At 47.7% G+C, this 126,352-nt stretch overlaps 4 protein-coding genes and 1 long non-coding RNA gene across 7 annotated transcripts; 1 reads left to right on the plus strand and 4 right to left on the minus strand.

Annotated features, from left to right (window-relative positions):
* Nucleotides 1-4,241: 4,241 nt before the first annotated feature.
* Nucleotides 4,242-38,744, minus strand: WLS (Wnt ligand secretion mediator). The gene is made up of 12 exons (XM_051625516.1): nucleotides 38,477-38,744; nucleotides 24,969-25,241; nucleotides 16,713-16,837; nucleotides 15,410-15,571; nucleotides 14,357-14,493; nucleotides 13,802-13,970; nucleotides 13,548-13,645; nucleotides 13,177-13,240; nucleotides 11,857-12,000; nucleotides 10,148-10,231; nucleotides 8,152-8,305; nucleotides 4,242-7,079 (listed from the first exon to the last, which is right to left on the minus strand). Exons 1-12 carry the CDS (start codon nucleotides 38,580-38,582, stop codon nucleotides 6,970-6,972), a joined length of 1,626 nt encoding a protein of 541 aa, XP_051481476.1. The 5' UTR covers nucleotides 38,583-38,744; the 3' UTR covers nucleotides 4,242-6,969.
* A 1,780-nt stretch (nucleotides 38,745-40,524) lies between these two features.
* On the minus strand, nucleotides 40,525-64,189 carry LOC127387332 (uncharacterized). 2 transcript variants are annotated; one of them, XR_007890095.1, is made up of 6 exons: nucleotides 63,727-64,189; nucleotides 49,399-49,535; nucleotides 47,826-47,948; nucleotides 46,309-46,392; nucleotides 43,069-44,470; nucleotides 40,525-42,124 (listed from the first exon to the last, which is right to left on the minus strand). It is a non-coding gene; the product is annotated as an uncharacterized LOC127387332 (long non-coding RNA). The 2 variants fall into 2 exon arrangements; XR_007890094.1 differs by having other exon boundaries at nucleotides 46,309-46,448.
* A 214-nt stretch (nucleotides 64,190-64,403) lies between these two features.
* Nucleotides 64,404-76,648, plus strand: LOC127387319 (methylcrotonoyl-CoA carboxylase beta chain, mitochondrial-like). Its single transcript, XM_051625515.1, has 12 exons — nucleotides 64,404-64,877; nucleotides 66,746-66,942; nucleotides 67,851-68,029; nucleotides 68,933-69,013; nucleotides 69,428-69,606; nucleotides 70,573-70,765; nucleotides 72,057-72,148; nucleotides 72,628-72,784; nucleotides 73,449-73,571; nucleotides 74,140-74,288; nucleotides 74,752-74,833; nucleotides 76,498-76,648. Exons 1-12 carry the CDS (start codon nucleotides 64,588-64,590, stop codon nucleotides 76,579-76,581), a joined length of 1,806 nt encoding a protein of 601 aa, XP_051481475.1. The 5' UTR covers nucleotides 64,404-64,587; the 3' UTR covers nucleotides 76,582-76,648.
* Nucleotides 76,649-77,327: 679 nt separating this feature from the next.
* Nucleotides 77,328-83,690, minus strand: RPE65 (retinoid isomerohydrolase RPE65). Its single transcript, XM_051625538.1, has 13 exons — nucleotides 83,612-83,690; nucleotides 83,099-83,249; nucleotides 82,455-82,562; nucleotides 82,223-82,364; nucleotides 81,575-81,722; nucleotides 81,035-81,116; nucleotides 80,512-80,644; nucleotides 80,258-80,397; nucleotides 79,605-79,734; nucleotides 78,642-78,756; nucleotides 78,441-78,535; nucleotides 78,225-78,336; nucleotides 77,328-77,519 (listed from the first exon to the last, which is right to left on the minus strand). Exons 3-13 carry the CDS (start codon nucleotides 82,529-82,531, stop codon nucleotides 77,368-77,370), a joined length of 1,326 nt encoding a protein of 441 aa, XP_051481498.1. The 5' UTR covers nucleotides 82,532-82,562; nucleotides 83,099-83,249; nucleotides 83,612-83,690; the 3' UTR covers nucleotides 77,328-77,367.
* A 5,421-nt stretch (nucleotides 83,691-89,111) lies between these two features.
* On the minus strand, nucleotides 89,112-98,727 carry DEPDC1 (DEP domain containing 1). Of its 2 annotated transcripts, XM_051625502.1 has the most exons (12): nucleotides 98,683-98,727; nucleotides 97,812-98,077; nucleotides 97,134-97,284; nucleotides 95,846-95,964; nucleotides 95,284-95,414; nucleotides 95,026-95,073; nucleotides 94,488-94,628; nucleotides 93,130-94,005; nucleotides 92,353-92,525; nucleotides 91,255-91,431; nucleotides 90,805-90,990; nucleotides 89,112-89,393 (listed from the first exon to the last, which is right to left on the minus strand). In XM_051625502.1, the coding sequence occupies exons 1-12, from the start codon at nucleotides 98,725-98,727 to the stop codon at nucleotides 89,253-89,255; spliced, it is 2,454 nt and encodes an 817-aa protein (XP_051481462.1). In that variant the 3' UTR covers nucleotides 89,112-89,252. The 2 variants fall into 2 exon arrangements, with proteins under 2 accessions (XP_051481462.1, XP_051481463.1); XM_051625503.1 differs by lacking the exon at nucleotides 93,130-94,005.
* Between the last annotated feature and the right edge of the window lie 27,625 nt (nucleotides 98,728-126,352).

Genomic DNA, 126,352 nt, shown 5'->3' on the forward strand with positions numbered 1-126,352 from the left:
TGCTGTGCCAGCTTTCCCCGGCAGTGCGGCAGCAGCTGCCACCTCCCCGCTGCTCAGGTGCTGCTGAGAAACTAAGGAGTAACAGCCCTACATCTACAGATGAGGCAGAGACAGGATGGTGCTGCTGCTCATTAGCCACCCACAGCAGGGCTGGGCTGTCCCAAGGCACCCTCAGGCACTAGATGATGAGTCCAGAATCCCTGGGCACAGCCTCGTGTCAGGCTCAGAGACTGCGGCTCATGTCTGAGCAGGAATAATCCTGAGGGCTGAAGAGGCAGTGCTTCCCTTTCCAGGTAGTCTCTCCTTGCTTTGAGGAAAAAAAAATAATCAATGGAAGTCTCCTGAAGGCATTGAGAAGCTTTCCTGGATGTTTCTCCCATTGTGCTTCCACATCTCTTCCTGCTGTATATTTACTGAAAATGAATGCATTTCACAAACTGTTTATGCTTGGGATTGTATCTGGGTTCTACACAACCTGGTCACAGCCTGACTTCTGGTGGCCTCAGTTCTTCCCAAATCTACATGGACGCTTCCATGGAGAAATCCAATGGCTCCATGTCCCCCCTTCATGCTGGGGACCCCAGAGCTGGGCCCAGCCCTGCGGGGGTCTCACGAGATGTCCTGTGCAGTACCTCTGTTTGGGTGGGACAGACCAAACAAGGAGGGAGATGGCCACGAGATGCTGGCTCAATGCCTCCCTGTCTGTCAGGATTTGCTTGGGCTGGAGCCGACAGCAACCAGAGACATTTTAAATGGAAATTTTAAATGGAAATCAGGTGTTTGTGAGAGCCCCTCCAGAAGGCAGAGCACAGAGGGAGCAGGGGGAGAGGCTCTGGCTGCTGCTTTGCCCTGGAAAACTGCCTGGGGGGTGTCTGGAGCCACAAGCTGCTGCAGGACAGCGGTGGGGACCCTCAGAGGGACAAGGGAAGATGTTCAGATCCCTTTTCTGCAGTGACGTTGCCAGGGATTGTTTCTGCTGTGTCAGGACTCCCTTGGGACTTGCAGGGATTGCACAAGAACATCCTTTCCCGGGTTTCCAAGCCCAAGCACGGCTCCTCACTGCTTGTTTATTCGTGTTCATGGCGGTAAATCCCCCTTTCCCATGGCTTTGTTATCCAAACCAGAGGGTATGCGTCCGTATTGCTTATCAGAAAGGATGTCTCTTCCAAGCAATGCTGATACTTGGAAACAGGGGTCAGCCTGTAAAATATTTATTAGAAAATGTTCCGGAGTGGCTTATCTATTTTTGAGGCATAAGATCCATCTCATGAGTGAACCTGGAAGAGTGCCCTTCCTCTGGAAACTCTGCAGGGCATTAAGCACAATGAAACAAGGATGGAAACCCAGAAGAAAACACAAATGCCTGCTATTATAATGGATATAAACTTCCCTTGACTCAGAGAATGAAACAGCCAACGGCTAGAACAATATTTACACCATCTCAGCCAGGGAGTCCCTGCATGGAGCTGTGACATATCAGTCGGAAACACAGACCTGTCCTGCAGCCTGGCCACCAGCAAGGGGGGACCACAGGCTGCCAGGTCCCCCAGCCTGTGCCCCTGCTTGGGGGAGGTCCACTCTGCAGCACCAGCCCCAGGCTGACCTCTTCCACACATCAGAGATGGAGCAGCTGGAGGTGCCAACAACTGTGGCCGTGATAAGATCTTGCATTTTGTTTAAAACTCGAGCTCTGAAGCCTGGTGCAAGTATTGATTTCCTATAATAGTCTCTGAGAAGGGAGAAGCTCCAAGAGCCACAGGCTCTTGCACTGTGTGATGTCAAACTCTAAGGAGGAAAGCAGACCCATGACACATGCCAAACACGGAGCAAAATCCTTCAAAAAATAACTCTGCTGCTGCTTAGTGCTTATTTTACCCCAATAAAAACGCACTGACTGTGCCTCATCTTTGAGATAAGGAGAGACAGTCGTTGTCACAAGAACCAGAGTGGGTGTGAGCAGCAGGTCCCAGCCCTGTACATCACATCTCCTGCAGTTCAGTCTCCTGCAATTCCTCCCCTGGCAATGCAGCCCGTGATTTATTTTCATCATAATGAAATCCCAGAGAACAGCTTTGGGCTACAGGATTTGTGGTGGGAGAGAGGATGTGCTTCAGTGTCTCCCACAATGTACTAATTAATGTTCCAGGAATTGCTGGGAGCAGGTTTCAAAGGGACAATGAGTACTGCCAGCACCCCCCTCTCCCCAGCCAGTGCTGACAGCACCTTGGACCTGGGAAGAGTCTTGGATCACTGCTGGAACACAAAATACCACCCAGTCAAAAGTCGCTTCTTCCATTTTCAAGCCGGGAAACACTGGCCAGATCCACCCCACAAGCCTTGCTGTGAACTTGTGGCCAGCAGGCTTGTGGTGACACACAGCCACACAACCTTCCATCATTCCCATTACACTTCCCTAAGCCTTTCCTAGCTCTAGTGTAGCCTTTCAGAGGGGGGGACACTGGGGTCACAAGCCCAGCTCCCCCAGACCAAGTGTCACAGCACAGACTTGACACAGTTCCTTGCCTGTGGATGGGTCCCCCAGGAGGGAAGAGCACAGGGAGCTTGGTGGCCCCACGCTGAGGTTCCCGTGGGAAGGAATCAGCCCAGCACTGCACACTTCACACCTCACCTTGCACCAGCTCCCCCGGGAGCGAAGGAACAAGGAACAACCCCCCCTGGAGCCCGCTGCAGCTCCTCGCTTTGCTCTTGGGGCACAAAGCGGTTTCGGAGCAGCAGGAGGCTCCGGTCCCAGACTTCTAAGAAAACATAGAAAGAGGTCTCATAAGGAAAACACACTGTTCCAACCAAAGGCCATTTGCTGGCCTCAAGCACCAAGGTGCCCAGCTCACCCATAAAGGTCTATCACAACCATTTCTCCTCTCCTGCTATTTTTGGTTAAAATAAACTCTCGGCTGCTTTTTCCCGTTCCTCTCCAGCTTTCACCACCTCCCTGCCCGCCAGCAGAGAAGCAGGGAGCTCAGAGCCTGAGCATCCCCTTGCAGGTCGGAGGAGCTCCTACCCAGAAGGGAATTGCGCCGGTTTCCAGGGGCGAGGGAGGGGTGGGTTGTGCTGCCGGTGCTGCAGAGGGCAGCACGGACCTGCCGCGGCGCGCAGCCTGGCTCCGCTGCCGGCGGGGGAGAGGCGCGGCGGGACACCGCTCTGGCTGGGCAGCTATTTACAATTCATGAATTTGCTCTTTTTGAAATTCATCAGCTCCTGGAAGGGCTGCACGGCCTCCGGGTCGCCTCCGAGCAGCCCCGGCGGGGGAGCTGGAGCCAACGCGGGCAGCAGCGGAGCCACCGGCTCCGCCTGCCGCTCGGCAGCCCCGTTTCCCTTTCATGTGCCACTTTATCAAGCGGTGAATGGGGACGTCAAGCTGCTGATACCGAAATTAATCTGTCATCGTCAGATTTTTCCACCACTCCCTAAGCACAAGTTCCGGGAAACCTTTCTTTCCCCCCCCCCCCCCCCCCTCCTCGGAGGCAGCGCCTTCAAACGCAGCAGCGGATGGAGGAGGATGCCCAAAGCTCGCCGTGGTGGGGCAGCAGGCTCACAGCAGAGCTGGAACAGCTGCAGAGCTGGCAAGAGGCGACAGGCAGGTCCAAGGGACAGAGCCCGAAGGAAAACCCAAGCGTTGTGCCCCACGGTGGGAGCAGACTTCAATCACCCGGTGGGATGAGGGGCTCAGCCCCCTGGTCCTGCTCCTCCTCGGTCCCGCAGGCATGGGGTGCTGCCAGCCATGCTCCAGAGACAAAGCAGAAATGGCTCTGCTAACAATGAGGCTGAAAGCAAAGGTTTTGAAGGTCTAAAACCTCATTAGCATGGAAGCACCGTGCTTCTGCACCAGGAAGCACGTGGAGAGAGATGCAGGAGAAGCAAAGGAAAGCTGGGGAGGGACTTTTGACAAGGGCTTGTAGTGAGAGGACAAGGGGTAATGGATCAAAACTGGAAGAGGCAGATTTAGGTGAGACATGAGGTGGAAATTCTTTGCTGTGAGGGTGGGGAGAGCCTGGCCCAGGTTGCCCAGGGAAGCTGTGGCTGCCCCATCCCTGGCAGTGTTGAAGGGCAGGTTGGATGGGGCTTGGAGCAGCCTGGGCTGCTGGGAGGTGTCCCTGCCCACGCAGGGGGTTGGGACTGGATGATCTCCTAGGTCCCTTCCAAGCCAAACCTGAAGAACTGCCTGAAGACCAAATGCAAGAAGAGCCAATAGCTTGGGCAGGGAAGCAGCCCGACCACAAATCCACAATATTATGCATTTTATTTCAATTAACAAAACTACACATTTTCCAGGTTGCTTAAAGCACTCTGTAAAAACTGAACTTGACCTAAACAAACAAACAAAAAAAGGTATATATTTTAATAAGACCCAGGGACTATTTCTGGGACGTATGAGTAGGGCTTAGGAATTAAGGAGTACAAACCCACACACGCACACACACGCCCCCCGTAAACAGTGTTAGTGTTTGACACAGAGTTTGGTTTGAAAGCTGCAACCCCCCTTCTGGAAGGAGCCTTTACAAAATGCAACACTATAACTAAGCTGGAAAAGAAACCACGGACACATCTATCAGAAGAACAACATAAATATCACGTAAGAACCCCAGGTAAAAAGGACCTTAAAGTTGCAAAGTCAAGCACCCAGCCAGGACCAGGCCGGAGTTCCGACCATGTGTGTTAATTAATTAGTTTAAATGGAACAGCTCTGCAAGCAGGAACATTGCTTGGACCCACCAGCCCTTCTTTTCTTTATGTGAGCTGCTTACCAGTCACATTTTGCCATCCCAGTGCTTATTCCAAGAAGTGTGCCCCCTCCTTTTCATTTTTTTTTAATTTAAACTACATTTCCTTCCAGCATTCCAGCCTTGACAACCCCCAAACTTATTAAAAATGTTGTTTCAGTTCAAGTATGCAAAAAAAAATTATAAAAATCACCCAGAGCTGTTTCCTTGAGTCGTTTTCAGCACTTTTCATGTGCTACAGTGACTTCAGGTGCCCAGACACAGCAGCACACCAGGGATTTCCAGCCCCATTCCCAGCTGGACTGGGAAAATAAGGAAGAATTAATGGCACACCTCACCCCAGCTGAGGTACTGACTTGTCCTGGGAAACACAAGGAAGGGGAAGCAAAAGGCAAGGGCAGCTGGTGCTGTATTTGGTTCCCAACATGCCTGAAATGGTGCCAGGGATGGTTGGAGTTGCCCCTGGAGCTGCAGACAGCGGGGTGGGTGCACAGGGGCAGGCAGGCACGGGCATCAGTGAGTACCAGCTGCTCCCTGGGGTGGGAACTGTGAAGAACCAGCATCTCCCAGAGCAAACCAGAGCCCCAGATGCCTCGAAGCCTGCGCAGAGCCCCAGCCTCAGGAGCAGAGCAGCAGGGCCGGGCTTCAGTCGCACGGTTAACACAGGCACTGGATGCCTGTTCCATCAGCCATCCCACCCCTGCCACTTCCTAATTACCCTGTCACTTTGCAGCCCTAGCACTCTAACCACTGATGGGCAACTGTAGATGTTTAAGAGTCTGAGCTCAACGTGCTGCCTTGTCCAGGACAGGCTTTGTGCCAGGACCCATGAGGACTGCCAGCGGCTTTGGAAGCCTCCCTACTCTCTCCCTAACCTCTGCCCCTTCAGCAAAGGCAGCACCAGCAGATTTTTATCTTTTAGGGACAAAACTGGGAGTTTGAGCTCCATATCTACAAGCAGTTAATAACACAGGCATTTACTAGTCACTAGAGGTGAAAACCTCTGCATCTTCAGGTTCTTTTCCAAGCCCTGAGCACCACAGAACTTCTGGCCACACTTCTTCCAGCACAAGCCATTAATACTTCTCTGAACTGGTCCCTAGCATGCTCCAGTTTATTCCTCCATCCCATACTGGTTCCCATTCTCCTTGCACTGGTAAGAGTCTGACAGCTGGCTCCCCCCAGGCACAGCATGGGGCAAGCACCTCACTGCCTGCTTTTGCTCTGCAAAGCCAAATATTTGCATTAGTGTGTGACAAGCAGATCTTTCCAAGTGGGATAATCCCTGGAAGAATCCATCTCATCCAAGAGATGTGCCCCACCCCAACAGTGCAGGGAAGAGCAGGCCTGCCCAGCTCACAGGAACTGGAAGCAGAAATGCACTGTCCCTCCAAGGGCCTTTCCCATCTCCCCATGGCACCTGAGCAGTCAAAAAACCGAATTAACTGTAACAAAAGGGTTGGACGGAGGAAATGGGCAGAAGTGAAGGAAGCCAGAGGGGCTGTAAGAGGCAGGAGCTGGCTGTGAGTCTGGCACCTTTGGGGACTCAGGACAGGAGCACTCCCTTCTCCTGCAACTCGCCTGAGAAATCCCATTTTTACATTCCCCTGTACTTAACAAACAGCTGGAGAACCTACTGAGGACGTGTTACTGCTTCTGCTAAAGCCTTATTTGTTGCCAGCAGCCTCCTCCCCATCCTGGCCACGCTTCCTGCCCAGGGCAGAGGTTTGCTGGGGAGTTGCAGGGCTGTGCTAACAACCTCAGGCAAAGTTCAATGCAATTACAGATGGTGGAATGAAATCTTTTTTAAAATCAGCTTTGGTTCCTTCCCACCGACACCTCATTTCAAGTTGGATGCAAGAAGAAGACTCCAGGGGCTGGGCACGTGCTGCCTGATGGAGCTCCCTGCACACAGCAGGTAAACAGGAACTGCCCCACGTCAGCTCTGCCCCTTCCTGACCTCTGAACGGGTGACTTTGCAACCTTAATGCTCTGCTGGCAGGTTTCTACGTGCTGGAGTGTCGCACAAGATACACAACCCTCCCCCCGGGAATAACTACACCCTATGAAAGAGTTCACAAACGCTCTGCTCCGTGTCACCGCTTGGTGGAAACATGCTAGGGACGGGGTGCTGGAGAAGCAGGGTAGGTCCAAGAGGTCTCCTGATGGAGGGTGACGTGTGGTCCTCTGCTCTCCACCCGGCTCAGGGTCCCAGCTGAGGCCACCAGTGTCACTCCTGAGCCTCCTTGCGAGCCAGCTTATAAACCTCCGTCGGCCCGTCCACGTGGGTGATGGTGGTGGTCAGCTGAAGCTCTTCCCCACTGTTTACCCCCAGGTCACCTGGGAAACCAAGTTACTCCGTTAGCCTGGTCTCAGAATAAAATATTTCACAATGAGAAAGCTAAAGGTCTGCTTTATCCCTTTGTGCTGGCTTGGGCTGGGACAGAGTTGATTTTCTCTGTAGCAGCTTCTCACGCCACTGGTGAGTAGGCTGGGGGTGTACAAGAAGTTGGAGGGGACACAGCTGGGACAGCTGATCCCAACTGGCCATAGGGATGTTCCACACCTTATGAGGGTCATGCTTATCAGGTAAAGCTTGGGAAGAAGGAGGAAGAGGGGGACATTCAGCATTTGTCTTCCCAAGTCACTGTTCAGCGTGATGGAGCCCTGGAGATGGCTGAACACCTGCCTGCCAAAGGGAAGGAGTGAACCAATTCCTTCTTTTGCTTTGCTTGTGCATGGCTTCTGCTTCACAGACTGAATTGTTTTTATCTCAAACTACAAACTGTCTCACTTCTACCCTTCCTGATCTCTCCCCATCCCACAGGGAGGAAGTGAGCAAGTGGCTGTGTGGGGCTTAGTTGCTGGCTGAGGTTAAACCACAACATCCCTCCAGGCTTACAGGAGGTACCCGAGCTATGGACTAGGCAGCACTTCTATAAATGCTTTTCTTTACAGCTATTTAGCTACACGGATATCAGCAAAAGACAATTTCTGTGCCACTGAAGACTACGGATAAAGGAATCCAAAAGCACCTCCAATCTCCACGTGCCCAGGTTTTTGTTTTCTCTCTCCTCATCCCTCCATTTGAGCTACACAATCAACACTGGGCAATGCTAAAAAGCAGAAGAACCACCTAGAAGGTTTTAAGACAGCCTCGGCTAAATGCTCCAACCTGTCTAATCTAGACATCAATTAAAATGTCTGCCAGGAAAACCAAACCATCATCTGCACAACGTTTCAATGTGCTGAACCTGCGCTTTGGCAAAAAAAAAACAAACAGACCCAACACTTGCACAAAAAGGTATCACCCCCCTCTTGCTATCACTGTCTTCCCAGGGGAGCCTTCAGATCATGTAGAGGCATTTACTGTCTTCCCAGGGGAGCCTTCAGATCACGTAGAGGCATTTACCATTGGACTGGTCTTCACCGTAGTTCTTGTGCGACGGCGCGTAGAGGAACATCAGGGCGAAGACGTAGAGGTTCCACATCCCGTAGATGCCGGTGAAGAAGGCGCTGTTCACCTGGATCGTGATGGCCCCCCACTTCCAGTGGCCTTCGGTCACCTGCCCAGGGGAAAGCAGAGACACACGGGCCTGTCAGCACCAGCAGGTTCTGTAAAAACACAGGAGCGATCCCCTAAGGCTCCCAACTTGGAGGGAATCGGCAGGAATTCAACAGGATGGAGTAAGTGGAGTATAAGAGAGTCAGTGACACAGGAGTCAGGGCAGGGTTGGCCTCTTTAGCCTTTATTTGCAGGGAAAAAATGGTCCTTACAACACAAGTGCATCAGGTTTTCTTTGACTCTGATTAACCACTCTTCAACACGACAAAATCTCTCCCACTCTGCAATATACCCCTGCCATAACAGATGTGCTCCTCAAAGATTGCCACGCAAAGGGCACCACCCAGGAGACAACTAGTTAGACCTGCAAGCATCAGTCTGCCATAAATAGACCTTGGATAGAAGGAAAACCAGCATGAATAACATGGAAAGCTGATGGGCTGCTGCCTTGGCAGAGGGTCCTGGCTGACAGCACCAGCCCTAGACACCCAGAGGTTTGTCAAGATTCACAAAAACACCATCAATATTAATATGACTTCGATCATCAATATTAATAGTCCTTGAAGATACACAGACTGTTCAGGCTGAAATGCTGGCTTGCCATGAAAGAAAGACAGAAGAGGGAGAGATGAAAGCTAAACCAGGCTGGAAAGAGCGGCTGGACAAGACTGTTTGTGTTATGCCCTTGTGATTATGACTATGATACATGATTATGGTCATCAGCACACAACGATGAATCTAAGTGCCAAGTGGCATTCCTCAAACCATTGCTTCAGGCTTAACAGATTTTTCAGCCTGGAGTTGTTCAGCCTGGAGAAGAGAAGGCTCCAGGGAGACCTTAGAGCACCTTCCAGTGCCTGAAGGGGCTCCAGGAAAGCTGGGGAGGGGCTTGGGACAAGGGCAGGGAGTGAGAGGACAAGGAGTAATGGATCAAAACTGGAAGAGGGAGATTGAGGTGAGACATTAGGAGGAAATTCTTTATTCTGAGGGTGGTGAGACCCTGGCCCAGGTTGCCCAGAGAAGCTGTGGCTGCCCCATCCCTGGCAGTGCTGAAGGGCAGGTTGGATGGGGCTTGGAGCAACCTGGACTGGTGGGAGGTGTCCGTGCCCATGCAGGGGGTTGGGACTAGATGATCTTTAATGTCCCTTCCAACCCAAACCATTCTATGGTTCTATGATTAAGAGCAAAATAATCTGCTGCTGTGTTTTGCACAGGGACCCACCCTGTACCCCAAAGCTGAAGTGGTGCAGGGAGGGAGAAGCTGCTGCTGCACCTGTAATCCTGGACCTTCAGCTCTCCTGAAGCTACAAGCTGCTTATGCTTAGGAACAACCAGAAATGACACCTCTGAAACAGAGGCAAACTTAAAAGTCAGTTGGAACAAACCGAAGCACGTTTAAGCAGTGACCTAAGCTCATTTCAGCAGAGACTGCAGCAGAGCTCAGAACAAACAGGTCCCAATTCTTCTGGGAACAGCAGGGTTGCAAAGTCAGCCCAGGGAAGGCTGAATTGTGTTATTTCTCCATGGGCACACAAAGGCATTGGATTCTTTCAATGTGCACAGAACATTTTCCTCCTCCTGGGTTCTCAGGAAGGACTGAACCGTGTTGGCTGGTGCTGCCAAGAGCAGAGCCCCAGCCCTGCCCTGAGCCACCGGGGGGGCTTCAGCCTCAGCCACTTCATGGCAGTGCTTCAAAGAAGTGAAAATGGCTTATTGGAAAGAAACTTGTTAGCAAATCTGCTTATAACAGGCACGTCTTGACTGAAGAGCAAGCTGGCTGATGTTGTCAGCAGCCAGGGAGCTGCAGACTGCTGCTCTCAGAGGGGGCAGCTTCAGCACTCACCTGGCTGACGATGAAGAAGATGATGGTCATGGCTGCACAAGCCAGGGTGATGAGCATCAGGAACTTGAACCTAAAAATCAGCCCCTGTGTAAGAGAAAAGTCACTGGTCACATTCACAGAATCCACAAAACCTGGTTTTGGTTTTAGCATACACAAGTATTAAAAAAAATAAAAGTCAAGAAAAAGGAGGGGGGGGAAAAAAAAAAAGGCCCAACCCACAAAACCCCAAAGCAAAACAACCTCCACCCACTGCCCTGGCCAGCCCATACTCTCCGCTCCCCACACGTCTGCGTTCCTCCCGGGTGCTCCGAGCGGGGCGTGCGTGTCTGGGCAGCTCTTGCTTTCCATGACATTGGTTTCTGTGCCTGATTTACCACGAGTGAACGTGGAAGAGGAGGCAGGTCAGCGCGCGCCGCGGGTTTCGCCCGCCCGCCAGCCCGGCAGCTCCCAGCCCCGCTACAGCAAACATCTGTGGGGAGCTTGCACGGCTCAGCAAGAGCAGCTGCTGATCCACAGCGGCTTCTGAGTCCCTCCCAGGCTAATCCTCACCTCCTCTGGCCAGGAGGACACCGTAGCAATTCCCAACGCCTGGCACAACTCCGCTAGCCAGGACAGAAGGACACGGATTGTAGGGCAGAGGGTGGCAGGGGACCCAGGCTGGCAGTCTGGCTGCAGACACTCCTGCCTTGCACTGCTCTTAGAGTTTTACTTACAGCTTTCTTTTCATTTTGTGTGTTGGGTTTTTTTTAAACCTGTTTCTGGAATTTTGGTGGAAATGTCAGCCTGTGCTTAATTGCTGTGCCACCCTGCGACAACAAATGACTATTAATTTAACTCTTCCAGACCAGATTTGTGCCTGCCAGATGTTTGTACATGGAGCTCGGCCACCGCAGCTCCACAAGAGGAGCTGAAGTCCTGTGCCTCTTGCTAAAGGGGAAGGGGGAAAGAAAAACCAGCTCAATATCACCTTCTGATCCAGGCAAGTCCGAAGTGCTGTTTTTTTTATATGCTCTCCTGACAGGTGAAACCTGGGCTGATTAAATCAGAAGTGACCATTGTTTGACAGGACAACACAGGTGATGAATATTTACACACCCATGGGAACAACAGGTCCTCTCATGTCCATCACTTAAAAGTGAGCTCCTCGTGTTTGGCAGCAGCCAGGGACAGCTAGGACAGAAGTAACGTACCAAACCATGGGCTGAGCTTCTCCCATTTGGGTCCTGGTGGGACAGTTTCCCCTCCTGCAACCTGGTTAGGAAAACCCCCCCAAAATCTGGATTCACACCATGGAACAGGGTGGTCTTGGCAATACTTTCCATTCAACACAATAACTGGTATTACAGGAGGAGAAATGAGGGTATGGGGAACTGATAGGCTTACCCCCCAGAGTAATTTAGACTGTGATTTGGGCTGTTTTCTTCTGTCCTCCAGCACTGTCCAGTGAGCTGGTAGATGGCAGCCACTCACAGGGCAGGGGAGCTACCCAACATACCTCCTGAGTTTAAAACACTGCACTGGGACTAGAGACCCAACTCCATAAGAAACTTCATGGCAGTCAAACAAAAAAGGTTGTGGGGGATTTGAGCAACACAGGAAAGCCCAGACAGATCAGCTCTTCCAGCTCAGGACTAGATGGGTAGAGAAGGTCTCAGTATGGACTTCAGGGTCAAAAATAAAAGAGCCTGTGCAACCAGGAGGGACATCACCTCATAATGAAGGCGGCGAGCCTTGCTCATGGCTGGGAGGCTCGACTGCTTTCCACTGATGTTTCTGAACACTTGAAAGACCATGAAACACAGGAAGAGGAAATAGAGACACAGGCAGATCCCTGCCACTATAATAAAGGCCATCTGGGCAGTGCATGTTAAGAGAAAACGCCACGAGCGGAAGAGAAATCAGAGCACACGGTGCTTGGTGCTTATTTTACCATCATCCCAAAGAGCATAATTAACCTCCTGGTGAATTAACCTCCTGGTGGGAAGCAGCCCCCCAGGATGGCAGCCTGCCTGGGAGTGGGGCTGTGCTGGGGCAGGGACCACGGGCCCTCACATCCCCCTCAGAGTACTTGGCGTGGCAGTCAGCAGGGATAACCCACGGGAATGGCTGCCTGGTTGGAATCTGCAAAGTTCTGGGAAGCTGTTCCCAGCCAGCAGCATCTCTGGAGAGGCTCCTGTCAGGGGGAGCTGGTGGTCAAAATGAAGGCAGGGACACAGCCCTCCCATGGGAGCTGGCAGCTGGATGGAGCAAATAATGGGAATGCCTCAGCAAGGTGTGCTCCAGGAATGGCAGCACGCAGAGCAGATGCCACCACAGCTGGGGACAGTGGAGCAGAGCAGGTGCTGCTGGAGCCACCAGGCTCTGGGGTTGTTGTGGTGACACCCGGGACACATATCTCCTGTGCTTCCCTCCAAAGCTCTGACATCTTGAGGGGAGGTTCAGTTCCATGGTGACTGCTCTGAGAATAGCACCAGTCCCTAGAGATACCCAGCCCCTGAACCTGCCAGGACTAGAGAAGAGAAGGCTCCAGGGAGACCTTAGAGCACCTTCCAGTGCCTGAAGGGGCTCCAGGAAAGCTGGGGAGGGACTTGGGACAAGGGCAGGGAGGGATGGGAGCAGGGGGAAGGGTTTCCAGCTGGAATAGGGAGATGGAAATGAGATGTGAGGGAGAAATTCTGTGCTGTGAGGGTGGTGAGACCCTGTCCCAGGCTGCCCAGGGAAGCTGTGGCTGCCCCATCCCTGGCAGTGTTGAAGGGCAGGTTGGATGGGGCTTGGAGCAGCCTGGGCTGGTGGGAGGTGTCCCTGCCCATGCAGGGGGTTGGATCTAGATGATCTTTAAGGTCCCTTCCCAACCCAAACCATTTCATAGTTCTATGACTGCTTCTCCCCACAGCACCCGAGCCCCCTCCCACCCCTGGCCTGCTAAAAGGAGGTTGTTTCCCCACCCCCTGCAGGTGCCTGACAGGAGAAGAACACCCCCCTCTCCTGCAGACACAGCCAGAGCCTGCCCCAAGCCACGTGAAGGATACAGCCAGCTCCGTGCCAACCTCGGTGGTCCAGATGCTGTAGAAGGGGTTCTTCAGCTGCACGCCCCTGGGAAGAGCAGAGAGAACAGGGAGCTGCCACAGCAGCCAAGCAGCTCCCAGAGCCCCACACAGGCTCTGCAGCCTGGACACAGCCACCCACGCTGCTTCCCACACAGAGGAGGAGGAGGAGACAGGGTGGGAAGCGTTTCTTTATGGTCCTGTGGGACAGAACACACTGCTGGGCAACACCAGCACAGCTCATGAGATGGGGCTGCGTGTCCAGCCACGGGGCTAAACTGCTGGTCCCTGCTGCAGGAGGTGGCTGGGGAGGGGCACCCCGGGAAGAGGCACCCCAGGACCATTGCTGCACCCACCTCTCACACATATCGAAGATGAAGAGGCAGAAGGAGCCAACAGCGATGGGTCCAACCTGCTTCCAGTACCCTGAGAGACGATTCCGCTCATTCTGGTCCTAATCCCAGGGTCAAGGGGTGGGAGGAGAAGGAAAAGCTGGTTAGCCTGAAGCCCCCTCGGGTCATGGTTTCCAACACTCAGGACACAGAAGGGAGCTGCCAGGTTTGGCAGCAAGCAGGGCTGGAAGCCACTATCCCTCCTGTGTCGTACTCACCATCATGTGCTCCCCGCAGAAGATGATCCAGAAGGACAGCAGCATGGCATAGAAGATGCCTTGTCGAATGTCTCCAAAGAGCAACATCCAAGTCCAGTCAAATCCGATGGAAAACCACTCCACAGGGATGTTAATGAATGTCATGGAAATTCCCAGAGCAAAGATGACCCTGGAGAGGCAGAAACACCATCTCTTTTATTGGTTGGCGAGGCAAGGACACGGGGCCTCGAAACCAAAGCTGTGTGTGCGGAGCAACAGGAGGAAACCTGGCACTGGATGGGCAAGGGTGGTGGGATGTCTCCTCCTGCCAGCAACCCCCCTGGGGCTAGGCCCCCTGAGAAGCCACGGGGAAACACAGCTACTCGTTCTCCATGGGTTTAATGGGATAGAAAAGAGAAGCTATGGAGGTCTCCTGCTCTCAGGGTGGAGGGAAGGGATGGAGAAGAGACCAACCCTCTCTTCCCAACCGTGGGCTCTGCCTGGGAGCAGTGGCCACCTCGGTCAGAGTCCTGTTGCTTGAGGGTCACCCTAGGCAGGACACGAGCCCCTACTCACTTCTCCAGCAGGACAGGAGGGCGTGTCATCAGCGTGATCCGTCTCCAGTACCAGACCATGATGATTAAAATGCTGGGGGTGAGGAAGGTCTTCATGGCAAACCACACTTTGGTAAAGCCCCCATTTTGGTGGATACCCTAAAGAAAACCAAGGCGTGGGGTTTAACACCATTACTCCTCCCAGGAGCTGGCAGGAGGCACCCGGGCGGCCGCACACGGAAGCTCACGGAGATGCAACTACTCTTGGCAAGACAAGGTTTGTCCAACAGAGGGAAAGGCAGCAAGTGCCTGCTCAGCACCCAGGCCATCCGAGGTGGCTTCACAAGCCCTGAAAACAACCACCACCACCCACAGCAGGAGAGAGGGGAGCGCTCTGACGCAGCCTGGAAAAAGCTGGCAGGATTGCTCTCAGACGAGCGGCGGGATGCTCGTGAAGCCAAGTCACCACTGGTGGGAAGAGCATCGGCCAAATTAATGCGTGTCTCCAGACACAGGCCCTCCCACCGCCGTCTGCAGCCACCACAGCTGGCTGGCTCGCTCCTCCCGCTGAGAGGGACAGTGCTGGGAGGTTTTCCAGCTGGGAGCATCCCTGGCCACCAAGCCTCAAGTGAGGGCAGGAATGAGGATAGCTGAGAGCCACCCCAAACACCTGGTGATGGCCACCTCCAAGACAAGCCATGTCCCCCCTGAACCTTACTGTTCTGCTCCTCCTTAGCTCCTATGTGAGAGAGCTTAATCTGGTGGAGGACCCTGCACCCAAGCTGGACTGTGCTGGGGAGGACACAGGGAAGTTCTTGGAGCTGTGGGAAGAGCCTGGCTCTGGAGGTGCTCACAGGGCAGTGAGGGAGGGTGGCACTGCCCAAGGCTTGTGCAGGGCTCCTCAGAAGACAGCAGGCAAAGAGGGCACCCCCCAGGAAGGGGGAAAGTCAGATTTGCAGGGAGGGGCTACCCAAGATGAAGAGCAGGACCTTGCTGTGGATGGTGGAGGAGATCAAGAAGAGAGCTGCAGCAATGCCGGGCAGGCACCACAGGCAGCAGCAGGATGGACACTCACCACCAGGCGGATATCCTTGATCTCCCCGATGCCCACGTTGATGCCCTTCCTCTCGTTGACAGGGAGGCGGATGTTGATGAGGTAGTACTTGTGGGCCACGCTCCCAATCTCCATGAAGGGCAGGAACTCGCAGTCATAGTGACGCCCTTCCGAGTCCAGGGTCTGGTGAAAGGGCACAGAGCAGCAAGGTCAGCCCCGGGAGGACCGGCAAGGTCAGCCCCGGGAGGACCAGCAGAGCCTCCACCCTGAGGATCTGCAAAGGTCTTGCTGGCACCAAGAGCTTGCTGGTTAATTCCAGCCATCACCTGGGCAGAGTCTGTGCAAGTCTGCAGAACATCAGGGGGTTTGGGGACAGTTTTGCTCAGGTTTATGATTGCTTTGGGTCATTCAGCCAACAGCATTGGCACTCAAGCAGGCTCATGTCTTGGGCTCTTAAATGTGTTTAAAGACAAGGGATCTGAGCTTCCTCCCTCAACAAGCACAACATGAGTCAAAACTGAACACACAATGTTCTCACATGTGTCTTGCTCTGGAGTTTCTCAAGTCCTGTTCTACTGGCAGTGCTCCCCTCCACACCCCCTACCTACCTACAGCCTTTGGGTGGCTGTAGGGAAGTGTCCAGGGCCTGCTGGAAGAGTAAGGGGGTGCTGAAGGGGGTTGGGAGATGGGATGCAAGACACAGAGCTGTAAAACATGGCATGGTAAGGAGACACCAGATGGATTTAAGCAGAGGAATTACTCTGCAGTACAAACACCTTCACTGGAACAAGATGCTCTGATCTCACTGCTAGCTGTTCTCTCTGCTCCTAAGCTTGGTGGCTGGGGGCATTGAGAAGTCATTTTAAGAAACTCTTGCCCCACCTCTCCAGGTTTTTGAGTGCTTCAGTGTCCCTGACGGGCTGTCTCCTCACCAGTCCTGAAGAAGAAGGTTCTGTCCATCGTGGAAGAACAATATGGAAAGGTCCAAATTCTCTTGGATGATTTGGGGTATACAAATCTCAAAGGATCAAAGGAAAGCTCCAGCCTGACCACAGCTGCAGAAGACAACACCTCTGCAACACCTCACACCTTTTCTTCCTTAGTTTTAACCCTACCTCTGAATTCATTCCCTCCTCCTGTATCACCAAACAGAACCAGCTGCTTGTGGAGCTCCTTAGGCTTCCAGAGCTTCTGAGCCAAGAGAAAGCTGACACGTTTCAAAGCAATGACTGGGCAGCTCAGAAGCACCAGGAAGGAAAGGAGAAGCACGAGTCCCACCCCAACCCCTCATCTCTCTGCCTCCAGCACCAGCAGAACCCCTTACTTTTGGTGAGCCAAAGGTGCACTTCAGCTTCCTGATCTCGATGGCACGTGCTATTTCCTTCCAGTCATCAAAGTCTGTGTCACGATAGGCCAGGGACACGTCCAGGGTGATCTCTGCATTCTCTTCTGCAAGGGGAAGGGGACAGGCTTGTTAGAGGGGAATGGTTTGAAACTGAGAGAGGGGAGATGTAGGTGAGATATGAGGAAGAAATTCTTCACTGTGAGGGTGGTGAGGAACTGGGATGGGTTGCCCAGGGAGGTTTTTAAGGCCAGGTTGGATGAGGTTTTGTGCAGCCTGGTCTGGTGTCTCCCTGCTCATGGCAGGGGGGTTGGAACTGGATGATCTTTAAAGTCCCTTCCAACCTTGATGATTCTATGATTCTGTGACTGGTGCAGAACAGCAGAGGGGTGGAAGAGCCTCCCAGCACTGGAGGGCCTCCGAGAGGCACACAGCTCCAGAAGGGAGTGGAAACTATACAGAGCACATTATCCTTTCCAAAACATTTCTCTCCTCTGAAGTGGAGGAGAAATAATTTTCCTGGCCATAAAGGTCTGACATCTTTCTAACACATGACTTGGAGCCCCTGGGAGGGCTGTGGGGGAAGAGCCTGGCTTATTCACAGAGCACCAGAAGCAACAATTCATATAGAACTGGAACCCAGAGAGCTGCAGGGCCAGAGAGAGAGCCAAAAAACAACCCATCCTGGGCTGGGCAGGGACACAAGATGACAGGCTTCAGTGCAGGCTTCCTGCAGGTAACCCAAGGTAGGCACTAGGTCCTTCTGCTTCAAGGAACAACTCTATTGCATCATAGGATTTGCTTTAAACCCACCCTAAAAATAGTGCTTAGGTACAGAAAACCACAAAAGAGATGAAATATACAACTGTCATAGGGAAATGAACTGTATAAAGGAGAAACTATGCAAGTAATGATACATTTGTTCCTTCAGATGTGATGGCAGAAGTCATCTGTAAACACAACCTTATGTTTCTTATGGCTGTGGGCTCACCAAAAGCCCAACATCTTGAATAGAAAGGTTCAGAACATGCCCCTCAAAGATGTGCTCTACCAGAAAGAGTTGATCCAAAAGGACATCACAGAGGTCTTTGGGTGGGATGAAAAGGGAGGAGGCAGGGAAAAACACTGCTGGGAAAAGTCAAAATACATCACCAAAAGTACCAACGGCTGCAAAATTGCCCACAAGTAGGATCCTCTGCTCTGCAAAGATAAGCCAGGGTTTCCAGAGGAACAAGGAAACACTACATAAAGTTCCTTTAAAAAGAACATTCAAACACTGAAGTTTAGCTGTGCTGGATTTGCTGGAAAATCCTGGGGAATGACTGCAGATGGTGGAGCTGATGTTTTCTACATGTATTATTTAGCTCAAGCCATCCTACAGGAGGCTTCTGAAGACCTCCCCAGCCCCCTGCAGCACTGACCTGTTCCTGCCTTTACAGATGGACCAACTGGCACGTCAGGAAATCCACACATGGAGTTTGTGTGCCCAGGGAAGGTCACCACATTAAACCCAGGTGGAAACAGCTCATCCTCTCCTGAGCACACTCATGGTAACAGTATGGGGTGCAACTGCTTCTAAATATGCTCCTGCAAGGGTGCTGCCAAGAGGTCATCACTGCAAGGAGGAAAAGGGGCTGGAACAGACTCATTTAGGTGCCAGAACTGAGCAAGGTCATGAAGACAGGAGTTACAGTTGGAGCCTGCCAGGCAGCAACACACAAACATGCTTTATAAGCCCAAGGCAAGTCTGTACCAGCCCCACCAGATGCTGAATCCTCCTGCTTACCAGGCACAGATCCCAGGGAAGGCCCCAGAAGAGGAACGTTCTGAAATGAGCAGGCTACAACCCAGCCTCTTCTCCTCGACCACCAAACTCCAAGAGCTGCAGCCATTGGAAAAGTGTTGGAAGATGCCCACAGAGCCACCCACCGTTGGAGAATGACTTCCCAGTGACATTTCTGTTGGGATATGTGGCAGCATGCCCATCCAAGCTGGTGGGAAGGGGCATGGATGCTATCTCTGGTTCAGAGCCACTATTCATAGTGCTCGGAGGTGGCTCTGTTATGCCTTCATGTGGATGCATTCAGATTTCTCTGAGCATTTTTTCTCTGCACACATGATCTACACCATCCAGCTTGACACCAAGCTCCTCTCCACAGCAGCCATTAGTTTCGTTTCCATGAAGCTTTAATTTGCCATCTCAGATCTGCTATTTAGAAGACCAGCAAAACAGATAAATGGGAATGTAAGGTTGAACTTGGCCCGGCTAAAAAGAACTACAAACTTCATTTCAGAAGCCATAAAACCAACTGGAATGCTCGGGATTAAATCCAACAAAACCAGCTTTCAGTATTTCATCTTTGCAATCCAAATGTTGCTGCTGCCAAGGAGTATGAAAAGCAGAAGGCAGGAGATACATCAGTGCCTGCTTTTCCAGAGCAACGGGTTCCAACTGCACTTTGAGCTTCCATCAGTCTCTTTGTTGGGACAATATCTCCCATTCACATGGAGTTTTGCACAAAACCCCTTCAGGATTGTCAGCATAAAATATGAGGTGTCTTCTGAGGAGCAGCTGAGGGAGCTGGGGGTGTCCAGCCTGGAGACCAGGAGGTGAGGGGAGACCTGCTGGCTCTGCAGCTGCCTGAGAGGAGGTTGGAGCCAGGGGGGTCGGGCTCTGCTCCCCAGGAACAAGGGATGGGACAAGAGGAAACGGCCTCAAGTTGTGCCAGGGGAGGTTGAGATTGGATATTAGAAGAAAATTCTTCATTAAAAGAGTTATTAAGCAGTGACACAGGCTGCCCAGGGAAGTGGTTCAATCACCATCCCTGGAGGTGTTTAGAAGACATGTAGATGTTGTGCTGATGGACACGGTTTAAGGACTGGAGTTAGCAGAGCTGGGTGAATGGTTGGTAGAATTAGGTTATGGTTGGATTCAACCTTAAAAGGTATTTTCCAACCAGAACAATTCTGTGAGATAGAGATATATCTATATATCCATGTCAGCTCACTCTCACCTGTCATTAGCAAACCCCCTCGTCCATGAGGAGCAGGAGGACAGTGACACACCATTGGCAGAGAACTGCTTTTTAAGAAGATTCATGACTTATTCACATCAATAGCAAAACGTCAGGAGGTGAACAGACAACCCGGGGCTGGGTGCCCTTCTGTGCACAGCATCCACACCCCCAGAGTCCTCTGGACACCGAGGGCAGTGCCTGTGCACCTCTGTGCGGGAGGAGAGAAGCAGCAGCTGATGTTCCACCACACCTGGCTTCAAGATAAAAGGTCTTATTTACCATCAAAACAGCAGATGGGAGGAGTGAACAGGAGGCAAGAGACTGGCAGCCAAGCCAGTTTTTACTTCTGGAAGTGCTGAGAAAGCAGAGTATTTTAATTATTCTGAGCCACGGCAGAAGAGGAAGAATACGTGCAAGGGAGGAGAAAAAGCTACTGCAGAGCTGTGCTCAGCTTCCCAGATGCTAACATGTTCAAGGAAAGCAATCGTTCAGCTCCTCCATGCATGTTCATCAAGATTGTCCAGAACTTCCCAACAACAGAGGGTAGAAATAAGTAGGTAGAAATCTCAGTACCAGGAGATGCAACTGCCCGTGCAGTTTTGGTAGATACCATCTATTCATGTGGAGCCTGGTAAATCCCCTCTGACATGAGCAGTGACAGCTTCACCAGAATCATATTGAAAACCCTACAAGGTGACTATGCATTCAGTGATGACCAACTTGGAGAAGACATGCTCCTGCTGGGGTTCCCAGCTTGGAGCTTCCTCAAAGACTCTCCATTCACAGGGACATGAGATGCCCCAGAGCAGGTCAGATCTATGACCCCTCTCTACAGAACTCCCTGGTACCTGACACACACTGAGCACCACCAACACATTTTTCTACCTTCAGTGCTGAAGATCTTCCCCATGATCCACTTCCTAGTGTGATATTAGCAGAAGACACCCTCACTCCCATTAGGATGGTCTAAAAATAGAGAAGCTGTTCAGAAGACAGCTCCGTGCCAGCTGCATGCTAACACAGCTGCCTGGAAAGGAGTCTGTGTAAGCAAAGAGAAGAAGAGCTGGAATCATTTGCAGCACACTTCCATGCTTCACCAGCTCTCTAAAATTACAAAACCAACCAAGAGACCCAAACTGGATGAATCTGAGCAGGCATTGGCAGCACTTGACTGTTCACAGTCGCCTCCCAACTGCAGGGAAACCACAAGTTGTTCTCACTTACTAATGTTTTAAGTTCACTAAAAATAAAAAGAGAAGAAAACAAGTAGGTTTGGGTGGGGTTTTTTAAGTCTGAAAATTGGTAAAGGTCCCTCCATGCTCTCATACCACCTGATAAAGGTGTCACCACCCAGAGCCCAGCAGAGTGGAACCCCCTCCCTCCAGACACAGCATCCCAGGATGTCCATCCAGTGCTCAGCAATTCCAGGTCTACTTTTCCAGCAGGTGACACTGAGGCAGGGCCAGCTCTGGGGCTCCTGCAGCCTGTGGCTGTGAGGGGACAAGCAGCTCCTGGCTCCCCGTGCCAGCCAAGGAGAGACCCCACAGGATTATTTCTGGGCAGGCAGCAGGTCACGCTGCGAAGCAACTCCAAGGGAAGGGCTCATGGTCCCTGTTCAGAACACTGCAGCTTGCCAAATGCAGGTGGCCCAGAACCACAGCAGCAGGCCAGCCCAAAGAAACAGATAAAATATATTTAAAAAAGAAAAATCCCCTCCAAGCTCACAGCACATCCTCCCACCCTTCTCTGGGGCATCCTCCCCATGAGAGCCCAGCAGCAAGATCTACCAACAGAAACAAGTAAAGCAAAGCAGCCATGAATTTTTAAAGTGGATCTGATGTGCAGGAGCACAGGCAGCTGCTCCACCTGCCCAGGAAAAGGGATGTCACCCTGCTACCAGCCACCCCATCCCTGGATGGCCACAGTGCTGCTCTGCCAGGGGGAAGGGGACGGATCCAGGAGCCAGCTTGGCTGCCCATCCTGTCTGGGAGCTGGGACTGTCCTTCTGAGGGCAGGTGCTGTTTTAGAGAACAGTCCTTGAAGAGCTGAATGGCCCCAAGAGTGTTCCTCAGAGCCAACCATGGGAACCAGACCTGGGTGTGCAGCAAGGGAGTGAACCCTTCAGCTTCAAAAGAAGCCTTTGGTGCACAGGAGAGCTCCTGGGGCTGGAAACCAGAGCATGGCTGCTGCTTCAGTTTAATAATTGAATGCACAATGCATTAAAGAAGGACAGACAGCTTGGGCACAGAAACAGCCTCTTCCTCAGAGAAACTGCAGGTCTGAGTCTCTCCCAGCTTCCCATGAAGGATGAACAGGAGGGGAGCAGCCCAGCCTCTGAACATCTGCAGCTTGAAGACATCTGCATTTCAAAACCAATTCTAAACATCTGCTTTTTGAAGATCCAAGGGAAGTTCCCAAGGCAGCCTGGTCTGGTGGGAGGTGGGAGATGCCCCTGCCCATGGCAGGGGGGTTGACCTGGATCTCTAAGGTCCCTCTAACCCAAACCATTCTATGATTGCTTTTCACATCTTTAGTGTTGCCTCTTCAGAGGAGCTGATTCCAATTACTTGATCAATGAAGCTCTTAACACAAACACAAAGTCAGCAGCAGATACAGACACATATGCAATGATTTTTGGCTTAACCAGGTCGATTTTTATTTAATCTGTTACAACACAAACTAGCAAGAGCTGAGTTACTCACTAGCTTCAGATTTTACACTTCATTTGCATCTGCCTTCAGCTTGGCACAAAGTGCAGGAAAACAGCCTTTAAAATGCTCTCTGCAGTCAATGAAGTGAAACCTTCAAGATGTGCCAAGTAAGCTCACACCAGGAGAAGTATTCATGTCCCTCTGTCTCCAAATGCTTCTTATAAACAAAATCCACCAGCAGCCACTTAACTGATAATGACCAGAAACCAAGTCTCTCCCAGCTGCAGAAGGGGTGGGGCTCACCCCAAACCTTGCTTTTATTACTCACTGGGAGGCCCCAGACAAGCTTTCCTGCTTTTCCATCTCAAAGTAGTTCCTACTTTTGAAGGACACGGTCACTGAACAGCCCAAAAAATGACCCCAAGAAAGGAGACTCTGTCAAAAGCTTATTTAGCATTTCAGGAACCTGCTCCTGGGTGCTCAGCCAGTTACTGACTCCAGCTCAGCCCTTGGACTTTAAAAGCCTGAGAACAAAGTGTTATTTCTCTAAACACCATCACGACATCTCCAAGAAGCTGAGGCCTTAATAAAGTCACCCAGCTACTCTGGCTGTGTTTTAGAGATAATTACAGGGATAAGAATACCCACGTAGGCTTGACACAGCCTCATTTTTAACTTATCTTGCTGATGAGACACGAAACAGCTGGGAAGGAACAGGTCCACGCTGAGCAGGCAAAGCAAGGAGGGGAAGGTGAAGCTGTCACGAGAGCTTCAGCACCTGGAAGGTGCCCTGGCAGCAGTCCCTGGGAGCAGACTGCACCCACATCTGGTAGCCCACATCCCCAGCCCAGCAGCCACCTTCTCAAACAGATTTGCTCCCTGCTCTGATCCACCCCAGGATGTGAACACTCAGACCAGCCAAGCTGCAGCCAGAGGGAGAGCTGCAGCAGCCCCAGTACAGACCAGTCTGAACAGTGAATTGTGTAGCCACTGACTGGTGATACTTGCTGGAGAGGGGATTTTCCCCACACACTTCAAAACACAAACACAGGTACAACTCTTCAGCAAGAGGCTGCTCAGCCTTGCCCTTGCTGCTCCCAAGATAAATGTGCAGGTTTTTTTGCAGGGCTATTTTTGAGTTGGGGTTTGGTTTGGTTTTTTTTGTAGTTTTGTTTTTCATATTTTATCTTCTTCCAGGTACTAAGGGTGAATCTCAGTAAAACAGCTGTTTCCACAGTTCCTGTACAGTTCTTCAGTTAATTGGGACCACTGTAGTTTCAAGGCCAGAAGGTACTTTCCATCTGCAAGTATCCAACCTTAGCAAAAAATGTACCTCACAACAACTGATGGAAAGCAGGGCAACTACTTCAGCTCCCCAGCAACCAACCATAGCCCAGAGAGGCTGAAGTTGTTATTATGACCAAGGGTCAGTAAACAAACACCAGCTCTTCTGCAACTGGTCCCTGATGGGGAGTGTGTGTTTGAAAACTCAGATAGGAGCAACCCTTGCATGAGGAGCTCATAAGAAACTTATGGATCAATAATTTAATTTACTAAGTACTTTTGCTTGCAGGTTGGAAACTCATCACACAAAACGTTCTGGCAAACATGGAGCAACACACCATGGATGAAAGTCGTGAGCACTGGGAAACTGGTACCCAGGTCAAGTCTTTGTATAAAAGATTTTTTTGGGCAGAGAGGTGATGTGCTGCCTCCAGAAGGGATGTCCCCACTCCCCATCTGCTTCAGCAGATCTTCAGTGGTGGCCCTGGCACTCACACAGCAGTGACCAACTCAACCTGCTAAGGGGTCAGAGAGCTTGTCCAGCCAAACCTGAGGAGGCTGCACCATGCAGCTCCTGGCCAGCCAACAGAAGGGATGGGAACAGGCAGGAGCAGGAGGCAGCTGCAAACTGGTGCTGTGCACTCTGCACCCTGGAATATCTTGAGAAGCAGCCTGAAACCCAGGAACTAGGCTGGATTTAAAGCCAGGTAGCTGCTGGTGGTCTACATACAGAGTCACAGAATCACCTTGGTTGGAAAAGACCATCTAGTCCAACCACCAACCTAATACTGACAAGTCCTTAACTAAACCACAGCCCTAAGTGCTATGTCTATGCAACTCTTAAATCCCTCCAGGGATGGAGACTCCACTACTGCCTTGGACAGCCTGTTCCAATGCCTGACAACCCTTTCAGTGAAGAAATTCTTCCTCACATCCAATCTAAACCTCCCCTGGTGCAACTTGAGGCCATTACCTCTTGTCCTGTTGCTTGTAACTTCATTGAACAGACCGATCCCACGTCTTCACAGCCTCCTTCAAGGGTTCAACAAGGGAACCTGCTCATCATCTGCTTACCTGCTCACTAGTGCAGCACGAGCAGCTCTCCATGCAGAGATACACCCTGACAGGTCTCACTACCGATTCCCCCCTTAGAAGGTGCTCCTGCATCACCTCCCTGCATGCAGGCACCGCCGCGCTCAACACGCAGCGCAGGAGAAAAAGCAACTTCAAGACAAACCCCTTGGGAAAGAAGACCCCAGCCAGCACCTAAGGAATGATGGACTTACTCAGGTCGTTGTCCATCTTGAAGGCGATGTCCAGCTGCATGATGAAGAGCATGAACTGGAACCAGGGGCTCATCTCCTTCTTGGGGAGGGGGATGTGGACGGCAAACACGATGTCGTTGGCCTCGATCTGCCTGCTCACCGCCTCCTCAAAGTCCTTCAGCTTATCGCAGGGGTTGTTTCCCCAGGGCACCAGCCACTTGGTTTTGTGGTGGTTTTTCCTCACATCAATGCACTTCACCGACGTGTAAGGAACAGCTGTAGTGGGGCTGGGAGCTGCAAATGGAAGAGAACCACATTTTCAGCATCTTTGGGTATCTCACGTAGTGTCTTCCCCACCAAAATAAGCAGCTCCCTGTTCAGCTCTTTGAAGGCCAAACAAATGCATGGAATGATTCTCCTTCACAGCTCCTTGATCCTGCAGTTAAGTAATTAAGTTCATTAGGTCTACAGACTTACATTGCTGACTTTGTAGTGGGGTGAAATTAGGATCAGCTGAGACTGCCAGTTCAGTCTCAGCCACCTCAGTTACACCAAGATCACACAGAAAGTTACTGGCACCTTTTCCTGTGCCTACACTCTTCTAGCTTGCTCACTCGAGCAAATCCACTTGCAAAGCACGTGGCCATCACAAACCCAGAGAAATGAACTAATCCTACACCCCATGGTCCTGCAGAGCAGGGCCAGGAGCACTGCAGGGATGTGAGCCACACGTTCCCTTGGGCAGGGAGCTCTGAAGCGCTGCTGAACCACGCTATGACTGCTTAAAAATCCTTGGTAATGGCAGAGAGCAGCACCACTTCTCATCTCACCCAGCCCAGGGTCACCACCCACACCTGCCATCTGCAAGCTTGCTGTGGGAACCATCTCAGCCTCACCAAAAGCCCCAACATGGAAAACACAGGGCAAGGAGGACACCTCCATGATCCTTCTCCCAGTGCTGCTAACCAGAGAGAAGCATCCTGCCTGGAGGTACTGCTTTCTCTTGCTGGAAGTCAGGTGTGAACTCAGGACTATTACAACTAGAGATTTGTGTCTTCTTCTCCCCACAGGTTTTCTCTGAGATACTGAGGGAAAAGAACTTGGCTCTGAAACACCCCCCAGACTCTGCCCCATCCCCATCACCACAGCAAGTGACAGGCTTTGTGCCCGTGCACAAGGTGACCCTTTTCATTGTGTCACATCCCAGATCAGGGAACTAAAACTATGGAGGGTTATACTGCTTGGGTTCCACGTTGGTGAGGGGTCAGAAACTGAAGTACAAGTAGGGATGGAAGCAGAAAAGAAATGCACCCCACCTTCAGCCAGAATCACAGCATAAACCACCTTCAATTCTGAGGGAAAGAAAAGGCTCTTACAAACTCCAGTCTATTGCCAGCAGAGTTCTCCCCATGCAAGGACTTCTTACCACAGCTCTCCTGCCCTGTTTCCTGTATCATCTGAGAAATCAATATTTTATTGCATCACAGAACTGGCAGACCAGGGAAGGGAGCAGAGCTGGAGATGCTCCAGTTTCTCATCTCCTCAGTATGATCTGAGGGGCTTCCACGGGTCAGAAAGTCCAATGACCAGAAGGTCAATAATTGCCCTGTCCCTTTATGGGTCTGTTCCCATTTTGCCATAGGAAGAAGTGGTTTTTTGCACAACAGCCAGCTCAGCACATTTTGACACCCAGAGCATGTCTCTGCAGCTCAACCAGAGCTTTCCTGCTTTCTGAAGGATCACCAGGAAGGTACCACTGGACACACTGCAGCCAATTCCTTCCAGCTTCACAGGTTTGGGGAAGCAGGTGGAGCAGGGAAACTTCTTTTTAAGCTGTTAAAGAGTTCAACTCTCCTGTTTTCACTAGAATGTGAAGAAATGAAAAGTTCTTGTGAAATGGCATTCATGAAAAACCCCAAGCTATCCAGGCCTTTGAAAATTGAAAATAAGGCCTGCAATTAAAACAAACAAACAAACAAACCATACCCACCAACTGAACTGAACCACGCAATGATGCTCTGATGCCAGGGAGAAGCACTGAAGTGTTCCTACAGCAGGAGTTAAAGCAGCAGCAGCTCACAGAGCAACAGGTCTGCAGGCAGAGGGAACATCAGAGGACCTAATGCCCAAGTCTCCAGGGAAAGGGCACCAGGATGGCCGTGCAGCAGTGGGGTAAAGCAGCAGGCTCCTGCTGAGGGCTGTTTGCACCTTGTCCCCATCCTCATGCTGCCATGAGGCATGCCAGGGCAGACCACAGCCCACCAAAACACAGGCAGGAACATCCTCCCTGCACACTGCAAGTGTTCAGAGGATAAAAACAAGCCCAAAGTGAGCGATGGCCACTCAGCTTCCCCCAGGGCAGAGGCAGCTCCGGGCAGCCCCGTTACACCCAGATGATTCAGAGCTGGCCAGAGCATCACAGCAGCAGCTCTGCTGCTCCTCAGGCTCCCAGCCAGGAGCCCTGCACTGCACCCTCACCAGAAGGTGACATCTGTGCTCCCTCCTGCAGGCAGGGGAGAGGTGACTCAACCTGCCAGCTGGGAGGAAGTTATTAAAAAGCAGTTGTTTATAAAAAAATTGCAAAAATGCAGTTTTGTTTTTTTTTTTTGACAGCAGAAAGTTTCTTCCAGCTGAGAAGGCACAAAGGCTGGGCTAAAAGGGAAGGGGTTAGCTAACCCCAGGTCCATGCCCTGCTCCTGCCACAGCTCAGATACAGATGCTGGCCAGATGACACAGCACTGCTCCATCTCCAGCAGCCCTCCAGGACCACAGAAAGCTCAGACCCTACAGCAGCACCCCCCCCCAAAAAAAAAAAAAGAACAAATCATTGGCACAGCAAAAAGAAACAGCAAAACAGAACTAAGTAAAGCATTCAACAAACAAGCAAACTAAAAAAAAACCAAAAACAACCACCACCAACTCCAACAGCAAGACCAGGATTACAGGAGGCTTTAATGATGTGCCACAAGAGCACACAACTGCAACATTCCTCTCTCATGCCTGGCTGCAGAGCCTGGTAACCGTGGCTAAAGCTGCAGCTGCAAGTGAGTATTAGGAATATTGTTGTGAAATAAGCCAGACACTCAGGCCAAGCTCTCAGAGCTTTTTAACTTTGACAGATCTTTGTGTGATTTCAAAGCAGGCATTTCTGAATTAAGAGACATTGTTACTTGTACAGAGCAGACAAACGTTTCTTGCTTTGGTGCAACTCATTATAGCCACAAATACATGTTTTCATCACTGACTGATTATGATTTAAAATACTTGGCAGGCTATCTCAAAGTGTCCCCTCTGCCAAAGTTACAGCTTTGAGGAGCTAGAGACAATTACTGTATCTATTCCTTGTTGGGAACTGCACCCCAAACAAACATCAGCACTTGGCTTCCATGACTTGTTTGGCTCCAGTCCCATTAAAATTCGAGTGGGTGTTGGACCAAGTGGAGCAAAAAAAAAAGAAAAACTAATCAAAATGCTTTGTGAAGCTGCAGCCCAGCCAAGGAACAGCATTACAAAGTGCTAAGCAAAACAAAGGCAGCACGGAGGGATGTCAGTGCCAAGGTGGTGCCAAGCAGGCTGCCCTCAGCCCGCGGGCTGGGAGGTGGCTCAGCTTGGGATGTGAAGTGGGACATGTCAGCCTGGGGACAATTAAGGAGCAGTTTGTGCACCAGCCAGTGGCTCAGCCCGTGCTCCAACCTGCCGGTGGTGATGATGGGAAGCACTGCAGCAAGGCAGGTACCTCTGGGAGGGGCTGGCAGGTAAGGAGGGGTTTGCTCCAGAAGGGTTTGCAGAAGCTGCTGGGGAGTGTGGTCTGGGGGCTGTGAGCAGGGCAGAGACCCCTCACTTCAAACCTCAGCAGTGCTGCCCACCAGCAGCCAGGGCATGGAGCCTGCAGGGCTGCAAGCTCTGCCCATGGACACGTCCAACCCCCCCTGATGAGGAGGACAAACTCCCCTGGGGAAGTGCAGGGAGAGGGTGGCCCCCAGCACCAGCCAGGCTCTGCAGGGAGCCTGTGCCCATGGGAAGCAGGGGGTGACAGCCACCAGCAGAGCCCTCCTTCCTCCCGTGGGACAGACCCCCACTGAACCTTCCTGAAAAATCCAGGCAGGCACAGGCAGGAAAATAAACCCTGGAGAGTCTGAGCAGCCTCTCCTTTGCAGTTTGTTGGTTTTCATACCAGTTTGGGGAGCAGTTTGCCCTCCTGAGGGCCTGTTTGCATTTATGCTATAAACACCTTTGTCTTAAAGGCTTCAAAGCTACTTTAGCTGCACCTTCCTGATGGAAGCAATCACTGCATGTCATTTCCAGTGAGACTTTTCTCACTTTTCCTATTGAAATGACCATACAGCCCATGGCTCAAGCAGGTGGACTTTCTCAAGCTATGTCCCCAAGAAACAGCAGCAGATAAGAGAGAGGGGAAGGACAGAGGATGAGTTGCTTCCAGTTTTGAATTATCCCAAACCACTCAGTCTTGTGTTGAGCTGGTAGTGGTGTCATCTCAAAGATGACAGTGTTATTCTGTAACACCAAACAAGAGGATTTGTAGGAGACATCTCAGCACACCTTGTATCTACTGGCCAGAGAGGTCCAAGATCTTATGACAGGATTCTCCTTCTCTGGGGACTTTTAAAACCCATCTGGACACGTTCCTGTGACATCTACTGTAGGTGATCCTGCTCTAGCAAAGGAGTTGGACTGGATGATCTTCAGAGGTCCCTTCCAACCCTGACCATTCTGTGATCCATCAAAAGGTGTCATGATATGTTTTCTCAGCACTGGTGACCACCCTCATTGCCAAGACAGATGATTTCTCTCCTACATCTCAACAGGAATCAAAATTCTTTCACTTCCCAAAGACTAAACAGTATGAACAGAAGCAAACAGCTCAAGTGCTTCACCAGATGGCCAGGACACCTCAAACCAGCCAACGCTGCCTCTGCCCCCTCCATCCTCCATGGAAAACCCTCCAGCACCTGCTGATGGAACTGAGCATCCTGCCCCAACAGCCCAGCAGGGCACTGGGACCTGGCTGACCCAGCCTTGCCCATCACTGCTCTTCTGCTTTCTCAAGCCACTGGGCTAGACCCTGGTTACCACCACACTCCTCAGGTCCTCAGAACAGAGTTTTCATTCCATCCCACCTGAGTGCAACACTGTGGCCAACTCAATGAAAAAACATGGAGTATTTGGGACTTGCTATTGACTTTTTTTTTTGCAAAAGTTCTATTCAAACAAAAAGAAGTCCCCACCCCCCCAGCCAGTGCAAGCATAATTCATGAATCCCAGCATACCCACCTTGATTTTGTTAGCATGATTTTTCCAACAAAAGCTAGAGCTTCACAGGACAGTTACACTTCCCTGGCCGACGTGTGGGAGGGGAATGTGCTCATCAAGAAGAGCACAGTGTGACACTGAGGAACCAGAGCTCCTCTGGGTGGGGTGGAACCTCTGGAGGTCTCTTGTCTAACCTGCTGCTTGGGGCAGGGTCAGAGCAGGGCACTCAGGGCCTCGTCCCACCTGGCCTTGGTGTTTCACTGTATTCATTAGGTTAAATAAATAAATAGATCACTGTGAGGTAAGCGAGCTTCATCTTCCAGTGTTTTAATTTTAAAATACCACACATGCCTAGGTTTGCATGAAAGCCACTGTTACTCGGTTTATTAATTTCAATAAATCAAGTAGATCTTCCCAAAGCACCCGTGATAAACCCTCAGGCAACTCCCTCCTTCCTCCTCCACCCCCCTGCAAACAGGGGGTTCTGCAGAGCACCCCTCTCTGCTCCCCCAGACCTACCTTGCACCTTCTCCCCCGAGCACCTACAGCCCTTCAAAGTAACCCCCGAGCCTTGCTCTGGCACCATAAACAAGCCCTTTAGAAAATCTCAGTTGCATTGTGTCTACCCTGATTAAAGCCCGAGGCGGGCTGACCCCGAGGGCTGTTAACTTCCCCCAGCACCAGGAGCTCTCTGCTTTTCTACTCAATTACCCCTCCCGCGCGGGGCCATCGCTGCCCGATGGGCACACACAAAGGACTTCTGCTTCATTACACCAACCCACTGCAGGACAGGAATAAACAAGCTAATTTACCCCCGGACAGGCACAGCTTTTCCAACCAGAAGAGTGAGAACCCGAGTCACTTCACAGATGCTTATCACTCAGCAACGTGTCTTTCCTGCAGCACCAGCGTTTTCTGTCTCCCTCTTCCCCAGCCTTGGTGCTGCCAGTTTAATGCACCGAGGAGTGACCACTAATGCATTCTCCAAAGTACTATTTTTATTACTAGCTACAGCCTCACAAGCTGAGTGAAGCCTCTCTTTGAACACTGCAGCAGCTTTTAGCTGTACATTTAAATAATCTAACTCATCTTTTAAAAAAACAAGCCAAAACCAAACACAAAACCCCCACCACTACTTACCAGGAGCCCACTCTCCTTGGGGTAGCTCTTTCTTTCTTAACTTCTAGCTTGCTCAAGACCAGGGACCTTTAAAGCCCCAGGGACCATTTCCAGCCTCATTCTCCTTGGGAGTTTCCAGCTGTACCACTGCAGCTGAACACAAGTATTTCTGCTCTCTCCACTGGACACCTGTAGGACTGAAAAGCTGACCTTTCTGGTTTCAGCCCACGGAAGTGAACCTGGCCAAAAGGGTCACTCCATCAGGATGATGTCCATCTCAGGCACACACACAAAGCCTGGTCTCTTGCTGTGGCAATGGGGGCTGTTCAGGGTCTGGGCAGAGTTCCAGAGACAAGATCTCTGTTCAACTCTCAAGAGGGTGAGAAGATCACCAAGCAGCCCAGTCAGCAGAAGAGCCCTGCTGAGGATCTGAGGAATGTCCATGCTTGGCTCCCCAAGTGCTCCTTGGCTCCTCCAGTAGCTGGAGATACCTGTGTGTGTGCTGGGGGGGTGGCTGGTTGTTCTGCTCAAGGCTTGCTCTTCAATGCTGCTTTTGCAGCTTTGGGCCATGCTGGCAGAAGAGCTGTCTGTGCAGAACAGGCTCTTCAGAGCAGGGCAAGGTGGAGATTTTCTGCAGCCAGTTCTGAGAGGAGCAGCTGTGCCAAGAGCCTTCAGAACAAAGTGCAGTCAGGATCCTGGCTGCAGGAACAGGAGTCTAAGCACCCCAAACATCAACCTGCTGAGGCTCTTGCTCTCATGGATAAGAGATTATTCCCTCAGCCCCAGGCAAGTCACCAAGCAAGAAAACCTCGTGAGGCAGGAGAGGACAAGTCTGTTTGCTGGGAGAATTAAAGGTATGACCCCCGTGGTTCACACACATAATGCAACAACAAACACAAACCAAGCAAAGACTTGAAGTAGGAGTTGTATAAATGTGAAAGTATGTATTAATATATATATATTTAAAAGAAGAAAAAAGGAGACAGCAGAACAGATTTACTAATTGCCACAGACAGCTTGATCTGCTTCCAAGTCATCCTTTGTCAATTTTCGACTCGGATGAAATGCATTTCCTGCTACACCCAGTGCCAAGATATTAAATCCCTGCAAGAAAAGGTCTAAAATAGCTGTGGGACCCGACGTCCTCCAGCAGCTTTTCTCCTGAGCCACAGCCTGGAACGCCCCAAGTCGCACAGGACAGAAAAGGAGAGACCTTCAAACTGCCAATACTCAGATATGCAAATAATTTAATCTGCATTTGAATAGGAGGGACGGGATCCTGGGGCACTTCCCCAGGCTGGGGCCAGCAGCAGGCAGCCCTGGAGCAGACCAACACCTTCAAAGGCTTCCCGAGGCTATCAGAGAGTAACAACTTGACTTCAAAGCTCATTATTGTTATTAACTAACGAAAAGACTTCCTGCTTAATCGGTATCCCTTGCAAAGCTAACCACGGCTTGGGAAGGCTTCAGGTGATGGTGAAACCAAGCCCGTTTGGTATCAACACAAGAGAAAAGAGGAGCAGCAAGAGGACCATCCTCTTCATGTGACCTGGAGTTTTCCCCAAGTTAACTGTAGTTTGGAAGTGATGCAGCTGTGAGAAGAGCTAAAAAAATTGCTCCTCTGAGGGTTCACAGCCTTGCTGCCCGCTCCCCAGGCCCCCAGCACAGCTGTGCCTGCCTGGGAACTCTCCATTGCTGGCACATTTGCCCATTCAGCTACAGTTACAGCTCTTGAGAAGAAGAACGGAGCAGACCTAAACTAAATAGACATGACCTTTCTTGCCTGCTTTTTTTCCATCAGCTCCCAGTGGCTCTGCCAAGGCTGCAGCACCAGAGGAATGTGTCTGTGCAGAGGGGTCTATTGGCATTCATGGCCACGGCAGCACCGACCTATTCAGCACAGCTTGCCCATCTTCTGGAGAGGCCAGCGATGAAAGAAAGTCAGGGACATAAAAACGGTCTTTGTCCTGGAGCCCACAGATGCTCCTCCCTGGCAGGCTGCATCCACATACCTCAGGAATCAGAGCTTCTCCCTCACTCCTGTCAAAGGATCAGTTCAGCCCTGAGAAGGTAATGAAATCCCAGGAAAGAAAATGAAATCCTGGAAACTCGCTGCTCAGGAGCCAAATCAGACATTTAGATAATGAACTGGGATTGTTGATAGCTGCTCAGCCATTTATACACATGACTCATTATCTCTCTGGGCGAGACACTCAAGTAAGAGTTTTATTTGCTCCAGTCAAAACAGTTCTGCTTTTTTCAACCTTAAGCCGAGGCAAGGGAGCAGTGAACCTGCACCTTCTTAAATGCATCCCCCTCGTCCCAGAAGACTCATGTGCTAAATAAATACCTCCACTTTTCCAATCAGTTAAGTCTGTAAAGTGTGCAGCTGGGCACCAGACTGGCAGGACTTAACTGTATGTGTGCCTGCTCCTGGACTTTGCCTTCACTACAAGAGGTTCTCTTGCAGCCAGTTGGCTCATTTGAACTGAAACCAAGATAATCTGTGACTTGGGACCAGGAGCCCAAGAAGTAATTCACAGAAAGTAAGTTGGCTTTTCAATAACTTGGCTAAAGGAACAAAAATCACAGTATGGAGGCAGGGATGTTGTGCCACAGGGAGTTGTAAGAACTGCCTGACTCTTTGGGACTTGACTAACTACAACCTCCATGAACTCTGGACAGATTTGAGCAGTAAAGTCTTGTTTTCTCTCTTTTTTTCAAAGCTGTGAATATAACTCCAGGATGCAAGGGGAATTATAAGGAGGGACACCATCAGTAGCCTCCCTCAGAGTACACAGAGGAAGCAATTTGTAACCCAAAGCTTTGATGTAAGGGAAGCCAAGAGGCATTAAAGACACACTGGAGTCGGGTCAGATTTCCATACAGAGGTTCTCCCACCTGGCCAGTGGTCAGGAAAAGACACAAGGTGTCCCAGCTCAGCCTTGGCCCTCAAGGAGCAGTTGTGGTGTGACCTCTGTCAGAATCCCCTGGTCAAAACTTCCAGTGATGACAGCCAGAGCTGGATGGTGCGGCTGTGGGGAGGTCTGTCCTCAGGCCGAGTCCCAGGGCTGTCACCTTGGCACAACTCAAAGCCTGGACGAGCCTGGCGGCTCCCCTGGGGACAGCCAGGGTGCCAGGCAGGTGGCTAAACCCACAGTGTACATTGAACAGGCAGAGCATCCACATGCACAGCATGCCAGGGCTCCCGGGAACGCAGGCAGAGCTGGAAATCTGCCTTAGCCTCATTCCTCAAACATGAATGCTGCTGGGAATGACAACAGAATCCATCCCCGTTTGATACCACTCTCCTATGATGTTCATATGCTGTCTCTCACAGCAGGGCAGCAAGGACAAGGTGTTACCATGACTAGTTTTATCAGTGACGTTTCTCTAGCACTGGCACATCCTGACTGAACACAGCACCCCGAGCCAGACCTGTGCCACGGAACGGAGCAGGCACCAGGAATTCTGCAGGGTCTGACAACAGGACAGCTGGAAGCAGTGACAGACCCAGGTGCCTGCAGCCAAAAGCGAGTTACTGCAGCACATCAGGAAAGACCCAGATGAATAAGATTCTCTTTGGGGGCGTTTTCTCACTCCCTAGCTTTGCAAAGCTCCCTCGGACCGCCGCAGGAGCTTTGCCCTGGGAAGGGAACAACTCCCACACATGCACATCTCACGCTTTGCCAACATACAGTTCCCAGCAAAATCCATGTGAGAGCTGATAAAAAGACTCCCCCTTCTAACTAAAAGAGCTGCTGGAAATGTGTGAGCTGTATTAAGACTCGGGCACTGTGCAGCTGACTGTTCAAACCCTGGCTGGGGAGGCACCGCTGGCAGAAACCCCCCATTTCAGGAAAATTAAGCTTTGTCATCTTTGTCATATCAGGTACCAACGTGTTGCATTTGTGTATTTTGGACTTGCACAAGTAATCTGTTAAAATAGAGCACTTAGTCATTGTTTTGAAATATGACCTAACTGACTGCTAAAGGAAAGGTTGGGTTAGCTTTGTAAGCCCTGTTCCAGTTGTGTACATATTTTGGTTTGTCTAGACCTGGATAAACGAAAATAACTGGATTCTTGGTGTCTGTTTGGTGCGCTGGATCAAACCAGACCAGGGAGGCTATTTCAGTGACACCTCAGCTCCTGTCCCACCTTGTGTCACATCTCTCAGAGGAGCAGGGGTCCCACCTTGCTGCTGCCAGAACCATCCCCAGCCTGGGCCCTCGCAGCGCTCCCCGCGCGCCCTCTCCAGCCATGCCCCAGGAGAGCCCTGGCTACCCAACCACTTCTCACCAAATCACTCTCAGAAAATGCCACGTGCTAGGGAGCAGCTACAGGGGCCAGTACCCCGAGCTGTGGGCCCCAACTGTGGCCCAAGGGATGGGCCAGAAGCCACTGGCTCAGAGCTTCCAGGCACACAGGCACACGTGCTCCAGAGCCAATTCCTGGGAAGAGTTTCAAGCAGGCACCCGAGCTGTGATGCCTCGCTGGAGTGTCACTGTGCCAGGTGCTGGGGACCACACCTAGGTTCCAGGTAAGAACTTGCAGTTGTCTCACAGGCACCGTGTACACTTGGGTTCCAGCTCTCTGGAGGGCTGGCTGGGAGCTGCTGGAGCCCATCAGCACAGCCACTCCATGAAGAAGGGGAAGAGCCTCCTAACTCCTTGAATGCACCAGCAGTGGTAAGCACTGTGGAGGAAAAACCAGTCTGGATGATTGAGGAGTGCAGCTTTATCTGCCCAGAGATCACAAGTGGGGGTTTTCCAGCCGTTAAAGAAAGCCTGCCCACAATGAGGCCCTAGGACTTGCCCACAGATGAAGATGGACCGAGTCCAGCAGGACAAAGTTACCCTGAGTTTGTGCAGGACCTGAGGACTGGGCCCCAGATCACCATCCCTGCTGGCAGAAAAGCTGCTCAGCCTCTGCAGGCCCTGCCCAGGGCATCTGCCCACACAGCTTCCCAGCACCAGCTCGGGCCCCCACTCAGGACCAGGATGGGACCCAGGACAGGGAGTAGGAAATACGACAGACTGAGCTAACAGCACCCATGTTCTTTCATCTCGGAATCCCTACAAGCCTAAACAGAAACACTTGATGTTTATTCCCTACAAGCCTAAGCCCATCTGTTTACCGTACCTACCCCAGATGACAACAGAAACTGACTTTCTGGTCAACATCTCTTCCTTCTGTACAAGCAACTTTTTTTTTTTAAACTTGGAAGCAAAAGGCTACTAGAAAAGCACTTTGAAGTTGAAGACACAGTCTGGCTTCTCTGCACAACACAGGCCAAGACATTTTATCTAATGAATCAACATTGGGTTCATTAACCTGCTCTTGAACCAGCTCTTTAAAAAAAAAGGAAAAAACCAACAATCCCACAATCCTAATAATATTCAGTGCTGGTTCAGACTAGAAAAACTGGGGTTTAATCCAATGTTTGCCACCAACTCCTTTGTGATTAGAGCAAAGACAAGGAGCTGAAGAGAGAGAGTAAGGGAAAGCAAAGGTTTTGAAAGCCAGCTCTAGCAGAATTCCTATGGCTCTTCCGAGCAGGTAATAAGAGAGGTTACAAATGCAAAGCCCCAACGTGCACCAAACCCACTGACTGCTTGCTGAGGAACGGCTGCCGGGATTTCTTCAACACCTCTCAAACAAAGACCACCCTGAGAACGCCCCAACTTCCTTCTCCCCAGCAAAAAGGGCGAGGACTTTCCCCGATGCCCCCTCGGGGTGACGTTACCCACAGTCGCTGCTGAAAACCCCGAGACCTCCAAAAAAAAAAACCCAGCCTGCAGCCGGGGAAGGGGAACCAAGCCCTGGGCGGGCCAGCCCTGGCGCTGAAGGAGAAGGGGAGAGCGGGAGGGTTGGGCCGGGAATTCCTCAGCAGGGGAGCACAGCCCTTCCCAACATTCCCAGGCTGGAAATCCCCCAGGGAGCCAGACCCATGCGGGGATCGTTACACGGAGCTGGCGCGTAACTCTGCTGCTTTCTAGTAAAAAAAATAAATAAAGAAGAATTCCGAGGGACGGCCCCAAAACTCTGCTCTCCTCCATCTTCCCTCTTTCCATCCCCCAAGCGAAACCCAACCCCCCCGCGGGCAGAGGGATGAGGGCAAACCCGGGCTGCGGGTTTGTCGCCAAAGGTGACCTCCCGTCAGCGCTTCCCCAGGGGCTGGTAACGAAGAGAGAAGGAAAAGGCACCAATGCGGGGCTGAGAAAGTTTTGGGGCGAGAAGGCTGGATGTGCGGGAAGTCGGGCTGAGGCGCCGGGACGAGGGGAAAGGGCTGGATGGGATCGGGAGAGCTCCGGACACCGGGCTGGGGAGCCCGGCGCGGGCAGGGGGACACGGGCCTGGGATAAAGACACCCCCCACCCTTCCCCCGAAGTCTCCGGGAGCTGGAACAAACCGAATCCGCTTTCAAGCGGCTCCTGGAAAGGGGTGAAGGGCGGGCCGGGGGGTGGGGGCAGGAGAAAAGACCCCAGACAAAAGCGCAGGGGCCCGGCAGCCGCCCCACGCACCCCGGGGACGGCAGAACCAGCCCCGGCCCGGAGCGAGGCCATCGATCCTCGCCCTTTTTTTTTTTTTTCCTTTTCCCCCCCTTCTTTAAATTATCTTTTACTCTCTCCGTGCTCTCCTCACGGCGAGGTTTCCTCCCGCGGCCGGTTCGGAGGCCGAAAACCGGGGAGGGGCAGGGGTACGGAAGGAGCGGGGGAAGGATTGATTCATTTCGTTTTATTTTTTAACTAGACCCTTGCTGGGTTTCGGTGTGTTTCCTCCCCTCTTTTTTTCTATGAAAGCACCCAACTTCGCCCTGCCAGGCTTCCCAGCGCGGCCAGTCGCCATACTGAGGCTTTCCCACCCACCCCCCACCCCTTCCTCTCTCCAAGTGCGGGCTGAAACCAGGCCAGGCAAACTTTTCCCTCGCCCCTTTTCTTTCCTCGCAGGCGCCGCGAAGTGAGATCGGCACAAAGAGGCCCAGGGAGCCGTGTTTTCTTAACTACAATGGCAGGGCTAATTAGATCATGGGAGCGAGTCAGCGATACTGTAACAAGTAGCTCCAACAACACGAGCGGGGAGAGGAGGAGGAGGGAGGGAGGGAGGGAAAGAGAAAGTTTGCACCTCCGGCACTCACCGATCAGCCCTCCCACCAGGAAGGCGATGACTTGGAACACCAGCAGGATCCCCCCGACGATGCACAGCTTTTTGGTGCTCATGTTCTCGATGATGGCCCCAGCCATCTTCCCCTGCCCCGCGCCCCGCGGGGGGAGCCCGCAGGGTGCCCGGCAGAGGCGGGGGGTGCCCGGCCGAGGAGGGGGATGCCCGGCCGAGGAGGGGGTGCCCGGCCCGCCCGCAGCCGCTGCCCCGTCCGCGCCGCCGCCGCCGCCGTGATTGGGGCCGGGGCCGCGGGGCGGCTTTCAAGGAGCTGGCGCCGGTCACGTGACGCCGCCTCCGCCGCCCCTCCCCGGGACCGGCCCCCCCCGCGCGCCTCGCGCACCGGCACCCGCACCGGCACCGCCGCTGCCCCCCGAGCCCCGCACCGGCACCCCGAGCCCTGCCTCGTGCCCCCCGAGCCCCGCACCGGCACCCCGACACCCGCACCGGGCACCCCGAGCCCTGCCTTGTGCCCCCCGACACCCGCACCGGCACCGCCGCTGCCCCCCCGAGCCCCGCACCGGCACCCCGAGCCCTGCCTTGTACCCCCCGAGCCCCGCACCGGGCACCCCGACCCCTGCCTTGTGCCCCCCTAGCCCCGCACCGGCACCCCCGCTGCCCCCCGAGCTCCACACCGGGCACCCCGACCCCTGCCTTGTGCCCCCCTAGCCCCGCACCGGCACCCCCGCTGCCTCCCGAGCCCCACACCGGCACCCCGACCCCTGCCTTGTGCCCCCCTAGCCCCGCACCGGCACCCCCGCTGCCTCCCGAGCCCCACACCGGCACCCCGACCCCTGCCTTGTGCCCCCCGACCCCTGCCTTGTGCCCCCCGACCCCTGCCTTGTACCCCCCGACACCCCCACCGGCAACCCCGACACCCGCACCGTGCCCCCCGACCCCTGCCTTGTGCCCCCCAACCCCTGCCTTGTACCTCCCGGTGCCCCCCGACATCTGCCTTGTTACCCCCGACACCCGCCTGGCACCCCCCAACAGGCGACTTGTACCCCAAACAACTTCCTGGTGCCCCCCAATACCCTCCTTATACCCTCAACACCTGTCTGGTGCCCCCCAACACCCGACTTGTACCCCAACAACTGACTTGTACCCCAAACACCCTCCCAGTGCCCCCTAACACCCACCCCGAACCCCCAACACCTGCCTGTCCAGCTCTGCTCACGTCCCGGGGGCCTCCCGGTGCCCCCCTCGGCCCAGGGCTCTCCTCATGTCCCCAGGGCTCACTCAGTGCCCCCCATCTCTGGAGCTCCCCTCAGGCCCTGGGGCCGCTCGGTGCCCCCCGCCGGCGGGAGGCAGGACCCCCAGAGTGGGGCTCAGTCTGCTTTTGTGGGGGATCCAGGGCAAGGGCTGGGACCCCCCAGGGGGGCTCGGGCTGTGCCCGGCTGAGCAGGAACCTGGGCAGGACATGGGGAGGGGGCTGGGGGATCAGGAGGCTGGGGGGCCAGGGGGTCAGGGGGCTTGGGGGGCAGCCATTGTGGCTGAGTGACATTTTCTCTGGTTTTCTCACCTTCCCGTGGCCTTGGGGTGAGGCTTTGACCTTCCCTCAGGGATTCACACTCGGTTGTATGAGTGTTCATCAAACCCCAGACTGGTTTGGGTTGGAAGGGACCTTAAAGCTCATCCAGTCCCACCCCTGCATGGGCAGGGACACCTCCCACCAGCCCAGGCTGCTCCAAGCCCCATCCAACCTGCCCTTCAACACTGCCAGGGATGGGGCAGCCACAGCTTCCCTGGGCAACCTGGGCCAGGCTCTCACCACCCTCACAGCACAGAATTTCTTACTAAGATCTCATCTCTATCTCCCCTCTTCCAGCTTCAAACTGTTCCCCCTCATCCTGTCCCTCCCTGCCCTTGTCCCAAGCCCCTCCCCAGCTTTCCTGGAGCCCCTTCAGGCACTGGAAGGTGCTCTAAGGTCTCCCTGGAGCCTTCTCTTCTCCAGACTGAACACCCCAGCTCTCCAAATTAACAACAGGTCAAATACTTAGAGGCACAATAACAATCTGAAGCAAATAGTAACAAGAAAACAAGTTTACAAGAAAGAAATACAATAAACCCAACAGAAACCACAGTCAGGTTAGAGAAGTGTTGGCAACGCAAGGTGGTAGCCCTGTAGCCAGAGCTACCAGGCTTCCAGCACCTGGGGTTTTCTGGGGTACAGAGAGCATCATGTGCTGATTTGCCCTGCCCAGCCCGACAGGAGCTGCCTGTGGTACAGGGAGGCAGGTGAGCAGCATCCAGGGACTAGAAATTCAAGGAAGAGCAGAGGGTTTGACTCTTGAGGAAAGACTACACCAGACCTTGGCCCCACCATGTGGAGTCAGCTCCAGGAGGTGAAGGCAGGACTGTATGTACTTGGTGTTCTGCTGATCAGTGTTTAGGAGGAGGTCCCCTTCTGGAAGGAGGGGGGGATGTGCCCACTGCCCAAGATCAGGCCTCCATCACTGCCACTTGCTCATCCTTTCCCTGACCAGAAGAAGAAACACGATGGCCAAGCCCAGCAAAGGGGGCAAAGTCCTCTCCCGGGTCTTGAGCCCAGCCCTCCAGGTTCAGGGCATTCCAAGGAGAATTTCATGCCTCAGAACCCTGGAGCACCAGGGACAACCAAAGGCGTAATGCTGGGGCCAACCAGTGATACCATGAGGTATTCTGGATGAGGTGTCATAAGTTGTGGCACTACCAGCACGGTCCTGGATGCAACAGAACCCATCTGAGAAGGGCTGCAGCAGTGACCCCCACATGCTTTTGCTGGTTTTCTAGAGCACTGAGTCTTTGGCTTCCAAAGTTGGTCTGGAAAAAAACAAGTTGTACCTGTGTGTTTCACTTCTGCCATCTTCTCTTGAGTTGCAGAGCTCACAAATTCTCTCCCTCTGACCCTCAGCCTCATAAGATGAGCTGGAATACAGTGTCAGGGCCAACTTCACTTATTTTGGGGCTGCAGGACTGTTTAATCTTTTAGGATATTGCAAAGTTTAGTTTAATCTTCCTTTTGCATTACAGATATGACTTCATTGCTAAAAATAGCTCTTGATGGAAAAGTACCCGTTATGAACCCACTGGGATCACTCACACACAAGTGCTTCCAAAACAAAATAATAATACAAAAATCAAAGCCCTTGAGTGGCTTTTTTTGCCACGACAATTAAAGACTTAAAATACCAAATACTTTTACTGGAATTAAAAAAAAATAATAAAAAATCCCACATAGAACAATCGCAATTAAAAAGGCTTGCCCTGAAATATCTGATACTAATTTTTTGGGTGTCTAACACTTCATGTTGATTTGAAGCGATGACTGTTGCTATTTTCTCTGCTGGAAATGGCACAAGCTTTTGAATTCCTTTGGGTCCTTTACAGTCTGTAATCACCACTGACCAGGAGAGAGACTTACAAGCCCAAGCCACCCTTCGAGGCCCCAGTTACCCAAAGGCAGGGACCTAGATAATCAAACACCCTTGGAGCCACGAGGGCCTCTAAATCCGTCCTGCCTTCCTGACTCTCCAAACATTAGCTGGTGCAATTTCCCATGAAACATCCTGTTTGTTCCAACCAGTTTCTTTCTGGGACAAAAATGCAGGTGGTAGAGCCAGGATCCTGCCATCATAAGAAGGGAAACCTGAAGTGAAAAAGGTAAAAATAAGAAAACAGGGGAAACAATGCTTCACGTTTCTAAGGACCTTTCCATCTCTACCACATTCCTACCTCAACGTCTGGAGTTAATTAATCACATGTGACTTTTGACAGGCATCCAAAGGGCTTATGAAGCACATACCATGGGGGGCTGGGACCTCCCTTGGGTATGAAGTGACCACTCAGAGTCACACTGGAGAGAAACTGACCCAAAGTGTGCCAGAAAGTGCCTCTCTAGCCATCTTCCAGCTGGTGACAGATCACAATTTCTACCTGTGTGAGGTCTCCAGAATCAATCATCTGGGAACTCATCTGCTTCTTACACTATTTTTCCTGACTGCTCCAGGCTGTTTTGAAAGCCTCAGCTATTAAAATAGCTCCTCTGCAGTCAGCCCCAGGCAGGAGGAGGAGTCTCTCCACAGAGAACTCTTTGCAGGGCTGGGCCTGGAGCCCAGATTTTCAGAGAGTTTTAGCTGCCTAGAGATGTAGGTGAGGGCTCAGCAGGATTCCCTCAAGCTCCTCATTTTTTTGGTGCTACGTGTCTGTGCCCTGAGTTCCTGAAAAAGTTTTGGGAAAACTTGCTTTGGATGCTCAGTTTACCCAGAGATCAAACTCTCTGGAAGCTTCATTTTTTGGGGTTTTTTTCCCTCTCTCTGTTGTCTCATTTCAATTGGTTCTGAGAAATAATCTGAAAAAAAAAAGCTAGAATTTGGAGGTACTTTTCAGACAGAACAGTGAGAGAAGGAGATGGGCTACAAGTACAACATAAAGGCTTGACAGAGGAACATCTATGATCTGGATTGGGAAGTCAAATGACATGATCATAGGAATAATCTCAAGCTTTAGAAAGCTAAAAAAAACCAACCCCTCCAAAAAAAAACCCCCCACAAAACAAAAACCACAACCCAAATCACCCCAAACTCAACCCACCTCACCACAGTTATTTCAATTCATGTTGCTGCAGGGAAGTGGAGGGTTGAGCTGCTTCATCTTTGCTTTCCAGAGCCAAATTGTTTTTAATATTAGTAGCACTGTTGTTGATACCAGCACAAGAGTGGACTCCGACCCCGTTTGCAAAACACAAAGTATAGTAGTGGACAAAAAGCTGATTAAATCAGGGTCACCTACCACGAGATACCATCTTTGGAACTCTTGATTGCACCTACCTACTTTATTTACAGTGTAGCAGGCAGCATGACAGCAGCAGGGAAATAATGTGTAGGTTGGTTGCTGCTCTGCAGGGAAGACAATTAAAAGCATCCAAACCACTGCTCACTTCTCAGGCCTCCTAACTGCTTTCCTAGGTCATTTCATAGTTCTGCTCTCTTACAAATACTGACAACATGGAAAGTGTCCTCCTAGAACAGGAAAAGGGTGTTTTGTGTCCTTTCTAGTGCACAGATGGTGGGGAACACTTTATCTTTGTAAGAAAAGCTTTTTCTGCAGTTTGTAAAGAGACTCAGATGTAAAGCTTCGTGTGGCACCCATCAGAAAAAGGTGGGGGGGGTTGAGATCAGTGAGTAGACAGAGATTTGGGTCTTGGAAGTGTTCCCTGTGGTCAGGATTAGGAAGAAAATCAGCAGCTATGCAATATTTCATCTTAAGCAAACCCGACCCTGTATGTAAATATTCTGAGGGATTTCCAAGCCCCATTGTAGCTCAGGGCTGGACATTCACCCACTCATTAGCCACCAGGAAAGTTGAATTTTGCTGCTGTTTCTACATCTGGGGACCCAGAGCTAGGCTCAGCTTTCCGTTTCACTTCAGTGCCACCCAGCCTGCTAGATCTGAGATCCCGTGCTGTCCTTCAGGCTTTATTTGTGCAACCTGAAGCTCCATCTCTGCCAGGAGTTCTGGACTCCTCACATCATTCCTTAGATGACAGCATGGCAAGCAGGGAACACAGACTCAGCGAGGGAATTACCCACCTACCCAGATTTCCATCTTGAAGCACACAAGGACCACAAACAGCTGAGAACAGAAGACCTACCCACCACAGCCCAGACGCCTGCTCCCAGCCACTCTGTACCTACCAGACCCCTCAGCAGCCCTGGATGGGTGGCAATGTCCATCTTAGCTCCTTCAGAGCACCAGTCTCCACTCAGCTGTCCCTCTGTCCTGTGCCTCCTCACCAAGATCAGTTTGTCTCCATAAGGAACTGGGCAAGAAAAGCCATCATTGACTGAGAGTGGACCAGCATTTGAAAAACATGGGGAGAGCAGCCCAGATAACATTCCTGAAGGCTCTTCTCTGATACGCCTTCAGTCAGATGGCAAAGCCTTCCTGACGTCAGGATGAAGCTTCAACAGGGACATCAAGGCTTCCATCTCGCCTGTGAGACAAAACTGAGCTGGTAGTTTGACACACACATTTAGCTTGTCAGACTGAACGTGCAGACTTGTGATATCCTGAAGGAGGGGCCAACAACATGTTGCGTGTTCAAATCATTTATGAATGACTGTTTAAACTAGATGTTAAAACTTTATGTATAGTCTTTACAATCACCACGTGGTTAAAAGGCTCAAGCCCTCCAAAGCAAATCTGTGGAAAGCCTTTTATTCCAGTCTGCCAAGCTGCCTCTTTCAACCATTAACCCCATCAGCAAGAGGCAGTTTCTGCAGAGGGACATCTGAGTGAGTCCAGGGCAGATTCATCATGAGCCTGTCACTGCATTTCCCTGTTCTTCCATCCAAACCTCTTGCCTAACACAAGGATCATCTGGCAGTAAGAACAGCTCTACTTGGATCCTTCTGTTTGATTGATTGAGTCATCATCCAGAGGCCCAAAAGGTTTCTCTCATCAAAACCACTCAACACCTCCCACCCCCACCCCAAGGTGCCTCCCACCTCTGCAAAATACACTTAAAAAAAGCCACAGTTTGGAAGCCACAGTGACTCGGGTCCCTGGGAAGGTTTTGCTAACCCACAGCTGAGGGCTGAGGATACACCTTGCTGGCCTGCTCTGAACCTGTTGGATCAATTCCAATGGCATCCCTGGTGTTTTTGAGCAGTGTAAGTTAGTGTGATCAGTGTGCAGGGGACCACATGCCCTCATGATGTCTTCTGCCCTGGCCACTCCACTTCTCACAGGGCTTCTTGCCTTGCATTGAGCCTCCACACCAAACCCTGTCCAAACCTTGCCACTTCTGCCATCTACCACAATAGCATGGCTTTCCTTTACAAAGACCATTCCAGTTTGGCATTTCTCCACCTACGTGCCTGTGCTTTGCCCCACCCCAGTGATGGACAGCACCCAGCTCAAACATGGGGCAGTTGGGTTGAGGCCTCCAAGGAGCTGTGAGTCCCAGCAGGTTCAGTGCAACATCAGCCTGGCTCCAACCTCCCACCCATCCTGGGAGGCTGCCCTTCCCCACCTCTGCACCCTCCCCAGGAGCAAGCAAAGAAGGTCGTGTTGCTAAATAAATCTGGAGAGCTTAATATTAAAAATGATGCCCAGAATTCTATCTTGGGACAGGAAGATTAGCAGAAGTAAACTCCTCCTCCTTGCTGAATTGTACAACTGTTTATAGTAAAACCTTCATGGGTCAAGCAGTGAGCAGAACACAAAGAATTAATTCCAGAGGTTTTTTTGACATCCCCTGACCCCTGAGCCTTTATATTCCCCTGAATCCTTCAGCACTGGAGACCGAATCAGCAGATGCAGCTACATTTCAACCAAAGCCGTTTTTATTAGTTCCATGAGAAGTGGACAAATGGACCTGGGCTGAGCATCTGTACTGGTGGTTCCTGCTTCACAAGTGTACCACCAAGCCACACACACCAAGTCCTTTTTAGTAACAGCTGGTATTAGTTAATTAAGTTGAAGAAGATGGCAGAGGCATGAGAGATGGAATCAAGTTCTAGTGGTAACAGCCTTGTAACATCAGATGAAAACGCTGACAAACATGAACCAGCTTTATAATTTTATGCTTCTGTTAACTAACAAGCAGTTTCCTGGGTTGGCTGGTAGTGGTTCTTGTGAAAAAGGATCTGCAGTTCCCATGTTTGCACTGTCTGCACTCACAGAGTCATCACTTAATGCCATGTGAAGACCTGGGAGTCTTGAGCAGCTAGGAATTAAGTTAAGCTAAAGGAATATATGTCCCCAGCTAGTGTCCTTGGGAGACAGTCTCAAAACATCACCTCAAACCAAACATAAACCGTGTCTTACTTCTTATCATCTCCTAGGAAGAGGCATGTGGTTGGGAACAGTCACAAGGGGCTCTCGCCAAAACGATCCCGTTCTAGTCAGGAGCTGTAATTTGACATGTTAGATACACATTCCTCTTGCCAAGTAATATCATGTTTTTGCTCTTGGCAGAGAAAATAGAGAAGCATATACCCAAGATCAGCAACCAGGAATCAAGTCAAGCTGCCCCACAGACTAGGGACTGAATTTGAGTTAGCAAGGTAGGGTTTTATTGTCCTCTTAAACAAAAGGGTGTGCATGATACATTATATTATTCTAATTAATATTATATTTACAGTTTAGAAAGAAAAATGGTTTTCCTGTTCATCTTATTTCTGAGCCCATCTGAGCCCAAGTGCAGGCTTTTATTCCAAGAGCAGATGGTTAGAGGTCTGGTGGCAAACGCAATCATTGCTGGGAGCTGTGGTCCTTGGAGGTTTCCCTCCCTGTAGATACACATCCTAGGCAAGAAACCTGCTGCTCCTCTGCTGTCCCAGTTCACAACCCAGCACATTTGTGTTAACTGTCACTGACTGCACATTCCATCACTACACTGGGCTGTCAGTGGAGCTGGCCAAGAAGCACAGGCAGATCACAGACCTGCTGGGAGGTGATCCACGGCAGAAGAGGGCAGCTATCTGGTTTCATGCTGAAAAAAGGGGGATTGAGATGAGATCTTGGGAAGAAATTCTGTTCTGTAAGGGTGGTGAGACCCTGGCCCAGGCTGCCCAGGGAAGCTGTGGCTGCCCCATCCCTGGCAGTGTTGAAGGGCAGGTTGGATGGGGCTTGGAGCAGCCTGGGCTGCTGGGAGGTGTCCCTGCCCATGGAACTAGATGGTCTTTAAGTTCACTCCCAACCCAAATCTGTCTTTGATCCTAAAAGTAGCCTCAGTTTTCACAGATTAATCCACCTGTAATGACGAGTTACAGCTCCATGTCCCTGGGTAGGGAAGTGCCTTTAGCTGGAGAAGTAAATTTCTGTGTCACTGACTATTCTGGCATCATTTGACTGAGCTAAGTAACAAAAACACTTAACGTGGCCAAAGCACTTTGTGTTACTGAATCTTGTCATCCTCATTCCACTCAGAGTCTAAAACAGTTAATGGAAGAGGTGGTTAACTTCAGGAAAACATAACCTGTTGTCTCTGATCTTCGTGCAATGATCCAGATTCCTATTCAGTGCTCTGGGTTATTAGGCAGCTCTCCTCCTTTCTGCTCCCAAATGCAGTTGGCAGAATGACTGCATCTCATTAACAGCTCCCTGGTTTTGTGCAAACCCACCTAACCCAGCTGCAAGGCAAGTTCCAGCTCCATGATGACAGAGATCAGCCAGAGCTGGTCTCTCAGCATTCTTTCAGTGCTCCCTCCACGAGAAGGAATGACCCAGATACTTTTTAATATTGGCTTCTCTCACATTCTGCTTTTTTAAAATGAGAATAATTTCCTTAGTTTGCTATCAGGCATTTCTTTAAAATGGCAGCAATCAGTATAAGCACTTACCTTGAACTCTGACACAGATTTTTGTATGTTGAGTTCTCCTTCAGCTTCCTGAGAACATGTAACTTGTAGGCAGCAGGTGTGGCTGTTGTACAGAGTATTAGTTGTAAGAGGTCTTATGGTGTGCTAAAAATGAATCAATATAAGCAAAGGAAGATTACTAATGAAATTATACATTTAAATATTTAAATGCAACTTGTACAACGATTAAGCTAATGTTTCCCAGATGCCATCATATAGACTGACACAAATCACTGTATTTTGCAGTAGAATCACAGATATTTCAGCTGGAAAAAACTCATTTGGTTACCTTGTGTGTTGCTGTCACTGCCAATTTTTATCCAAGTATATTTACCAGTTCAAGCAATGGAAAACAATGGGCTGAGTGAAAAAAAAAGTAAGCTCAATTCCTTAACTCCACTGCTGCTCATGGCTTAAGAGAATGAATGAATTTCTAGAGAGAAATCCCCTCTCACAAGAGCCAAAAATGATGCCCACCTCGCTTCTAGGACAAGAATGGAAAAACAGGGAGAATGTTGCAAGAATATATCCCCGTTCTTACAACAACAACCAAAAAGTAGCGTAGGTTCTGGACATCTGCTCCTGTAACAGCAACAAACCCTGTCTGGAAGAATAATGCAAACCTTGCAGAATGTGTCACAGAAAGCCACGGTTCCTCTTAAAGCAAAACAGAAACCTGAAATCATTGTCCTGGAATGCACTGAAACCTCTTAGCAGGAGTTCCTGAAATATTCATGAACATTAAGAAAATGGCAAACCCTTTGGAGAGTGTGCTATTTAGATGGAACGTGCTCTGTACATGCCAGCCCCTAAGCTCTAAAAATATAAAAGGAAGGCTCTTTGCAGCAAGTAAATGAAGTAGTGGGGACCTGGGAATTTTATCTCCTGTCTGCCACAGACAGCAAAATGTTGATTCACTCAGCTCCTCGATTACTCATCCTAAGTGGGAAAATTCTTAGGTGATTGGGTGTTTGCTTGTGTAGATCAGTGAGGAGTTCAGAATTTTAAGATGAGATGATACACTAAGTGTGTAAATTATTAATGAACAGGAGAGGAAACACTGAGCTGTAAAACACCAGCTGCATTCAGATTTAACACTAACCTTCCAAACCTCTGTGTTTTTGTTACTTTTGGGGAGTTTAGAGGCAGGCGCCTTTGAAGCCTCTGATTCTTATGTTAAACACTGGAAAAGGAGGGAGGAGGGGGAAAAAAAAAAAAGAGAGAAAGGCAAAAGAGAAATAAAGGGATGTGATCTTGAATTGCAGGTATGAGAACACGCAGCAGGGCAGCTGTCCCTGTCACCACCTCCCCTCACTTCTCTGTCAGAGTCTGTGTCTCTGGTGGGGCTCCCTGGTCAGGCAAGACAGCAGCTCCCCCAGGGGGAACAGTCACATAGGAGGAGGTTTAGGAGCATGGAAACAGCAGCTTCACATTGAGTGCTGCAAATAAGTGCTAGAGAGGCCGCTGTTGAATTGTTCGTGTGTTTTGCAAAGACATAAATATTTGGAGAACAGAAAAAGCCCTGCTTGGCATAGGCAGACAGAAAGCGTCTTACCTGATTGCTTGGCTGCCGTCCCAGAGACGTTTCTGTTGGCAGCAGCTCCAGCAGCCCCTCCTCTCCCCAGCTCTGATCCCTGCTCCCTGCCTCTCCTGTGGTAGGAATGGTGCCCAGAGCCCGAGCACAAGCGCCTGCTGCAGGGACACAGGGAGAAGTTAAAGAGGTGGGGAGCAAATTGTTTCCATGCGTAGCCTCAGCTGGTCTCAGTCTCAGGGCTGGGCTGCAACTGGGACAGGCACTTTGTCCTGCCCCTGGACAGCACGGCACAGACTGGGGCGTGATCTGGCCGGGAGACTGGTTTCTTGGTGTTGGGACGGGGATGTAGGGTTGGTTTTTTTCCCCAGTTGGATTGATTTCCCAACTGGTTCATCAAGAGGCTCAGCCAGTTCTTGTACAAGTGTTTTTGCAGGGTGAACTGGAAGAGGAATTAATCCTTGTTAAGAACAAGTAGGGGGTGGGTGTGGGGGGTGGTTATTTTAGTGCTTCTAACCTGGCTCACAGCGTGGGTACACAAACCAGTATCACCTGTTGGCACAAGGAGAAGCAGGAGGGCTGCCTGCTCCACCACTGGAATGGAAGGGAATGGCCCTCCAGGGCTTTTGACTCTGGCAATTTGCTCACTGCAAAAAGCCCTGGACCCCTCTGTGAGGGCTGTCCCACCCCCAGGGCTGCTCTCCTGCTGCTGCTGGCAAGATGAAGATGAAAAGAGCCTTTCCCAGATTACTCCAGCCAGAAGAATCCCAGTTCCTCCCTGCCAGAGCTCTTTCTGAGGACCCTCACAGCCCAGGTTCCTCCTCGCTGCCCACTGCAGGCAGCTTTGTTGATGGAATCAGCTTTCTGTGCGCTTGGAGACAGCCCAGCTGATCCTCAGCAGCTTACAAGCCCATTGCATCCCTGGTCCTTTTACCCTTTTAGGCCCTTACCCGATTTAGGATGGCAACAGCCCGGTGGCCAGAGGTGGCCCTCACCTGCCGGTCTGGGCCAGCCTGAACCATCACCGGGACACCAGGTGGCAGCATCAGATCCAGATACAAACCTCACAGCTGGGTTCAACACCAGCTTTGCAAGCGGAGGACCAGTTTGTTGGTTCACAGTGAAGCCCCCAGGTGCTGTGGAACACCTACGCAGCCAGAGCTGTCCTCCTCTTCCCAGCCTGCTCATTGAAGGCTGCAGAAGTGCAAGGCTTGGAAGGAAAAGATAACCCCGTGGGGCCCAGGCAGGGTCAGTGGTCACTGCCTTTCAGTGGGAGCCTGAAGCTGCTCTGCAGTCAGAGAAGATGGAGCGTTTTTTTTGGTCTTCACTGAGTCAAGTGGCTTTGCTTCTTCTGCAGGTCCTTGAAGATAAAACCCAGCAGAAACTTTGCAGAGTGACCAGGGCAGGAACTGTTCTGAGCTAGCAGGAAGCAAAGGCCACATACCTTGACCACGGCAGGCTGTGGGGAGGGACTCACTCCCCCAGGTGCTGATCACAAGCCTAACGTTGTGAACAATCCTCTCACCTGGAGGTCCCTCTGTAACTGCTGCTTTTATAGGTGTTGTGACTTGTTCTGGATTCAGTTATTTTAAAAAATAGCAGCCAAGCTTCCTAAATTGTGCTTAATAAAATTATTTGAATATAAATATATTCATATCTGTATATATTTATTTGGATGTAAATATATTAATATATCTCTATATATGAATATAATACAAATATACGGGATATAATGTGTATCAGTATATTTATTTGAATATAAATATATTCATATATAAAGTTGAGTTACATTCTTCTATGGTTTCTGAGAGCTTGTCACTGCCTAACAGTGCTAAGTTGATTAGAACCACCTATGGGTGGGCAATGAGGAAGCTAAAATTGCTTAAGAAGCAGGGCTCCACCTGATAGAAAGGTAGAAAAGGCACAGAAATAAATATTCCTTCTTGTGCAATGATGTTTCTAATGACTCTTTCGTTTCTGTCCAGGTAAACTCACCACTGGTGATCCTGTCTGGTTCAGCATGGCGTGGATCACAGGCAGTGCATGAGGTCTTCTCAGAGCAAACCTGGCACTAACCTTTAACCCAAACCTCTCATGGCACACCATCTTTGCTGTGTGCCAAAGAAACAGGAATAAGGGAAATGTGTTTCTTTACATGCATTTTTAATGTTTATGACCATTTAGTGACTGAAGGCTTCATCTTCTGAGCCTGTTCCAATACCCATGGCAGTCAATGGGAATAAGGAAAACAAACGTTTTGCAGTGGACATTCACCATCTTTGGAACAGAACGGTCATCAAGACAGACCCCTGCCAAAATGCCTGACATGTAATGCATTTAAGATACACTAGTCATTAAACCTTCACAAGGAAATAGATAAAATGAGCCAAAAGAAGTCTGTTAGACAGACAAGGAGAAATAAGACCTCTCCTGGCCCATTTGCACTGTCAATTGAGTTCCTGTGGCTGTATTTAGCTTGCTGGTCCCCCCACCCTGCACCAGCCTTTGAGCTCGAAAGCCTTTTCACTTTTTCCTAACCTGTTGACTGTTCAAATTTGGAACAAGGTGGGAGGTTCAGGGTGAAGTGACAGGAGATGGAGTGAGCTGATCCGATGGCTCTCTGATCCTTAAAGGGGGAGGAACATCCCTCCTCCTCACAGCCATGCATTCCTGAAGCTCATCATGTGCTGGCTCTGATGCTTGTTGGGCCCCTCCAAGTGCTAACCAAGCAGAAAGCACACTTTTTATCTTGCAAAGCTCATAGCTTCTTGCCAGGGGGTGAGTTAAATCAGCTCACCAAAAGGTCTAATGAGTGCTGTGCTTTGAATAGCAGAGTGGAAGCGGAACCACAAGGCTTGGATTAAAGGAAAGGTAGAAAAAAGAGGGAATACAAGCTCCTCCTTTCAGCTGCCTCATCAAGTTGCACACGCGGGCCGTGTGTAACTGTGACCCACAGAAAGAAAAATCTGTGAAAATTAACAACAGACAGCCCACAGTCCAACAGTCCTGCTCTGCAGCGAGGAGGAGCCAGCACTGCGGGGGGCTGGAGAGCCTTCAGCCAGAGCACTGTACAAACAGGGGTTCAAACCTTGGGGTTTGTGCCTGGGAAGACACTTGCAGCCACAGCTCTGGGATGGGGTGAGCAGCCCTGAGCAGGTTATGAGGAGTTAGAGCTGCTCCCATTCCCATAACAGATCTGGTCAAAGTCTAAACTCCAGATTCCCAGCTGCTTTGTTCTTGTGTTTTGGCAAAGAGCAAGGACCATGACTTCAGAGCAGCTTCACGAGTCCTAGACCCTGTGCAGCAGGAGGCTCTGAGGCTGCTGCAGTTACCCTGCAGCCCCAGGCACGGAGCAGGGCTCTCCAGACACCTCCTGGCCTCTTGGACACCTCACCCCTGAGAGCAGGACTGGTACAAATCCCTCAAACAAGATATATTTGACTTCTGGTACAATTGGTATTCTCGAGTGGCGGTTTCCACCCAAGTGAAAGAGGACTCCTATGAACCCAGCTGGTTTTGATTACAGGGCGCCTTGTTTGTGCCAGAGGTCTGAACCTCCAACCTTCCCTGCCTTCAGGAACTGGTGCTGAGGAGCAGGGCAGGTCCCCAAGCACGGCCATGGTGGGCTGGGTGGGAGATGGACGCAGCCTCAGGCATCAAGCTGTGCCAAACGCTGAAAATCCTCTCAGCAGGAAGAACCTTTAGAAGAAACTGAGGAGAAAGCAAGAGCACAACAAGCCTCGTCTCTGCTGCGGCGTGGCTGCCCACCATGTCAACAGTGTTGGGATCCCTACCACCCCCCAGAGCAGCTCCTGCAACTCCTGCCAAGGGCTGCAGAGGGGTGGTCTGACAGATTCTGGCTGCAGAGAGCCTGAGCAGCCAAACCAACCTGCCCTGTGTTTTTTTTGCACCTTTTCTTATCAAAATACCGACCTGTTACAGGGAAAATCCTACAAAACACAACAGAGCCTGCTGCTGCCAGAGGACGATTGCTGCTGGCTAACATTTATTTTTCCACAATGACATTCAGGGCTGCTGAGGGCTCGGCTGTCCTTTCGAGACAGCGCAGATCAAGGAGTGGTGCTCAGAGCACATCATCCCAGGATAAATCCGGGGAGGCTCTATGACTCAGAAATGAGTCACTGCTCCTCCTCTGTTTCTTCCAGACCCTTGGGGGCGTACTAATTGATTGTGGGTCTGTATCTGCAGTAAATTATTACCCCCAGCTCAGCTCTCCTGCGCAGCAGGAGCTCAGACACGTCCTGCTTGTCCCTGGCCTCTCGGGGGGGGGTGAAGCAGGTGAGCAGACACACAGCTCCACTCTCACTGAGCCCCCCAGCCTTGCTAACCCCTGCAGAGATCCAAGAGGAAAGCAGAGAAGTGAAGGGGTTGTTTTGTTCCCTCCTTGAACGACATGCTGTCCAGGGCCATTATTTGGAACTCGACTGCTCCTACTGAGCCCCCAAAATCCCAATTACTAAACCAAGACTGACCTTTTGGAGAGTTATTTCTAAGAACTTGGACAAAATAAGATAGTATGACTCAAACAACAGGAGGAAAGTGTCTGCATCACAGTTAAGCCACGCAAACTGCTTTCACAGTCAGAATCAAGTATTCTAAAAAAAAACCCAAACCCACCAACAAAAACCCACCCCACGAATGATTAATCTTTTTTGTTGTTGTTGTTCCTTTAGCAAGGCAGATTGAAGTATCTGAGCAGAGCTAGACAGGAAGTGTTTGAACAGTGCCTGCTTCATCTCCAGCAAGTCTTTCCTAGTGGGAATACAAGTTTTAGGTCAGAAAGGAAAATTATAGAAATAAATAAAGAAATACAGAAAGAACAGTTGCAGAATGGCAAACAGCAATGAAAGAGAATCACCTTTTTTAGAATTATAAGTGTCAAAACGTAAGCAAATCCTCAAAACCAATATTTCTAAATAAAGGCTTTTAACATGAATACACTGCCACTTACAATCATACGCACTGACAAATTTAATTAATAATACTTAAATTATATTGCAAATAAATATATTTTCATATTTGCAAAATACTGCATATTAGTTTTCACTGTATTTCTGATTAGTCTTGGCTGACCCTTGAATTTAAACTGTCTTAAAGGCAATGGGTTTGGGTATTTTCCCCCTCCTTATCCTTTTTCCCAGGCCATCACTACTGGATAGAAGACAACTCTGACCTAATGAGAGAACAGTTTTATGGCAGGAGCTTGCAGCGGGGCTGCTGGGCCACTGCTCCATGCTGTGCTGCTCTAACATTCATTATCACAGAGCTTCTGATACTTGCCCTCTGTTGGCAGTGCCACGGAGCCCTCTCGGGATAGACCTGCTGCCATAAACAACACAGGCTCCCACCCAGTGACTCCTGCATGATCATGGCACAGCTACACAACAGTAACACACACGGTCAGCTCTGCGGGGGCTGGAGAGCAGGAGATGATTAATACACATAGTGGGATGTTGTGGGGAAGAAAAAAAGGGAGGGGAGGAGAGGTGGAATTCAGCTCTATCAGTGGGTGTTTTAGCACCGTGGAGAACTACAACAATAAGTGGTAACTGAACAATGACACCCTCAGAAAAAGAGAATTCCCCATAAAAAGCTCCTTAGGAATAGCTTCACTGTTACATCCCACAAACCTCACTTAGGAAATTTAAGATCAGAAAGGGAACAACTCCCAAGTGGCAGGAAGATGGGCTGTCAATAAATTCTCCCATCCCCAGTTCCTGTGATGCTTAACATTCAAAAATATCTCCAGGCTAATTTTGCCTTAGAGAGCCTGGTAACTCTGAAACCCAGATGGAAAGCTGGAGCAGCGAGGTGCTCTTGAGTCTGGGCTCCTCCTGCATGTAGGGGAGGTTTAGATTGGATGCTAGGAAGAATTTCTTCACTGAAAGGGCTGTCAGGGCAGGGGGGGAGTCCCCATCCCTGGAGGGATCTCAAAGCCCTGGAGATGTGGTGCTGAGGGACATGGAGCAGTGGTGGCCTTGGCAGGGCTGGGGGAACAGTTGGACTGGATGGTCTGAAAGGTCTTTTCCAAACAAAACAAGTCTATGATTCTATGGAAATGATGTATTCAATAAAACCCTAACTGGAGGGTCTGAAAGGTCTTTTCCAACCAAGGCCATCCCGCGATCCCGCGGCCCTGGAACCCGGCAGCGGGCAGCAGCTCCGGAGCTCCCAGCTGGAACGCGGCCGGGGGGCCGGGCTGGTGGCTGGTGACAGCCCCTTTTCATCTGGCACTGTCCCCGCCACCAGCTGCGCCGGGAGAGAAGGAGCGGGGCAGGAATTCACAGCGTTCCCGTTCCGCTGAGGCCCCGGCGCTGCCGCCGCGCCCGGACGGGGCGGGCTGGGAGGGGCGGCCCTGCCGGGGGGACCCGCTGCTGGCTTTGAGCACCCCGGGGGGAGGGACACGGAGAGCGGAGAAGCAGCGGGCAGCGGCCGAGGGATGGAGGGGGCCCGGGCAGCAGAGCCCCTCGGCTCTGTGCTGCCCACCTGCGCGGGGCTGTGCTGCAGAGCCTGCGGGAAGGGGGTGCAGAGGGAAGGTGAAGGCTGCTGCCACCGGCTGGAGGGTTACGGGGGGCTTATAAAGCACACCCTGACCTCCCTCCCCGAGCTCTGTGCAGACCGGGCACGTTCCGAGGGAAGACACCAGCGATGTGCAGGGCAAGAGCACAAAGAGAACTTGGCTGCTGACAGGGGTGGCTGAAGATGAGGATGGGGAAGAGCCAGGGTGCAAGGGCCTGGGGCGGGTCCCCCCCTCCCCAAACCCTCCAGCCTGGCTCCCTCCTTCTTTCCAGGCCGGACAATAATTAGATATCAAATTAAAGTGTCATTGAAAAAATGAGACCTAACATAGGCAGAATTTTGGGAAGCCCCTGGAAGTGTTACCCTTCAGAAAGGAATCCAGATCTTAACAGAGCGTCACCAGGGGATCTGACTGGTTAACCCAGGGACTATGTGGCAATGAATTCTGATTCTAATTATACATGCCTGCTATGACATAACACCACTGTACCACCCTCATGCTTAAAAAAAATTGCAACATCTCAAATGCTTGCAATTCAGAGAGCTTGCAAGTGTGCACAAAGCTGCACACCTCCCTCTTGGTTTTCCCACTTCAGCCCCTCCAGAAGAGAAACCCCTTTCCTTGCAGCGTGCCCCTGAGCCAGCTCCAGTTGCTATTTTCAAGACCCACAGGGAGGAAAAATGACAGATGAGCTGGTTTTCCCACCTGTGTGATTCACACGGAGCGAGTAATCTCTGTCCTTTACACATCAGCAAATACTGCAAGATTTTGTAATGATTTTTTTTTACTTTGTTGCTTTGTGCATGTTTCGAAATCTAGCACGATAATGCTGAGAATATTTAGGCATTACATTTGTATTTATAAATCTAATAAAGATGACTAATAAATAACCACTAAGAGAACAGGACCTGCCATCTGGATTATGTGGCCAACTCTAAATAAGAAACACAAAGCTCTGAATATTGCACTGAAAAAAATTCACAGCAGATAAATTATGTTGCAGCAAGGAAATAAATGAAAATACATCATGTCAAATACTGTTATAATGCAAATCTCCACACAGACAGAGCATGCTCGATGGGCAAGCCCTTCCCCATGGGTTAGTTACCCAGCCCAGCCAGGACCCTACACGTTTACCTCAGTCTTTTCTGTGAAGGGGCAGGGGGTGAAACTGTTCCTGTGAGCAGCTGTAACTAAACCCCCTCTCTGCCAGCTGCCTGTTCTGCAGTGCACTCAGCTCCCAGGCTTCCATTTTCTCTTTCTAAAATACATTGGTGTTGGTTTAGACTCAGATCACAGAACCTTTTCCACTAATTTTATACCTTTACAACTGTTGCTCCTGAGCTCTGAAGAACCAGAATGCAGCTGCAGTTCTGGTATAAAACTTCCTGATGTGATAGCCATGCTGGCAGTGGATAATTATTTCCCTGGCATTAATGAAGCTCTTGAATACACTGCATTTGTTCTGCTGAGACCAGAGGATAACGGTCAGAGACTGAAAAGTGAAAAAGTTGGATTATATTTTCAAAGCTAAAACCACTACGACTGGAAATCTCTTTGAGGTTTTTGTGGAAAAAAATCCTCTCTGCTCACTGCCTCTCCCAGCCCTGGGTTCTTGGCTTTCTAGAATATCCTCCCCAGGAACATTTCCAAGCCCCCTCTTTCCAGTGATTCTCAGGCCACCAGTCTGGGCTGGATTTACTGGAGGGGCAGAGAGGGCAACACACTCAGTCCCCCAGCCCCATCCACCAGCAGCAGAAATCTTGTTGCTCCATCTCTTCTCTTTCTGTATCATGGGCACGTTCACCTGCTCTCAGAGGCACTTCCATCCCAGGCCAGACCCAGAGCAAAGCAAGACAAGGTGATTAAGTGATGTGCCTACTGCCACAAAGCAAGCCCAGGTCTGGAACCAGCAAGTTTTCACTCCTAGTTACAGAGCTCTGTCTCTGGCAGTCCTGATTTTACAGTGTTGCTATAAATATTGGATGAAAGCATCTTACAAGGACAGAATTTAAATTTCCTTCTGTTTCTTTAGCTCAGCTCATTCAGTAATCCAGAATAGCTCCTTAGAAGTGCCAGCTTGCTTCCACTTTGAAAGCCTGTGCTCCTTTTTTTCCTTTATTACTAACAATACTAGCTAAGAGAGAGACTCCATTAGAATTGAGAACCCACTGTTAGGTGGTTTCTGTCATCTGAAATGATTAAATTGTGGTCATGAGGGATGAAAAGGATCTTGTTGGACAAAGCGGGCGAAACGCGAAGGCCTCTTTCATGCAGGCAGGCTGAGCGCTGCAAAGGAACTGCAGGTGACCCTACTTCAAAACAGATTTTGGATCAAAAGGTCTGTGTGGTGACTTAGAGGTTTCCAGAAGGCTTTGTCCATCATCTGTTCCACGGGCTGTGCTGCAGCATCTGGGCCCAGCCGAAGGGCTCCCCGCGGCGCCGGCGCCTGCAGCTGCTGCATAAACAGTTCTCACACTACAGCTCAATTAAGTCGAGGATATGAGGGGGAAGATGATCCAAGTAACTCACTAGCCTGCATAGCAGAGGTAACCCACAGGAGGCTGGAGGATTCGTCAGTCTTTTAAAACGGGCCTTAAAAATTTACAGGGTGTTTTCACTCTGTTTTTTTTTTTTTCCTTTCCGCTCTTTTTCTGGAGCTGAGAGCTGCTCACCAGGCTTCACAAGCAACATCACCGAGCACACACACAGGCTGCAGTGCACCCGACTAAGCTAAACCTGTTACCAGCAGCTCCAATTGTAACAAAGCAGTGTACCATGATACAATATGACACTCCAGCCGAGTACAAACCGCTCTGAAGACGCAAAAGAATTCGCTGCGAAGATTTACAAGAAGAGAAGCATCGCATAAAAAGATCCGTGATGACTACGAACTTTTTATCATGCTTCCATTTTAGTTGTAAATACTCAGATGGATGGTTACCAGCAGGATAAACGTAAGCTGTTTGATTTGCAAAGGCTATTGCTTCTGAAAGACTGTGGTTTTCTACCCCCGATGCTTGCCACAGGTTTAAATGCTCAAGTGAGTTTTCAGAACACCACTTCTTGTTGCTGGTGCTCTCTGTTCTGCTGCTGCTGCAAAATGGGAATTCACATGTTACCAATTACCAGAGCTTTGACAAAACAAGTAGCAGTAAGAAAACCCTGCGGTTTTTATGATAATAGTGAGGAGAAGTCTAGTCAAGACTTGATGCCAAGTGGATCAGGAAAGCAGTAACTGGAGAAGGATTACGTGGTCTGGCAAAAGCTGGTGTCATTTTTTTTATGTTTTATAGATGAATACTCAGTTCCTTGCTGAACCAAAACTCAAGGTAGAGATATTGTCCAAATCATGGCAAATGTCATGGAGTTTGAAGCTCAGACGTGAGATTTTTGTCTTCAAAAATGTCTTTCCTGATTTCAAACCAATCCAGCTTTGCTGAGGCCCTGGGACTCTGCAGTGGATCAAGCATTTGGGAGCTAGGGGCTGGACACAGGGAGCCAGATGCATGGCCATGCACACACACACACACACATACACACACGAAGGGAGTGTGCTAACCTCACTTCTGAAATCAACCTTGATCTTTCTTCCTGCTGAACAAAGACTTTCCATCACAAATAAACTAAATACATGGGGACTGGAGAACTCATTTCAGCACATCTATCCACACAGAGATACACACCAGCTTTTCATCTCCGTTGCAACAAGGTGCTTGAGCATCTATTTTTTCTTCTAGTTTTGGTACAGTATCACTCTGTCCTCTCTCTGTGCCATGCAGATCACAGTCAATGGTATTTTCATCCTTTCTATGTTATGTGGTTGCAAAAATTGCTGACAGAATCTGCCAATATACTCCACTCACAACTATTATGCTGGCTGACCGACACAAATGTCTTTTGAGATCAACACAGACCATCTACTTTAGGGGCTTTTAATGAGGCAGCTACACTGACAATTCCAGCAATGGAAACCTCCCTGAGATTACCTCAGACCAGGGGATCAGTAAAAAGAAGTGGGGTAAGTTAAAAGCTGGCTGTGGCCAGGAGTCTAAACAGAGATAACACATGCCTGGAGAAGGTGTGGGGATGCAGATTTGGAACCACACATTTAGGCTCAATTCTTCTTTCAAGTAACATTTTCCTGACGACAGAACACAAGTAGGTCACATCTGCCACAAATGTGCTGTACGTAGCAGCAGTTCCTACAGCATCAATATTATATTTACTCAGTGATTCATCCCCTTCCTCTGTATGTTTATCTAGCTACCCTAACCACATCCAGTTACCAATTACTAGCTAGAACTGGCCTTACAAAACCATGTTCAAGGGACTCTAAACAGCTGAACACAGACTGAGGCTTTGGTGTCACCACTCATTGCCAAACTTTTGCTCAGGAGAATAAATCAATCAGCCCTTTCCTAGAATAATACACCAGTGAGTGACCTAACTACTTGCAATTGAATCTGCGTCTCCTCTAACCAAGAAAAACCTTTCAGATGACTTTAGAAGACTCTCAGGCCTTTAAAAGGGAGGAAGCAGCAGATCTCCACATAGTTGTTATACACTGAAACTGTTAAAACAGTTTTCCGGAGGACATTCAGTGATTGCAGACAACTGTGCAGGTAAAATCTACATATGATTTTCCAGCTCTCCCATTTAAACCCATGAAAATCAAATTGATTTTTCTTCTGATTTGGGTATCACCTGGATTCTCAGAATCTAATTCTGTTCTCTTCAGTTCATGTCAGCGCAGTTCAGGACAGACTCTGGTCCTGCAACAGGGACTGGCACACACTATAAGATTTGGCCTTGACTGGAATATCAACCTGTTCTCATTATTCTGTGCATTTTTTTGCAGGAGTAGGACAGATCAGAAATTCACATTTTTCAGTAGTGGAAGCAAGCGTACACACTCCTTGTCTACTCCCTGTCCTCTTCTGGAGCTGTGTGTCCACAATTGTCATTATTCATGGCTTTGTAAGTTCTTTGTGGTGAGACAAATGCCAAAATCCAACTGCCACTCTCATATCTCTCCCTCATCTCCTTTGATCTCTCCCAGGAGTTTGGTCTCCCAGCATTTTTAGAAGAGGGGTTAAAGTGTGAGGCAGAAGAGCTTCCATGTATGAAGAGGGTTGCATTAGGACTTCACTCGTTTGGGAATTTCTGTTTTGGAGTATTCCCAACACACATGTAGGCCCACATAACAGTCTTTTCCCTTAGAAGACAAATTAAGTCCTAAAAACTCTCTGCTGCTGCTATTTAGAACCCCAACCACACACCTTCCTCCTTCAGTCTCTCGCTTTTCCACAGGACATGCCACCAAGAGCAGATGACACTTCTCTGAAAGAGAAACAGAGGTGGCTACCTTCAAAAACTGATTTCAGGTCCAGGAGAACATCTTCCCGATGCTCCCTCTGCAGCCAGTGGAGGAACAGGTACTTCCATGTGCCTCTCCCTGGCTGCCTTCCTTTCTACTCCCCTCTCTCCTGGCTCAGAACACTCCAGTTCACCCTCTGGAGCACCTAGCCCCTCTGCTCACCCATCTCTCCTTTCCACACGGCTCTGCTGGTTGGTGTTCTGTAAACAACAAATGTGAAGAAAACTTCAGTGACTCAACTGATCCCCCTCAACTTTCCACACAGTCTCTGAAGACATACCTGGCTCTTCACATCTCTTTGCGTGGGGGTTCATAACACCTCAAATCATCCAAAAGAAGAACTAACTAGTGTGGGAGCAGCTCTTGATCTGATGCACCCTCAGCAGAACTCAGAGTTTCTTACGTTACCTGAGGATCTGGCTCCCAATTTCTCCCACATTCAGCCTCACATCTTTGGACTCGTTTATTTAACTCCTTGTGTTCCCTTGTATCTTCCAGCAACTAAAATAACCTTTTTAACCTTCCACATCAATTCCAGAACCTACACTCAGCGCACCTGCCAAGGTGTTCCTTTTATTCCTTTCTTCCTCTGCTGTTCCTTTTGTATAGATGCAAATGCATCAAGTGGGCAAAGAAAAGGACTTTTTTACTTTTCTTTTTTTTTTTTTTGGTCAAATGCTTTGAATCGATTGAATCTATTGTAGAATGATGTAAGCCCTGAAAAATGCTGTGGGGTTGTATGAGCCTGTTAGGGCTTTTAAGTAAACAAACAAACCCTGCTTTAATTTAGACAAATGTCCAGGTCACAGTTGTAAGAACACTGCTAGAAGCTCTCGGGTATTAAAAAACTAAATCTAAATAAAAAACAGAAGCTACATAAGGAGGAGGGCTCTGTGGGAACCTTCCTGTCTTTGGTCTGACAATCCAAAAAGTGTGTTCTGGTTTCCCCCAGCATCCGGTGCACTCCAGCAAGTTTCTAAATAAAGAGTAAAAACTTCCCTCAGAGCTTTAGTGCTCCTTAAAATGGCACGTCTCCTCGTTGCCGGCGGAGCTGCAGCTCATGTTAAAGCAAGCCACCCCACGAACATTTTCCCTAAATGCTACTCTATATATCCTAAATGCCCAGCTCAAAGGTCGCTAAAATAAGCACCTAAAATAACAACTTCAAACACTTGCATCCCTTCAGAAAAGCTGCTGGTTTTTGTTTGTTTTTTTTTTTTTCTTACTCCACTCCGTTTCCCTTCAGTGCTCATGAAACAAAGGATGCTCCATACCATGACCAGAGAGAAAGGCTGGATTGCAGCTTGAGGACTAATGTAAGTCAATTAGAACCTATTGCCTCCTAATTACAGGATCTGTTATTTACCCCAGTCTGCCTCCCAGTACAAAACACTGTGTGACTGATGCCTTCTTCTCTTTGTGATAAACACCCATTGAGACACACGTGGAGGCTGAAACCAACAAAGAGCCCGTTTCTTTTTCCTCTGCACTGAGCAAGCAGCTTTCAGCTTCCACCGGAACATTTAATCCCCTCTTAGAGCATTTCAGAGATAACGAGCCTGCTGAAAGTCTAACACTCAATTATGGAAAAGGAAATAAGAAGCACGAATATTATAATTGAACAGTAGTCCCTCTGATACATTCACAGAACAGAATACTAAAAAATCATCCTTAGCCAGGGAAATGATATATGGGTCAGCTTAAAAAAACACCACACAACCGAGACAATGGGAAGCCCAAATCTTACTTTAAATACATATCCAAGCATTTGCATCAGCAATTCCTCCTTCAGCAAGATAAGCACCCGGCATTTTCACTACCTCTTGCAACACCTCTTGGAAGCTCAGGCCTCCTCAGATATATTCCCCTGCTTGACACGAATTTCTGTCACCACTCTTCCCTTCCCCGCTATCACCTGCACCACAGAGAGCACAACCATTCACATAAAACCCCTCAGGAAATGCAGAAAATCTCTCTTAAAAAGTGCCTTCTGTCTCTCATCTTCAGCTCTTTGTAAGTTTCTCAAACCGTTGGGAGAAGAGAGGCCTGGTGACACCGGGCAAGGAGGGAAGATGTGAACTGAAACGACCAGGAAACACCAACACGAATGCCGCAAAGATTCAAGGTTTTTGAATAACATAGACAACTCATTTACCTACAAATTCTTTCTCCCGCCTATGCTGGATCCTTACGTTCACTAACACATTTGCCGTTGCTTAATTATCGCTACAAAGCCTTATGAATACGTGTGGTAAAGAGCTCTCTGGCAGGAGCGCATTTTAATGAAGTCACTGGAAGGCAGCAAGCAGCAATTTCTAGAAGGTTATGCCATGAGTCACAACAGCCAACTGACTAAAGCAGCCCAGGGACAGGATGAGGTATGAATAGAAAGAAGAAAAAAAAAAGAATCAAATTCATTTTAATAATATACTTAGTTAGCAAGCGTTCAGGCATCCTGACTGAGCAGTCGCAGCTTCCAGAGGCTCGTGGCTGTGCTGGGGAGGAACGGCGTTCCTCCAAACGCCATCTGCGAGGGGTGTGTGCAGGACGTGGAGCAGGGAGACGGGAAACGAGCCGTCCCGGGGCCGCCCTGCGAGCGGAGCAGCAGCGCGGGGCGGCTGAGGCTGCGGCGGGCTCTGCGGCCCCGGCGGCTTCCCCAGGGCCGCTCACGCCCCGCGCGCCCCGCAGCAGCGCCTCGTCTCGCGGCTCCCTGGGTTATTTTGGGGAACGCTTCCCCTTCCGAGGACAAGTCACCTCTTGGGCAGCGCTCCCCGGCCTGGGCCAGGCTCGGGCGGCCGGCGGGTTCGGGGGCGCTGGGAGCCCGGGTGGGCACCCGCGGACACCCGGGGGGCAGCCGGGGGGCACCGGCCCCGCTGCCCTGCTGGGCCGGGGCACGGCGGGCAGAGGGCGGCGGGGCGGGCAGCGGGGCGGGCAGCGGGCAGCGGGGCGGGCGGCGGGGCGGGCAGCGGGGCGGGCAGAGGGTGGCGGGCAGCGGGCAGCGGGGCGGGCGGCGGGGCGGGCAGAGGGCGGCGGGCAGAGGGCGGCGGGCAGCGGGGCGGGCAGCGGGGCGGGCGGCCCGCTGGAGCCGCCCCGAGAGGCGGGCCCGGAGCGCAGCGCTCGGCGGCGGCTGCCCGGGTAGGGGTCACCGCGGCGGGGGGCAGGGAGCCCTCGCGGAACCCGGGGGGGGTGCCCTGACAACCCCGCCTCTGCGGTGCTTTGTCCCACCCCTCGGCGGAATCTGAACTTTAATAATTTTTATTTATTTTTTATTTTTAATTTTTGGGGTCAACGCATGCGGTTTCTCCTCCCCCCCGCGCCCAGGGCCGTGTGGAGCCCCGCCGCGCTCTGCTCCCTGCGCAGCCTGCGCCCCAACCCCGCCTGGCTGCGGGGCCCGCAAGGCTCCCCCCCCGCGCGGGGCCGGGGCTGTGCGGGGCCGCGCCCGCAGCCCCTCCGCGCCGCCAGCCGCGGGGCAGAGCACGGGCGGTGCGGCGGGGCTTACCCGCTGCTGGACGGCCGCGTCCCGCCCGTGTGCCGGCACGTGTACGAGGACAATTTCAGGAACAGCGAGGCTGTGATTCGAAGGTAACAAACTGCCTTTTGCGCTGTTGTCGAGGGTGCAGCGGCTGGCGAGGCGCTGTGAGGCTGCCGCGCGGCTTCTGGCGGGAACTTCCTGACGGAAGGACACTCGCTAAAAAGCCCGAAGATTAAAAAGCTTTGACATTTTTTATTTATTTATTCCCTCCTCCCCCCCATTTTCAAACTTCAGAGTTTCCTTGCAGCTCTGCACAGTGATTTTCGCACGGATCAGCCCTTACAAGTTTCAGCCCCCCCCAAAAAGTTGTGCTTAAGTGTTGACTGAAAAGCCCAAATCTAGGCGCAGACTGCGTTAAAAATAGCGTGGCATTCTTTTGCCAAGAAGAAAATAGACCTTCATAAAATCTGGTTCGTGTTTGATTTTGTAAGCAAAGACATAAGTGGTGACTCACACATGAACAGATCCCCCCTGAAGGAGCAGCTGACAGTTGCTGCAGTTAATAGGGATTCACTGATAAAAGCAGGAAAATGTATTTTATGTGTTTGTCCTTAAAGACCAGATGGCAAAAAAAAAATATCAAAGGCCTTTGTTCAGAGGAATGGCACATGGGCTGGAAGCAGAGCTACGGAGAACACACTGTGCCCTCCTGTGGTGGCATTTACAACATTATTAAACATCCTTAGCTCTTTTCTCCTGAGGTTTTTCAGTCTGCAGTCTGCAGGAAGCCACAATGAGACGCAGGAGTCATGCACAGAAATGGTGCTTGCATGCTTATGCAGTTTGGGTGAAAAATGTTTTAAATAAATGAAGAGCGTGATTTACTTAAGACCAAAATTATTTGAGATACCATGTTTGTTTGCAGTTGGTTCGATTCTTGACCTGTGTTGGCTGCTGCCCTGACAATAACATTGGGAATCACTTCCTCTCTGGATGGCTGCAGTGACTCTGCATTATTCCCTGCTCTTAATGGATCTCTGCTGTGCTGCAGAGTGTGGGTTTCTTGCAGATTTAGTGATGTGTTACTGATTTTTGTCAGATAAACTTGTTGAGGGGAACTGAGGAGGAAGCCTTTGACTGGATTCTCCCCTAGAGTAGTTGGAACATGGAGATAAAGGTCCATGCTGAATCCATGGGACAGCAGTGTGCCCTCGTGGCCAGGAGAGCCAATAGTATCCTGGGGTGCATTAAGAAGAGTGTGGCCAGCAGGTCAAGGGAGGTTCTCCTCCCCCTCTACTCTGCCCTGGAGAGACCACATCTTGAGTATTGTGTCCAGTTCTGGGCTCCCCAGATCCAGAGGGACAGGGATATGCTGGGAAGGGTCCAAAAGAGGTGACAAGGATAATGAAGGAACTGGAACATCTGTCATACGAGGAAAGGCTGAGAGACCTGGGGCTGTTTAGTCGAGAGAAGAGAAGGCTGAGAGGGGACCTGATGAATGTCTGTAAATACCTGCAGAGTGGGTGTCAAGAATGAGCCAGTCTCTGCTCAGTGGTGCCTGTAACAGGATGAGGGGAAATGGCACCAAGTGACAACACAGGAAGTTCCACCTCAACATGAGGAGAAACTTCTTTATTGGGAGGGTGACAGAGCCCTGGGACAAGCTGCCCAGGGAGGGTGTGGAGTCTCCTTCTCTGGAGATGTCCCAAACCCGTCTAGATGTGTTCCCGTGGGATCTATTGTAGGTGATCCTGCTCTGGTGGGGGGTTGGACTGGATGATCTCTAGAGGCCCCTTCCTACCTTGGTGACTCTCTGAAAATGTGAATTCCTCTTCGTTCACATACCATTCCTATGAAAACTCTGCAATGCATTTAAGCACCGTGTTCACTCAGCCAAAGGATAACCTGTAGGTAAAGGTGGCCTTCATTAACCAAAACCTTGGTGGTTTTTTTTTTTTTTTTTTTTTTTTAACCTCAGATACTCAGAACTGCTAGAGAGAGTCAGTAAAGGAGGGGGAGAAAATGCCATCTTGCGTCACACTCAAAGGAACAAGAAGCTGTTTGTCCGTGAGCGCCTGAAGTTGCTGCTGGATGATGAGTCTTTCCTTGAGCTGTCTCCCCTGGCGGGCCTTGATATGCCCTATGGGGATGTCCCTGCTGCTGGCTGCCTCACTGGTAATGGCTGGAAAATGCCCTGGGAAGCGGGGGGAGTTGATCTGTTTCATTGCTCATCTCTTTAAATAGGATCCGCATTAGATCTCAAGATGGGCTTATGGGCTGAGGGGGTTGTTTTGAGCTGCCCCTGTTGGAGATACAGCCCCAAAGGAAGGAGGGTTTTGAACCAATATGGTCCTTTAATATAATTTGGGAGATGCTGTTTGGGTGCAGTGATGAGTAAGTGGTTGTAGGTGGTGCACATCAGTTGCAGTCCATAACGGCTGCACAGCTTCCCAGGGTAACCAGCCCTGCTCACTGGGGGTGAGGTGTGGGGTCCTACTGGGAAAGGGAAACGGATGCATGTAAATCAGGTTTATGGAATATTTTAGTATCTTAAGAGTGAGCGTTCGTCGGAAGAGTGAAGGCTCCAGGGAGACCTTAGAGCACCTTCCAGTGCCTGAAGGGGCTCCAGGAAAGCTGGGGAGGCAGTTGGGACAAGGGCAGGGAGGGATGGGAGCAGGGGGAAGGGTTTCCAGCTGGAAGAGGAAGATGGAGATGAGACATGGGGAAGAAATTCTTTAGTGTGAGGATGGTGAGACCCTGGCCCAGGCTGCCCAGGGAAGCTGTGGCTGCCCCATCCCTGGCAGTGTTGAAGGGCAGGTTGGATGGGGCTTGGAGCAGCCTGGGCTGCTGGGAGGTGTCCCTGCCCATGCAGGGGGTTGGAACTGGGTGATCTTTAAGGTCCCTTCACACCCAAACAACTCTATGATTCTAGAGTACCACACTTCCCTGTGTGGTACTAACAACTCCATTTGCAGCTGCTTGATACAGCATCACCAAAGTACCATCCCAGCTGTACTTTGATCCCTTGATTCATCTGTGGAACTGTATAGAGTCCTGATGAGTGTCTGTGGTACCACCTGCAGGAATTGGCAAGATCTGTGGGGTCTGGTGTGTCTTACTGGCAAGTGATGCAACTGTGAAAGGAGGAACTGTGTATCCAATTGGAGTGAAGAAACAACTGAGAGCTCAAGAAATAGCCATGCAGAACAGGCTGGTGTCTGTGCACCTCACTGACAGTGGGGGGGCATTCCTACCACTACAGGTAATCCTGGAACCACTTCATAGAAGGAAGCACCTATGTCTGTCTTAATCGTACTAATTTTTAGCAATAAACCTCAGATTTATGTTGTGTTTTCTTGGCTGGCTGACTTTCATTGTCTGTTATCCTTGAACTGAGTTTTCTCCAGAAATCAGATTTGAAGATTCCTCACAGTGGTGATCACTTTGGCTAATCTTGAGTCTAGCACCTAGCCAGAGTGTAGCAGCTTGAGTATCAGAGGGGGGCAAAGTGCTGGCCGAGCAGGGGTATTTCTCAGTGTGCTGAAATGCTTTCATGTCTTTAATAAATTAGCACATTGTTTGTGGTTTCTGTTTTCTATTTCAGAATCTATAAAATTACTATTTTATCACAGTGTTTGTGATGGTAATGCAGTAACCTCCATGGCCTTTAAAAATGTAGGTTTTTTAATTCCTTCTGTAAAAGGGGAGTTTGCACAGGTTAGTTTCCAGTGTGCAGAGGTCATATCATCACAGGGGGTGTAGCTGGTCCCTCTTCAGACTGAAAGCAAACACTTGGAAAAAGTTTTTACCTGACTCCAGGAATTATATTGAAAACTAAGTAACTGTGCTGAAGTAATTTCATAGGTAAAGTAGGAATATGAGTTTCACTGCTGCATATTTACAGTCTCAGTTTGTGTAGGGTAAAGTGGTTTCACAAAATAATACGAAGCTTGCTTCTGCTTTTGAAAGACTTGGGTATTTCTGTGGAATTGCACAGTGTGTGAGGGACTCAGTGCCGTGGGAATGCTGCAGGTGAAGGTTTGGGGTCTGATTGTGAGTGGGGACCTGCCCCGAGTCAGTTACAATGTGCATGATGGAGCCAAGAGGGACGTTGGCTTTGGTACTTAGTATTGAAACTCAGGTTGTCTTTTCTCTGTAATGTCAGGCTGAGATGTTTCCTGACAAGCTGCACGGTGGCAGAATGTTCTACAATGAAGCCATCATGTCTGCCATGGGGATCCCTCAGGTACAGTGTCCTAGGGAGCACAAGTGTGGTCTGTGTGATCAGTAGCATTGGGAAGAAAGTTTCCTTCTAAAACAGACTCTAGGAATAACTCCCAAACGTGCAATCTCGCTTCTAAAGCTCACCTGTCCTGCTCGTGGGGAAGGGGGCTTCAGACAGTAGCTCACCTAAGAGAGTGCTTCAGCCTTAAGGGCCTTCTGAGTGTTTCCCAATGGGTGGTGGTGGAAAAGCATCAAATCACCAGGTTATTTCAGAGTAAACCCTGAGCTCTGTTGGTGCTGGTATTTCCATCTCCAGCTCATTGTTCCCCAAGCTGTGATTTTAGTCTCTTGAGCGTTTCTGAGATGAACGTGGTGGCTTTGCCTTCCCACCCTTCCCCCTGCAGCACCTCCGTTTGTTTTGGTTGCTGTCCCTCAGGTGGCAGTGGTGTGCGGCTCCTGTGTCGCCGGAGGTGCCTACATTCCGACCATGGCAGAGGAGAACGTGATGGTGGATAAGATCGGGACACTCTTCCTTGCTGGCCCACCTCTGGTGAAAGCTGCTACGGGTGAACAGGTCTCTCCCGAGGACCTAGGAGGAGCCAAACTTCACGCTGAGTATGTGAGATAAGTCTTAGCAATAGGAGGGAATTCAGCATGCTTAGCTTTCAAGAAACTCATTTTATCTTAAGTTAATATGACTGAAGCTCCTTCAGTGAAGGGATACAGCATGGTCCTCCAGGGCTGACAAGCATGCAGTGAAAAAAACCTATTAGAAATGATACATGAATTGTTATAAAGGTTGGTGGCATTCAGTTGTACAGGTGGGTGTATCGTAGGGCTAGATACAACACTTGGAAAGAAGTGACATGGCATTGTCACTTCAGCTCTATGACATGCCACAGGCACTTGCCACTTCCACATGGACAGGAATCTCACCTAAGTGCAGAGGTCAGGATCAGGGCCGAAAGGGGAACCTGTTATTACACTGTTTGCCTTCCTTCTCAGGTGCAGGTTTCTTGTTAGAGCAGTCAAATGGAAGTAAAATTAAGTGATGTTGTGGGGTGAAGCAGGAAATGGACACATGAGGGTTTGATTCCCCATTTTTCCATGTATTTTCTGAACAACTTCAGGCAGGTTCAGTTCCTCTGTGCCTCAGAGGGACCAGCTGTAGCAGAGTGGCACTTGTGTGACAGTCAGCTGCCTCTGTTACACTTAATAAGTTCCTGTCTTTATATCCAGACTGGAAGTGCTTATTTTGAAATAATTTTCAAAGATCCTTTTCCCTTCATTATATTGTTTGCAACAACATCACTATAAAAATAGATTCAAAGGTCTTTCTTTAATGTAGGCAAGCACAAAGGTCACAGGGAGGAACTTCTCCTTGCTGTGGATGTATTTTGGGGTTGGGTTGCACAGCAGTTCCCCTGACTCACTGCTTCCAGCTCATTCATACGAGAATGGAATCACACCATGTTTTGCAGGGAGTTGGGAGAGTCAGAGGTTTCCTCCTTTAGTTTGGGTTTTCTGTCAGAATTCAGATTTCATTCATTTGATGCTAATCCATGCTGCACTCTCTGCTAGAGTCAGTGGCTGTACTGACCATTTTGCACCTTCAGAAGAGGAAGCCTATGACTGCATTCGAAACGTCATCTCCACGTTGAGCTACAAGCCCCTGCCAGAGGAGCTGCAGGAGCATGACAGCCCCCTGTACAGCTCGGAGGAGCTCCTGGGCCTGGCACCACAGGATTACAGGTGTACTCTTCCTGTCAAACTGGTACAGTGGCAGAAACTCTTGTTTCTTCCTCCTCCTAATCTACTCTGCCTGGTAGCTCCAGATTCTCTTGGAGAATCCTGAAGTAGAATCATAGAATCATAGACTGGTGAAGGTTGGAAGGGACCTTGAAGATCATCAGGTTCCAACCCCCCTGCCTGGGCAGGGACACCTCCCACCAGACCAGGCTGCACAAGCCCCATCCAACCTGCCCTTGAACACCTCCAGGGAGGGGGCAGCCACAGCCTCCCTGGGCAACCTATTCCAGCACCTTCCTACCCTCGTGGTGAAGAATATCTAACCTAAATCTCCCCTCTTTGAGTTTAAAATGCCTTGTCCTCTCACTTGTCACTCCTCCCCTGGGGAGGGGGTGAAAAGCCCCTCCCCAGCTTTCCTGTAGGCCCTTCAGGCACTGGAAGGCCACTGTGAGGACTCCTTGGAGCCTTCTCCTCTCCAGGCTGAACAACCCCAGCTCTCTCTGGTTGCCAAGCTGTCCTCAGTCTGCAACGAAGCAGAACAGCAGCAATTCTGTAGAATTATAGACAATATTTAAGCTGAAAACCTGCCAGAAATAAAATAATTACAGATGATGCCAGTCTGTTCCCATGCACTGTCTGAGATGGGGCCATGTCAGTATGACTTGTACAGTGTTGGCTGCCTTGAGGATGTCCCGTTTTCCCCCTCCCCTGCCTTTTTCCCCCAGATAATCATGGCTCTATCTTGTAACTGAAGTGCCTAATGAAAATACTGACTGAAAAGACAACAAAGCTCAAATTGAACTTGTTTGAGGCTGGGACAGATGCTAGTACATAAGCAGAGCTGCCCACACCGTTGTCACTGTGTTGTTCAAGAAGACATTTAGTGTCCAAGGATGTGAATCCAGTACCTTTTCCAGGGTTGAATCCCTACAGTTCAAGGGACTGACTGCAGGAAGCAGTGTAGCTTTGAAGGCAGCTTTTAAACTGTTTGAAGAAAGCAGGAGCAATATGCTGCTGTTTCTTGTGCACACAAACTGCAACTGCACACGCTGGGGTCTTTACACCATTTTGATGAACACAAACAACCCTGCTCTGTAACACTGAAGTAATTTTGGAGCAGAAATTTGGCTTGAAATACATGGTTGGTAATCAAACATAGACACTAATTGTTTTGTGCATATTAAGTATTTAGTGGAGCATCAAACACAAAAGGGCCTCAGCGCTCACTTGTGTTGACTCCTTGCCTTACACAAGTCCCTTTGCTGACTGAGCAGAGTGTCCTTCAGCACAACATTCCTGTTTTCATTTCTGTGCAGATTCTGAGCCGTCTGGTGGATGGAAGCAGATTCCAGGAATTCAAGGCTAATTATGGAACAACGTTAGTAACAGGATTTGGCCACGTGGAAGGGTAAGGCTGTAACATTTCACTATCAAAACGTATGGACATATTTCTCTAAATAGCTTTCATATCACCATCAGGTTTCATGGCACCCCAATAACAATGGTCTTGAAGTTCTGAATCAGTCAAGAATTGGAAATAAAACACTTCTGCAAAGGCTGGGCTATCTCTGAGCTCTGAGTTCATCACGGTCCAGGCCAGTAGCAGCAAAGAGAGTGATGACAAATTAATGGATTTCATGACTTTGTGGAATGATTTGTTTATTCCCAGAAATTACTAACCAGACAGTTGGAATATTGAAGTCTCAGCAGATTCCTTAAGAAATAAGTAACATCATCTTTGAAAGTGTTCCTTCCCAAACCGAGCTGAAGGCTGTCATCGCTTCTGCCTGACATGGGGATGGGATAATACCCTTCAGAACACTGTGAGCTACAGATCCTTAACTTCTGGGGTTCAGAAGTGCCAATGCTGGTGTGTCTGTTTTGTAGGCACTTGATGGGGATAGTGGCCAGCAACGGGGAGCTGTCTCATGATGCTTCTCTCAAGGGCAGCCACTTTGTGCAGCTCTGCAGTCAGAGGAGCATCCCCATCCTCTTTCTCCAAAATACTGCTCCACCTCCAGCAGAGCCAACAGGCATCTCACAGGTGGGCACTTCTAGTGCAGTGTGCTCAGCTCAAGTAGTGCCTCATTCTTCTTTGCTTTAAGATTACATTTTAAAAAGGATTCTTAGGAAAATATTTTTTAAAAAAACGCTCTCAATAGTTTAAACCAAGTTTGTTTGACTTTGTTTTTAAAACTTTTAAGCAGGTCTCTCTAAAATGGTACTGTCCAGCTGGCATGCAAGCTGTGAAACTTGGAATTTATAGTTCTTTTCACTTTGAAGTATTGTTGATTCTTCCACAGAAAAATAGATATTTCTCTTCTAGAAAAGTGAAGATACTACAGTATGTTTTGTCCTGGGCTCCAGAGAGCCTCACAGTAAAACCAACATGAGATGGAGCAGAGCCTGTTCCTGCACCCAGTTCCTCCCAGCTCTTGCCAGCGCCTGGGACAAAGCCTGGCAGGATGCTGTTGTGTCTGAGCTGGGGTTACTCAGCACTGCAGGTCTTTGCAGAGTGGTTATAATTGTCTGGCTGGTTGACATTGTTAAAGAAATGCATGATGTTGGTGATGAGTCTTGGTGTTGTGGCAGAAACTATCACACAGAACTGTGGGGAAAGAAACATTTTAGAGCCACAAGTTGGGTGGGAGTGGAAGGAAGCTAGATGAAAGACTTAAAGGTACTAAAAATCTTGGTTTTCCTCTCAGGCAGAGGCTCACTCCACCAGGTTGAAGGCCCAGGCCTCCATGATGGCAGCTGTGGCCTGTGCTGCTGTTCCCAAAATAACGGTTGTCATCGGCGGCTGCTTCGGGGGCGACAGCTACGCCATGGTGAGAGGGCTCTGGGGACAGACTGGTGCCCTGGAGCAAGAGTGCACTGCTCTGCCTCTTAGACAGTCAGCTGTTGCTGAGCACTTAACTCGGTCTGTTTTAACTACTCCTCAGGCAAGAAACGCACCACAAGCTGTGATGACTGAACGCCTGGTCTGCAGCTGGGAGCCTAGGGCGGGGTCTCAAACACAGCTTATCTGAAAATGTCCCTGCTTGGAGCCCATCCTGCCTTTCCCTCAGGATGTGCCATGTGTTTTCAGTCAGCAGGGAGCACATCTCCCTCAGTAGCTGTGCTACTGTGTCCTGTCCCCCTTGCTAGCAGGGGCAAGAGGGCTCCCTGTTTGCTCAGGGTTAATTATTTTTGGAGGAAAAATGATATAACAAGAGAGCAATACTGGAGGCAGCGGGGATGGTGATGGTGCTGCCACAGGGTGTCTGCTGATACAGGACCTGGGTCATTCACACTTCACAAATTAACCCGTGTTACATTCTGCCTGGCACTCGGTTGTGTCATCCCACAGCCACCTTTTGGGGATCCATTTCAGTGTGTTTGTGCTTTTCTTTGTAGTGTGGGAGATCGTTCAGTCCAAACTTTCTGTTCCTGTGGCCTAATGCAAGAGTTGCTCTTGTGGATTCAAGACATTTCTCTACAGTCCCACAGGCTGGGGATGGTGACTGTACAGGAGATGAATCAGAGCTAAAACAGCTGAGAGAAAAGTAAGGACATGAGCTCCAAACCCCTGCAGTTACACTGGGATTCTGTTAGTTAAATTACATACTTCAGTTCATCCTAGAAATCAACACATCCCAAACAAGTAAAGCAAACCTGAATCTATTGAAAAATATTTTGAATTTGTATGTAATTCCATGTCTGCTCTTAGGATTTGCTCAAGGAAACACAAATGCTTGACTTAAAAACCCAACAAACCATCCCAAAGCCATATGACCTCACTATATTCTGCTGTGTAAGACCCACAGGTGATACCTGAATGTAGAGGCTGCTCTGAACTGCAGGATGACAGAAATGCAGTTGTGTGTTTGCTGGATTCTAATGAGTTTTAACAGTAGTGCTGCACCTTCCCTTGAGATAGAAGTCTTTGCCTTTTTCATCTATGACTTTGTTTTACTGGCCTGATGGCTTTTATTCAATTTTTGTGCTTTAATACTCCGTCTCCTCCAGGCTAGAGGAAGAAAGCAGTGCATTTTACTCCTCTGCCAGACTCTGGGATGATGGTGTAATTCTACCTCAAAACACTAGAAAGGTGAGTTGTTTCCTTATGTGTTCTTTGCAGCACATTTTGTCCTTGGATCACTAAAGGATCTTGTGGAGAATGCACAAGCCTGTGACTCACTCAGGATCAGTGGAATGCTGATGCCCAGCTCTCCCACTCCTCCCTCCCTTTTCTGTGGCATTTAGCTTTGCAATTCTCATATTTTCTCTGTTAGTCTGTCCAGAACAATTCTGTCTAATTCAGGTTCCCTTCTGGTTACTTGACTGCAGCATTTCCTTGGAAATGGAACCTCTTCATTGACTTTACCACCTGATTCTGTGTCCAAATCCTTCTTTTTCAGACTTGCATGATCACCCACATTTTCACTCTTTCAGGTCCAGGCTCTTCCCTGTTCACACTGTTCCCATTCCTGCATCCTAGGATGTTTCTTTTTTTCTACTCCCTCTTCCTGCTTGTAATTTGCAGCTTACATTTGGGGTGCCCCCTTCCTCCCCACCTTTCCATTTCTTCTTCAACTTGGCAGACACCCACTCCATTGGATTAGATTTGGAAGCTGCCCTCTTTGCCCTTCCATTTTTTCCTGGTGTTATTGTTTATTAGCCAATCTTAAAACATTCTTTTAACTTCTGGAGCTTGTTTACTTGACAATCACAAATAGAGCCTGCCACCAGTTAATCCTCCTCAATGTGCTCTGTATTTGTGATACTACATAGATATTACATATTTTCTGTGGTGTTCATGGGAACTTGGATAATGGGAGAGCACTGGGAAATATTTGCTAGCACTAGAAGCCCAAGGACTGCTCCTCTCTAGGAACTACACATGAAAAGATGTGAGTTGGAATGAATCAATGTTACTTGGGTAATTTTCACCAGCACTCCACAGCTCATGGTTACACCTTTAGCTGTTTTTTTTACAATATTCTTTTGCTACTTTATCCCAGTTCTTGCTAAGAGATGGAATTTATGTCTAGCTTTGCCTGCCCTGACAGCACATACTCATTCAGACTCTTAATGTTCTTTTTTTTAAAAAAAGAATAGGCTTTAAAAGACAATGTGTGCTCTAGTACCAGTGGAGCATGTGCAGAGAAATTAGGAAAATGCTTACCATGGCTCTTGCTTTCCAACAAGGTACACAAGAGGTTTTGGCAAAGGAGGCTGTTGTCTGCACCATGTGATAAAAGTTAACAAAATCTGAATGGAGAATTATCTTGTTTTTGAAGAGCAAAAGCAGTGCTGTATTTTCTGTCCCTCTTGTCACAAGACACCAAGAAAGATGAATTTTTAGGAAGAGATGGATGTGGAAGAGCAGGATGTTCTGCTGATTTTTGATGTGTGGTTGGGAATCTTGGGAGAAACAGGTTATATCACAGAATGGATTTTCCTGGGAGTTTTACAGCAAAGTAGCTTCCTGCTGCTTCAGAAGTGATTCTCTTGTCACCACAGTAACTTTAAAATGGTTTGGTGGCCTCTGTGTGCAGTGCAAAGGCTCTGGGATGCTGAGGATGCTTCTTCCTCTGCCATAGCTGGCATTGACACCCTTTCCCCTCACTCCTCAGCTGACAAGTGTTTTGTTTTAAATGTTCATTCTTTTGCAGAAAGTAAGAACAAACATCAAAGAATGAGTGCAGAGCTGGGAAGTTTTACTAAGTTTTTTTCCAGAGGCTCATTGCTTGTGTTGTGTTTTTTAATCAGGTGATTGCCCAGTGTTTGGAGATCATAGAGCAGCAGAAGTACCAGGTGGTGTCTCCATCTCAATACCCTGTCATCAGGATGTGACTGCAGCCATTCCCAAGCAATCAGCCTTTCAAGTTAGCACTTTGGACTAGAGATCTTTAATATCAATGATTTTCTAATTCTTTGTTAACAATAAAAATGTTAAACATCACAGACAAACAAGAATCCTGGAGCTTCAGTCTGTTAGCAATAGGTTTGTGTTTTGAAGCCCTCTACTACGTTAGTTGAACGTTTATTTTGTGGAGAGGCAGGGGGGAAGCTCAGTCTGCAGCACACTGAGGAACCACATCCATCCCAAGCCGTAACAATTGCTTGATGTTTTTCATATTCATGTTTTAGTATGAAATCCAGAACTCAAGAAACTGCACGAAATGGGGAAAAGAAAACACATGAGCTGGTAGTGTGGGCAGTTTTTAGCCTTAGGAGAGGGCAAAATGCCTCCTGCCACAAAGCTGAGGGCTGCCAGGTTGGATTGCCAAAGCAGCTGTGGAAAGGCTTCACTTGGATTGCTCTGAGGATACTAAAGGAGCAACCAGGGGGGGATTTAAATCCACAATACTTCAGTATAGGCTAAAAATGGCCTCTTCTCAAGGCAGGTAGCAGAGCAGAAGCTGCTGTTCCTGATGCTGCCACACACAGGCACGGGGATTGCACTGTGCCCTTGCATCCAGCTTTAACTTTGTCCCAGTATTTTGACGAATCATCAACAAAACTGCAATGCTGAGTTGGGACTAGCCCTACACATGGAAAGTGATGCTGAGGGAATTGGGGTCGTTGGGGTGTCACCTTTGGGCGCTGGCAGGAGCAGGGCAGGTGCTGGGCCCTTGGTCAGGCTCTCTTGAAGAGCCCATGGAACGTCACGGGGATGATCACCTCCACCTCAGCCCTGGCCACCTCGCTCATGTCCTTGGCGTTGAGGATCAGGAGGTAGGCAGGCTTGGGCCCCGCGCCCGGGCTGATCACGATGCTCAGCACAACCCCTGGTGGGAGAGAAATCAAGGGGCCTGTCCCCACCTGGGGTACCCACGGGAGCAGCACCCACCCACCCAGCACCCCCTGAGCCCCTCATCTCTGCACCACCCTCAGCGCTGGAGCAGTGAAGGGGCTTGATCTATTTCTCAGTCTGCTTCGAGTTCTTGCTGTCACCAGCTGGACAGCCTGGGGTAATGGGCCAGTAGCTGCTATAGCTTCTTTTTAAAACTATAAACCAGTGAGAGTTTGCTCTTAAATTCAGGAGACCCAAGACTTCTCCCAGCTTCACCCAGTCCTGATGGGAGATGAGGAACCTGGGGAGTAAGCAGGCACCCCTCTCAGGCTGAGCACTGCCACTTGCCCTCAGAAGCAGGTACAGGGCTGGGGACACGTGGAGAAACCCCTGCAGTGCCTGACATGGGCACAGCCACATGTCCTCAAGTGGCAAAGCCTGAATTCACTCTGCTCCTCACGAGGAGGATGGGTGAGGAACAGGAAGCACACTTGGTTTAAGAGAGCTTCAGTTCTACAAAGTTCTGCCACTTGGAGTTCTTTAAATATTGCAGCTCTCGATGGAAAAAGGCTAGGAAATGAGGACAACAGATCATTTAAACCCAGAGGTCTTTCTCCTCCTTTGTTTTCCCTTGGTCTTAATGTTCCCACAGAAACTTCTCAAATCAAGATGCCATTGACCAAAATAAAATCAGTCTTACCATCATCTTCCTCCAGGGCATCTGGGTGGGAAACAAAGATTGGCTCAGATGGGTACGAATCTGGCTCCTGCCACACCCAGGTCTCCTTTGTTTTAACATTCAGCTTGCAAAGCTAAAGGGAGGAAAAAAACCAATCCACATCTCAGAAATATTCATTCTTGTCCTTAAATTAAAAGCTCACAGAAAAGATGTGCCTCACCCACCATTGATACTTACCCTGTCTGGGACAAAGTGGTTCAGCCCCAGCCCATACGTGTACGTGTAAGGTTTCCCACAGTATTTCTTGTAGTTGATCTGTGGAAATTCAAAGGCTGCAATAAAAAAATAAATAAATATACACACACAAGGATTAGTGGGAGGTGGAGTGCAGGGGGCACTAGTGTTGCTGCTGGCTGTGCTCTGAGGGCCTCCTCTTACCGTGGCGTGGTCCCGAGAAGATGACTTCTGGCTCCAGCCAGATGGTCTCGTCGCTGCGCAGCGTGGCCGTAGCTGTGGTGTAGGGCAGGGTGACCAGGTTCTTGCCCGTGTCAGCCTGAGACAAAGAAAACACCCAAGAGAAATGGAGAAGCAGGTTTCCTTTTGCAGAGGTCTGGGCAGTGAAGGCAGCGACGTGCAGCAGAGCCTCACTGAGCTGCAGCAACGCTCAGCAACTGCTGCTCCTTCTGTTTTCTGAGTAGGAGAGCAGTGCCAGTGCCTCCTGCTCAGATCATCCCATCTCACCTTCCCTGTGCTCATCAACACATGCAGAACTTTTTGCAGCATGTAGGAAATACAACAGAATCACAGAATCACAGGATGACTTAGGTTGAAAAGGACCTTAAAGCTCATCCAGTTCCAACTCCTGCCTTGGGCAGGGACACCTCCCACCAGCCCAGCTCTGCCCAGCTCCAAGCCCCATCCAACCTGCCCTTCAACACTGCCAGGGATGGGGCAGCCACAGCTTCCCTGGGCAACCTGGGCCAGGGTCTCACCACCCTCAGAATAAAGAATTTCCTCCTAATATCTCACCTCAATCTCCCTCTTCCAGTTTTGATCTGTTACTCCTTGTCCTCTCACTCCCTGCCCTTGTCCCAGGTCCCTCCCCAGCTTTCCTGGAGCCCCTTCAGGCACTGGAAGGTGCTCTGGGGTCTCCCCAGAGCCTTCTCTTCTCCAGGCTGAACACCCCCAACTCCCTCAGCCTGCCTTCACTGGAAGATCACTTCAAATAAATAAGAACGTTCTCTGAAGCCCCACACTTTAACCTCCCCCTTCTATTTAAAGGTTAAACTTGAATTAAATGGGGTGAGGCAGAGCACCAGCCCTGCTGGGCCATAAGCTCTGAGAGGAGGGGCAGCCACAGGTGTCCCCAAGCCCTGGTGGCAGCAGGGGTGTGTCTGGTACCTTGTCAATGTTGAGGGGCAGGACGTATCTGCGGGCTTCGGGCTGCGGGGCCTTCTCTGCCTGGCGCTTCACCTCGTCCCAGTTCGCTCGCAAGTTGGCCAAGTAGAGGTAGTTGTAAACAAACTCGAACCTGCCCGAGGGGGAGAGCACAGACACACCTCAGTTGCCAGGGGAGAGGGGTCAAATGCAGCTGTTTTTTTTCCTGCAATTCAATGGAGCAAGGCTTAGGCATTGCCATTTTTTTTGCTACATTTCTCTGTCTGTTCAAAAAGCAGGGTTCAGACCTCGACCAGGTCCTGCTCACGGGGGCCCCAGGAGCACAGGCAGCATCAGCCCATGGGCAGTCAATAGCATTTGTTAGAGAGAAAGGCAAACTAAAGATATAAATAACATTTTCATTGGAAAATGAGTTTCAAACAGGCTCTCTGCACCTCTGGGTAACTTCCATGCTGTGTAGTCTGCATGGGTATTTAGATGGGTTGGAAGGAGTTGGTGCAAGTGCCAGAGGCAATTTCCATGGAGAAGAGACATGCCAGCACCAGGACAGGTGTGTCTGGTGCTGGGGCTCTGCTGGCCCCACCAGCTCATGCCAGGGTTGGGGTGATGCCACAGGGACCTTTGGCTACCTCCATGTTCAGCATCACAACACTCACCCCTTCCAGGTGCAGAGGTCGACGATCAGAAACCCGTTATCTTCATAGGTGTTGATGTGGTGGAAGAGGTTGAAGGCAGAGGTGCGGTATTTGATGTTGAGGAGCCTGCCTTTCTTCTTCTCTGCCACGTGAAGCCAGACCTGCAAAGTCAGCAGCAGCTTGGTGTAGACTCAGGGAAAGGAAGGAGAAACCAATACAACGGACCTCCCGCAGCCCAGGGCTGGCTGCCCGGTACAGCACCAGCAGCCACTTACCCCCATGCTTTCGTTGGACTCAAAGCAGTCCATGTAGTTGGCTCCCCAAAGGCTCCAGGAGGAGAGGAACTTGAGGAGGTTGATTTTCACTGGCTGTTCCACAAACACGATGTAGTTCGCTGTCAGCCCGAAGCTGTTTGGAAAGGTGCAGGGAGCATGTCAGGCTCCCTCTGGTCAGGTTGGACAAAACCCAGGCAGGGCCTTGTCCTAAGCTCTGAATGCAGCATGCAGCTCATGGCTGCACATGTCCAGAATAGGAACACACTGATTTTGGTAAACACCTTCCCCCCCCCCCGCCCAATTTTAGTTTCTGATCACATGTGAGAACAAGCCCTGCAGACCCACTTCTCTGGGTCCCACAACACCTGCAAGGCTGCACATGTGCCCCCCCACCTTTCTGGGCTGGCAGAAAGGAAAAGGGACTTTGTCCATCAGCACTCCCTGCTGAGGGCAGCCATTCCTGCCACAGTGTCCCCTTTCCAGCTGACAAGTATGGTCAGGCCACCACCCCCTGGGATGTTACCTGTGAACGTAGGAGGGCTTGAACCTGTCGCTGCAAGGGAACTGCACCACCACCTCCGACTTGTTCATCGGGTCATCCTTGTCTGGAAGGGGACAGTGGGAGGGTTAGGGAGAGCTTCACCCCCACTGTAAACTGAAAGAGGGGAGATCTAGATCTTTGGAAGAAATTTTTTTATACTAAGGGTGGTGAGACACTGGCCCAGGTTGCCCAAAGAGGTGGTAGATGTCCCATCCCTGGAAACATCCAAGGTCAGGTTGGACAAGGCTGGTCTTTCAAGGTCCCTCCCAAGCTGAACCATGGTATGTTATGACTCTGTGATGCAATTCTATATATGATACTTACTCAGCCCATATTTATAACATTAACACAAAAGAAGTTCATAGCAATTGTTTTCAAGATCCCATTTCTGTTACTGAAGAGAGCAAATACAATCTAAAGACTTTAAAAAAGTAACTGGATGACAAAACTAATTTAAAAGATTAAAAAAGTGATTGATGGAACCAGATTTTTTCTGTTAGCTCCACGGTGGGATGAACTGACCTGCCTGAAGTGGAGGGATCCGGATGATGTTATAGGCAAGTGAAAAATTCTTTCCAAAGCAGTTGCCAATGTTGTAAACTGTCCCATCATTTTCAACGTGGGGATGAGCTGTTGCCCCGTTGACAGACACGTATTTACAGAGATCCACCTGGAAAAGAAGATGCAGTCAGGAGCTTTCTGGGCAGGAGATGGGAAGCCACCAGCTCCACAAGGTGTCACAGGTCAACACAACCTTGCTGGAGAGGTGGGAAATTCTTCCCCAAGCCAAGGAATTTGAGATGGTCAAGTGAGCTGAGGTGGGTACAGGGGGAGTCTGGGGTTCTGGGGTCCAAGATGAAAGGCTCCACAGGCTGGACGTGGGTCATGCAGCAAAGGAAAGCACTGAAGCAGGAATCCTTCATTACACAAACCCCAACCCATGGACAAAGACCACCCCCATCATCTCCTGATCAAATGTGGCTCCAAGCAGCAGCAGCAGGTTCATTTACAAGCTTGTTGCAACTCTGCCTTCGTTAACCCCTGCTGCTAGCTTCGTTTCTGCAACACCTCCCTGACCGGCCCCAACTCTTGCCTTGTTGGAAAAGGCTGTTATTAAACAGTTCCATTTCAGCTTCATTCCTCCACGTATTTAGAAGCACAAAGACCCACCTGCTTAATTGTCTCTAATGTATCTGGGTTAATTTTGGTGATAAAGTTGGTCTCAGTACAGGCGTAGTAATCTTCACCCACAGGGTAGACGTTAACGAGGGCATTGTCAGTGACCTCCACACCTTTGAAGTACGAGAAAAACCTGAGCAGAGAAGATGAACAGAGAGTCAGGGGCTTTGTGGAAGCAGAAGCACCATAGGACATCACTGCTACCTCTATGACCCTGAGGTACCTGGAAAAGATGTTCTTGCAGGGGTCTGGGTAGGCGTAGGTGCCAAACTCAGTGATCACAATCCTTTTCTCAGTCATTGCCCTCACGTAAGCGTCGGTCCGGACAAACCTGGGGAGGGCCAGGAGGCCATAAAAAAGCAACAGGCTTTGCAATTAATTCTTGTGCTGAGCCTTGAGAGACCCCCCAAAAGCCACTAGTCCCCACAGCCTCTTGTTGCATCTGGAGCACAGAGGGGTCCAGCAACCCCCAGCACTGCCCTGGGGTGGACTGGAGCTGATGGGAAATACAGTCCTTTGTCTAAACATTCTGCACCAAAGTCCTGACAGCCAAGAGCTCAGCAGCTTCTAACTGAAACCAGGTTTCATTGGCCACACCATGATGTAATTCTGTCACTGGCTGCAGCTACATCCAGCACCCCCCTCCCTTTTCAGATGTTTTGTAATCTGTACAAAAATTGCATTTCTGCTAACCATAAGTTTCAGTTATTTTCAGTTGATTTTAGTGCTCTCACCATTAAAACTCTTCCAAGAATCACACAGACATGAACCAACCAGCACCTCCCTCATGCTGGGCAGCAGAGCCCAGCCCCAGCATTCCCAGTCACTTTGTAACTAATTTTTTTTGCTTGGGAAATTGCCACGCACCTTCGGTGGTAGGTAACGTGCCCTTCCTTGAAGTCAAACTTGTGGAGGAGAGCCTGGCCATCAAAGAGGTGATAGAAGGGCTCTGAGCCCACCTCAAACAAGCCAGGACCACATCTCAGGAGGCTTCCTCGCAGCCAGGTGGGAATCCTGCCTGTGGAAGAGGTGCAGATGGTACATGCACAGCCTGTGGCAAATCAGACTGAGCAATTTTTATTGTTTCAACAAGAAGAACTAAACTTCAAAGTATTTTTTTTAAAATGCTTTTTGAATACATGAGCTCTTCAAACTATCCTTTTCTCCTTCATCTACAGACCAACCAAAGATGTTGGGTACTGGGATGTCTAAAGGTCCCCCATCCAGTCTGTCCTTCTGCAACCCAAAACACACCAGCCCTGTCAGGTCCTTCACCTCCCAACCTGTGCTCCAGCCCTTCTAAAACCTCTGAGCTCTGGTGGCCCACAAGCTCCTGAGAACAGAAGCTGGGCAGGAGGCGCCCAGGTAGCCCACACTAACCTGTGACATGGGCAGTCACTGGAGAAGACAGTTCCTCCACTGTCTCAAAGAGCTTCTTGTAGCCTCCAGCGGGATGCTCAACTCTGAAAGGAGCAGAAGACCTGGGGTTAGCTCAGTGTTGGGATCCCTCTGGAGCTCCCACCAAGGCAAGAGGTTTAGCTTCTGGATGGACTGATCTGCAACTTGCAAATATTTTGAGAGATCAGGAAGAAGCACCACCAGCTGCTGTTGGAGCAAAGGCTCTGGACTATCCTGAGCACATGGAGAAACAAGGAATACTGACAGGCAGCCTGTGCCACAGCCCTGCAGGCAAACCCTCAAAGGACAAATTCAAGATATCCTGATACATCAGGAAGCAGAAGGGTGCTGGGCCATCTCATCTAGACCCTGCTTTCACCAAGAAAGTTTGGACCAGATGATCCTTGAGGTCTCTTCCAACCCAAGATTCTATGGTTCTATGAAAATCCAAGTCGTGTCTCCCAGGTCTTGAAGGAGCCTTTATATTTTCTCCTTTTTTCCTTCGAGCAAAGCATACTTGAGTGCGTAGCTGAGAACTGTTAGGTTCCAGTTTTGTCTACAGCCAAGTCCATGGAGACACACCAGACACAGGCTGTGCCAGGCACTGTCCTTCTCCTCCAAAGTACAGACCATCCTCTGGTACCTGGAGCTGAGCCTGCCACCCCCATCCAGAATCCTGGCACAGGATGGACCAGCACAGACACCCACACATGCATCTCCCGCCCATCTGTGCTGATCCCCAGGCTCACAGCCACCCCCCTAGCCCCCCCCTGTGCCACAACAGCCCCCAGAAATACTCACTGGCTGTACATCTTCTCCCTGATAAAGGACCCGAGGCTCTGGCAGCCAAGCCCCTGGCCAGAGCTGTGTGCTGGGTATTTATGGGGTGCTGAGGCCCCTGGGGGGGGGGAGCCCTGCACCCGACACTGCCCTCACCAATGAGCCCACCCCAGGAACAGAGCAGGCTTTCACCACCAAAATCCTCCCTGAGCTTTGGGAGGTTTTGTCTTGCCCTTCATACAAAAAAAGGCTTTGAATGCTTTTCCAAGACCTAAATTCTTCCCAAGCAGAAGTGATTATGAGGGGAAAAAAACCACCCAACAGTGAGGAGTGAAAGGGAGCGCCAGGCGCTTGGCACAGCCCCTGGGCCTTCAACCAGGGCTCAGTGCTGCAGGGGACCCTGCAAGGAACTTACTGCTCCTTCCTGCAAAAGCAGCCAGGAACAAACTGCTCCTTCCTGGGAAACATCTCTGCACATAGATCAGTTCTTCACCTGGAAAGGATGGGACATTAGAGACACTGAGAGATATGAAGGTGTTGGTAGATACCATCATTCCCAACTCCCACACACAACAGCCACCAGGTTTTTCCTCTGTCCTGGGCCTGTCTTTGCAAGCTCCAGCAGGTGGGTACAAGTCCAGCAAGACTAAACCCCTCCCCACCAGCCAAGAGGACACCAGGAGCAAGTCGAGCCCTGATTGCTGCTCACACTGTTGCTGTCCATCAGTGCCTGCCTGCAGCCATCCTTTGCCCTCCCCTCCCTCCTGTGTCTGTACAGTGGCACACACCAGCCCCTCCAGCTGCAGTTTCTTAACTCTAAAGCACACAAAGTACTATTTGTACATGGGGTGTTAACACCTTACACACTGACATCAAACTGGAGCATCACCTGCAGCATGCACAGCAGAGCAGTTGCTGTCAGAGAAGGTCAAAGATCTTCAAACCCCACCTGTAGGAAGAGCAGATGTTTGAGAACAGCCACACTGGAAGGAGTAATTTCAGAGATTAACAAGTTTAGGAAGGTCACTGCTCCTCCTCACAGGGAGCCTGTTGTACAGGATGAAAACATTTCATAATGCCCCATCCCTTTGGGCACTCCTCTCATACAGAGGGATCAAAACAGGGGCCAGCAGGGACAAGCCAGGTAAGCTCCCCACAGAGAGCTTTGCTCTTGCTGCCTTGTGCTGGGATGGGAAAATTCCAAGCGCTCTTGGATGTTCTGCCTTGTGCTGCAGAGCTTGGAGGTGTTCAGGACTTAATGCTGCTCTGAGTAAATTGGTTTAATTAGATCCATTTATAAACAGGGTTGGGACTAAATGGCTTTTGAAGGTCCCTTCTCACCAAAATTACAATATTATGATTTTCAGTTTTCAACCCCTCCCCTTAAAATATTGATTTTGCCACTTCCAGCTGCCTGCAGTTCAATTGGGAGCAGGCAGTTGCATCATGACTCAAGGCTGAGCTCAGCCATGAACATTTTACCCACATAGCCTCCTGCTTGGTTTCTCCCAGCTGCTTTCTTGGAATCACCAGGTGCCACTACACACCAGCCAGTGCTAGACCAGGCAACATCTGTTTTGACACTAAGAGCAGCAGAAGCTATGAACACATCATGAATCTCTTCTCCCTTGCAAATAATACAACTAAAAAGGCACTAATTACAGAAAAAGGTGCTGCTAAGCACAAGCAGCAGCTTCTCACCCTGCCTTTCTGTGCAGGTAATGAAGGCAAGGCTTTTCTTTCCCTTCAATTCCAGCAGATCAGGTGGCATTGCAGAGTGACCCCCAAATAATATCTCTAAAACACATCAGCAAAATATAAGAGAGTTTTGGGTCTGTGTCTGCAAACCTGCAAGTGCAACACCCAAGTATTCAGCTGGGACTGCACCTGAAGGGGCCATAAACTGAGTGAACAGCTCATTTTGCCCAGGGCAGCACCCAGGAGAGCTCATCAGCACTGGAAATGACATCTCTGCTGAATATGCTTTTAAATAAATATAGTCCATTTTAAGTGGGTTTTAAAAAAAAGTCTAAACAGTTTATATGAGTTGGATTTTTGTGTAATAAAAGTCAAACTGTCCCCCTGTGTGCGTGCACTTGCAGTGCCAGTTTTCAGAACCAACCAATGCTTCAGGGACCAGGGAATTGAAAAACCATCCCCCCCCCCAGAACTGAAGTGCTTACAAAATGAAAAACTTAGCAAAAGCTTCCAGTAATAAAAAAAATTCACTGAAGACAAAATGATAGCTCAAAGAAAGGTTTAGATTGAATCTGTGTCGTCCCTTTGCAGTGTTTTAATTGCCCCACAGCTAGTCACTTTGTTTATTTGTTCACATTTTTGTTAAGTTCTGTCAAAAGCCTGGAAGGGAACATTAAATAACATGGATCAAGGGCCCTCTGAATGGATCATGCCCTCTGAATAATGAGGGCAGCCCTTTGATAGCTAAATCCTAAGAAATGTGAGCTTCTGGCCTAATAAGTTGCTTAACTGGAACATATAAATAAAGCATTTACGCAACACTTAACAGGTTGAGAAAAATGAGAAGCTAGTTTGGGAAGGTAGTGGATTTTTCAAGGCAGGTGACTACAGGTGTTACAGAGAATCAGGGTCTCTCACCTCCCATGAGAAATCCTCAAGTTATACAGGACATTAAAGCATTACTGATAGTGGCTCAAACTGGGCTAATCTTGGCTTCTCCTTTACAAAGCCTCCCTCCTCAGAAGGAAAAGAGCAAAATGATACGTCACAAAACAGGTGCTGTGCCAGGGAGGGGAGAACAAGCTGAGAGAGCTGAAGTGCAGTCTCAGGGTCACAGCAGCTGTGTTCTGAGATGTCAAAGATCAGAGTGACCACTCTCAGCTGAGATCCTCATCCCCTGACACCAAAGGGTCTGACACAGCCTGGAAACTTGTACACAGCTGTTGGGAAACCACCCCAGGAGATGCCAAAAAACCTTCCAAACCAGGTAAACAAAAGAGTAGTTGAGATTTGCTTTGACTTTAATGTTGATGTCTGGTTTTATGACAATACTGTAGCCTGTGCAGCTACAATGACAATTCAGTTTCTTGTCCTAGGAATGGGCAAAACCTGGCAATGCACAACAGATATGGCTGCACTTATGGATGGACAGAGCTCAGAACTCTGTAAGAGAACCAAACCAGGTACCTGCCACCCAGAGAGCTCATCCAAGGGAAAAATATCTCTCTAAACCTGCTGATTCCATCAAGCACAAAACTGCTTAACAAAAAATACCCCTTAAAGTGGAAACAAAGTTGGACTTCAAATGTACCTTCTCCTGCAGTCCAAGGCTCGAAGTGCAACCTCTCCATTCTCTGCAAGCACAGGCACTCAGCAGATAGTTTTGACTTCCCCAGAGGCAACATTACAACTGAAACATAACACTGAAAAATCCCTCACAACTAAACCCAATTTCAATACTGTTCCAAATGCAGGATGGCTTCAGTGGCCTGACAACCAAGTCACCTGAAAAACCAGAGCAGCTCAAGCACAGCAACATGCAAACAGGTGACATTTGTGACCCTGAGTTGCAGATACAGCTAATAAAGCTCAATGCAACTAACACAAAGGAGATACAAAATCATGGGATGGTTTGGGGTGGAAAAGACCTAGAAGATCATCCAGTCCCACCCCCTACATGGGCAGGGACACCTCCCACCAGCCCAGGCTGCTCCAAGCCCCATCCAACCTGCCCTTCAACACTGCCAGGGATGGGGCAGCCACAGCATCTCTGGGAAACCTGTTCTAGTGTCTCACCACCCTCACAGCAAAGACTTTCTTCCTAATGTCTCACCTAAATCTCCCCCCCTTCCAGGTTTAAACCCTTCCCCCTTGCCCTTACTCATAAGGAATAGCTTTAGCACAATATTGAAATACAAGAAAAATATTGGATATTAACAAGAGAAATGGTATTTTAACATGGTGGCTTCATTTCCTCCAAAGACCTTCAGCTGCCTTAATTTAGTTAGTTCAGCTGCATTGCTCACCAACTGATCACCTTCTAATTGCCCACAGATGTAACAACCCCCTCACCAGCTTCCCCTAACCCCCAGTCACCTTCTGCTCTCCTCAGGCTGAGGTGATGAGGTGAGAAGAGTCATGCTCAGAGCAAGACGCAGATCCACTTAGTGCTCCTACTCACAGGACATGTTCTACAAGACCTTACTGAACAACTTGAAATTATTCCAGTCCACATTGGTCCTGTTTCCACATCACAAGCAGAAACAGACTTTTAATATAAATAAATACACAAAAACTTAAGTGAATTTTACAGATGAGATGAACAGACATTTTATGGAGTCAGATAATCTATTTATGGTAAATTTCTGGCTCCCTTGGAAACAACAGAACCAACTTTTAAATCAGTTACAAACTCAAAGAATGTTTTGTTCTGAAAACAGAAAGAAGGCACTTAGTTGCAACATACAAACACTTAAAAACCTACACAAACTATAATAAACAGCACAAATTGCTGATCAGGCATTTCAAAACAAGTTACAACAATGTGCATACCATTAGTTTCCCATATAAAAACCATATATAAATTTTTGGTTACTAGTAATTTCAGGCTTATTTTTACATTAGCTTTACTGAGCACAATATATTGTAATACTTTGTAAACAGGTAAATATTATTTCTCTCTTAGCAGTTACTCAAAAGTTACCTGCACCAAACAAAAGTTATTTTGGCACCTTTCAACATAGTGTCCATGTAAACATTTCTTCCTTCTACACATGCAGCCACCAACAAATTTCTGTAGCAAAGGCCCCTTTGGCAAATCATTCATCCATCCATCAAATAAATAAGCAGCTGAAGGGTGGCGAGATCAGTATCTCAGGCTGCGAAGTCTTGGCTTTCTTAAGCTCAGCATGGGTTGTTTGATGGTAGGTTTGTTCTCCAATAGCATTGCTTCATTTTCTGTGGTTGGAAATCTGTTCTGGTAGATCAGGGGGTACTCCTTCTGAAACTAGAACACACAAAAGCTAAAGATAAAACAAAATATCAGACGCCACCAAAATCTCTGGCTCTACAGGACTGGAGCACAAACCCCCTGCAGGGCTGGGTGGCAGCAGGTGCAGCAGCTGCTGTGACACTGCCTGAAGCTGCAGCTCTTTCTGCTTGGAGTTCCCAGCTGATAAACACCAGGTCAAGCAGACATTGTCAGGTACCTCATCAAATCAGAAAAGCTTCTCCTCTCCTGGTATTCTCTCTCACGAAAGCTTATTACCTAATCAAGGGAGTAATTTTTCAGTTCCTGCAGACATACAACTAAGCAGAAATATCTGGTTCACAGCGAGGGTTTTGACACTTGGCCTGTTTGCCACAGAAGGCCTCAGGAAGGAATGAAGACTGGCAAACACATCTTGGGGACTGATGCAACCTAGAGAAGACACCTCCATGTGTAATCTCTGGTGCTGACACAGGTTGGCCCTAACCCTGGAATTAGTGCTAGGGGCTTTCTCCAATCTGAAGTATCCAAACTGAAAAATTGCTCCAAAAATCTGTGATGTATCATAGCACTGGCTATCCTAGCACAACTGGCAAGACTAAAGATACAGCTCTGGGAATTTTAGATGTTGGTAACATGTGGCCCTTGCAGCACCAGCTGCTCCTGGACTTTGGTGGGAAATAAAAAATTTATGTACTTCAAGTTTTACTATGAGAGGATTTTAGTTCACTCCCTTCCTCCCCACTTCACCTGCTTGAAGTGCTGCTGTGTACCACTTCTTACTGCTTACTTCAAGTTTTGACTGCAATTAACTATTCTTTACATGCAGGAATTTTCAATGAACTTGAACAAAAGTGCAGCCTTCCCTTTTACAGGACCAGAAGGTTTTCACAACACATATGAAAGTCAGTGTTGCAGAGGCTGGGGGAGGAGCACCAAAGAAAAAGAAATGTGCTTGCTCTGAAAAGCTGCTTTTTCAAATTTGAGTCACAAGACTTGCTTAGGAGATTCCAGGACAAGTACAACACCATTCAATTGGTCAGAAATACTTGCCAGAGGTTTTCTGGAAAAGAAAAACAACACTCTCCAGTATTAAATCCTGCCAGAATTGCTGTATTTTAGCTTTAGAATTAGGCAATACGTTAGTAGGCCATAGAGGTGCCAGATCACCTTGAGCAATATACATGTTACAAAACAGAAAGCTAAATCCACAGCAAAGAACATTCCAGAGTTGTGAACAGGTAGAGCTTGAACCCTTGAAGCCAGAAAATTACTACTTTTATCCCCACAATTGACTTTAAGTGCATCCACAGCATTTTGAGGGTAAATTGTGCAGCCAGTGCAGCACAGGAAACCCTGCTGGAATTCTGTTTCACATTAGGTAATGCAGAGCAGTTTCAGGAGATTAAATATTTACCAAGATCCTCACCTGTTTCAACTTCTTCTTCTTGTCTTTCACAGACAAGTTTTTATCTTTGATAATGTTCTCCAAAAGCTCTGCCACAGCAGCTTGAGAGGTAGAAACCTTTTGCTCTTCAAACTCCTGAGGAGTTATTTGTTTGCAGTAGGAATAGGTTGGCAATATGGCACACATGTCTTCCTTTGGATATTTGCACTGAAACAAAGAAGTTGAAGGGGTCTGCATGTACTCAGATGGTTATGCACTATTTCAGCAAGAAGTTACCCAATAAACACCCAAGCACACTAACTCACAGGGACATCACAAGTTGCAGTACATTATAAGGTAGCTAATATCTACAATTCCACTAGAAGTTTAATACAAATTTGAATTAAAGATGTCGTGGGTTTATTTGCCACCTTCAGAAGTAATAAATACTCTGCAGCTAGCAAAGGAACTGAAACTTCTGATGCCACCAACCTCAGCCACCTTCATGTACTCTATGTGATCTTGCACTGCAACCTGCAGGTAGGTTGGGACTTTAAATATTTCTTGTTGATGGTCCATGAGAAATGAAACCAGTCGTGTAGAAAGCAGCTCATCAAGATCTACTTCTTCTGCACAGCACAGCACACAGCGAGAGAAGGTCTGGATCATCTGGAAGTGTTTAGCAGATCATTAGAACGTGCAGTTGAGAGATTTGCCTTCTTTCCCAGCTACACAGTGAGCTCTCCAATACCAGTTTTCATTGCAATCTCTCCTGCCTGCACCACTGGTCAAGAGGAGAAAAACTGATTATAACTTTATCCTCATTGGAAAGAAAGTAACTTCTGATAAGGCTAGACTTGTCCTTTTTGGGACTGAACAGTACTTTCAAGAAATACTTATTTCAGACATAATAAAAAGTTTTCCCCTGTAGGAAGGTGTACATCTTTCACTTGGCCATCTTGAGACAAGTGAGATGATACAAAATCCTGCAGTACCAACCCAAGCTCTAATGCACACCAAGATCCAGTTTTAAATAGCTTTAAAAACATTTTTACAGTTCTCTCATTCCCAGCATTGGTAGGCTTACTTTGAATGAGCATGTGCAGGTACTTGGTTGTTTCACCTCATCTTGCTTGACAAAAATCTGTAGTCATTCTAATGAAAGCTTAAATTTAGAACTTGAAACTAGTCTTTGAACTCACTAGGCAGAAAATTTACTTCTTTCAAACTGTTTTTGTCATAACTTCACATACACAAATATTTAGCCCAACAAAGGTTTTCAACAGACACTTTGCCAACACTTTTTAAGTGAAATGACAGTTGGGCAAGAAACCAGACTAAACAATAACTTGAGGAATTATTTCCCTTCTCCCAAAGCAAAGCAACAGCAACACTTGAAATACATTAGAATGAAGCAGCAAAGTCCTTGCTTCAGGCCGGATTTTTTGTAAATATTATGGAGATGAGAAATCTGCCCATTAATCACTATTCAACTGCAAAGAGACAAGTACCCAGTGCTGCTTGTGTGCTGAGCATCACTCCAGTCCTGTCCTCAAAACCATCCCTGTGCTGCCCTTGGGATCCTCTTACCAAAGAGCGTGTTCCCATCTCCTGGTGCAGTCGGGGCATGTCCACGTTTTCACTGATCCGGGAGATCATGCGCATCAGGAGCTGGATCTTCCTGCGATTGGGCGGTGGCAGCAGCAGGCAACAGATCTGCAGGGCTTCCACAGCAATCCTTTCTAAGTGAGGCTGAAGGAGATCTACAAGGTAATTGCAAAGATGGCTGTCATGAAGATTTGAAGCAGCTTTCAGGGTTTTTTTTTAATCTCAGTACAAGTAATTCCATTTATTTTCAACACAATCTGTCTCAGATGAGGTGTAACAGGGCAGATAACATCATGTGGCCTTTTGCTGTGGGGTCAGCTTCAACTTGCTTCATTATGATAAACTGCTGGTACAGGGAAGACCATAATACAATTAAGAAGTGACACAGAAATTATTCCCAGAAAATGTGTCTCAAAGAGCAATAAAAGACATCTCCTCCAACAGGCAGGTCTGCCCAGGCTCCCTGCCACACTCCTAGACAGCATCTAGGTCAGAATCACTTCTCACTTACCTGAAAAGTGAGTTACTGAATTGCTGACACTTTAGGTTTAAGACTCCCAGGATACTACACACTACTTGTTAGCAGAGGTATGAAAATGCTGCCTTTAGACAGTGCAATGTAGCAACCAGAATTTTTTTAAAACCCACAGATTGTGTTATGCATATCAAAAAAACCAAGCAGCAGTGCCAAGGATGAAGGAAGCAGAGATTAGTTAGACAAAACAAGCCAGTACAACATGCCCTGGAAAGCCATCTTACTTTGCGTGCCAGTCAACAGACAAGAGTGAGTGAGAGAGGATTCTGAGAGTTCTGTGGTACTTTTGCAGAGCCTCTGATTTATGGTGACATTGGAAACCTCAGTCCTGATGTCCATGGAAGTAGCCACACCAGAGGTATGTGGTTTTCCTTGCCCACAAAGTTGAGACCTTGGCTTCACTGTGATTTCAGCAACTGGGATGTTAATGCTACTGCAACTTTTGGAGTTCCTCTTGCCAAGTAAACTCAGAGACCTGTTTACTTGCTTCAGTCTGTGCTTTTCATTAACCAGCTCTTTATCCTGAAGAGCCGAGGCAGAAACCCTCTTGATACCACATGTTTGGTGTTGACTTGTGCTATCAAAACCAAGCTCCAATACAGAATTAGCTTCATACTCGTGCACTAGTGATAGTTTTCCATTTCTTGTGCCTGGGATGGTGTCCACATCACTTTGCCTGAGGGCAGCAGATTCTCCCTCATTACAGACATTTGAAGTAGAATCTCCAACTCTTTCCAAAGAGTAACATCTTGTCCTAAATGGTTGGGGTGGATCTTGTTTATCCTGAAAACTGGAAAGATTTTGACAACTTCCTCCTACCAGATTATCAGCACCACCTTGTTTACGTGCCAGTTTATATTGCTGCAGTTTCTTTGCACATTGCTTTTTAATAGCTAGCTCTTCTGAAGACAGCTTCCTGGAGGCTTCCAATTCTCTCTTTTTTTTGTCAGGCTCTTTACGAAGCAGACTTAGGAGAAGACACTCAGTTGACTTGAAAGAGTTCAAGTGAAGAATTTTTGAAGGTTGTGGGTCACGTTTCTCATCTTGGGCAGAATGTTTTCCACTGCATATATCTGGAATTGTGATGTAACCACACATAACTATCAGAAAATGAAATATAAGTTAAGATGCAAGTGGTACAAAAATGGACAAGTTCAGAAAGAATGTTGCTAACTGAACAGAAAAGACAACACATAGAAGACACTAAGTTATAGCTGACTCTGTTAGTAAAACCTAGGAAAAATTTAGTTCAGTCCAAAAACAACCTATGAAGATAACTGCTTACCAACATGCAAAAATAAAGAAAGCTAACACACTACAATAGTTAGGAAGAGACAGGAGCACATATTTTAAAATGATGGTTATTGCATACTCAGAATGTTAGCTCAGACAGCACTTAATGTAGGGTATTTTGAGACAGAACTGCGTTTCATTACTGTGATAAAGAAAGTAGCACTGATGATCTTCCTGAGATCCAAGCTGCCATACAGATTAGGGGATCAAGCTCTGCTTTCAAGCACATTTTTGCTCCAGTTGATGTAAGCTTATAGCTTGCACTGATCATTCCTAAATTCATACATACCTAAAATATTAACAAAAAGTTCATAGTACTCAAAAGTAAGCAATGGTTCAGGGAGACTGAGAAAGTAATCAGCAACTGTTCTGAACACATCCCGTTCAAACCCACTGTAAGTTGGTTGGCTCATGTCATTATTTCGAGGCCCTAAAAAAGAGGTTAAGAAAAAAATATTCACAGAAGTATTTAATCTCTCACTTCTCACTTTCACTTTATGTTGAAAAAAAATCAACATAAGTTTGCTCTTGTAGGAACGACTTTCACAAGTAAAGAATCACGTCAACAATATATTAAGTGTTTTGTTTAGTTCAGCACTGTACCCACTGGCAAGAAAAACCAGAATAAAATATTCTCCACAGCCACTGAGGAGCTGTGCTTTTGATTACCTGAGATGTAACATTTTTAACATGGGGTAACTCTTAGGTTACATTTCTGTTTGGATTGTGTGAATTTCCAAAACTTCACAACTGATTTTAACAGGCAAGTGTATTTTACTTTCAACTTAAAGAGTTTCCTGGAACTTGGAAGCAATTCAGTGACTTACAGTAGGCCAGGCATTTCATGGCTGACAACACCCAGTGAGGGAGGTCTTCTGAAATAAACAAACAGGCACATTATTTATACATAGCCCCAGAGACTCAATAACTAATACAAATAATGACACACATGTAATAGATAAATCTAAAAGATAAAATTTGAAACTAATTTAAAATATTGCTACAGTATTACTTTGTTATTTGTTTGTTGCAATCTCACCATACAGAATCTTGAAGCAAAACCAGAAAAAACCCCATAGTTTTACCTGATTTGTTCTGCAAAATAACCACCCCATGTTTGCTGACGTTAGTCATGTTGTATATGACATACTCAGGAACTATCTGTGTTGGCTGCAAAACTTCTTCCAAAGATGGGAGGCCTAAAATGGTCTGCAAACTGTGAAGAGGAAAAGAGCAGATGTTGTCTAAATGTTTGCTAGTAATGAGAGAACACAAGGTCTTTCCAAATCTATTCCAGTATTAGTTACTTGGCAAACTCCTTTGCTGTTTAATAAATTCTCACTTCCAGAAGGACAGTTGGAGGACACACTTTCTCCTGGGACAAAGACCAAAAACCAGCAGAAAAGAGCATCTCTAGTACTTAAAATATGGTTCAACACCAGCAGCAATACATGTCAAGGCATTTCTGAAATGCAATAATCCAATGTTCAGAGATGTTAGAAAGCATATGTAAACAAGTTAATAAAAAAAATACTCCACTTAAAACATTTTTTTAAATTTCAAGAAAACCTGCAAGTCAAAAGCTTGGTCAGGTCATCACACCCTCAAAGCATGTTCATAAGGTATTTTTTACCATGTATTACTTACTGTATTAGAATGATATTTCTCCAAGTTTCTTGCACGTATTCCTGGCTTATTTCCTTCCTATGTGGTTTGTCTTCCTTATTTTCCTTTATTATATCTGAGTTTGGTTTCTCTAAATTTTCCTGAAAATGAGTGGTTTGTACCATAAGATAAAGAGCCTCTTAAGATAATGCAAAATTAAGTAACAATTGTTCTCAAGAGTACAGGACATTCTAAAGAACAATAAGTTCCAAAACATGATCCAGGGAATAACCTTAACAGAAATTTAAGCACACCCAACTCAAAGGCAAAAAAGGACACAATGAAGAAAGACCGAATTAGCTTAGAAGGCAGGAATTTAAAAGACAGAAACACATCAAATTCAGATGTGTTAGTAGGCAAGAGTATTCTTGTTAAGGATCACACTCTAAAATCAGGAAGTATGCACACACACACACACACACACACGAGTCAAAAGAATAAAGGGCCTAACACTCACAGTCAATCTTTTAAAAAAGGTAAACAAAACAGTTACATAATTTGTGCCTTTTACTTCTCAGTGAAAAAAGGTACTAAATTTCAACAAGACATGTTGTCTAGGTAATTTCTACAACTCCTCCCTCTAGCCCTCCCAATGCTTTCAAATACTCTAAGAGGGATAATCCTGCACTAAAAGGGACAAAACAAGGCAAAAGGAAACATTCTCCCTTACTGATGACACCAGATGCTCAGTTGCTCACACACATTTATATACACAATTAAAGGTTTCTGTAATCCCAGGTTATATTTACACAAAATTAGCCCTATACTGCAGTGGATGGGAGGGTCAAATGACCTTTCTTTCTGCTCAGGTAACATGGATGCATTAATAACACTTCACCCACCCCCATTTCCCTTCCCAACAGACCTACTGCCCCCACAAAGTGTAGGAAACAGACTCTTCATGTGAAAGCATCAATTTCTTCTGCCAAATGCATAAGCTTTCATTTGCTGGCAGCATTTAAACATGTCATCTTACAAGTTTGTTTGAATGTTTAGGGACTATGTAATAAAGTCGCTTTCTGTATGTGTGAGAAACAGGAGATGTCACCAAGACACTTAAGTATAAAATACAGCTTCATCTTTCTGTTATACCTATTTAAATGTTCTGTTCCACTATCTAAAAGAACCAATTCATTTTTTCAGCCAGAAGGGAAGATGACAACAGATCCATGTCACTAAAAGATGATTGCTTCTAGGTGTGTTGTGGTGGGTTTTTTTTTTTTTTTAAGAATATGGAAACTACAACTACATAAGAAATGTAAGTTATTACCAGAGACTGCAGCAACTCATTTTTTTTGAAAGTTCTCTTGGATAAATGTGGCAGCTTAAAAGGTCTCTCTTTGTCTCTAGAGAAGTTTTCCAAGTTCTCTTTTGGTGGACATGAGCTTGGTAGAGGTTTAACTGGAGACGTTGAAGGAAATCTGTAATAATTAGGAGAGATTTTAAGTACATTTAGAATAGATTAAAATAAGTCTCTTAACCAAAACCACACCCAACCAGCGCAACTCGATAAGATTCTGAAAAGATTTGGGAAAGTAAGAAAAAGCTGAAATTTTCTCTTTAGAACACTGTTTAACACTATCTTTCTCTAAATCAGCTTTGGGCTGCTTTCCTTGATTCCAAGTCAAGTTGAAGATACTCAGATACTTACACAGCACTGGGAGAATTTGAGAAGCAAGGGCCATTATTATCTTTAATTTAAGAACTTAGGAAGGACTGCTTCCCACTTAGACAAGAGCAGTAAACACAGGACTGGTAGCACAGCATGGAGCTACTACAGTTAATTCTCCTTGGCTCCCCCCCCAGGCCCTTGAGTGGTGCCCACAAACCAGTGAAAAACCTGGCTAGACAGAAGCATGGCAGTGCATCCAGGACCTGGGGGCTGCACTGCAATTTAAATACAGTTCTCAGCCTGAAGAGCCCTGTTGCCTGTTCTCCATTTCAGTACCTGTACAGCACACCATTGTCTTCTAAGTCTTCGGACCCCCATCTCCCTTTGATATCTTCAATGACGTGGTTCTTGAGGAACTTTCTTAACAGCTGGACAGTTTGCTGCCTGGTGACTTCAGGCCCGAAGTTGCTGTCAGCCCGCAGCACCCGGTGCAGCCAGTCGGCAGCCTCGGCCGCGGTGAAGCAGCTGCCGTGCCGGCGGAGGAGCTGCCGGTGCTGCCGCAGGGGCATCCCAGCTCGGAAGTACCTGGTGACTTCATTCCACTGCAAGGGAGAGAACAGCGAGATCAAAGCCTGAGCTGGACCGGAGCCGGCACCAATTAAAACAGTATAAAATTAATAGCCGTATAAATGAAACCACAACATTAGCACTATCGATTATTGATAGTTATTGCTACCTACTACTACTCTGTCGATAGCTATTGCTGTTAATACTACTACTAAGCAAGGTAGGAACATTAAAGTTGAGATTAAAGAATACGCAGACATGTCATTGGGGTTTTTATCTCCGTCTTTGCCCTGGTTAGAGCCGGGATGAAGCCAATCTTCCTTTTACCGATATTTTTTCCCCCCCTTTCAGTAAGCTTCCTTTTAACTACCCTTCACCCTGGCGCAACCCAGGACAGCCCCCCATAAACCGACACAACCAGCCCCCTCAGCCCAGCCTGCCCGAGGGAAGGCGGCTTGAAGCTCTCCTCCTCCTCCTCCTCCGCACAGACCGGGGGACACGCCGCAACGACGAGCAGGCCCCCCCCTCACCGGCCTGCCGCCCCGGTGCTGCCCGTCCCGCAGCCTCCTCCCGCAGCCCCCGGTGCTCCCCGTCCCGCAGCCTCCTCCCGCAGCCCCCGGTGCTGCCCCCCGGCGCTCACCAGCGCGGTGGCGCGGTAGGGCCCCGGGGCGGCCCGCCCGGCCATGGCCGCCCTCCCCCCTCCCGCAGCCCAACGGCCGCCCGCGGTTTGAACGCGCCGCGCGACCCGCCGGCGGCAGCCGATTGGACGAGGGGCCGGCGCGCGCCGCACGCCGTGACGTGCCGTGCCGCGGGGGCGGGCGGGCTGCTGAGGCGGGCGGGCTGCTGAGGCGGCGGCTGCGGCGCGTCACAGGTCGGTGCCGGGTGTTGGCAACTTGCGTTCCGCGGCCCAAACCTGGCTGGCGTGTTGGTTCTTTTCCCCCCCGAAGACAGCGCTCTCCGGAGGCAGGTGCGGCTCCCGCCGGGCGTGAGGCGAGCGCAGCGCACACGCCGCCGCCCGAACGCGGACACGGGGCGTTCGCACAAGACACGTAACGTTCTTTCAAGACACTTAATGTTCTTTCAGCTCCCCTGTGGATTTCACGCGGGTGTTACGCGCACTGCAGAGCCCTCACAAAACCAAACATCGACGAAACCCGGCCCTAGCAAACATTGTAGCAGAGTAGCTTCCGCAGCTGCTTGTTTTGGTTGCGTTTGTTTGGGTTTTCTTAAGTATTCTCTTCCTCAGGGTCTGTAGACCAAATACACTCGTGATCTGGGAACTATAAATTGGTGTTTTCTCTCCACGCAGCCAATCTTTGCCCAGAAATTTCAGGCTCATCACTTCAATGCCTTTTACAGTCAACACGTGCACACAAACACCTCAGACGCTCACAAAAAGGGATAAAAACATCACTGCTGTGAGAAAACACACCAGCACAGCAGGTGAATTTAAGCAATATAACCCGAAGCTGCATCCCAAGAAAGGAAACTGACAGGCAGCCAAAGCACCAAGACATGCAGCACGTTGGGTGGTACCTGCCAGCACAGCCAGGACTGGGGGAGCCCCAGGAAACCAACCTCCTCAGCTCCCTTCCCTGCAAGCAAAAGAAAGAAAAAAAGGACGGCTCTTCTGCTTTTATGTGCAGAAATGAGTTGCAGGAGCCAGTCATTGCTGGCTTCTAATAATTTAATCAGATCTGCGAGCTGTAGCACCTGCTGATAAGCCAGCAGTTGTTGGATTATGAGTCAGTATCTTAAGCCATTTGAAATGCAATGAAGCTGTGTTATATTACTTACATTTTGCATCTGGTTAGAAGAGGAAAGATGTGGAAACTGTCACTAGATTAAAAAACCAGAGATGCTCTTCATCACTTATATGGTTCACCTCCTGTTTTTCTTTCTAACAAAATTGCCTGGTGAGGGGTTGCCAAGCTAGAAAGTAGTATTGATTTTTCCAGTGACCCAGGCTCTAAACCTGTGTGAGAGCATAAATCAATTTACTGATTGTCTTATGAAAATCTCCATGAATAAAACCTGCAGAAAGTGCTAAATGCAACTGTTTCACTATGGATTATTTCCCAGATTCCCTCTCTCAGGTCATTAAAAAAAATAAAATGCTTGATGTGTTTGCATTCAACCTACTGCCTGTAGATGATCTAACACATTTTGCAAAACTTCGTATTTTAGATCAAGAAAAGAGATTTTAGGGACGTGTCTGGCAAATACAATAAGGGTGATAGTTGGCACAGTCTGGGAAACACTGCAGTCCATCTTCTTTCTACTAGTGTAAGCAGTGTTATTCTGTTGTAGCCTAGAGTGTTTTAATTAATTCCCTAGGAGACAAGACCTAGAGTTATTTCTGCTTTTACGATTCAATTTCACGTTTACTCTTTCTTGTAGGTTTCCCTGCTTAAAGCAAAATGACTACAGAAAGGCAGGTGTGCTGTGTGTCACCACACAGTTGTGACTAGATGCCATCAAGTGGAAATAGAGTCTTTAAAAAATGTTTGCAGAGGACCTTCGGGTCACCAGAATTATTCTTAGAGCCAGTTTTATGGCTTGACAATGAGATTTCCTTGTTTTTCTCTCCATGATTCTCATCACAGACTACCAAGACCTCCCATACCTGTACCATCACCAGCCCAACTCAGCTATCTGTGTAGCTCTTTACATGCAGAGCTCTGCAAAACACAGGAGGGAAAGTAATGGGAAAAAGTGAAGCAGTATTTTCTGCTTCCCCTTTATCATTGATGTTGGTGTCTGCTACGAGCAACAGCAGAAGGCAGAATAAATAGAGATTAGTAGAGTTCATGTAAAACATCAAGGTTATGGCTGTCCCTCTGGGTTGTTTTTTGCTGTGTGTTAATAAACAGAAGAAGTGTGTGCTGTGTGCTGTAGGGCTTGCTTTTGCTGTTTTTGGACACAGGAATAAAGCTAACTGGAAGTACTTAATGATGATCTACTGATGTTTAATGCAGCTGAATTAAAATTCCTGCCCTTAAGTTCAAATAGAAAGTGATTTTAAAGCCTAAGGGGATAGACTGTGGAGACTGCTAGTGATCCCATAAGCTCCTGCATCCGCCACTAAGGACGTTAAGCCCTGCATGGAATGCACTCTGAGCTTCCAGTGAAAGAACCTTCACCATCCTGCGTCCAAAACAACCCAGATACTAGACCCACATCCCACAACAGACACCAAAGAGGACCCTGCAGGACTTTTCTTTGGCCCCTATGTTTATGACTTTACCACAGCTAAGGGTTGTTTTTGATCTCTGGAAAGGTAAAGCAGATGTGAGTGTGATAGGAGCTGTGACAAAGCTGCTGCTGGGACAACCAGGAGCTGCTAGGATGGACTGAAGTCCATTTTGCTAAGTGTAAGCAGAGTGGGCAGGAAATCTAAGGGGGGGGGGGGGCGGGGGGGGGCGGCACAATGTTTTTAAAGCACTGCAAAGGTTTCAGAAGCACGCTTTGTTCATGTGCTGCTGCTGCTGTTCCCTCATGCAGGTCTCTGTCAATGTTGATTTTAGGGAGACAGCTTCTGTACTGACAGTAGGCAGAACCAATTGCCTGGTATTTAGTGAAATGGAACAAGAAGCATAAAAATGTGAAACAGTTGAAAGAAATGTAAGTCCTAGATGCAGTTCTCGTTGTGTCAGGTAAGAAGAGCTCAGTCCTTTACATTTCTAGATAAAATATTTAAGCATGTTTCCCCCTGAGAACATTATGCATTATTCTTTGAGGATATTAAACAGTGAGGGCTGGATTTTTAATTGTTTCTGGGTTGGCTTTTTGTGTTTGTTTTTTAATGTGTACTGCAGCTTTAGAAGAGTAATATTTTGTAGACAAAGAATCTAATCCAGGCAGGATGTGCCTGGGGACAAAAATCCACATTGAAGAAAAACTGCAGCAATTACCCTCATTTCATTACAATATATATATATCTATTTTTCTTAGAAAAGCAATTCTGTGGAATTTACCAGCTTTCAGATAACAGCATTTCAGCTGATTTGCTGCTTTCTGGGGATGGAATGACTGTACTTTTATAGTGACAGTGCAGACACTTTTCAGAAGGATTGGTGTGGGAAGAATAGAGAATGTCAGTGAAGGTTAACATGAAAATGGGTGTGTGAGAATTGGGGGTGAAAGAAGAATCTCGGTTTGGAAATGTAACTTTTTCTACTCCTGCTGAACATCACCCTATGTAGAGTCAGTAGCTTGTACAAAAAGCCAGTTAGAGGGGAGGATGGATGCAGCAGTGTAGGATAAAAAGCAAACAAGTAGGACAAAACCTGTTGTAGTTCAGACTTGAATGATTACTTGAGATCCCTTGCTCTACCCATCCATAATTCAGGAACCCTAAACATTTTCCTCTCTGCCAAAATATTGAGGAATTCTGTGTACCATCAACCCATAAAGCAACCTAAGCACTGGCTTCTTTTCTTTCCTCTAAATGACAAGGAAGGGATCAGAATCCTGTTCTGCTTGCACCTTGCAGGTACTGAGAAATCCCCTGCACACTTTCTCACTAACTTTTCACATCACCCAACACATTCCCTAGGCCCCTGCCTCCTCCCTTCTTGATGAGTTAACAGGAGCCCCAGGTGCATCCCCAACCTCTGCCAAATACAGCTGGGATCCCATTGCTGAGGGGTGGGTGGGGTCACTGCCCAGCTGGTGTGGTGGTTATCAGAGGGAATGCCCAGTCTATAAAGCACAGTGTCTGCTTGCAGATTTGTGTGAGGGGCTTTCTGGTAGACTTTTTTTGTGGCTGCTTCTCTGAGTCCTGAGGTTACAAGCTGTCTTTGTACCTGGTATGAAAATGTTTGCTTGGTCTCCTCATCTATCTTTGTTGTGTTTCTGTAGACTGAAGTTCGAAGTAGCTCTTCTGTAGTGGTTTGTGGAAATGGGCCAGTATTTTATTTGGGTCATAAAGAAAAATCTCAAAATCTTTAATTATATCAATTTTTAATGGATATATAATCTCTTGACTCTATAGGAGTATAATTTGTGTTTTTATTTTTATTTCTGTGGTGTAAATATCTCTTAGAATGCAAATAACTCTTAATTTTGAGCCAATTGAAAGTGTTTAGAAAGCTTGCTAGTAACTGTGGAAATAGTGCTCAATTAACAACCATTCATTTGTTATTGTTAACTGTTATAAAAGAAAAACCTTTCAAAGAGATGAGAAGCTTGTACATGGCAGTATAAGTACCTATAGCAGGAGCAGTTGTGAGATGAGTATTACACTGCTGTAGGGTGTGCATGAGGAGCCTTTTTGCAAGAGAAAATTAATGTGGTGTTAGACATGTGCAAGCAATTAAAATATGTGTGAAGTTGGATGATCTTTGGATTCTCAGAAATGTGGAGCTTGGTTTACTTTTGTTAGTTTCAAGTTCTCTTTCAAAGTGTTGCAGAAATGTTTAATCTATAATTAACAACTAGCGCTTGCAACCATTTTAGGTAGACTGCAGCTTTAATGAAAGTCTACTTTATTTTTAATAGAACTCAAAAATGCTGCATACCAAAATGCTATTGGTATGCAGCTAGTTCAGCTGCTCTACCTGAGGTAGTTATGTGTTGATACTGTACCTGCAGCTCTAGTTGTAAATGAAGCCTTTGCATATATAGACATGAGATATCCTGGGTTCAAACATACTTAATACTGACATTATGAAGCTTGAGGTACTTTTGAACCAATAATAAATTAGTCCTTTTGCTTAGCCTTTCATAGATTATTTATTATCCTTTCTGAAGGTTTTTTATGTACTGCATCATGATATTTTAATTAACTCATGCATTTTCTCTCCCAGTTATTTGGCTTAAGACTTTATTGGTGGATGTTAAGCCTAGATTAGTGAAGGGATTCAGCTGCATTTCCTTCTTGTTGGCTCAGGTACACAGGATGAGCACTGAACCCACTTGCTCACTCTTCTCTTAGTAGGACATGCTTCTCTGCTGGGGGAACCAGGCCATTCCACGACACACAGATTGTCTGGAGGGGCTCTTCCCTCCAAACAGGAGGAAATTCCACTGGGTATTTATCTTCTCTCTGACAAGCATTTCTCAATTGTTTTGGTTACAGCTATAATAATTCAAAAAGCCCCTAGTTATATGGATGCTTTATGGAAGTGTCAATGCCTGTTGCTCTTCTTGCTTCTGCTGATCTATGGGCTCTTTGAAAATGTGTGATGAAATGGAAAGCTGGTAATGCCCAAAACTCCAACAGCTTCATCCAGGAAGGCTGGACAACCTTTTGCTTTCTGAATAAAAGAAAATAGATGCAAACAGAGCGAAAAAGCTAACTACACAAGGCTTTAATCAGGTTTGTTATTTCTGGGAGGGAGTAAGGATGAGTAGAGAATTGTGGCTCATTATAAAGTGAAGGAAGGAAGGACATGATGCAGATTCCTGTGTCTGGGATGGGCTGACCCTGGACATCAGGGGACATGGGGGCTGCTGGTGTGGCAGCCTGCTAGTACGGGAGAGCTGGCCTCCTTTGTGTGGCACTGCCTAGCTAAGGGTTATGCTATGAGCAGTAATCAGTGCTGCTTCCATTCAGCAAGGACTCTTTTATTTTAAAGCTCATTTTATAATTTCTGTTAGTCCAACACTGTGTGTCTGTATGGCTTGGTTTTGGCATTGCTCAGTGGAATTGTACTTCTGACCTGAGGAAATTATATTACTTCAACTCATATCTCTATTAAAGGTAGCTTTCATTCCATGCTGTTTTACTGATAACTTTGGCATAGCTCTGTTTATATGGCACTGAATCTCTAATACTCCATTGGCAGGTGCTTCTCTAGTGGCTTGTGCAAACCTTTTGACTCCTATATTGTGTGACATCCACTCTTAAGATGATTTCAGAAGGCAAGGTGGGGAGATGGGAACTGTAGCTGCTGTTTAGGCATAGCAGCAAATTAAAGTTTGCCCTGGTAATTTAATAGCTATGCTTGGTGTACTAAGAATTTTGATCTATGGTGTTTCTCTGGAAAAACACAGAAGTTGCCTTTAATGTGTCTATTTGTTCATGTAGTTTTTATTTAACTCAGTTGAATTACTTGTGTACTTTAACTTTAAAATCCATTTTAAAAGAAAATGGATCTTTTGACTCTGCTACAGGCTTTAAAATAGCAGTTACTTTAGATACAGGTGTTTTCTTGTTATTTCCCTTGTCCACCAAACTAATCTTCAAAAAATCAGACCAACAACATGCAGTTTTAGTGAAGTTAGTCTGAAAAACAATCATTTTTTTGCAGTTACTTAGTTTGTTGCTTTTCATTGGTGAGCTGCCTCACAGCTGTGCCTGGTTTTCTTCACAAATTAGTTAATCAGATCTATTATTCTACAAATGTGTAGCAGCTGTTGCTCAAACCCAGCCTGATTGCACATGCCCTCTGCAGTTTTACTCAATTGGTTTACTCCAAACATTTTGTTACTAAATCATTCATTTGGTCATAGCTATCTGTGCAAAGCATACATTAAAATACTTCCTAGCACAGCAATTTGGAAGCCAGTTGCTCAAAAGATCACAGGATGGGATCACATATGGAGTATGTTTGTGTTACCATATGTATTCCCAACTCCTGGCTGTTGGTAAAAGGCATGTACTTGTATCTAAAGGGGAGAATGCTCAGTCTAGGGTTTTTGTTGTAATGGTATCTAGAAGCCTTGGGGAATCATGAATGTTGTACAGGTTTTCAGGCATTCATCTCAATGATTCTTGATGCTTCACTCGCTTTCTGCATGTCTCTGAAGTGCAGATGTTCCTCAAGTGGAAGGTGGCAGCTGTTAGGCATGTTAAACAACATGGGGATATTGGCAGGAGCTAAGGAAGAAACTGTCTTCATCACTAGGAAACATAACTACATATTTACTAAGACTTTTTTCTTTCCAGAATTTTCCTAGATCTGATGTCTAAAGGACTCCAGCACAAAGTGAGCAGCTTTTGTGTGCACACAGCCTTAAGGTCATTATTGCTGATATTAATTGTGTTAGCTTCCATAATCTGAGGCTGCACTGTTCCATTAAAATATCAAAGCACAGTTATCTCTTGACATAGTAGAAAGACTCACAAGATCCAAACAGCTTGAATGAACTGCTAGGAGAACATATCAAGAAAACACAAAGCACAAATTGTTCTTGAGAGCAGCCCATGATTTTTTCAAATACAAATTTCTGCAGAGATATTTGGGAAGCTCATGAATGAGATAGGAAATCACTAAGATTTACTGCTTGGTTAGTCTCCTGGATCCTTGGAAGCTGACCCAGAACAAGCCTTCTGCCTAGGTCTGCTGCAGCTAGGAAATCTCAATTCCTCATTGCTTGGCCTATTACCTGGCTGGGAGCTGCTGTGTCCATTTGTTCACAGAATACTTTTTTTTTTTTTGGAGGCAAAGCTTTGACAAGAATCTGTTTCTAGCTGGCTGCTGGGAAGAATGTGGTCAATATCAAAACCAGCTGGTAAACTGTAGGACCACAGTGTCCCCCTGCTTTGATCTTACTATTCTACTGGTGTCTATTAGGAAGTTTATGATCCCCATTTCCCCCAAAGGTACCGGTGTGTCTTTATATAATAGCTGTAATCTTTTATCTGTTAATACCAGAAAAATGCAGTGGGAACTGGGGACAGCCATGATGTAATCTGTAGAGTTAAAGCAGACAAGTAATCATTGAAGGGGTTTAAAATACCATTTGTTGAACTGCACAGGGAGAAAAGTCCTTACATATCTATATGAAGACTTGCTTGCTTCAAGTGACTTCAGAAACCTGCTGTAGGGTGTCTGACTACTTAAAAATAATCCGAAGCCAGTCCTTGCTCTTCTGCGTTCAAGTCTTGCCTTTTTTATCTTTCTTGGGATTGACTTCTGCCACACGGTGGTGGTGTTGCTTTTTTCCTAACCCTGAAAAGTTGCTCCTGAGACCAGCTGGAGCACTGCAAACCGCTTTATTTGTTAAATGCAGCTTAATGGTAACACATTGTTTTTAATAAATGTTCATGCAATTTTCATGTTACTTTTGCAGCCAGGGTGTGATAGTACCGTGTCATCTATATACAACAGAGCTGCTGAACAATGCCTCTATTGCCAGCTTCCCAGTCTGTTGCATCTGATCTTCTCATTGCTTTTTTGATGGCCTAATGCTACTTTGTCCCCATAGAGAAAGAGATGAGCCCTTTTGTTCGAAGAAAACATATGAAAACTTTTGAGTCATTAGGCAGAATTTTATAAAGCTGAAGTTTTTGGCTGTGAAAAGGTGGTTTAACCATCATGTTATGAAGAATGTCTTAGTTCAAATTCATGTTGGCACAGGCTGCCATCTGCAGAGATCTTGCTTGGCAGCCTGGTAGCTGTCTGGCTTGGGGAGAGTGATTCATGTAGTGATGCTCAGTAGCAGACAGAGGTGGCAATAGCTGCAATGTGTGGTCCCTGAGCTCCTGAAGTAGACTGATATGGTCTAGATCTCTTTGGCTAAATGTCTTGAAAACCTGGAAAGTAGCCAAAGACTATGAGAAAAAGGTAACTGAAAAGTCCTTGAAATCAGCAGTCCTTATCTGGGTATGCTTGCAGCAGGAGCTCAAGTAGGAATTCAGATTTGAAAACCCCTTTATTCTAGCCAATGGGAAAAGCTGTAAAATGAGATGGTGTGTGCTTCTCTGTCCCTTGTTAGTCTTGCTCTGGAAGCCTCTTGTGTGCTTAGGCGTAAAGGCAGGTGCCGCTTCTATTTGTGGTTCTCGTGAACTGTTGACCTGGAAATAGTCCTCTGATTTTTGTCTTGGAAACAGTACCTCCTTGGACAAAAGGAGAAAGCCTTTTCCCCCTTCCTGCCCACTCTGCTGCTGTGGACCCTCGTGGCAAGTAGAAGGAGTAGTTAGGCAGGTTGAGACCATGTGGAGGGAGTCCCAGAGCATTTGTGTGAGTATCTGGCAGAAGACGAGGGCAGTGAAAAGCATTTCTGTTCTGTAGCAGCCAGCTCTGGCCATCTTCTTCCTCTGTGATTTTGGTGTCCCTATTGCTCCATTTCTTCCTGATCTGTAGATGTATATGCAGAAAGTTTCTAGAAGGTAGACCTTATTATGCAAGGACTTTTCTTGGAGGGCCAATGCAGAAAAAGTTTCCTTTCTAAATTAAGAAAACCACTTGAAAATCAGTGATTTGATTAGAGATGGTTCAAGACAGAACCTAGAGGGAGGACAGAAGGAATAAATTTGCCATGTGGAACAAGGACAGAATTAATACACAGAGGAAGTGAAAGGCTTAATGAACATGCAGAGGATGAAGGTAGCAGTACCCCTGCTTCTGACAGGAGAGGGTGACTGGAGGCTTTTCACCTCCCCTCTTTTGCCCCATTACCCCAAGCAAGTAATTCACTTGCACTTTAATTACATTGCCTAATGATTCTGAGCTTCATAGCATATGTGCTAGTTCTTGTAAAGCTAAACTAAAGCATGGTGCAGGTGATGATACTGCTTGAGTACTGTTGCATTCATATGGAAATTAATTTCAATGTACATTAAAAAAAGGCATTTTTGTAGTTGTTCCCTGTTTGGGGTCAGGGACAGTGTTAGTCCCACTCTGCAGGCTCAAGCACTGGCAGTACTTTTCCATGAGCATTCTGTCAGTATGACTCTTGCACACCTGCCACAGACTCAGAGCAATGCCACAGTGTCATTTACTAAGAGTAGGGTTGAATTAGTTCCATGGAGTTAAACTTTTTCAAATTTCTATACTGAATTTGCTTGTAAGATAAAGACAGAAATGTCAGCCTTTTACATTTTTTTTCTAGGTCACTGTAAGCTATTATCAGCTGATATCTTTTATATCAGATTACAACTATTCAGTTTCTAGCCAACAATTTTTAAAAATATTCACTGACTCAAAAAGAGGAGATGCTATTTTAAAATTGTTAGAGCTTGTTGTTAAAAATGACCTTCATGCAATAGTAGGTTATTTTGTTTAAATAGAAGGCTAAATATAAGTTTTCATTACAGCAGAGCAGATCTTGGTAGACCCAAAGAGTTGCTTGACCATTAACTGAGCTGATGAGTGTGAGAACAGGAAGCCATTCTAGGACTGCTCCAGGTTTAGTGGCAGCTGTTGGGGCAGCTGAGGAGAGGAGGTGAAGGGGCTTGCCCTGTCTGTGTGAATAAGTAGATTCTTGGGAATCTTGTGAATAACTGAAGAGCCCAGGAAGAGTGGAAGAAGTAGGATAGATCTGCAAACAGACCAACATGATGGGACTGGCAGCTGCTCTATTGAACAGCAGGGAACTTGTATTAATCTCATGTTGGACCCTATTTGGTGATGTGTTCCAATAAATCCAACCCTTTGTGTCCATCTCTGAAGTCTGGCTCCTTTCGCCTTAGTCATATGTCTCAAGTGCATCTTTCCTTCAAAATTCTGTTGTTCCAGTCTTTGTCCAGCCAGTCTGAGATAATCATGCTCTGGCTGCTCTTCTGTTTCTGGTGAATATGTATGAGCAGTAAAACATGAATGACTTGGACACATCCTGTCCAGAGCAGTTAGAAGCATAAAGATTATGGCAGATGGAGGTCATGTCCTTGGTCTACTTAGGAGTTCTCATCTATCTCATATGAGTGCCTGAACTCCAGGTTAAATGCTGCTTTAGGAAAGTGAGGTTTTTCTTTCTGGGCTTGTATTTAAGTTACAGGCAATCTCTTCTCTACCTGAAGTAGAATGGGAACAGTAATGAAACAGCAGATGCTTTCTGAAGAGATGTCTCTCTTTAAAAGACCCAGTCTTCAGTGCTGAGCAATCTCAGCAACAGAAGATGCAACCAGCTCATCTGTAACTATCTTGGTATCCATTCTTTTCAGCCAAATTTTTCCCCCAATAATACACTTCCAAAAGCTCTAATTTTAGACTAGGTTGCTGAATCTATGTACATATATGCCAGGAGTGGTGCAGTGATTTGCCAAACATTGATTTGATTTAAACTTGAATGATGTGGATGGAAATGTGCCACACTACTCATGTTTGACTAGCCAAAGAGCAATCTGAAGGAGTCCTGCTGGTGCACTGCCTGTTGTGTGTATTTCCTGCCTTGTGTGCAGAGCAAATGTCTGCTTACCTGGCTGCTTGTCAGATGGGCTGGTTGCTCACTGACCTCTGCTTCTCACCCAAAGTGGCCTGTTTCTCCATTTGAGCAAGAATTGATTTCATTAAAGTTAACTTTATTGTCTGCAGGGTGTTAACACTGCTGTTAGTTGGGGGGTTGTGCACAGGAGCTGGTAGAAATGCTTCTTAAATTTGTCATCTGAATTCAGGCTGGGAAGAAGCTCCACAGTATGAAACCCTTTTCTGCTGGAGCTCAGGCAAGGCTGTGCAGCCCTCATGTGAGTTCTGCACTTCCAAAACATGCGCAAGGCTTTGGTTTCACAGGTACTCTTGGTTTCAGTGCAAGTTAAACACTGCAACCCTCTGAACATTTACTTTAGAAAGTGCCAGATTTGGACAATTCAGCTTCTTAAGCCTTTAGATCTGACTCTTTTCTGTCTGAAATGTTAAGGAAAGAGGAAACGGTTATCCTTGGGAGGCTTCTCTCCCAGGGGAGGGACAGTTTGTAAGTAGGTGTTTACCTGCAATCTGGCAACACAGAAGTCCCTGCAGTTTAACTCCTAGTAGATCTTGCTTGTTTGGCTGATAAAAATTTTCTTCTCTTTGGGTTATAACTCTCATGGTGAATCTAACCCTTCCCTCAACAGCTGAGCATTTCAAAGGAAGTTTACTATGTTTTAAAATACATAGTGGAACTGTTCTGGGGACCTTGCTGTCCCCATGCCATCAGCCTTCCAGGGCACAATGAAGCTTGTTTATGGCACTGCAAGTGCCAGCAGCAGATACTTATTGTGACATGCAAAGGGGATGGTTTCAGTGCTTGGTTTTGGTATGTCTCATCCACAGGATGCTGTTGCCTTTTGTTTGTGTTAGGGAGAATTACTGCAATTCCATATCCCTCAAACAGCCCCAGGATGTTTGAGCAAATGTACACGGGATACTTCAGGAATGCAGAGGTGTGTGTCACAAACTTAAATGGGCAGATGAATCTTTTGTGAAGATGTAATATGCATCCTGAGCAGTTACAGTAGAGTGAATCATGCAGCACAAACCATGCTTAAAAAAGAAGGAACTCTGCAAAACTTTTTCATTCTATAATAATGCTCAGTGAGCTCTAGTGCTCTGTCCTACAAGATACTGAACAATTCTAACCAGAATAATAAAAAAATGATTTCTAACCTGTATTTGCTGACAATGGTTTTGAATAATAGTGCTTAACACTGTTTTCTTGACAATTCTAAAAACTAGAGTTGTTATTTAGAGAATTAGCCTTGCCATAAAAATACAAGTTAAAAGGAAAAGCAACGCTTCATTAGTTTGATCACTCAAGAGATCTTTGTTCTTTTCTTTCTTAACTGAAGTTCTCCTTTAAGTTTAAAGGGTTCACCTCTGTGTGAGTTGTTGTAACTATATAGCACCTGTCAGACGGATGCATTATCTGCTGACATTAAAGCTTTCAGAGATTATAATGGACAAGGACAGCTGTTGCCAGGTTTAAAAATAAAATTAAAACAACAGAAACAGTGTAGCAGCTCATCAGAATTCATCAGCAATTGGGGCTTAATTCCATGGTACTGTGCTGTTATCTGTCAACCATTCATGCAATTAAGAGAAAATATCTCCCAACGTTTCCATGGTGCTCAGGCTCTCCAGGAGAGCAGCCAGCCCACACAGGACCCGGGAGCGATAAAATATTAATTCAGAACAAGCACATGTTCGATAATCTCAACATTTAACACAGGCGAGAGTAATTCAGTCCTGGCAAATTATCCGGTTAAACAGAGCAGAGCCAGATAGTGTACTACTTGGGGATGACTTTATTTGCAAAAAAAAACAAAACAAAGGCCTATTTATTGTGGGATTAGGATTGCAGAGATGAAAGTGGTGCTGTTGTGTTAGGGATGCAGATACTGTGGATGATGTGTGCAGGCCTGGGCTGCACAGCCCCAGCCAAGGTGAGCATGGAGAGCTCAGTTTGCCAGATGTGTACCTTTTTTTGCCAGATGAAGTCCAGAAGAAAAGGGAGTTTGAAATGCTACATCAAGCAGAGAATAACTGATGTACTGTTGTATGGCTTGGTGATGGCAAGTGAGACTGGTCTTGGATGCCTGTTGTAAGGAACTGCATCTTGCAGGCTGGCTTTTGGGGGAGTCATGGCTCCACCATCAGCACCAGTGCTCATCCTATGCAGCACCACCCTCTCCAGCTGCTGTGTCCTTCTCTGGCATGGGCTGAACCAGGGCTTAGAATTAGCACAAACATTTCCTCACCCTACCCCTGCCCAGTAGACCTCTCTAAGGGCAGTGGGGGCAGTCATGTTTGGAAGTGGCACCTTGCAAGTCTGGATTTAGCACCTGAGAGCCCTGCTGGACGGAGTCTGGAGCCAGGGGCATGGGGAGGGCTCCAGCCAGGCTTCTGCCTCTTCTCCATTTTTGAGTCCCTGCCTGCCTTTCCTGTTTGCTTTCTGCAGGCAGCTTGAGGTGCAGGCATAGCTGGGATACATTTAGATTAGTTGGAGTTGGTTATGCCAGGGTTGCCATCTTCTTGCTTGAAAGTAAATTCTGTCCTCATGGAAACTTCTCAAAAGAAAGCTTTCCCTAGAAAAATTTGAAGTGGGATGCAAGAACTTCCATAACCAAGGTACCACCAGGTCTTTGCTGCTTCTCCTGTTTACAGCACAGAGCTGCTGCTGGGGCTCAGTTGCTTCAGGAGGAACAAGAAGTGTTTGCCCTACAGATATTTTGATGTACAGATGAAAGGGCTGTTGCAGCCCCTCAGTTTTTCTTTCATCTGTTCTTTACAACATGTTGCGCTGTTTTTTTTATTCACCTTGTTGCTGGAAAGGGACAAGCTGGAAGCTGTAAAGGAAGAGTCCCACAATGAGGGGTTTTGCTAGAGTATGATTGTACAATTACCTGAACAATGTATTATTAATTGCCTCATACTAAAAAGTACAGGCCCACAGCTTGTCTGGAAATCCTGTGAGTTCAAGGTCATTTTCCCAGAGTTGGTGGTATATTTCCAACATGAGCAATGGGCTGTGGGAATTGATGTTTATAATGACAAATCACAGTGAAACTGAGAATTCTATTATCTTGCTTATTTAATTTCTAAATACCTTGAAAAGAGGGTTCTGTCAGCTCCCTTAAGCTAGACCATGTAATGAGTTAGATATTAGTAGCTGGATAAAGGCTGTAAGGGGGTATTTATTTTAAACTTAGGTGTGTGGTCTAGCAAAACCTGAGAAAATACATGAAGATAAAGTTCTAAGAAGAAAAGACAACAGAACTCTGTGCTTAAAAGGAAAAAGGTCAAGAGGGAAATATTGTGAATTTCTGCTTTTTGCTTTTTAAAAAAAATTTTTACACTGCAGTGGCTAATTAACATTTCAGAGAAAGAAAGGCTTTGCTCAAAATCCAGCATCTCTCTTTAAGGCTCAGCTTAAAAATATGTCCTTGGGTGTAGAAAAACAGGCTAATATTGGCATTCCTAATATTTTAAGGATGAAACAAAGAACAAGTCCAGGAGAGCTATTCTAGACAGGCTTTCTAACCCACATAAAGAAAACAAATTCAGGCAAAAGAAGAGTGTTTTTAAAATACCTGGCAGCTGGTATTTAGTATTAAATTCCAGTGCTCTTTCCTTATTTTTCTGAGTAGTGCATCTTGGGTATTCAGTCCCTTTAGATATTTTTACTGCCTTCCTTTTGCTGCTCAGCCAAGTTAATATATACAATAGTGGCAGCTAAAATGAGTTAACTTTTTTAATACATCAATGCCACCCCCATAAAATTTCAGTTTATTCTCTCTGAGCCCACCAGTTTGTCCCTCTGGCAATGAGCTGGTGGAGCAGAGCCCAATGTGCAGTAACCAGGTGAGTGCAGGTCTGGAGGTAGAAGAGGCAGTTCAACAGGTTGGACTTAGAGCAGAATTTGGGGCTTGGTCTGGAAATGTCTCAGGACCATCTTCCCTTGAATTGGAAAAAAGAAACCAGGTTTGTGGTGCTTAGATCTACCATGACATGGACTGACAGGACAGATCAAGTGGGTGGACAAACCCAACTAAAACCCATTCAAAATCTGAAGTTTTTTGACAACTTCTGTTCCCACAGTCCAATGTAGATCAATGATCCTGCTGCTTCTCCAGTGATCCCCCATGGCATCAGTCATTGCCTAAGGAGTGGGTTTTGCCTGGCACTGGCTGTTCAGGATGGGTTGTCTCACTGCTGTTCTCTGCCAGTTGTACTTGGTGGTTGCAATCCATACCTGAACATGGGAGAAGGAAATACATAAAATCAAGGAAATGTTTTTCAGTAGAATAACCAACTACTCTTCTGTTGTCCAGATTACATTTTGCTTGATTTTGTCATGAGCAAAATCTTATTAGACAATTCATCAGTCTTTGTTTATATCAGTCTAGTATGACACAGAAATAGAACTAATTATTAACATTAATAACTAAAGGAATTGTCTTAAACAGGATTAATAAATACAATGTTGCCATTTTCCCTGCTTTGGTTAGAATACCTAATTTTTGTTAGGATAGGAAATTTAATTCTACAAAGTTATTTTTCCATCATGTCTCACTGCTAAAACAAACAAATCTCAAATGAAAATGCCTCCAAAAGACAAATACAATATTCATTGACAGACTCTGGTGTGAAACTGACAGCACTGCTGAAAAATTGCAACTTTAAGCTTATTTATGTGAAACTTTTCAGAAACCATTTATCACCAGTTATCTGCAGAATATTTTTTCCTGTGTTGCTAATAAGATATTTCACCCTCAAGACCTTTAAGCCTTCTGTCATATGTTAATATGGCAGCTGGCTGTAAACTTCTAACATGACACTAAATTAATTTTGCTTATGACAGCACAGAGATCCATAGCAGTGTTCTGGGTTTCCATCTTCTGAACTCCTTTTCCTCTACAACATTTAAAATTGTGCTCTTGCTTCATCCTCCCCAGGGAAAGTGACTGTCAGGATGCAAATTCCCAGTTGTGGGCATTGGTCTGTTGCACAGTGTGTGACTGCCCAGGCTGGGGAGGAGGCTGCCAGTGTCTCCTGTGGCCCTAAATTGCTTTCTGGATCTTTCTTCTTGCTCTTTTTTCAAGTAGGGTCTAAAAACCATTTTGCTGATGAAACAAAATGGGTTTTCATTCCTATTGAGGGACAGGACATGTCATCTTCTGGGATGTGACAGTGATCTGTCTGAGAGGAGACTTTAATGCCTACAAGTATCTGAAGGGTGGGTGCAGGCAGGATGGAGCCAGACTGTGTTCAGTAGTTCCCAGTGACGGGATGAGGGGCAATGGGCACAAGCTGGAACTTGGGAAGGGAAAAACTTTACTGTGAGGGTGACAGAGCCCTGGGACAGACAGACTTTTAATGCCAAACTGTACCCTGCCTTAGCCATAGGAACTCATCTGTGGGTTTTTGATTTTGTTTTCCTCAACTAATCCATTTCTAATGCCAAAGCAAAACCGGGTGGTGTTTGGCTTTCTGTAGTTTGACCACACAACTTACTGAAAGCAGTGCTGAGTACAGGAGATCACTCCTGGTATGCTGGCTTCATTTAACCCAAATACTCCCTGGCTTTCAACCATTTAGCCCTTTTCATGCTATTTTTCTGCTTTGCTTTTGCACCCTTGCTCCATCCATCTCCATTTTCTGCCTCATCAGAGAGAAACTATAGGTCACAACCAAAGGCTGCCTACCTACTGAAGCTCTGTTTAGTGAGCTCTTTTTGCCTTCACCTTCTGCAAAGGCTTCAGTTCAGGGGCTCAGAGTTGACCCACATTTCCTTGCTGGATTTTCCATGCTCTGGGGTGAGCTTTCCAAGCCGTTCATATCAAAGCAGCATCACTTTTCTTACAACACAGTCTGAAGAGAAAAGAGGCCTTGGAGCTGCTTTGGTTTTCTGTATGTGCTGGAAAGAGGTTTTTCAGTCACTGCACATGTGTTAATTTATTAGGGAATATCAGTATTATTGGACTCTATGTGAGATAATCAATATTTTAGCTTCTTGGCCAAGCCAGCAATTTCCAGCACTTGTTACAGCGCAGTGAAGTCACCAAGGATGTGACACGATACATGAGGGCTGTGGTTGGGGAGCAATGTTGTGTTCATTGCCCTCCTCTTGGGAAGCAAGCAGCTGAGTGAGCTCCCACCAAGCAGAGGCAGTGGCAGGGGTGGATGCCTGCGGGTTCCTGCCCCTTGCATGGCTCTGTGCCTGCACACTGCTGCTCCTGCAGCCCAGCTTGGTCACTGCCAGGAAAGGACAGTGGCAGCAGTTCTGTCAAACTAAACACAGTATCGGGGCCAGGAGCATCCCTGGCTGGGAAAAGCAAAAGCCCTTCAGCTGCAGTTTGAGTGAAGGCTGCAAGTACCCCAAGGATCTGTCTCCAAGTTGCTTTTCAGTGTGCTGTGAGAGGGGTGTAGGTGGCAGGGGTGACAGCCCCGTGGCTGCTCAGCCAACCTAGCGAGAGCCTCTGCTTGTGTTCGTGTCTGCTGCTCCCTCCCATGGAGATCTGTATTCTCATGCTGCACTTGTCTTTGCGGCGCTTCCTGCTGGCTACTCAATATCGTGACAGTGTCCTCGGTGACTCAGTGAGCAGGGAAGGCTTTGTTTACTATTTCTGTATAACTTGCTATTTCTAGAGCGTCTCCTATCTGTTGTAGTGAAGCTTGAGTGGGCCTGGCCTTCATGTTTTGTGGGGCTGGGTGCTATTTGCAACTCTGTGCATTTGTACTGGCCAGGGTTTATGTTTAAGCCTGTTTAATGGCCTCCCCAGCAGTTCTTAGACTTCTATGAATAAATAGTTCTGATGGATCATGCTGTATGCTCCCTGCCATGGGGTTTCAGTGCAGAGCACCCCAGCAGCACAGGGCCTGTGGTGGAGGGGCTCAGGAACAGGGGCTGTTGTGCCCACCAGCCCTTGCCCTGGAAGGGGCTGCTGCTCTCTGGGCTTTTTCCATGGGCAGCAGCAGTTTTCCTTCCCATTGTACTTCTTGTAAGGCTGCATCTCTTGGTTTTGAAGGCTTCCTGCTCTTACTCATTATGAGGCTCTTGTGATAGCTTTAAATACAATGTTGGAATAAGCTGGTGCATCTTTAGAGATATTTGCAATATGTTGAAGCAAGTGATGCAGGATTTTCCTCATGCTCATTAGTGCTGCACCCAGGAAAGATCTGGGAGAGTCTTTTTAGCCCACAGGTTCCTTCACTGGGTTTCTTTGGTGCTGAGGAGGCAGTGGGAGCATGCAGCCAGATTGTGTCCTTCTTGCAGTGCCCCCTGCCCCAGACCTTTTTCATCTTGTATTTCTGTTATCTTCACACCCTAGTTCTTAATTAGGTCTGTTAACTCTAAGACTCAAATGACCTATAAATATACTTGAATGTTCAAGATCACTTCATAATAAACACACTTTCTTTATTCAAATTCTTTTAAAGACCACATTCCTTTTTCCTGCTGGTCTAGGGTTTATTTTTGCTTGCCACATGCAGAGCATTGTTTATCTGAAATGTTTTATATTTGATGTTATAATCTGAGCATCATATATTAGGGACTTGCAGAATAAATGTGACATAGGTGATGTTTTATAGGTGAGATGGAGGAAACACTGGCCATTTGAGTACCCACTGGCTTAGGTGCCCAGCCCACTTCATCAGTTTAATAGAGGAAAATACATTATCAAGACATTTTAAATTGCATTTTCAATGGAAGTTCTCTGTATCCATTCTCATTGCTTCCTCTTGCACCTGACTCTCTTCTGCCCCGTGTCCTTCTGATGTTAGACCTCCACCCTCTGTGAGCACTTGTTTGGGTTGCTTCTGGCCTGAATTCCTGCATCCAAACATTTAGCTTTCTGGCAAACCAGCCCTGGAGTCCATCCCTGCCTCCAATCCCACTAAGAACAAACTCTTTAATCATATGCTTTAGCAAAACCAAACCCTTCCAGCCTATGTGAGCTTACCTCTGGTGACTTCCAGCAGGAACTTGACCCAGTGGCACAGCTGGGTGACCCCCTGATGTGGGCAGAGCCCCAACCTCTGTACTCTTTGCCTACCCGTGTCCTGCAGCTGGCCAGAGGTTTCCTTTTCTGTAGCTTGTGTGTCTTTGAAGGAAAGATCACTCCTGCTTGATTGTGCATGTACAGAGGAAGCTTAAGGGACTAAATTGTACTTTTCCTAAAGATGAACTCCTTGAACTTTGGATCTCAAACATAACCCTGATACAGGAGCAAAGCTTACACAGCCTGTTCTGTGTGACTCTTGCATCTCCTCAATAAGAAGGGATAGGTATGAGCTTGGTGGTTTCAATGGGAGTCACCCCACCTAATCTACTGCTTTAAATTCTTGTTTGAAAAGCCCAGAAACTGAGAAGATAAAACACTGATGCCCAAGTTCCTGCAGTTCTACTGTCAGAATGTCAACACTGTATTTCACGCAGCCTACATGCTGCTAAGGCACTGAGATAAGCAAAAACTGAGATTTCTCTGCCTGGCAGCTCTCTGATGCTCTTGGGTTTGTAAGTCTCTTTATTCTATAATATGTGATTGGAAAAGGCCACCTTGCTGATGAGAAGCTGCAGTAGGAAACGTGTGCTTACTGTCCAGCTTTGTGCCTAAAGCTCTTTTGTACTAGGATTTAAAAAAAGCTGCTTTTATTATTTTTGTGGGGTTTTTTCTTCAGCTGATCTGGAGACTGTATTAGATATGTGGGTAGTGAATGGCCCATGATGCCAGCCTCTGTGTTAATTAAAAATACATGCTTTTGACATATTAAGCATCCATGAAAAGCCCCATCCTTTGTCTGGAGAGGCACCGTGTACTGTGGTTGAGAAAGGGGCTGAGCTGGCAAGAGGGAAGGGCTGGCTTGCAGGGAGCAGACCTGGGGAGATTAAATAGGAAGAATGAAGCTGTTGCTTTGGATTATGCATTTGCTCTTGCTTATCTCCCAAGGAATAAATCTCGAGAGCTTAGCTGGCTGTCTGGGTGAGAATTAGCAGGTGAAGTACTGCCATTTTCTGACTGCTGAAATTGTTCTTCTGATTTGATCAGGATAGTGCAGCAAGGTGGCTGCTGGTTAGCATCTCCTTAGAGCTGGAGCTTTTCAGGGAGATGAGAAATTGTATTTTTTAGATTTCATGTGACACACTGCTAGTATGAGCAGTATTTATTTTCCCAGAGGCTATATTTTCAGAGATGCATTTGAATGCAGACTTGCAGTGCTGTAGTATTTCCTTAAAACTGAAATCTAGGTTCCCTTTATTGAAGAAGCAGGTATCAAGCATACCTGAATTCATGCAAAACATGTCAAGCTTTTATTCCATGACACCATAAGAGGAGGGATAATAATGTTCTTTGCCTTGGTTCAGGACCGCAGTGTGCATCTGAAAGCCTGGCAGGGATGTGATGGGTGGCCAGGGCATTCAGCTTGCCACAGTCTAGTGCAGGTGTATTTTATTTACTAACTCTTCAGAGAAAAGTAATGAAGTATAAATGAAATCTTCAGAGAGACAGACTGAATTGTCACCATGCAGGAAAAGGGTTGTCCTGTTCCTCATCCATCAAATGCCAGCAAAAATAAGTCTGTGTTCCAAGCAGTTGTACCAAGGGAAATGGTAAAACTGTGAAAGCAAGAGTGCTCTAAGCAGGCTGCTGCTCTGCTGTGCAGGGCCTTTTCCTGGGATTATTATGGGCAATGATAGGTTTCTTTAATTTTGAAACAACAGAAAACAGTAGAAAGAAATTCTTAATATGGATAACTTTGTGCTGTGGCATTTCAGTTAGAGCTGGTTTAAATTTAATGCATAATCTGAGACCCAAGCCTTTTTTCAGTCCATGAGATGCACATGGAGCTGTACATTGATATGCAGGAAGGAGCTGCAGGGCTGCATTTGTGACAGTCTATTTAAAACCTGTAAGAGAAGGAGCCTCCTGAAACAAGGTTATGCTTTTCATCTGCCATCCAAGTCCTGAGAAATTGTATCTGCCATCTCCAAAAGGAGACAGAAGTCCTACCTTGTTTTGAGTTTGATCATAATGACTCTAAACAAAATTTGTTGTTTAGTTTGGATATGAAATTGATGAGTTAATAAAGGATGAAATCTTAATATGTGTAACAGATTGAATTAAAAAAGGACTAAGTTTATGTACTGAAACTGTGCAATGATGTATAGGTATGGACATTGTGTTTTATACTTAATGTACCCAGAGTGAATTTAGGGAAGAAATTATTTTTGAATTGCAGAACTTTATTACTTGAATGGACATACTTGTATATGGGAGCTCTGAAAATTTACTTGCACCTCATTAAATGTATTAGAATGAGGTGGAAGATAGTTTTGTAGTTTTAAAGGAAGAAAACGCTGTCGGTGTCTGGGGTCAGTAATACTGGTAGTAGTAGGTTGGATGTGGCATGTGGGATGTGAAGATGCCTTCTGTATCATGTCATAGTCCCATGTTTTAGAGTTCTCAAAAATAGCTTTCGAGTAAGGCAGCTCATGGCCATCTCCCTCCCTGTGCTGTCCTCTCTGCCCAGCTTTCCTCTCCTCTCCCACAGGTGGGTGCTGCTGCAGCCATGGTGTGAGAAGCAGCCTGACACCTGCACAGGCTTTGTGAGACTTCTTGGGCAGTCTGTGCTGGTCAGGGGGTGGCCACGCTTGGCTTTGGAGAGCAAGGGCAACCCTGGGCTTCATGGAGAGATGCCCCAACAGCCCAGGAGGCTGAGAGCAGGTAAAGCAAAGTCCTGCTACCTTTTCACTGCCTGTAACCAAACCAGGAAATCTTTGTTTCTATAGGGCTTCCCTATACCCCCTGCATTCACTGGCATCTGTTGCTGGAGGGATCCCTAGAGTAACTCTTAAGATGTCCTGTGCAGGAAGTGTTTTCTGGCTGGTGGTGAAGAAACATGAGGCTCTCCTGTAGCATTCTAGATTTCTCTGCATTTCAAAAGGAGCAGGTTTCTTTCAGCTCTGAGTCATTTAAGTATCTCTCTGGAAGGATTTGATTGGTTGAAGCCTGAAGACTTATCTCAAGCATTCTCACCTGATTCTCAGTGTCCCAGAGCTCACCACAAAGGTGATGCTGACCCCTTCCCTGCCTGTGGCTGCAGTGAAGCCTATCCTGTGGTATTTGTGCAGAAAGGCTGCACAGAGACGTACCACCTGGTCACCTGTCCTATGCTTCACCCTCTGTTTTGCCTGATCAAGTCCACCACCCTATTGCTGTAAATGCATAAAGCTTCAGATGGTGTGAACCAAAATGCTCTCTGAAGTCTGTGTAGAAGGGCCGGGCATGAAGACCTGGTTGTACAAATACCACAACTTGTGATGGAAACAGGTGCCAGAATGACTTGACATGTGTATTAGACAGAATTTAAGAAAGGAGTTGGGAACAATATCAATGCACTGGGAGAAGAAGAGTCCAAGAAAACAAAATTACTTTTGTCTGCAGTGTTGGACAACAGTGAGTGTGAGCAATGAAGTGCAATTCCAGTCTGAAAAATTGCCTGGTGATATCGATGGAGTGAGGTATCAGTGGATTCCAGCAGAACTGGTTTTCCAGCTGAGCTCTCAGAGCAAGCTCCAGCTCAAGCTGTTAATAAAACCTCTGCCACCTCTTAATTTCAGCAGCAGTGGCTTAGTGGTGACCTCTGGGGTACAGCAAAGCTCTGTTCAGTTTTGGCTATGTGAAAACCACAGAGTTTGTGGAAATAACTCAGTAACTTACTTTGTCACTGATGTCAGCAGCTAGTGCTTTGAACGTGTGCAGGGAGCAGACCTGCTGAGTCAGGTGGAGCCTTTTCACAAAATCACCTCTCGGAGGAAAAAGTGCATTTTGAGAAGATGTAAGAATTCTGTGAAGATCCAGACTTCAGTGTGTGATTCAACCAGATGAACTTAGGCAGTGAAAAGAAGATAGATAAAAAAAATATAATGGGACTACTAACATGACTAGAGGCAAAAATACATGCTCCGGAATGATCTTGGAAGCTTGTTTCTGCATGCAGGGAAGAATTGTTGTGGAATTTAAGAGTATAATGAGTAAGACACCAATAAGGGAACAAGAGTTGTTGGAAGCTGCAGTCAGAAGCCACTGCAGATGCTTGCACCAGCATGGGGAAATGAAGCTGTAAAGCATCTGGGTGAGTAGACTGTGGGGTCTTATGCACAGAAATGAATTGGCCACAGGTTCAGTATCAAAGAATTTGAGAACAAAATCAGATAAAGGAAGGCTAAGGGGAGCAGGGTCAAATAAAATATTTTAATAGTACTGCAGTAACATTTAAGCTTTCTGGAAGGAGCAGGGGCCAGTTGATGGGGCCTGGCTGGTTTTAGGTACAGTGGTAACTGCTGTGTTGTATCTGGGGTTTTTCTTGAGCCTGGGATCACCTGCAGCAGTCCTCTGCAGCATCCTGAGGAGACAGCCAGGAATGGAGAGGGAATGTAGGTACCAGTGCTGGCAGCACCAGTGTGGCTGTGCCACCCAGCTGGGTTGCTTAGCAATGTGATAAGGCCTGCATAGAGCAGCAGAATAAATCATGTTCTCATAGTGACAACCTTAAAAATTTTCCTTTCATACGCTTTTGCTTCATCTGGAGTTGACACATTGCTCTTGAAACCTGAGGGCCATCCTGAAGGAAGAGGAGGCTGAGGGAAGACCTCATTTCTCTTTACAACTACCTGAAAGGAGGCTGGAGTGATGAGTGGGACAGTCTCTTCTCCCTGGTGATGTGTGATAGGACCAGAGGCAATGGATGCAAGCTGTGCCAGGGGAGCTTTAGGTTAGATACTAGGAAGCCTAGGGTGGTGGTGAAGTCACTATCTCTAGAGGCATTTAAATGGCATGTGGATCTGGTACTTAGGGACACAGTTTAGTCGTGAGCTTGTGGTGTTAGGTCTAAGGCTGCACTGGATGATCTTGAAGGTCTCTTCTGGCCAGGGATGTTCTGTGATTCTGTGACTTCAGCACTGCTTGCTGTGGCAGAGTGCAGCCAGCACAACCCTCCAGCAGAGCACCCATGGGAGGACCCTGCCAGCAGCACCTTCCCAAACATGCATTGCTTGCACCTTTCATGGGGCTGCTTTTTGGAGGAAGCTTCTCCTGAGGTGCTGGCAGGCACCTGAGCTCTCCTGCAAGTGCCTGTTTCGGTCTCCTTCAGGTTTCTGGTGTTTGTCTTTGGCTGCAGCTTCATTTCTGCTTTTTTCACTGAATGTTTCTCAGACATCAGCAGAACCCATTTGAAGTGTCCTTTAAGTGTTAGTGTGATGAAAATCCATTGCCTGGATGCTATGGCATTTCTGTAGAGCTTTAGAGCATCTGAAATCAGGGCAATTTAGGAATTCCAGTATCCCTTCTGGCTGAACAGCCCATGTATCCAATGTATCACAACAGAGGCTGCATGAATTGTATTGAGGTAAATGGCTGTTTTGTAAGCTGCTCTATTTATATTATTCAGATGCTTTAAGTGTGGAACTGCAAGCTTTGTTTTCTTGCATCGTAGCAGAGATTGTAATGGTCCCTCAGCATCCTCTGAGCTCTAGAAAATCTAATTAAAGGAAAAATACTTCACCAAGCCCATACAGGATGCACAGCAGAACTGCTGGATGAGTCTGATGTTTGGGTTTTTCTCTCCTGATGCTTGGCATAGCCTGTGCCCCAGAGGGAGACCCTTTGCCCCCCATCCTGGGGGCAGGGGTGTGGGCAGGGCTGCTGCCTGCCCTGTGCAGGGTGGGCTGCAAGGCAGAGAGCAAAGACCAGCTGCTCTTTCCATACCTAGTCTTGGCTAACTTCCTGAGCAGTGTTTCTTGGTGTGCTGCAGCGTGATATTTAGACATACTTAAAAAAAGCATCTCAACTGGTAATGCACTTAGTGTATTTTCCACAGTCCTGCCTTCTCCCAGAGATGACTGGGGTGATGGGGTCTTATCTGTCACTGCTCTGGGCTTGGAGAAGGGGGTTTGCAAATGTGATGGCTTAGTTGTTTGGCCTCAGCTGCTGACAGCCCTCACCCCAGTGCTGGCCTGTTGGAAAGCCAGCTGATGGCAAAATAGCTGGGGCAGGAGGGTTTCACTGGATTTCATTGTCAGTCTGTGTAGTTCTGGAAAGGAGGAAAAATAATAATCACACAAGCCCCTGAAACCTGAAGGTTATGGAAAAATAAAAGAAAGCCCAAAGGTGGTGGAGCAGGGGCTGAGAACAAGCCAGAGGAAGAGCTGGGCTGAATGTGGGCTGAGCCTGTGGGTAATAATGAAACAGCTGAAAGAATGTGTTCACATGGACACTGCACCAGTGTGTGCAGTGCTTTCACCTGTCTCTTAGCACATCTGTATCTCTTGGCACTTGGGGAGGAGATAGAAAATGAACCCCTAATTGAAAAATTAGATGTCTTGTATAGACTTCATTGTGTAGACTGATCTGTATTAGCTCAAGAGCTGATGCTGTTTCATTTTACTAGCTGGATCAGGTGTTAAATCTTGATCTTTTCTACATGAAAATGTCCATGAAATTTTCCCTTGATTCAAGGTAGTTAATAAATCAAATTTATTTTTAAGTTAGAACTTTCTTTAAACTGCAAGACAGGGATTTCATAGCTAATTAGGATTATTATTACTGATAAATGAACAGTGTGGAAGCATAACCATAGATTAAGAGGAATAGTATGTTTGTTTGCAGTATCAGCCTCATTTACACAATGTGCTTAATAACCAGAACTCAGCCTGGTGCAATGGCTGATCACTGAGGTCTGAGGTGCCACAGGGCAATGCCAGGAAGCTGCAGTGTTTTCTCATATTGTGATCTGATTCAGCCACAAAATGCTCAGAAGAATTCATGTCAGGCCAGTCCTTGACTTTGACCTGTGGCCTGTTGTGAGGTGCCTACAGAGAGAACTTGAGGTACTCTGTTGGAAAGCCTGCAGTACTGACAGATGTGACAACTGTAGATTATGGCTTGGGACATCTGATCCCTAGAGACCTATTTGACCTAATAGATCCTACTTGGATCTATACCAGTAGAACCAGCACTGTATGGGTTGAAGGGTTCATTTTTTATTTTATCATGCTCTTCTGCATGCTTCCTGCCAGGCAACAGTTTGGAAGAGCCCATACCCTGTCCTCTGGAACTGGGAACCTGGCCATGCTCTCCCCAGCATCAGCCCAGGCATTTCAAACTTGTTCTGGGTCTCAGTGTGAGTAAAACACATGTGGTGGGTAATTACAGGGGAAACAAAGAGCTAGAGTGAGGCTGACTCTGGAAGAGCTTTGCCTCATGCAGGGTTTTAAGATGAGCTAAATTTAAGAATGAAGTGTGAAGCTAAACTTCTGCTCATGTGGTGCTTTGAAGATATGTTAAGCCCTGAGTAGTACTATGTATCTGGAAAATGGATTTGGATATTTCCTTTCTGTTAGTAGAATACTCTCTGCAATTCAGTTTTCTGCTGGATAGTATTTACCCCTAATTCCTTTCAAGATGGCACTATTTTTAAATGAGGCTTTTATTTTTCTAATTAACCATGTGATCATTGCTTTTCTGTTTCTCAGTTTCGTTGATACATTGGAAGGCATCTCATTCAAGTTTTCTTTCTGCTCTGGCTTTTCTACAGCTTCCAGAATTACAGCCAACACTTCTCAGACAATATAAAGCTTCACAGCTGAAGTCTTCTCCTTGAAAATAAGTCAGTTAAAATTTACCTGTGCAGTGTTTGTGTGGAAGGTAGCTGGCATGCCTCATAGCTTCAGAGCAGCTCCTGATTTGAGTGATGAGCAGGATTGTTATCTTTGGAATAAAATGAGTTTTCTTAAGTTCCCTTCCCTTCTTCCTGCTGGTCTAGAAACCACCCAGATGTCATTCTATGTTAGCTGTGGGTTTGCTGGAGACAAGAAGCAGCTCATCTCTTGGCTTTCTCTAATTTGCTCAGGAATTATCCCAGCTCTGTGGTGATCCTGGAAAAACCTCAACACCAGTACCACTTGCCTAAAAGAACATCCTAATTAGCTATGCCTTTTTATGATAAATACCAAAAGCAAGTAGCCCTCTAGTATTTATATATTAGATTATTTTCTCTGTTCAGGAAAAGGACCTCAGCCATGGGTGTGGGGCTGCTGTGCTTTCACTGTGCACAGTGCTGTGGATAATTCATAGCAGGCAGTGACCAGAGCTGCTGCAGGGAAGCTGCTCAGCAGAGCAATGGGATCAGACTGGAAAAAGGAGATCCCCAGGGAAGAGAAGA

Source organism: Apus apus, chromosome 7, assembly GCF_020740795.1.
Source record: "Apus apus isolate bApuApu2 chromosome 7, bApuApu2.pri.cur, whole genome shotgun sequence".
NCBI classification, from domain to species: Eukaryota; Metazoa; Chordata; class Aves; order Apodiformes; family Apodidae; genus Apus; species Apus apus.

What these genes read in the sequence shown, in the direction of transcription:
- WLS (XM_051625516.1), bottom strand. Translation starts at nt 38,582, where the DNA reads ATGGCTGGGGCCATCATCGAGAACATGAGCACCAAAAAGCTGTGCATC. An exon ending in CCTCCTGTCCTGCTGGAGAA is followed by an intron (nt 13,971 to 14,356) that starts GTGAGTAGGGGC and finishes CTGCCTCTCCAG; the next exon opens with GGTCATCTTTGCTCTGGGAA. An exon ending in TCTTCTTCATCGTCAGCCAG is followed by an intron (nt 8,306 to 10,147) that starts GTGAGTGCTGAA and finishes TCCCCTGGGCAG; the next exon opens with GTGACCGAAGGCCACTGGAA.
- LOC127387319 (XM_051625515.1), top strand. Translation starts at nt 64,588, where the DNA reads ATGCGGTTTCTCCTCCCCCCCGCGCCCAGGGCCGTGTGGAGCCCCGCC. An exon ending in AGCCAACAGGCATCTCACAG is followed by an intron (nt 72,785 to 73,448) that starts GTGGGCACTTCT and finishes TTTTCCTCTCAG; the next exon opens with GCAGAGGCTCACTCCACCAG. An exon ending in TACCTCAAAACACTAGAAAG is followed by an intron (nt 74,834 to 76,497) that starts GTGAGTTGTTTC and finishes TTTTTTAATCAG; the next exon opens with GTGATTGCCCAGTGTTTGGA.
- RPE65 (XM_051625538.1), bottom strand. Translation starts at nt 82,531, where the DNA reads ATGACTGAGAAAAGGATTGTGATCACTGAGTTTGGCACCTACGCCTAC. An exon ending in AAGCCCTCCTACGTTCACAG is followed by an intron (nt 80,645 to 81,034) that starts GTAACATCCCAG and finishes CTTTCCAAACAG; the next exon opens with CTTCGGGCTGACAGCGAACT. An exon ending in GACCTCTGCACCTGGAAGGG is followed by an intron (nt 79,735 to 80,257) that starts GTGAGTGTTGTG and finishes CCCCTCGGGCAG; the next exon opens with GTTCGAGTTTGTTTACAACT.
- DEPDC1 (XM_051625502.1), bottom strand. Translation starts at nt 98,727, where the DNA reads ATGGCCGGGCGGGCCGCCCCGGGGCCCTACCGCGCCACCGCGCTG. An exon ending in GACAATGGTGTGCTGTACAG is followed by an intron (nt 97,285 to 97,811) that starts GTACTGAAATGG and finishes TAATTATTACAG; the next exon opens with ATTTCCTTCAACGTCTCCAG. An exon ending in AGAAGAAGAAGTTGAAACAG is followed by an intron (nt 89,394 to 90,804) that starts GTGAGGATCTTG and finishes TGTGTGTTCTAG; the next exon opens with TTTCAGAAGGAGTACCCCCT.